Source organism: Anolis sagrei, chromosome 6, assembly GCF_037176765.1.
Source record: "Anolis sagrei isolate rAnoSag1 chromosome 6, rAnoSag1.mat, whole genome shotgun sequence".
In the NCBI taxonomy this organism is placed as follows: domain Eukaryota; kingdom Metazoa; phylum Chordata; class Lepidosauria; order Squamata; family Dactyloidae; genus Anolis; species Anolis sagrei.
Window position 1 is genome coordinate 33,800,871 of NC_090026.1, and position 144,179 is coordinate 33,945,049.

A 144,179-nucleotide genomic window follows, 5' to 3' on the forward strand; every position below is an offset into this window, starting at 1 on the left:
GTCTGTCTGTCTCATTACACTTAAAAATGTACCTGTTCTGACTTACCTATCTGGTTCAAAAACTAGGGACTGCCTGTACCAAGCGCTCAACAAGGACACATGTAGTCATAAGGAACACTTACTTGTATGTATGCCATTAACGAGAGGCCAACTAGGACATGATATAGACAACTGTCCCTGGTTTGGTCTCAAAAGCCAATAAGATGTTCTGGCTCTAAACAGTGATGTTCTATTTGGCAATCATGGCATATGGGTTTATGCAACCCTTCCCCCTATTAATTTATCAAATACAGTTTTTAAAAAGCACACCTGCCACCCCCAATCAGCTTAACATTTCCATGTTGCAGCTTCCATGTCAAGATGATTTTAAATCCAATTTATGTATTATTATTTATTTAAAACAATTATACTCCGTCCTTCTCGACCTCCACAGAGGGACTCAGAACGGCTTCCAAACGGGCAACAATTCGATGCCAAACGTAATATAAAACACATAATAAATACATCTACAAAATTAAAATAATTCTAAATATACATTAAGAACCCACTCGCCAGATTAAAATCACCAGTGCAGCTATAGGAGGAAATGTTAGAATTCTGGATTGTACTACTGCTTTGTAAGCTTGCATTATGTAATGCTCCTCATATTTGAAAAAGTTCCTTTTTAATGGAGAACTCTAGCACCTGAGACAATATGTTTGTTTTCTAAGTTTCAGGGAGCCTCAATTAGGTTGGGTTTTTTTTACTTGGGGATATATTAAAAGAACATAATCCATCAAGTTTGAGGCCTACTGTGGTCTGTTTTGCAACTTCTGGGGTGTTCTGCAGGTTGAGATAAAAAAAAAAAGTGGTGGTCTTCGTTTTGGTGCCAAACTGGAAGCTACTGACTGCCAGTCTGTAGTGTTTCCTCAGACTGCAAAGAAAGTATTGTAGTCAGTAGCACATATGTGATGCTAGTCCCTGATACACTGGAGAAAAATCCCTGCCAATCCCCACATCTGTTAATTTAAGAAAAACTGAACTAGAATAAGGCATCCACTGAAAATGGAAACTGCCTACTTCCTTCTGTTTCTCCTGAGTATCTTATATTAGATGGAAACTTTGATTTTGATAATAAGTGCAAAAAAACAGGACTTGGCTGCAAAATAAAGGCCAGTTCAACCTCCACTGGTTCTCCTCTGGTTGTCTCTGCATTGTGTTATTCCAAATACACTTAAGATGAGAGGGCAGCATTCAGAACGGGAAGACTTGCAAAGTTTCCAAGAGGAGGGGAAATCAGATCTCCCCAAAGCTCCGAGTGACTGTCTGGAAGCTTCGAAAGCTGAGCTGGCAAGGGCAGGTGGTTGCACAGCTGCGCCATTTGGATCATGCGCTCACATCAATATTCATGAGGCAGCCTGGCCAATCAGCAGAGTAGCTGTCATTAGTGAGCATCTGGCTAGTGTGAAGAGGTTTGTTCTGCGGGTTTTTTTGTAGGTTTTTTTTAAAGTGAACTTCTTTTGACATTTTGAGAATTTGCCTCGGTGGGTTTCCAAATCCTCTTCCCCCTTCCTCCACCTGTGCATTTGGCTCAATTCCCCCCCTTTTGCCACTTGCAAGGCCTAAAAGTGTCCTGGGATGGAGAGCTGCAACCCAGGAAAAGTTAAATGGGGGAGAGGAAGAAGTTTCCACTAGTACTGCACTGCAATTCTTTACAATAATGAGTGCTCCCCCTAGTATTATATCAGCTGCAGCAATTTTACTCCTTCCCACGTTCCTCCATGAACTCAAGACCTCCCTAAGGACAGCAACACTGGAGCCTCACAAAATCTCTTCCGCAGCCTTTTGCACATGTCTCTGGACTTCTGATGGCACCACAAAGGCATCACATCTGTACGGCAACCGCTCTCAAGCAGTTGACAAAAAGCACAGAAGCCTAAACATTTACATAGATGGTGTACCACATGTTGAAATCACTTTATGCAATTTCTCTCATTATTTCTGACAGCTTTCTTAGTAAAGTAGAACATTCTACTTATCCTCAGTATAGAAAAGACTATCAGAAATACTAGCTTTTATATAGAACTAGCTGTACCTGTTGCATGTTGCTGTGGCCAATCATCCCTCCCTCTTTCTTTCCTTCTTTCCCTCTTCCCTTCCTTCCTTCCTTCCTTCTCCCCTTCCTACCTTCTCTACCTCTTTCCTTCCTTCCACTCCCCTTTTCTTCCCCCATTTCTTTCTCTCCTTTCTTCCTTCTCTACCACTTTTTTTCCTTCCTTCCTTCTCTTTTTCCTGCCATTCATTTCCCGGTCCCAATTCAAGGTGCAGGTGCTTACCTACAAAGCCCTAAACGGTTTGGGACCCGCCTACTTGCATGACCGCATCTCTGTGTACCCACACGATCTCTTCGTTCATCTGGAGAGGCCCTGCTCACGATCCCACCTGCATCGCAAGCGCGATTGGTGGGGACGAGGGATAGGGCTTTCTTGGTGGTGGGCCCTCGACTCTGGAACTCTCTCCCTAAGGACATCAGACAGGCCCCGTCACTAGCAATCTTTAGGAGGAGCTTGAAAACGTGGTTGTTCCAGTGTGCCTTCCCAGAATAAGGAAACTCCTAGCATTATGTCCCAACGCACTTTATCAGAGATCTAGGATATCTGCATGCCCATCCCCCTTCAAACACTCCACCTGGTCACGCCCAGCCCTTTTTAATTTTAATTATTACATTTGGCCTGCCATTGATTTTAATTGTGTCATTGTGTGTTGTTAATGTTATTGCTTTGTTTTTTTGAATTATTTTGTTGTTGTTATTGTTTTTACTATTGTATTTGGGCTTGGCCTCATGTAAACCGCACCGAGTCCTTCGGGAGATGGTAGCGGGTTACAAATAAAGGATGATGATGATGATTATTATTATTATTATTATTATTCCTTCTTTCCTTTTCTCCCTCTTTCTCTCCTTTCTTCCTTCTCTACCACTTTTTTTCCTTCCTTCCTTCTCTTTTTCCTTCTTTCCTTCTCTCCCTCCTTCCCTGGCAGTGGATGATGGCTCCCTCGTCGTCGGACCCACCATTGTACCATCCATTCCTAGCTCCTGATCTGGCCAGAAGAGGGAAGATGGTCAACAGTGCCTCTCGCACTTGCTGTGTCCTCACGCAGGAGTGGGCGGGGCCATGGAATTCATTTGCGCGCATGCACTGTGTAGTTTTCTGCCTTTTTTATTTTAAAGTTCTTTTCACTGTTTTTTTGGTGATTTTTTAGTGATGGTCACTCCTTGGGTTAGTAGGTGCCTTGTAGCCAAATTTGGTGTCAGTTCGTCCTGTGGTTTTTGAGTTATGTGTGTCCCACAAACGAACATTACATTATATATATATATATATATACACACACACATACTAGCTGTCCCCTGCCACGCATTGCTGTGGCCCAGTCTGTGTATATATGTTTTGTGTGCGTGTATATGTGTGTATATATTTATGTACATATATGTTTGTGTGTATATATATGTGGTTTTGTGCATGTATTGTAATGCATTTTTTATTTTTTGGCTTTTTAAGTTTCTTCTGCCGTGTTTTTCAGTCCAGATGTTTTGATTGCAATTCTCATAATCCTTCACTAGGAGCTATAATGGATAGGGCTGCCAGCAGTTGCAGGCCAAAAACATCCAGAAGGCCAAATTGCCTACCTCAGGTTTCCTAGTTCGCATATATTACTTCATATAGGGTCTACTGAAACTGTAAAGCAGAAAAGAGAAGTGATAACTGTTGAGTTTCATCCCCGTACTGCACAAGTATCTTGTGTCATCAAGTCTCAAGGTCTCAATGAGTAGCTAAACTAGAGATAGGATTCCTGTGCATTTTTACCAGACAGGGCTTTGTCTTTCCTCCTCCTGCTAGCCACTGTATTCTCCCCCTTTGAAGATGTAGCAACTGAATCTCTGTGAGGGAACTTCCTTTTTAAAGGTATTTTTATTGCCACGGGCTGGCCGTGTGGCCATTCGCCGCCAATGTTTCTTCTGCCTTTTCTTCCTTCCAGAGAGGGTGCACATTTTGCCTCTCTCTTTAGGCAAAATGTAGCTGCATGGATTTTTTTATTTATTTGTTTGTTTTTTGGCCTTTTACCTTCTTAGAAGATGAGATTTAGTAAGCTAGTTAACTCCAAGACCTTTTCTATCTAGAATGTATTTCTTTTACTTCAATAAATATTTTTGGAACCTAAAGTTCTGACTCTGCAATCTTGTGTCATCCTAAGGAATAGAAGCTTATTTCAGCTCATCACATGTAAATTTCTGCTGGTTATGAAGTTTGTTTCTGGTACTCTGCCATATTTATGGTGGAATCGCCCCAATTGAGCGTTATATTTGAGGCTTGTTTGTTTGTTTGTTTATCTATTTACTATATTTATATCCTGCCTTTCTCGACCCCGAAGGGCGGCTTACAGCGGAGGCAAAATTCAATGCCTTAAACAATTTAACAGTTAAATAAACATTCAGTTAAAAATCTAAATAAGGTTAAAAGCAATTAAAACATAAGCAATACCACTTACAGCTATAAAATCACATTATCCACAGAACATTCCAGTGATCGTTACACATAAATCCAAATCATCTATTGCACTGTATTAATTTCTGAAGGCTTGGTCACAAAGCCATGTTTTCACCTTTTTTTCTGAAAGTCAGAAGGGAAGGGGCTGATCTAATGTCGCTGGGGAAGGAGTTCCACAGACGAGGGGCCACTACTGAAAAGGCCCTGTCTCTCGTCCCCACCAACCGCGTCTGTGAAGGAGGCGGGACCAAGAGCAGGACCTCTCCAGATGATCTCAATCTCTGTGGTGGTTCATGGGAGGAGATACATTCGAACAGGTAAGCTGGGCCAAAACTGTTTAGGGCTTTATAGACCTAAGAGCTCAGATTCCCCAACAATAACAATAAAAGCAAGTATTGTAAGGAAAAGGAGGTAGTATTCTATTGCTGTTTAAAAGTCAAAATACAGAAAGTGTGGAATATAGAATGTTTCTGGTTTACATGAGAAACTGCCCAACCATTTGAGTCTATCTCTCCAAATTGGAGATCAAGAAACATGCTACTTTTTCATTAAATATGGATGCGGAAGCTATAACATGGTTAGCACAGGAAGCTCTTTTTACATAGCACAGCAAATTATTTGGAAGTAAAGAGGGAGAAAGAAACAAAAGAAGCAAAACTGGAACCTTCACCCATGCCTTCCAGCCTACTTGAGTATTTTATTCACAGCCCTGATCTCTCTCAGATCCAGAAAAAATGAACACATGCAAGGTTTGGTTTGCACATTTCTGTATTGAAGCCTACAAAATGTATCATCTGCAGCCTTTGCAGTAACACTAGCAGAGGATTAATCATCAGGTACACTAATCAAAGGGAATACAATTGTGGATGTGCACATACACAGGAGTGTGCTCCATTGCTTCAAACATATGCCAGACTTGCATTAACCCCTCTCTGGTCAATCTGTGCACTGTGCCAAGGCAGAGCAATGGATGAGGAAAAACTTCTTCCAAAGACATGCATCATACATACCAACTGGCCACAGAACAACACCCCCTTCGCCCCTCTGCATCTCTTCTAACACACCCCATAGCCGGACTACAGCAGAAAAATCCACCTGAGCAGTAATGAGCTGGGGAGGTTGCCCGGGCATTCATCCCAGCAGCAGCACACAGCTCTGTCAGGGGATCCCAGATGCGGGCCTGGCATCCACGGCTGCCAGGTGGGCTCCCTGGCTCTGCACAGCACAGAAAAAGTCTAACCCTAGGCTGTTTTTCTTCTGACATGCCTACAAGAGAACAGAAGGCAGCTGGGCTTTTGCAAGAAGCACTACCAGCTATGGGGGCTGAGGCAGCAGGAGCGGGGGAAGAGGATGCAGCCAAAACAAAACGGTTTCCTGCCTAGAATACCTTGCCAACAGTATACCAAAAAAGTGGGAGACAGTGTTCAACTGACAAGCCCTCGCTGGAAGGCATCTCTTTTCATACTGAGGGTATAAACCACAAGAATAATGTACTTAGAGTGACATCTCAGTTGTCGAAGTATCTGTCCTGGCTGCTCAGGTATCCCATTGGTCCAGGCTTGGTTGTTCACTTAGGATGCCAGTTACAGAGCAAGCACGGGGCTCTGGAGTTCAGACAGGCAAGGTGATTTCTGGGGAAGGGCCAGAGGTCAACATACCAGCCTCAAGGACATCCTGAGTGGACCCATGTCTTTTCCCTTTCATTGTTCCTTGACAGGCTCAGGTGATGCTTCAGGGTCAATGGGCAGCAGCCCTGCTGTTAAATGTTCCTCCTCAGAATCGGGGCTATCCAGCTGACTGTCTTCCAGGCTGACATCACTCCAATGAGGGACGGGTTCCAGGGAGCCCTGGCCAAGATGGCTTCCTCCATCAGAGCTTCAAGAGAGAAAAGCCATGTTCAGTTTAAGAGGAACTCAAACGAGAGAAAGAGAGAACATGAATTCTTACTCAAGATCTCTGGTTCATTCTGGGTTCCTTGGTTACAACAACAACAATAATCTATTTGTACCCCCAACATCTCCCTGAGGGGACTCAGGGTGGTTTCCAGCAAAAGTAACAAAATTGCAACATTCAATGCCAAAAACAGACAATAATAAATCATCAGGACTTGCAAACATATTGTTTTATAGTTACACTCCCAGGCAGCACTGTTAAGAAATTTGTACGAGGGTTGAATGGAAAGTAATACCTCCACCTTCGTACCTCCTCAACAGATGGAAGTATTGGTATGTGGCAGGTACTGGCTTGTTTAATAGACTCTCCTCTACCATTCCATTTTGGTGGGAAGCCTTCACAATGAACCACTGTGTTGTTAAAGTGTGAAGTATGGAATCCTGTGCGGACAGTTGGTCGATGCGACTTAAGCAACGTGCAGTCATTGAATTCTTGACAGCAGAAGGTGTCAGAGAATAGAAGCTGTTTATGGTGATTGTGTTGATATGAGTACTGTGTGTCGTTGGGCGAGTAAGTTTAAAGATGTTGAGGTGGGAACGTCTGACTTGCGAGACAAACAAAGAGTTGGACATCCTTTGATAGCAACCACCGAGTTTCCCAAGCAAAAGGTTGACAGATTGATTCAGGATTATCATCACATCACTCAGAGAGAAATTTCAAGTATAATTGGCATTTCACAAGAATGTGTGGGTCACATTATTGCTTTGCTTGGCTATTGGAAGATCTGTATACGATGGGTACCCAGGATGAGAGAACTGTGAGACGCTAATTGTGGAAACAGAGTGTCGACTTCTTCCGTGGCTTCAGAAAACTTGTTCATTATCGGTAGAAATGTATCTAATTGTCTGGTGATTATGTGGGAAAGTGAATAGTGGTAGTTAAAAAGCACATTCTAAGGATTATTTCTGTGTTTGATTTATTAAAATATTCCCATCCAAACCCAAGTAACGAAGGTGGATGCATTACTTTTCTTTCAACCCTCATAAATACAACCTTCCCTCTGTATCCATGGGTTCTGCATCCATGGATTCAACTAATAAGAGCTCAAAATTTACAAAGGATCACCACGGACTACCACCTCATTTGCTTCATAGGAAATCTGCTACGAGCTTTTTTGTTGAGTTCCAGGGCCAGAGAAGCAGATGGCGAAAGAATGGCCTGCCTTAGGGGAGCATGGTTGTGCCATCAATGTTCAACATTTACACAAATGACCAGCCACTGCCAGAAGGGACAGAGAGTGTCATCTATGCTGACAATCATGCCATCACCACTCAAGCAGGAAGCTCTAGGTGCTCTTACTGCCTATTACAGGGAATGCCAGCTGATTCCTGATCCATCTAAAACACAGACATGTGCTTTTCATCTTAAGAACAGACAAGCATCTGGAGCTCTGAGGATTACTTGGGAAGGAATCCCACTGCAGCATTGCAGTACATCCAAATTACCTTGAACCATTCTCTGACCTACAAGAAGCATTGCTTGAATATCAAACAAAAAGTGGGTGCTAGAAACAATATCATTTGAAAGCTGACTGGCACAACCTGGAGATCACAACCAGAAACAGTGAAGACATCTGCCCTTGCGCTATGCTACTCTGCTGCTGAGTATGCATGCCCAATGTGGAACACATCTCACCACGCTAAAACAGTGGATGTGGCTCTTAATGAGACATGCCACATTATCACAGGGTGTCTGCACCCTACACCACTGAAGAAATGACACTGCTTAGCCGGTATCGCACCACCTGACATCCGCTGGGAAGTAGCAGCCAATAGTGAAAGAATCAAGTCAGTGACATCCCCAGCCCATCCTCTGTTCGGATATCAGCCAGCATGCCATGCCTTAAATCAAGAAATAGTTCTCTAAAATCTACAGAGACAATTGCAGGAACACCTCAGCAAGCGAGAGTCCAAAAGTGGCAGGCTAAAACCCAGCATGGCTAATACCAAATGATAGACTCCCCCGTGGGCACACCAGAAGACTGGGCAACTTGGAAGGTGCTGAACAGGCTGAGCTCTGGCATCACGAGATGCAGAGCCAAACTTAAGAAATGGGGCTACAAAGTGGAGTCCACAACATGTGAGTGTGGAAAAGAGCAAACCACAGACCACCTATTACAATGCTGCCTAAGCCCTGCCACATGCACAGTGGAGGACCTTCTTATAGCAACACCAGAGGCACTCCAAGTGGCCAGCTTCTGGTCAAAAGGCATTTAATATAATGCCAAGTTTTTAAACTTTGTGGGGGGGGGGGGGGGAGGGTTGTTTGTTTTTAAAATAAATTACAACAGTACAATAAATAAATGAATAGCTCAAAAATATTTGGGAAAAAATTCCAAAAAGCAAACATACCAAGGCTTTCATGGCTGGAATCACTAGGTTCTTGTGGGTTTTTTCGGGCTATATGGCCATGTTCTAGAGGCATTTCTCCTGACGTTTCGCCTGCATCTATGGCAAGCATCCTCAGAGGTAGTGAAGATACCTACCTCTGAGGATGCTTGCCATAGATGCAGGCGAAACGTCAGGAGAAATGCCTCTAGAACATGGCCCTATAGCCCGAAAAAACCCACAAGAACCAAACATACCAAGCATTACGCTGATGCGAATGCACAACATGCTATAGCCTCCTGCCATTTCACCAATCCTCAGGCTCTCCCCAACATTAGTTTGAGTTGATTGCCATTTTAGAGAAGGGCTCGCCTAATGCCGAGGCTTTGGACTTCGGTTTCCAGAAGCCCCAATCAATTTGTTCTCAATGCTCAGGAATCTGGGAGTTGTAGTCCCCAAAAAACTGGAGGACCAGCATATGAGAACCACTGATCTAATGCAAAGTGTGGTAAAACCTTTCTGAATGCTCAATCAGTCACTGCAAAGCCTAAGCAGAGCTATGAATTCAGAAGGCAGTGAAGGGAGAAGATGGGAGAAAAGAAGAGAAAGCACAGCATTGACCATGAACTGGAAACGACTGCAGACTGGACTGAATGTACTCTGAAACCTATGCTTCACTGCCTTTCTCTCTAACCCAGAAAGCATGATATATATTCAGTGAAACTATACTTTTTCAAGTTATTTTTGTAAAAACTTTCAAGAACAGGAATTTATCTCACTTTCTTCTACTAAAAATAGCGGTTTTAGCACTGGCCACAAGACCTTGGAGGTGTCTACGGACAACGCCAGCTCTTCAGCTTAGAAATGAAGATGAGTACCAACCACCAGAATCGGACATGACTGGACTTAATGTCAGGGGGAAATCTTTACCTTTTTAGCAAAATTGCATTTTTCTAAGGTTATGGGGAAAGGATTGAGTCAGTTTGTAAAAGAGACTAGTATGGTGCTTAGTCACATGGTTTCTATAAGTATGCCCCCTGGTGGCACAGCGGGTTAAACTGCTGAGCTGCTGAACTTGCTGACCAAAAGGTTGACGGTTCGAATATGGGATGTGGGGTGAGCTCCCGCTGTTAGACCCAGCTTCTGATTCAAGTTTATTTGATGCTTAGACCATACATCTTTCACATATAAGCCAAATAAATAAATACATGAAAACCAGATTATTAAATACAATATAAAATACACTATTAAACTCCTATAAATAATTAAAATGCTACATATAACAATGGGAAGATGCACTCTTAAAATACTACATACTGCATGGATTAGCACCTGCATAACTAAAAACCAAAAGGTTGCAGGTTTGAATCCGGGGAGCGGTGTGAGCTCCCGCTGTTAGCCCCAGCTTCTGCCAACCTAGCAGTTCGAAAAGATACAAAATGTGAGAAGATCAATAGGTACCACTCCAGCAGGAAGGTAACAGCATTACATGCAGTCATGCTGGCCACAAGACCTTGGAGGTGTCTATGGACAATGCCAGCTCTTTGGCTTAGAAATGGAGATGAGCACCAACCTCCAGAGTCGGACACAACTAGACTTAATATCAGGGGAAAACCTTTACCTACTTTTACCTAATTAAAAACCAAGTAAAACCAAATAGATACAGCATTATTAAAACTATACAAACTGCCATTATTAGTTAAAAACATCCCCAACACTGTTGGGTTAAACCGCTGAGCTGCTGAACTTGCTGACCAAAAGGCTTGTGGTTTGAATCCAGGGAGTGGAGTGAGCTCCCTGCTAGCTCCAGCTTCTGCCAACCTAGCAGTTCAAAAACATGCAAATGTGATCATTGGGTACTGCTTCTGCTGGAAGGTAACGGGGCTCCATGCAGTCATGCTGGCCACATGACCTTGGAGGCATCTACGGACAACGCCAGCTCTTCGGCTTAGAAATGGAGATGAGCACCACCCAGAATCCTTTCCCAAGTACAGCCAACAGCCATGCACACTGGGGGATTCTAGCAGCTGTAGTTCAAAAAAGACCCTTTTCCAACCTTTAGAAAATAATGCATGTACTAGGAACTATAAGATGGCATCTGTCCTGTTCACCTGCTGCTGAAGTCCCCTCTGACCAGCAGAGCGGAGTGGCTGTCCTCCTCCTGCACCCAGCCACAGTTTGACATGGCGTAGCGGAGAATGGCGTCCGTAACACTCAGAGGGCCCCGACCTTGGACACAAGCTTCAATCTCTGGTATAGAGAGCTGGCTCTGGAGGAAGAGGTGTAGCTGGCTATCCGAAAGGAGTACAACATTCTGTAGCACCCTAGAAAAGAAAGCAGAGAATGAGAGATGGCAAAGACTAAACATGGGAGACACCACCAAGTACTTCCTGGAAAAATATTTGGCAGATCTCTATGTCCTTATCCTTGTTGGTTAACTCCCAAATGTAAGGCAGCTAGATATTTGTCCCCTTGTTTATGTCCTTCCATTGCCTTATGGCAGAAAAATCTGCCTTATGGCACAAAAGAGGGAAAATTCACAGTAGAATATCTAGAACAGCTGGTGCAGAAGATGTGTAAGGATGCAGCGTTTTCTTCCTCTTTTAAAAATCTTTTTGTCAACATCATTCCCTTTTCTCTCCTATCTCAAAGAGACACTCCACAGATATATAAACTCCAACAAACCTCACAATCTCTGAGCATGCCTGCCATAGATGTGGGTGAAATGTCAGGAGAGAATGCTTCTGGAACATGGCAATACAGCCCAGAAAACTCACAGCAACCCAGATATTAAGTAGTTACGCCAACCTACAGGCAGAGGCGGCCCTAGGTAATTTTCAATGGTAAGCAAACAGTATTTTGGCGCCCCCCCCCTCAACCAATCTCATATATATATATATATATATATATATATATATATATATATGGGCATGGACAAATTTTGGCCTTCCAGGTATTTTGGACTTTCTATTGGCTGTTTGGAATTGTGGGAGTTGAAGTCCAAAACACATGGAGGGCTGAAGTTGGACTATGCCATATATATATATATATATATATATATATATATATATATACACACACACACACACACACACACATACAAACACACACACACACACACACACACACACACACACAAGCTGTCCCCTGCCATGCGTAGCTGTGATCCAGTCTGGTGATCTTGAAAAGAAAGTAATGAGAAAGTTGGTTTCTAATATATGTAATTTCTTGATGCATGTGTGTAAACAGGATTCTTTGTGGGAAGTTTGGCCCAATTCTATTGTTGGGCCAATCTTCTTTGATTGTAAGTGAACTATAAATCCCAGTAACTAGAACTCCCAAATGTCAAGGTCTATTTTCCCAAACTCCATCTGTGTTCATATTTGGGCACATGGAGTATTTGTGTCAAGTTTGGACTAAATCCTTAATTGTTTGAGTCCACAGTGCACTCTGGGTGTAGGTGAACTACAACTCCAAAACTCAAGGTCAATGCCCACCAAACCCTTCCAGTATTTTCTGTTCACCGTGGGAGTTCTGTGTGCCATATTTGGTTCAATTCCATCATTGGTGGAGTTTCTGGTTGCTTCTGGAGTGAGAGAATCAGCTGTCTATGAAGACGTTGCCCAGGGGATGCCCAGATGTCTTGCAATCCTGTGAGGAGGCTTCTCTCATGTCCTTCTCTCACAACCTGGTGATCACAACCAGATACAGCGAAGACATCTGCCCTTGCGCTATGCTACTCTGCTGCTGAGTACGCATGCCCAGTGTGGAACACATCTCACCACACTAAAACAGTGGATGTGGCTCTTAATGAGACATGCCCTATACCACTGGAGAAATTACACTGTTTAGCCGGTATTGCACCACCTGACATCCGCCGAGAAGTAGCAGCCAATAGTGAAAGGACCATCTCCAGCTCATCCCCTGTTTCGGTATCAACCAGCATGCCAACGACTTAAATCAAGAAATAGTTTTCTAAGATCTACAGAGACACTCGCTGGAATATCCCAGCAAGCCAGAGTCCAAAAGTGGCAGGCTCAAACCCAGAACCTCAATCAATGGCTGATACCAAATGAGAGACTCCCTCCTGGACACACAAAAAACGGGGCGACTTGGAAGGCGCTGAACAGACTGCGCTCTGGCACCATGAGATGCAGAGCCAACCTTCAGAAATGGAGCCACAAAATGGAATCCACGACATGCGAGTGTGGAGAAGAGCAAACCACAGACCACCTGCTGCAATGCAACCTGAGCCCTGCCACATGCACAATGCAGGACCTTCTTGTAGTAACACCAGAGGCTCTACTGGTCAAAGGAAATTTAATCAACTACCAAGCTCGCAAACTTTGTGTTTTGTTTATTTGTTAAAACTGCAATACAATTGTTTGGTTGCTCCTGACACGATAAATAAATAAAAATCTCCCTGAAGGGACTCGGGGCAGCTGGTAAGTGGGACCAAGCCAGTAACTACAGAGTAAAACAGGTAAAAACACATTCAAAACATAACAATCAACAATCTAATTAAACAACAATTAAAAACAGTAGAATACCAAAACCTCATTAAAAGGATTCAGAGCAAAGCTCAATAACCAGAACCAGTGTTTTTTCAACATTAATCTATTTTAATCTGTCCCTTCCCTTCCTTTTGTCCTTCCTTTTTTATCTCTTTCTTATACTCATCTTTCCTCCTACTTCCTTCCTTCCCTCTCAATCGATTTATCCCTTCCTTGGGTTGTTGTAGGTTTTTTTGGGCAACATGGCCATGTTGTAGAGGCATTCTCTCCTGACGTTTCGCCTGCATCTATGGCAAACATCCTCAGAGGTAGTGAGTCCCTTGGGGAGATGGTAGCAGGATACCAGGTAGCAGAATGAGATCCGCCCCCTCCCTCCCTCCCTCCCTCCCTCCCTCTCGAGCTTTAGGAAGAAACGAAGGGAACTTGGCTGTGGCGTGGAAAGCGGTTCCATCCTGCATTTCCATGAGATCCTGACAGACCCCGCAGGGAGGCCATGGCACCCAGAACCTAGCGACAGGCATCCCAGGGTGACCTGCCCTTTGGAGGGGGGAAGGGAGGGGGCAGTCCGTGTCTGTTGACCCTCCCCCTCCCCTTCTTTCTCCTCGGGCCGAGCCGGGGTTCCTCCTCCTCATCCTCCTCTTTGGCAAATAAGTGCTCGTTCTCCCCATAAGGCCCCGCCGCTGCTCCCGTCTCTTCCATTCAAAATGGCAGCGGCTGCAAAGGGGGCAGGGACCACGTGGCATCACCCCCTCTTCCTCCCTCCCTGGGAAGCTGCGGGGACTCTGACTGGCTGGCTGGCACGCGGGGGCGGGATTAGCACCCGGGCGCCCCGCGGAGCTCATTTGCATGTTTAAAGGGGAAGCGGCTTTTTTTGTCCTCCTCCTTGCCCTTCCCCTCAGGCCCAGAAGCCGGCAACAGCGGCGAGGCCTCTCTCTCTCTCCCCCGCCCCCCCCCCCCAGTCCTCCGAACCCTTGCAGGCTCCCTCCTCCCCGCGTGGGCCCAGCTGGAGTTCAGCCATAAGAACAACAACCGGGGAGTTGTAGGTTTTCTGGAATGTCTGGAGGGGCATTTACAGAGGCGCCTCTGCGCCCCTGGGAAAAAAAAGTGTTCCGCAACGGCTTACTTGGCGTAATGGACGGGCCGCCCCTGCCTACAGGGTAAATATAGGTTTCTTCCTTTGCCTGGGGAAGTTTCCAGGAAGTTTTCCTCCATTCAGAGACCTCGCACTGCACACTATGGAAAGCAACGCCCAGAAAGAGGTCCTCCAGGATATTCTCGCAATGGACCATAGAACAACAATAATAATAATAATAATAATAATAATAATAATAATATTTCCCAAGACTTATCTTTAGGAGCACATTTTAAATCTGTCAGATTGGAAGATTTTCTACTAATTCCCTGATTTTAATATTGATTTGTAGAAAGCTTCTCTCTGCATATGCAACTTCTTAAATGGCTGACATACAGATTTTATTATTTCATGTATGTTTCTAGCTAGGGTTGTGATTTCTTTGTAAAGCAGGAAGCCAAGGTATAAATATGTATGTATATATGCATACATAAACAAAGTAGAACATAATAAGAAGAAATGCATTCTCAAGCCACTATAAGAAGCCATATCCAAACCCAATCTTTGGGGTGGCTTATCATGTCTGCTTTGAATGCCACATAAATAGAAAATTTTTCAAGCCCCCAAGAATGCTTTAAAGCCATACATTCAAGAAAGAAACAAGTTGGATCCGACTGTCTCCTTCCAGCACTGCGGCTTCTGCTGTCTCCCTGCGTGATCACAGTATGAATCATGCAGTATGAAGTCACTTACATAATGAATCGTTACGTAAGTAGCTTGCCACTAGAGAATCCTTAAGAGTCCATAGTTGGAGAACAAGTAGCCAAACCAAAACTGTTTGATCATCAGCTCTAGCCAGCCACAAGTGATGGCAAGGCATGATTTTATTTGGCTACTATATGTATTTTATTATGTAATTATTTGTTGTCTGCATTCTGTATTTTATTTTATTGTATTGTATCTTTGGGCTTGGCCTCATGTTAGCCACCCCGAGTCCCCTTTGGGGAGATGGTGGCAGGGTATAAATAAAGATTATTACTATTATTACTATTTTACTGACACAAAAGCACAGTATGTTACAACAAACGAGATATATATGCAGGATTTGATATCACAAAATCACAAGTTGAACCCTTCCCAAGCGTTTAGGACTGTGTGATGTATTATTATTATTATTATTATTATTATTATTATCACAATTCAAAGTGCTGGCTTTGGCCTATAAAGCCCTAAATGGCCCCGACAGAAATTACCTGTCCAAACGCATCTCCCTCTATGAACCATTGCAGAGAGTAAGATCCTCCGGGAGGCCCTGCTTTCCGTCCCGCCATTGTCACAGGCACGATTGGTGGGGACGAGAGACAGGGCCTTCTCGGTGATTGCTCCCCGGCTATAGAACTCCCTTCCTGGTGAGATCAGGTCGGCCTCCTCCCTCCTGTCCTTTAGAAGGATGGTAAAAACTTGGCTGTGGGACCAAACTTTCGGGATAGGGCAATAAAGCGGCAATAGGAAAGATGACCAGGCCAAATAGATTTGACGTGGATGACTAGGATGGTTTTAAATGGCGTATTTTAATTTTTTTATTTTTTTATTTTTATGTATGTATATAAGAAATTGTGTCCCGGCATTGAATGTTTGCCGTATATATGCTGTGCTCCACCCTGAGTCCCCTTCGGGGTGAGAAGGGCGGAATATAAATGTTTAAAATAAATAAATAATAATAATGGTCTAGAGGTATTCTCTCCTGACGTTTTGCCTGCATCTATGGCAAACATCCTGTTGACCTCACTACCTCTGAGGATGCTTGCCATAGATGCAGGAAAATGCCTCTAGACCATGGCCATATAGCCCGAAAAAACCTACAACAACCCAGTGATTCTGGCCATGAAAGCCTTCGACAATACAAATGATAATAATAATAATAATAATAATAATAATAATAATAATTATTATTATTATTATTATTATATTATAGCAAATACCATCCAACATCAAAGCACCACCAGTTCCCTAAGACTTGATTTTGAACAACTGTTGGAGGACAAGGGGCTGCATCAGCTTCCTAAAAGACCTTGAAGGGCCATAACACCAACTCAAAAATATTTTTTAATATTGACCCAAATGTTCCCAAACATTATTATTTTCCATCACAGCTTTTCCCCAGATTGGACTCAAAGTGGCTTATACTAATCAGCAAGATATGGAATCATAGAATCCTAGAATTGAAAGAGACCTTGTGGACCATCCAGTCCAACCCCCTGCCAAGGAGCATGAAAATCACATTCAAAGCACCCCCGACAGATGGCCATCCAGCCTCTGTTTAAAAGCCTCCAAAAAGGAGCCTCTGCCACACTGCTGAACAGCTCTCACAGTTAGGAAGTTCTTCCTAATGTTTTTGCTAAAAAGTTAACAACATGCAAAAGTTAAAATACAATTAAATAATTTAAACCAAATTAAAACACACATCATTAAAATGCACACGCCAGTACAATCATTGGCAATATACAGTGTGTTGTGTAAGTAGGGTTAACAATGGCCTCCATGGCTGATCTCAAAAGCACAGGCTGTTTCGTAAGGAGGAATGCAGCCCTTCAAATTGTTGCGGAAGATTCGTTACCCAAGATCATTTAGAGCACAATCAGGAAGGAAGAGAAAGGAGACGGCAACTGATTCCAGGCTTTTTAATTCTATCAAGTTTGATAGGGTGTCCAGAAAACAATATCTGACACAAGTTGGAAGTCAGATTTGCTCCAGTATTTATAGCATAAATTCACAGGTTTACACATGCGCATATGGGTCTTGACATTTACACAATCTAATCAATATCAATTTGTCCTCGAGGAACCGCGGCCAAGAACAATTGTTGGCAAGATACTATAATTTCCACTGCTCCCTTTTTCGTCAGCTGACCAGCCACGTTCCCAGACGAATTACGTAATCTTTAGAATGAATCATAACTTCATATATATCTCTTTATACATATGTCTTCATATATGTATCTTTAATTTATTCAAAGCAAGCATTTCCCTTATTAATTCTTCTATAATTACTTTCACAATACATTATTTTCCTCAGTTGATCATTTAAAAAGGTGTGTGAAATTACCTGCTATTTTCATCAACCAGACAGGAGGTGGCGCTACTACTACGTGACCTTTAGATGTTAGTTTTCGGATCAATAATATCGATTTAACTCATGAGCCAAGTTTCCTACCTCAGCCTTCAGCCTTTAGCCTTGGCTTCTTCAAATATTGACTTAAGATAGAGCCAGCCTGAAAGTTTTCTAAGTCATCTGTTAAATTTCTCTTCCACCAAAATCTCTGCTTCCCAGCCTCAAGAACGGACAGGTAAGCCTTACTGCTCATTATTTTCATTTTAAATTATAATTATTTTATTTTCCTCCTTATGGCCACCACAAAATGACTTGCAGCTAAGCCATGTAAGGCTTTTAAAATTATAACCAGCATTTTAATTGTGCTCATTGCTACACTGGAAGGTCTCCCAGGCCACTGAGATTTTTTTTAAAGGGCAATACAATGGCCTTAGTCCTCCAAACCATGGCAAAAATGTCCCCATGCCCCCTAGAAGTCATGGTACCCTGAGGGCCATTTGAGACTCGCAGACTTGAAGTTGCCCACCACTCATTTAGAAGAAGTCCTTCCATTACAAGGCAGACTGGCTAAGTCTGAACTGATCACCTTTCCACAAGTTCCATTAGTTTCCTGATAGAATTCTTCCAAAGTGAGATGGCCCCTAAGTCTCTTTACACACAGGAAGAAAGGATGGTCAAACCAAAAAGGAGGAAATGCAAATGAATCCAAACCCACTTCTACTGCTAACAGATATGGAAGTCCACCACCTTCCCCAACCACTGCACTACATGTTGATCTGAACATGGTCTCTATTGAGCTCGATTCCTCCCAACCCCGTTGCTAAATCTCAAGTCCAGTGTCAAAATCCAGCCTGAAAGGATGGAGAAGTTTCTCCATGCTGAAGATCCTCTACCATCCATCAGCTTTGATCCCCCCCCCCCCAAACTTTCTACTCACTTCTCCAGAAATTGTTGAAGCCCTTGTCGTCGTTTCTCAATGAATTCATCAGTGCTGCCTGCAAAGAACGTGGACTTCCCTGGAAGCTCTGGGACTGGCCTGGAAAACAGGATGAAAGGAGGAGAAGCTCAAAAAATGAAGACCACCAGCACTTGATGAGGAGGAGATGCCTCTAGCTTTCTAAGCATGCCTATGGCACTCAAAGATAGCCTCAAACTCCAACCCCTTTCAGCTCAATAGTGAAGCATGACGGAAGTAGCATTTTGTCAACATCTGAAAGGCCAACAGTTCCTCACCTTTACTATACTTCTTCCTTCAGCTCATGATGAGAAGCATATTTATTTATATATCATGTCAAAGGCAAACTGAGGGTATAGTTGCAATGCATTTAAAAACACAAATAAAGTTTAAAATTTGGCAATATACTAAATGTCCTTTGATCAGTTGCTGGCCACTCGGAGTGCCTCTGGTGTAGCTATAAGAAGGTCCTCCATTGTGCATGTGGCAGGGCTCAGGTTGCATTGTAGTAGGTGGTCTGGGGTTTGCCCTTCTCCACAATCTCATGTTGTGGACTCCTCTTTGTATCCCCATTTCAAGGTTGGCTCTGCATCTTGTGGTGCCAGAGTACAGTCTGTTTAGTGCCTTCCAAGTTGCTCAGTTTTCTGTGTGCCCAGGGGGAGTCTCTCATTTGGTATTAGCCATGGATTGAGGTGCTGGGTTTTAGCCTGCTACTTTTGGACTCTCGCTTGCTGAGGTGTTCCTGCTAGGGTCTCTGTAGATCTTAGAAAACTATTTCTTGAATTAAGGTGTGGGCATGCTGGCAGATATCCGAACAGAGGATGGGCCGGAGATGTCACTGCCTTGGTCCTTTTACAATTGGCTGCTACTTCCTAGCAGATGTCAGGTAGTGCAATACCGGCTAAGCAGTGTAATTTCTACAGTGGTGTTGGGCGTCTGGAGTCTCTAATTCAGTATCAGCCATGGCTTGAGGTTCTGGGTTTTAGCCTGCCACTTTTGGACTCTTGCTTGCTGAGATGTTCCTGCGAGTATAGAGCTTTGAGAAGCATTGAGCTTTTGGCAGCTATTTTTAAAATTATGGTATATTTCCTAATGCACAGCCACTAGCCAGTTTTGTAACTCTAATAAAAAAATTTCAAAACTCAAGGAAAGACCTCTTTCTAAAGATTTCTGTTCAATTGGATGCATCTCACATTCTGTCCCCACATAAGACATTAAGAGTTTCCAGTGGAGATAGCCCATGGTTCACTGGATTCAGACAATAACACTTAGCAAAGCATGTAAGTGAGATAAACGTTTTCCAAGAGCTCAGACCATTAGATCATGACAGTTCTCCTCACAGAAAGTCTGGGCTGCTACAAGTTAAACCTGTCAGAAGTTGGATTTATGGGAACGTTTTGCCAGTTCTAAGGCGCTAGATCAAGGTCACCGCTCAGTTACCCTGAAAGTATCCTTTCTAACTGAAGAAGCTAGGGATTGAATTGGAGGCCTTCTGTTTGTAAGGTGGATAACAGTCTCCTCCCAATTAGGCTAACAGGCTTCCCAACTCTGGTGCCCACAATATGTGTAAGACTGCAACTTCCATCACTCTCGGCTACTTCAATAAGAGTGATCTATAAAGCCTTAAAATAAACCTTACGCTGAAATGTATCGGTTAGTCTCATAGGTGCCATTAAGGCCTCTCTCCCCAAATCCTTTACTTTTGAAAATAAAGTTTTATGTACATTTAAGGGTAAAATTTGATTTCAGAATAGAAGTGGTGGGTGGGACCCCAAAATACTAGCCTATTTCAAGTTTACTGAAAGTATCTGAATTTTAGGAGATTTGTTGTCAAAGGCTTTCATGGCTTGAATCACTGGGTTGCTGTGAGTTTTCCAGGCTGTATGGCTGTGTTCCAGAAGCATTCTCTCCTGATGTTTCACCCACACCTATGGCAGGCATCCTCGGAGGTTGTGGGGTCTGTTGGAAATTAGGCAAGTGAAGTTTATATATCTGTGGAAAGTCCAGGGTGGGAGAAAGAATTCTTGTTTGCTGAAGGCAAGTGTGAATGTTACAATTGGCTACCCTGATTAGCATTGAATGCCTTTGTAGCTTTAAGGCTTGGCTGCTTCCTGCCTGGGGTCTCCTTTGTTGGGAGGTGATTAGCTGGCCCTGATTGTCTCTTTATTAGAGTTTAAGACTCTCTGCACATTGCACTTGCCCAGAATCCCAACATATCACCTCATACACCCAGCACTTTTTAGCCTGTACCCGTCATTGGCCCGGCCATGGTTTTATTGCGTAATAGTGTAATGTTCTGTTTTGTTATTGCTTATGTTTTTAATTTGCTTTGCATTGTATTGTTACTGTCTGTTGTTGTTGTGTTGAGGCCTTGGCCTTTGTAAGCCGCATCGAGTCCTTCGGGAGATGCTAGCGGGGTACAAATAAAGTTTAATAATAATAATAATAATAATAATAATAATAATAATAATTTCCTTTAGTTACTGTCCTGATTTTAGGGTTTTTTTAAATACTGGTAGCCAGATTTTGTTCATTTTCATTGTTTCCTCCTTTCTGTTGAAATTGTCCACACGCTTGTGGATTTCAACAAGCCGCGAGAGTAAAGACAAAGATCCACTCAGAGGAAAAGTGTTCTTACCAAACCTCAAGGGAACCACTCACCGCACAGGGAAGCTGATGAAGAAACACAACCTACAAACTATCTACAGACCCACTAAGAAAATCCAACAAATGTTGAGTTCAGCAAAGAACAAAAGGGATCCTCTAACCTCTGCAGGAGTCTACCATATACCATGCAGCTGTGACAAGTCCACATAAGGAGCACCAAATGCACAAATCAAGGAACACGAAAGGCACTGCAGTCTACTTCAACCAGAGAAGTCAGCCATAGCAGAGCACCTGATGAACCAACCTGGACACAGCATATTATCTGAGAACACAGAAATGATTGACCACTCTAACAAAGTGTCAGGTTACACAGGGAAGCCATTGAAATCCATAAACATGTGGACAATTTCAACAGAAAGGAGGAAAACCATGAAAATGAACAAAATCTGGCTATCAGTATTTTAAAAAACTCTAAAATCAGGGTGGTTTTGAACTACACTCAAAAACAGGGGAATTCTAGACAAGAATCAATCAGGGCCAGGTAACACATCCCAACAAAGGATTATTCCAGGCAGGAAGCAACCTGGCTTTGAAGCTGCAAGGCTATTCAATGCTAATCAAGGTGATCAATTGAAACATTCACAATTGCCTCAAACGGACAAGAGTTCTTTCCCCATCCTGGACATTATTCTACAGATATATAAACCCCACTTGCCTAGTTTCAAACAAACCTCACAACCTCTGAGGATGCCTGCCATAGATGTGGGTGAAACATTAGCAGAGAACGCTTCAGCCCAGAAAACTCACAGCAACCCATTTTAGGAGATTATTTCAACCTTTTAAAAAATGTGATGAGAAACACACAAAAGCTATGAAATCACCAAATCATGGGGTCTAAGCCCCCCCCCCCCCCCCCGGAAAATGCCCAAGTGTTGGATTGCTGCCCAAAAACTTGGATTTAGGTAGAATTTCCCCAGTTTAGTGTGAAACCCTCTCTTTCATCTAATGCAGTGGTTCTCAACCTGTGGGTCCCCAGATGTTTTGGCCTTCAACTCCCAAAAACCCTAACACAGATGGTAAACTAACTGGGATTTCTGGGAGTTGTAGGCCAAAACACCTGGGGACCCACAGGTTGAGAACCACTGATCTAATGTATTTACTTGTCTAACATTGAGTTGCAAACACTTTTGTCTGTTGATGTTACACTTTGAAAGCGCAAGCACATGTGGCTTTTGGAAGATAAAGGCAGTTCTAAAGAGACCGTTTAAGCACTTACACCAAGCCGGCATTTTTCTGGAGCCGTTTCTTCAACCACACAAACTCACGGTATCGTCGGCGCACGCAGGACGTCTTGGCTGTGAAGGCTTTGCTGTTGGTCTGTATAATGAGACAAAAGCAGTGTTGCTATGGGATTTCTGCTTATCTCAGACTCTCTTTCTAGGCTGTCTCCCTCTGCTGGCCACTGAATTAGAACTAGCATTTCAAATTATATAATATAATGTAATATAATATATTGTACATACATATAATATTTATAATATTCTAATGTGATGCAATATAATACTACTAATAACATCATATTATAAACATATTTATATTACATGTAATATTACTAATAATATCACAATATAATGGCATAATACAATATAGTAATAATTAATACTGATATTCTACTATGCTAATAATATAATATATTGGCTGTGTTAGTGTGCGTGTGTGTGTGTGTGTGTGTGTGTGTGTATATATATATATATATATATCTCGTAAGCTGTTCTGCGTCCCCTTCGGGGTGAAAATGTTGTAAATAAATAAATAAGATCTTTTTCACACATACTGCTCTCGAGTCAGGCGTCCCCATTCTGTATCTTTGCATTTCATTTTTTCTGCCTAAGTGGAGTATCTTGCATTTGTCACTGTTGAACTTCATTTTGTTGGTTTTGGCCAATCAGCTCTCTAATATGTTAAGATCGTTTTGAATTCTGCTTCTGTCTTCTGGAGTATTAGCTATCCCTCCCAATTTGGTGTCGCCTGCAAACTTGATGATCATGCCTTGGACCAGCTGTAGCTACTACTATATCACAACTAGTATTTGAAGTATATACCACAGCTTAACTGTGTGTATATGGTGCCCACGCTTACTTACTGTAATATTTTCTTTGCCCTAGGATTTGAAAGAGCAAGAGTAAAATCTAATACATGTGAAACACACCCAGAGCCTCAACCATTCTTTAGTGCACAAGGAAAAACTAGAAACAGAAATCTCTTACACCAAAATTTTCCACCAGTAGTGACAAAACATTTATCCCAGGTATGGGCAAACCCAGGACCAAGAGCCGGATGCGGCCCCTTGGGCTCTTTTCTTAGGCCCTCCTCTCTCTTGCCATCCTATCCTTCCTTCTCTTTCCTTCCTCCTTCCTTCCCTTCCACCCTTTCCTCCTTCCTTACTTCTTTCCTCCCTCCCTCCTTCCCCTCTCTCTTTCTCCTTCCCCCCTTCCTTCCACCCTTTTGTATTTCATTCCTTCCTTCTCTTTTTCCTCCCTCTCTTCCTTCAATTCTTCTCTTCTTCTCCTCCTTCCTTCCTTCTCTTTTCCTTTCCTCCTGGAGGATGTTTAGCCGGGAGAAGAGAAGGTAGAGAGGAAACATTATTATTATTATTATTATTATTATTATTATTATTATTATTATTTTATACCCCCACCTCCATCTCCCCTAAGGGACTTGGGGCGGCTTACAAAGGGACATGCCCAACAAAACAAGTTAAAATAAACATTGAAAAACAAAACAATAGCACACATCAATAAACATAAAATCAGACAACAATATAAAAACAATTAAAAGCAATATCATGTTTCAAGATTTAAAAGGGTGTCCCATGGAGGAAGAGGGGGTGGGTGACTTTCTCCTGCTCAAGAGACCAGGGCACAAGGAAGCAATGGTTTCAAATGACAGGGAAAGAAATTTGACTGAAAAGATTAGGAAGAACTTCCTGAGGGTAAAAGCTGTTGGGAGAGTGGCATAGACTGCCTGGAAGTGTGGTGGAGTCTCCTTCTCTGGAGGCTTTTCCGCCAGAGCTGTCTATCAGGAGTGCTTTAATTGTGCCTTCTTGTATGGCAGGGGGTTGGACTGAATGGCCCTTGGGGGTCTCTTCAATTTCTAGAAATCTAGAAGTATATATCAGGAGTAGGAAATACGGGGCCTAATGGATACACCTTTTCTCTCCCGTCCACCATCTTATCCTGACCAACATTTGGGATCCAAATGTTTCTGTCTTTCCTTCACTTTTTGCTTCTGAAAGAGAAGAGGAAGAGGAGAAAAGGGCAGGGAGTGGACTTAGGGAAACCCCCTCCCTCCCAGCCCACCGACCCCACTCTGGCCCACTATGCGGCCCCTAAGTTGAAAAGTTTGCCCATGCCTGATTTATCCATTATAGTTCTTGTCTTTAGGGTTACATTTAGCTCCAGCCTTTCCATACTTACATGAAGGAATATTTTGTAGTCCACATAAGAGTTCCAGGACCCCTCGTTTTGCACACGAGGATCTTGGACACGCACAGTAGTCAGTTCCTAGGGATGAACAGGTGGAGAGATTATTGACCGATTAGTTATATACTTCCCATTTCTTCCAAAATTGATAATCAAAGGAAATAATTAAACACACTTACAACAAAACCAGATTCATTAAAACACGGCAGAATAAAATGCAATGCAAAGGTGTGGGAGGGAACCAGATTAAAAGCCCTTTCTGCAGCTACTCATCATATAATATTTGCAAATAAGAAAAGAAAATAAACTTGTTCTTACTGTTCTCATTATGCTTTTGTAGAATTTGATGATGCCCATCTAGGGTTACCAAATCAAGACCATTCCAGGTTCTGAACTATCAGGGTAAAAAACTGAGATCTTAGATGGCCCCTGGTAAGGCCATGACAGCATGGTGCATTACACACCATGCACCAGAGTATGTCATTTGAATAAAAAAAATAGTCTAGTATAGGCATGGGCAAACTTCGGCCCTCCAAGTGTTTTGGACCTCTAGTCCCACCATTCCTAACAGCTGGCTGTTGGGAATTGTGGAAGCTGAAGTCCAAAATACTTAGAGGGCCGAAGTTTGTACCTGCCTGGTCTAGTGATAAAATATAGATACACGCATTAACCACTGAATTGTTGCCAACACTGTGAACTGTCCTGAATCCCCTTCAGGGTTGAAAAGGGAGGTATACAAATACCACAAATAAATAAATAATCAAGACAACACTCTCACAGTGACATTTCTCCCACTTGCCCTGGGGATTAAAGGATCCTTGCCCTAATATTTGGGAGAAAGTGCAGCATCTAACCCACTGAATCACATTTTTGTAAAGGCTACATAACCTATTTGGTTATGTAGTATAACTCACATAAATACAGGATTTCTAGGAAGCTTTTAAGTCATGTGAGGAAACAGAAACAAATCTGATCTTTGGTCGCACGCTCTGTTCATGGAACTTCCCTTATTTCATAGTTAATTGCCTTTCTCAGAAAACCAGGAAATATTTTCAGGAAATGAATGTCTTTGTCTCTTGGGATAAAACATGCCTGCCTCTTTGGTTTCCTATACACCGTGCAGATTTGTGTGCTTGCGTGTGTTAGGAGTGACTTGTGAAACTGCAAGTCGCTTCTGGTGTGAAAGAATTGGCCGTCTGCAAGGACACTGCCCAGGAGATGCCCGAATGTTTTGATTTTTTACTATCCTTGTGGGAGGCTTCTCTCATGTCCCTGCATGGGGAGCTGGAGCTGACAGAGGGAGCTCATCCACGCTCTCTCCGAATTCGAACCTGCAACCTGTCAGTCTTCAGTCCTGCCAGCACAGGGACCGTGCAGATGAGAAGGACCAGGAAGAGCTTATCGAAATGCGAAACACTCTCCTTCACCAGGATTGTACAAATCCCACCTGGAATGCCCTATAATATGTGGCTGCCACCATTACATGCCCTAATATCCCTTCCATCACCATTCCTTTCCATACAGATATTGCAGGTAGTGAGGAAGGCAAAGGGATAATTCTGACACAGTTTGATACTACATAAAATGCTATGGCTCAATGCTATGAAATCCTGGGAGTTGCAGTTTGGTGAGGCACCAGCAAACCTTGGCAGAGAAGGCCAAAGACCTTGTAAAACTACAGCTCTCATTATTCTATAGAATTGAGCTATGGCAGTTAAAGTGATGTCAAACTACGCATAATATTTATGAGAATCTCTATGGGAAGGATTTTTCATCCGTTCCTACAAAGAGCCCATTCTCCCGCAAAGAGCCCATTCATTAATTTAATCATTAAATTGAAACTATCATTTAAGATGACTAAAAAATCACCCAAAGGGATAAAGTACCTGAAAATCTAACCAATCAAAGTAATGAAAAACCATAATGGTCAATCAAAAAATACCAAGATCAGCCTTTAAAGCTTAAATAAAACATTTTAATGGTTGGAATGTTTAACAAATTAGGTTAGCATATTAATTTTTAACAAAAAAATGGTCATTTCAAACATTCAAGTTAAACTATGCCATATAGCCATGTCTCCCAACCCTGCTATATGTCTGAGAAATGTGGACTATCTACAGACATCACATGCAACTCCTGGAACCATTCCATCAGTGTTGCCTCCGAAAAATCCTGCAAATCTCTTGGGAGGACAGACTGACAAATATCAGTGTGCTGGAAGAAGCAAAGACCACCAGCACTGAAAGGATGGTCCTCTGCCATCAAGTCCACTGGACCGGTTATGTTGTCCGAATGCCCGATCACCATCTCCCAAAGCAGTTGCTCTACTCCAAACTCAAGAATGGAAAACAGAATGTTGGAGGACAGGAAAGATAGGCTCAAAACCAACCTTAAAAACTGTGGTATAGACACCGAGAACTGGGAAGCCCTAGCCCTTGAGCGCTCTAACTGGAGGTCAGCTGTGACCAGCAGTGCTGCAGAATTTGAAGAGGCACGAATGGAGGACGAAAGAGAGAAACGTGCCAAGAGGAAGGCGCATCAAGCCAACCCCAACCGGGACCGCCTTCCACCTGGAAACCTCACTATGGGAGAACATGCAGGTCAAGAACAGGCCTACATAGTCACCTCCGGATCCACCACCAGGACACCGAACTTGGAGGACAATCTTACTTGGACAATGAGGCATCACCTAAGTAAGTAAGTATAGCCATGTCTGCTAAGCTTCAGGTCTTACCTCTTGTTCTTGAGAGTCTAACATCCTACAAACACAATTCAGAGGAAAGCATCTGTAAAGATCAAGAAAGGGGTGCAGAATTAATACACAGGTATAAGTTGATAGTATAAACCATTTGAATCTCATCAGTTGAGTTACTGGACAGAATAAGAGGCTTCTTCAATGGGGCAGGAAATCGAGTATTTGTTGAACATTTCCCCTTTTAAACAAAATAAATGAGGAAATCCTTCTAGTCATTGTGGCTATATCTTGGAGCCGCATAAGCCAACCTTTCGTTTCCTCCATGGCATGAGGACAAGCAGAGAGTTACACCACTTCTGTACATGTAAAATCAATAAGAATGTAAAGTCAGAGCATTTTTGTCAGGATGAGAAGGAAGTGGTTTGCTGTAAAGTGATCTCCTTCCCTCTTACTTTCTCCTTTAGCTCATCTTCCCTTGTGTGCCTTGTCTTGTTAGGCCCCTTCCACACAGCTGAATAAACTCCCACATTATCTGCTTTGAACTGGAATATATGGCAATGAGGACTCAGATAACCCAGTTCAAAGCAAATATTGTGGGATTTTCTGCCTTGATATTCTGGGTTACATGGCCAGTGTGGAAGGGCCCTTAGTCTCCAAGTCCAAAGGCTTTATTTCCAATTTGTATGGTTTGGGATGCTTGCCCTGCTCTGCAAGGCGACATCGATCTGAGAAGCCAATTACAACATAAAGGCTTTCAGAAGTCCAGATGGCTTTTGAATAAATAAAATACACTGATGAACTTGCACAAGCTTCCAAGGAAAATAGGTGGGCAGAGGAGGCCAAGTTTGCTGTTGCAGCGTTCCTTTGAGTCACTTCTGATCAATGGTGACTCTAAGGCAAACCTAATGGGAGAAGCCTGGCTCAACAGCAGTACGTGTGAAAAAGATCTTGGGGTCCTCGTGGACAACAAGTTAGAATATGAGCCAACAATATGATGTGGCGGCTTAAAAAGCCAATGGGATTTTGGGCTGCAAGAATAGGAGTATAGTGTCTAGATCCAGGGAAGTCATGTTACCCCTCTATTCTGCCTTGGTCAGACCACACCTGGAATCACAGCGTATCCAATTCCGGGCACTGCAATTGAAGGGAAATGTTGACAAGTTGGAATGTGTCCAGAGGAAGGCAACTAAAATGAGCAAGGTTCTGGAGAACAAGCCCTATGAGGAGTGGCTTAAAGATTTGGGCATGTTTGGCCTGCAGAAGAGAAGGCTGAGAGAAGACAGCCATGTATAAATATGTGAGGGGAAGTCATAGGGAGGAGAGAAGGGCCTCCCGGAAGATCTAAGAATCCATGACGGTTCATATGGGGAGATGCAATCGTGGAGATAGCGTTTGCCATAAATCCAAAAGGACTTGAAGGCACACAACAAGATGAACAGAGAGGTTCTTGTTCTCTTTAGTAGTTTTTTTTTTTTTTGGTCGTGTCAGGAGCGACTTGAGAAACTACAAGTCGCTTCTGGTGTGAGAGAATTGGCCGTCTGCAAGGACGTTGCCCAGGGGATGCCCAGATGATTTGATATTTTTATCATCCTTGTGGGAGGCTTCTCTCATGTCCCCATATGAGGAGCTGGAGCTGATAGAGGGATCTCATCCGCCTCTCCCCGGAATTGAACCTGCGACCTGTCGGTCTTCAGTCCTGCCAGCACAGGGTTTAACCCACTGTGCCACCGGGGGCTCCTCTTTAGTAGTTTAATTACTCGTATCCACAGAGATACGAGCAATTCAGCAAAGTCAGCAGGGAGCTCCAGGGCTGGCAGTAGGTTTGGGCCTTGGCAAATGCCCAGTGATGCCATAGTCTGATGCTGGCCCTACAGTTTTCAAGCCACACTATGCCATGGCAACAAAGCCTGAATCCATCTTCAGATCAGGCCATTTAAAAACACTGCAGGAACAAAAGCTGGAGATGTTACTTCACAATGTGTGCTGGCTGGAAGATTCTGGGACTTTTAGTCCAAAAGAGTAACTTTGCCAAGCTATATTTTAGAATAGCAGTGAACTCAGTCAATAGCCCTATATATATATATTGCAGAGTTTGAACCTAGTGTTTGATTATAATAGGGCTTGCACTCAGTCAATAGCCATATATATATATAGATTATAATAGTGCAAACCCTATTATAATCAAACACTAGGTTCAAACTCTGCAATATATAGATAGATAGATAGATAGATAGATAGATCGATCGATCGATCGATCCAGGGAAGTCATGCTACCCCTCTATTCTGCCTTGGTCAGACCACACCTGGAATCACAGCGTATCCAATTCCGGGCACTGTAATTGAAGGGAAATGTTGACAAGTTGGAATGTGTCCAGAGGAAGGCAACTAAAATGAGCAAGGGTCTGGAGAACAAGCCCTATGAGGAGTGGCTTAAAGATTTGGGCATGTGTGTGTGTGTGTGTGTGTGTGTGTGTATATATATATATATATATATATATATATATATATATATGCGCCCAAATCTTTAAGCCACTCCTCATAGGTTCAAACTCTGCAATATATATATTGCAGAGTTTGAACCTAGTGTTTGATTATAATAGGGTTTGCACTATTATAATCTTGCCCAGAAAACTTCAGTGATATGGTCTTAGGGTCATCATTAGTTGGAAACAGCTTGAGGGCCCGTAACAACAAAAAGTTCAAGGAACATGATAGATTTAACTCCTGGAAGCAAAGGAAAGGTTTACATACTAAAATAATGGGACTCCCTTTGCTTCTGTCCCTCAAGGCAAGAAGGATGCGTATTTGCAAACTATCTGTGTCAAGTACTAATTAAGCTTATCTGACCTGCTTTTATTTCGGTAGCACCTCTACTGCCTTCTAAAAACAATTTACAAATGTTACTGCATCTCCCATAATGGCCTTGTTAACTAGGGTTACAATTGGTCCCATTTTACCCTCAAAGTCTCCCCAGGCTGTCAGGAAAATGCCATTAAGAGGGCTTTTGTGATGAATATGAAGGTACTAGCGGAGATTGAATAGTCTAAATCACTTCTTTTAGTCGGAAAATGGAGCAGATTTCTAATCCTCCACAGTTAGCTTGTTTTTGTTTATACTGGATCTGCAGCCAAAATTGAGAAATTATATGGTCATCATAAATTCACCTTAGACAAAGCTATAAAAGCCAAGAAAGTCAACTTTTTAAAAAGATCTGAGCAAAGTCTAATAAGAAGGATAACCAACTTGTGTGGATTACATAAACAAGCATGGTAGGAGTTTATGGAATTGCAATCTGGGGAATAACAGGCGACCTGCCACCAATCTGAAATTTAATTCCATCTTTCAAATTCAGTAGGATTTCCCCTCAGGATCTGGAAAATCAGTTTATCATGGCACATATGCAGAGTGCGCTGCTCCCCATCTAAGTAAGCACTGTTACTATCCGAGCAGCTGAGCCAGAGAGTAAAATTCCAATATCAGAAACCATGAATTAATTCTAAATATATTTTAGTGCCAATATAAATCAGAGAAATGAAGGTATTTTGTAATTTGGGTTTTATATAATGTGTTGATTTATTGCCTAGATGTTGAGTTGTGGGATGAGGGTTTTTGTATTATGTACTTATGTGAGGTTTTTTTGTACACTGCTTTGAGTCCCATTCGTGGGAGAAAAGCGGGATATAAATAAATGAATAAATAAATGGGCACCATACACTGCTTTGTGGGATGCAATTTTTTCACTGCTTATTCATTTCCACTAAGTTTGAAAGTGTGAACTGTGCTCTTCTTCAAATCTTTTCCAAAATAAAAGTTCTCCCTTCCATTTTCAGGAGCACAGCAGACAGGTCAATCCCTGCACCTCATCTTTGAGGCTGGCAAATAATAATAATAATAATTATTATTATTACCATTCTATATATTTTTTGCTCTACTTATTTCCTACTTTTCTATCTTCTTCACAATATTCTCCCACTTTCTATGTAACTATATATTCTACCAATACAAATAATTTAATAATAATAATAATAATAATAATAATAATAATAATATCTTTATTTTTATACCCTGCCAACCATCTCCAAAGCCACCGACATGAAAATATTTGGATAAACTATGCCTTCAACAAGCCTATCCTGTCCCTCGGTTTTAAAATGGACTCAACTGGTTAAGAACAAAGCTTGGGAAAGTTACTTTTAGAATACAACTCCCACAATCCCCTAGTCAAAGCATCACCTTGGCTGGGTGTCCAGGAAATAGTAGTTTCCCTGGACACCAAGCCAATCATATGCAGTTTGAACATGCCTTATATGGAATTCCAAAACTGCCACATAAGTCCTGGGACAGTATCACCTTTGTTTCATGTACACAATTATTTAAAATATTGTGTATAAAATTACTGTACCTTCAAGCTATGCGTATAAGGTGTATATGAAACACATAGCTTGAAGGTAATTTTATACACAGTATTTATGCTAGTCTATGACAATAATAAAGAAAGACTTGATGTATATGAACACAAATAAATTTTGTGCTTAGACTTGGGCCCCATCTCAAAAGTATCTTCTTATGGTAAAGAGGTAAAGGTTTCCCATGACGTTAAGTCTAGTCGTGTCCGTCTCGAGGGAGTGGTGTTCATCTCCATTTCTAAGCTGAAGAGCCAGGGTTGTCCATAGACACCTCCAAGATCATGTGGCCGGCATGACTGCCTGGAGCGCCATTACCTTCCCGCAGAAGCAGTACCTATTGATCTACTCACATTTGCAAGTTTTCGCACTGCTAGTTTGGCAGAAGCTGGGGCTAACAGGGAACTCACCTCGCTCCCCGGATTCGAACTGCCGACCTTTCAGTCAGCAAGTTCAGCAGCTCAGTGGTTAAACCCGCTGTGCCACCAGATAAAATCGTTGTTTAACAAAACAGGTCAAGGAGACCACCTCCATTCTCAGGATAGAGGTGCTGGTCATATTACTTAGGAATATATCTACTTTTCTCATTTTAAGCAACAAGTTCAGGATATCAGACACACTCAAGACTTAAGAAGGTATCGTTGAAGGTCTTGGCTCCATATTATGGAATTGTGGGGTTTATTTAGTGGGGTACTTAGAATTCTCTGCTAAAAAGTTTTAGAACTGAACTGAACTAAATTCTAGATATCTCACCAAACTACAAATCCCAGGATTCCATCTAATATCCATAGCAGATAAAGTGGTGTCACAGTCTATATGTATATAATACAAACTCACTCACAGAATTCATTTTGTTTCCTCTGCACTTAAACCCTCATTTCCTACCTTAGGCCCTAACCCAAAATTCCATGTTAAAAAATAAAGGTCTATCTGTACACACACAAACTTCATATGAGCAGGTAAAAAGGGCCAGGATACAGGTCCCAGCTTCCAAATATTTATTTTTTATTTATTTCTTTACGACATTTATATGCTGCCCTTCTCACCCCGAAGGGGACTCAGAGCAGCTTACAAGGTATATATTACATACAATATATTATTAGCATGGTACATTATTATTATTAATATATTATTAGCATAGTACATTATTATTATTAATATATTATTAGCATAGTACAATATCAGCATTAAACATTGCTATATTGCACCATACCACTATATCATAATATTATTAGTAATATTTCATGTAATATAAATATAAATTATAATATCATATTATTATTATATTGCATTACATTATAATATTATAAATAGGATAGAGACCTAGTACTTCTCCCTTTAGAAGTAAAACAGTGCCCTGGCCAGTACACCTTAAACCCATGAGAGGCATGCTCTCATACATCATGCGAACTCGGTTGCCATCCGCAGAGGGCTTGCTTCGTATTTATGCCAAGAATCTAAACTACAAGACATACCCCTTGTTCAAACTGAAGCTCCACCAGATGCTCACTGCATGCCCTCAGGGCAACATCAATGTGTCAGAAGACATATCTTACTTGAATTTAACACGAGGATTAAGAGCAGTGAGTCACTTAATCACCATTCCATGTAACCCTCTTATATTGCGAGTGATTTGTCCACTAAATGCTCCACATCAGGGATGGGCCGACTTCAGGGTTGTTGAATCTACGTTGTGTTTTCTCCTAAGAATCCTAAGATCCATCATAGAGAGCCAGGAGCAAAAGATGGGATGAAAGAACAGGGTGTGTCCAAACATATGGTGAGCTGACGAATTTGCTTTCTGTGCCAGATTTAAACTGAGCCTATGGTCTTTTTGCACAAATGCTCATTCCCAATTACTCTAAAACATTCCTCACTTCAGTGGCCTGAGTGTAATTGAAATGGCCATGTTTATTGCTGCTCCTATTTAACAACTGGAAATCAGCAACTGAAAGACCTTTCAAAAGGTCCAGATGTGTGTGTCTTCAAGTCGTCCGTTGAATTTCACAAGCACATTGGGCAAAGAATGCTTAGCAATGGTTTTGTGAGTTCCTTCCTCTGAAATATAGTCTACAGCACTTGATATCCACTGACAAGTCTCCCATCCAAACTAACCAGAGCTGCTAAGCTTTTAAGATCAAATGAGATTGGGTATCTTCAGGTCCGAAGGTATTTAAGCAACACTGCATAGTAAATAACTAATAAACACCATTGATGCCCTATATTCTCACTTTCAATTCCTGACAAATTAAATCAAGGGCTGAAGACTTGTTGCCTTCCATATCTTGTTGGACTCTGCCACCAACTAGCCGTCACCAAAAATGATGTGAATTATAATTCAACAGTATCTGAAGCCCTGTGAGAAACAAAGAAATACCATTGATCTTTCACTCTTTGGGTGCATCTACACTGTAGAATGAATGTACTTTAACACCACTTTAATGGCTATGGAATAATGTGAACTGTAGTTTTTCAAGGCCTTCTCTGTCAAAGAGAGCTGGTGCCTCACCAAACTGCAATTCTCAGGATCCCAGAACATTGAGCCATGGCAGTTAGTGTCAAACTGTGTTAATTCTGCAGTGTAGTTGCACCCTACAGGCCCTTCCAGACAGGCCCTATATCCCAGGATCTGATCCCAGGTTTTCTATTTATCCCAGATTATCTGGCAGTGTGGACACATATAATCCAGTTTAAAGCAGAAAACCTGGCATCAAAACCTGGGATATAGGGCCTGTCTGGAAGGGCCTACGTCCCCACTAACTATTCAACAGAAACATTACATGGTCTTCTCAAAGCTGTACTATCAGTAACACATCCTGCCTGGGGTTTCTCCTGCTTTGGAAATTCAAATCTCACCCACAGTTTCTGAATTTTAGTAACTGTGTGTTTCTGTTTTGAAAAAGGAACTGATACAGGTTAATGTTTCTGGGGTGAACCTATCTGCTGTACTCAAACCCTCCCTCTCCCAAACTAGACACAGGAAGGACAATACAATATAGTTGACTGTCCACATTTGTGTACTTTTATAGATTATATTATTTGCAAATTTGATTAATGCATTGTCTCAAGGAGCCTCTAGGTCCTTCAGAGCAACACTCTGATCAATTTCTTTCCCTCCATTCCCTTCCATCCTTCTCTTCCTCTCTTTCTTCCTTCACTTTTTCCTCCCTCCTTCCCTTTCTTTCTTCTTCCTTCCTTTCCTTTGTCTTTCCTTCCTTGTCTTTTTCCTCCCTCCCTTCATTCCTTTCCATCCTTCTCCTCCTCCCTTCCTTCTTTCCTCTTTCTCCTTTCTTCCTTTCCTTTGTTTTTTCTTCCTTGTCTCTTTCTTCCCTCCATCATTCCCTTCCACCCTCCTCTTCTTCCTTTCTTTCCTCCCTCCTTCCCCCTCTTTCTCCTTCCTTTCCTTTGTCTTCCCTTCCTTCTCTCTTTCCTCCCTCCCTCCATTCCCTTCCACACTTCTATCCTTCTCCTCCTCCCTTTCTCCCTCTGTTCCTTCTCTTTTTCCTTCCTATTTTCCTCCTGGGGGGATGTTTAGCTGGGAGAAGGGAAGGTAGAGAGGGAACATGAGAACCATGTTTCGAGATTTAAAAGGGTGTCCCATTGAGGAGAAGGAAAACTGACTTTCTGCTGCTGAAGCAATGGGTTCAAATAGTAGGGAAAGCGATTTGTTTGAAAAGATTAGGAAGGACTTCCTGAGATTAAGAGCCGTTGGAGAGTGGCCTAGGCTACCTGGGAGTGTGGTGAAGTCTTTTTCTCAGGAGCCTTTTCTGCAGAGGCTGCTTATCGGGAGTGCTTTGATTGTGCTTTCTTGCATGGCAGGGGGTTGGACTGGATGACCCTTGGGGATCTCCTACAGCTCTAGGATTCTATATCAAGAGTAGGCAATATGGGGTCTAATGGATACACTTTTTCTCTCCCGTCCACCATCTCATCCTGACCAACGCCAACCCTGTTGGGATCAAAATGTTTCCCATCTTTCCTTCACTTTTTGCCTGTGAAAAAGAAGAGGAAGGGGAGGGGAGGGCAGGGAGGGGACTTAGGAAGAACCCCCTCCTTCCCGCCCCACCCAGTGTGCTCTGGCCAGCCATGCGGCCTTCAATTTAGAAAGTTTGCCCATGCCAAATGTAGAGGAATTGACATCGAGGGCTGCAGAGACTCCCGCCTTCAAATTGGTATAACAACCACAGCGGAGAGTTCCACAGTTCCTGGGCTCTGCAATTGCAATCCACTGATGAAATGTGCCTCCAGCAGCCAGCCCAGGCAGGGACGAGCAAGCCTCATATGCCTTTCCTTTACTTTCCCCAAGCCCTGACATTGTATCTTATCCCCCAATAAAAGATCCAAAATTGCAACTTTTAAACTCTCCCGCTTGCTACTTTGTGTCCTTCGCTTTACTGAAGTGTCTAATGCATGAAATTAACCCTTTCTAGGCTCCAGGGAACTGCGAGCCTGCCTGGGGTGCCTTTCTGGTGTCCCAGGGATGCAGAATCTATACTAACAAAAATCGTGGATACAGGGTTTTTCCTTCTAGATCTCTGTATCCGCCAAACTTTAAGATGGCGGATCGGGTCCATTTTAGTCTCATATTTTTCTGCATGAAATTCCAAACATAACTGCTATCTCGCTTTTCCCTTTATGGATCCCTACGCCCGAGTAACAACCTTTAAGGTTCCAGGAATATTTTCCGGCTCAAAACAGCTGATTTTGACAAACAGCTGGCTCCCTCCTCTCCATTGCCGATCGGCTCAGCTTCTCCTCGCCTTCGCCAGACTCTGGACTCGGGGACCCGATGCGCTCTCCCCCATGGGACTCAGGGAAGGGTCTGGCCAGGAAGACCCCTTCCCCTGGGGAAGTTCTAGTTCGCCAAGGACTCTCAAGGAAGCCGATTACAGCACGGCAGGGGGGAGGGGCTGTTTCTGCCGGCTCCAAGGACTCCATCCTTTCCCCCTTGTGCCCCCCCGCCGATCATGAACTCTCTGGCGCTTACCCTTTTTGGGCATCAATGAGCCCTTTTCCTCCCCATGAACTTTCCAAGAAACCCAGGACAAAAAATATTCATTTTCATAATAAAATTGCTTTATTAATTTTGTTTGGGGAAGGGATGGGAATAAGTTTAATTAATGTACTATGTATGGAATGTTTATGGATGTGTACCCCTTGCATTACCCTCTGCCCCTCCAACTTTGCCCCACAAAAAGAACCCAGAAGCGGAAGATCCGAGAGCGCCCAGCTGCCCGTAGGGGGGCCGTTTGCCTCACAATGAAACCCCCATCACTCCATCTTTTGCATGGAACAATAACTAAGGAAGTTTTTCTATTTGTCTTCGGAGCATGCCCAATAAATAGATTTCTTCCTCCGGCCAAGTCTTAATTTGCCAGCAACAATAGGGGCCAGGCTGCCCTCCAGGGAGTCTGTGCCCAGCCTTGATCATATCTCCCGAAACCCATTAAGCAACATATTTGCTCTGTTTCAGCCAGGAAAAAAACAGATTGATTCAATCATCCTTCTCCTTTACCCAAACAATAGTTTACCTTCCCAGCTGGCCGACTTTGCCCCCGGACGCGTGAAGGTCCTTTGTCAAGCAATCATAATCCTTCCTCCTCCATTGTTACCCTTTTCTGTCCCGCCTCCTCGTCCCTGATTCGCTGGCTCCCCGAAGCGAGGGAACTCTGTGATAGGCTGAGTGCAGGGAGGGACCGGCAAGCCTCTCCCAGCTGTTCAGCCATCCACCAATCACAGCCAAGCCGGGTGAGGGAAGGCGGGCGGGAGATTCAAGATTGCGGGACTTACTGTATGTATAAAGATGCCTCCAAAACTCTGTATAACCATGCTTGTAGGTGAATGATCACTACAATTGCATCCTTTTCAGCTGAATCGCAAAATAAAAGCCTCGGTTGCCACTTCTTCAACTTCTTGGACGGGAAAATAATTTCTTTTAACATTTTATCGGTCGCTTGGATTGGCTTCCTGAAAGTCTCGCTGAGAAGGTAGCGGATCCTCTTTGGTGCGGTCCGGGGGTACCCTCCTTCCGAGGAGACCCATTTAAAGTTACAGGTTTCATTTGGCTCACCACGAAGGGACCCTGCTTGGAGGTCCAGATAAATTATAGTGTAAATTTCCAAGCAGGCTACGCTTGGTCCAGAATCTCTGGGACAACTTGCGAGGAGGAACGTCTGAGGAAACGAGGCGCCTCAAACCAATCAGGATCTTTGGAAAACCAAAATAAAATACAAATTCTCCTACAGCACCTTCCTCTTGGTGAATTGTCTTGGACTTTCGGTCAACGGAGCATAGGGAAGCTTCTCAAGGACTTCCTGGAAGAAGGGCCACCGACGCCGGGGGGGAAAACGTCTGAAGGTAAGCAGCTGTGAGTCACACCAAGACTCCCAGGTGATAGGAATCCCCTTTGAAGTTGGGAACTTCTGGTAAAGGGGGATTCGGGAACAAATTCCTGGGCTGAGGTGTGGGTAAGACCTGGCGATTTGGGAAGGGTATCTGCAGTCCAACTTGACTTGGGACAGTCTGGGGAGGGAAGGAAGTTCCCTCGCCTATAGGTCGCCAGGTGTTGGCCGCTCAGGTTCTAGTGGAGGGGACTTTTGGGTGGAGGCTCGTGTTTTCAGTTGGCAGAGCTGATCCCCCATTAACTACCAGGAGGGTAGAGGCTGAGCTAGAATGGGCGCATGCGGATCTCAACTCAAACATCCTGTCTCAAGGGAAACACCTTTAGGAAAGCTCTTGGCCAGTTGGGACAGGCTAACATCACGTTCGATGGATCAGGCCAAGATGGTCAAATATAGCACTCGTGAGTGGCCCCTAAGGCCCTTGAAGGGAGGGGCCTCCTGGCCCCCACATGGCAGTACCAGCAAGGAGCTAATTTTGAAGCTCCAGGAGGATTGCCATAGTCGGGCCAAGTGGAAAGAACTTGCCTACGTTTCGTGCTTTTTGGCCCTAAGCCAGGAGCAGGAAGAAGAGGGGGAGGGAGCCCAACTCCTACCATGCAAGGAAGTGGCTGCAAAGCCTCCCCCTTCTAAAGATCCTCTCCTAGACCCCATACCCTCCCCCCCTGAGGAGGATCTCCTCGAAGTTATTGCTTGCCCCCCTCCCTACCGTCCAAGACCACCCCCAACCTCTCCATCCACTCCTGCCCCTCCTTCTGCCCCTATTCCACCCCCACCACAACCCCAGGGATCTTCCCAAGACCAACCTCTCCTCCCTGGGGTCCCCACACTCTTGGTCAGTCCAGCCCAACCACAGGGCCGCCCCAGCACTCCTGCAGCAGGGAGTTCCTCTTCTCAACCCAGCAACTACACAGTCCAGAGTGCATCCACTCCACTATACCTCCCTTCCCAGACCCCTCCAGCTCTCTCTTCCAGCCCCATTCCATTTCCCCTTGCCCAGTCTCCTTCCCTCCTCCAGCAGGGGCCCAGCAGGACCCCTTCTCTGGTCCCCAGCCACTCCACCACCCCACTCTCCCTTTCACAAGCATTCTCCATCCATAGCTCTTTTGACCCACTGGCCTCCTCAACTTCACACACATGCACACCCTCTGACCTCCAGTCAGACCCTTTCTCCCTTCCAACTTCAGGCCTCTGCACCTCCCAGGGGCCACCTGGCCCCCGGCCAGGACTCCCAGCCACACACATGCCTGGATCTTCCCCTTCTCCTTGTCTATCCCCTCACCCCCCAGGTGCCTCCTGCCCCACTGGTAATCTGGGACCTCTGATTCCCCTTCCACCCCCAGCCCAGGTTTCCCAGGCAGCTTCGCAGCCAGGAGGAGACCCTTTTGAGCCTCTCATCACGAAGGGCAGCTTGCGTAACCACCCCAATGTGATAGCCCCCCTGAGGGAGGTAGTAGGGAGTGGAGGGACCCCTGTCCTCATCCACGTTCCCTTTACCACCTCTGACCTCTTAAATTGGAAAAGGAACACTGCCCCTTTGTCCCAGGACCCTTTTGAAATGTCTGAACTATTCAGGACCATCTTCCTTAACCATCGTCCTACTTGGGGGGACGTGATGACCCTGCTGTCCTCGCTTCTCACACAGGAGGAGAAGCGCCGCCTACTGGCAGCAGCTCAAGCAGAGGTTATGAAGGGAGATGTAGATGATGGGAGGGATAAGGAACTAGTTTTTCCAACACAGGAGGACCCAGGCTGGGATTACAACACTGATGCAGGCAGGATGGCCCTGAAAGGCTTCCACCGTGCCATTTTGGTTGCCATGCCCCTGGTCTACCCTCGTCCCTTGAATTTGTCCAAATTTTTTGACCTCAAACAAGAGCCTAATGAGAGTCCATCTGACTTTTATGACCGCATCTGCAAAACAGCCAGGCAGTGGACCAATGTTGATCCCACTCATCCTGAGTATTTCACCATGGTGAACACTCTGTTCATTGGGAGGTCAGCTAGGGACATCCGGCTCAAGCTTCAGAAGCTGGAAGATGGGGAGGGAATGCCCATCTCACAGCTGATCAACATTGCCTTCAAGGTCTTCCACAATAGAGAGGATGCTGCGGCCCAGAAAGAGGAAGATGATCTAAAGGCTCAAGCAGAGGTCCAAACTACCAGCCTGGTAGCTGCCTTGGCAGAAAGGGACAGGGAGAGGGAGAGGGGGAACAGAGATGCCAGGGATAGACCAGCATGGAGGGACCAGGGGAGGCAAGGGGGAAACAGGGATGCCAGGTGCTTTCAATGCCAGGCCAAGGGGCACTTCAGGAGGGAGTGCCCAGAGCTCAATGAGAGGGGGCCCCAGGGGAGGGTCATGTGACTAGGACGGCAGATTTCCCTGGCCCCTTCTGACCCCATCGTGCCACTTAAATTAGGGAAAAGGACAGTTGACTTCCTCCTGGATTGTGGGGCAACCCACTCAGTGGTCACACAGGGGTTCAGGGGGACTGAGTTGGGAACGAGGAAGGTACAGGTAGTGGGGGTCTCAGGGAAAGAGGCAAAAAGGTCATTCCTGAAGCCCATGGAATGTGAGGTGGGAGGGAAGACCCTAACTCATGAGTTCCTCTACATGCCTGAATGTCCTGTTCCCCTTTTGGGCCGGGACATCTTGTGTAAGATCAGGGCACAAGTTGCTTTTGGGCCAGAAAAGATCATCTTGGCAGTGCCTGAGGAGGAGGGATGGAGGGCACAGGCTTTCCTGCTCCATCAGCCCAGCCCAGAGGCTGACCTCATCCCCTTGGCCATCCTCCAACAGGTGGATCCCATTGTGTGGGCCGATGGGATCCCTGGGAGAGCCAAGAACATTGCCCCTGTCTCAATAGCTCTCAAGCCTGACATCACACCTCCTAGGATCCCCCAGTATAGGATTTCCCTGGAAGCCCGCCAGGGGCTCCAGCCAATTATTGACAATTTCTTGCAGCATTCCTTGTTAAGAGAGTGTGCTTCACCCTACAACACACCAGTCCTTCCTATTCGTAAGGCAGATTCGCGGGAATTTCGCTTTGTGCAAGACCTTAGAGCCATCAATGCCATTGTAGTGGACATACACCCTGTGGTGCCAAACCCTTACACTCTTCTCTCTACTATCCCTCCTTCTTGCTCACGTTTTACTGTTCTTGACTTGAAGGATGCGTTTTTTTCCATACCTCTTCATGCAGATAGCCAGGAGATTTTTGCCTTTGAGTGGGAGCATGTGGGCACAGCCAGGCGGGTGCAGCTTTGCTGGCAGGTCTTGCCACAAGGCTTTACCTGTTCACCAACCATCTTCAACCAGAGCCTTGCCTCAGAACTGGAGAAGTGGCCTGATCGCGACCAGGGGGTCCTCCTGCAGTACATTGACGACCTACTTCTTTGCTGCTCCGATGAGGACACCTGCAGACGCCTCACCGTCAGTCTTCTCAACTTCCTGGGAGAGGCTGGGTTCAAGGTATCCAAGAAGAAGGCCCAGATCTGCAAGGACACCGTGAGGTATCTGGGGTTTGATGTCTCCCAAGGACAAAGGGCATTGGGGCCAGAGAGGAAGGAGGCCATCTGCAGGGTCAAGGAGCCCAGAACGAAGAAACAGCTGAGGGGATTCTTAGGGATGGCTAGCTTTTGCAGAATTTGGCTACCAAACTTTGGACTGGTTGCCAAACCCCTCTATGAGGCAACATCTGGCCCAGAGACTTTCCTTGTTTGGTCGGCTGAATGCCGAACTGCTTTTGAGGCCATCAAGAGAGCCCTGATGTCTGCTCCTGCCCTTGGGCTCCCAGACATGGCCAAGCCTTTCTTCCTCTTTGTTCATGAACGCCAGGGGGTCGCAGCGGGGGTGCTGACCCAACCTCTGGGCAGCACCAAAAGACCCGTTGCCTACTTTTCCAAGAGGCTGGACAACACCAGCCTTGGGTGGCCTGCCTGCCTGAGAGCTGTGGCTGCCACTGCCATGGTAGCTGAAGAAGCCAGGAAGCTGACGTTGGGCCAGCCCATGACTGCCTACGTGCCCCATAGTGTCCTGGCTGTCCTGGATGCAAAGGGGACCAACTGGCTGTCTGCCGGCCGGCTTACTCGCTACCAGGCCCTCCTCATCGACCAGGGAGACCTCACCTTGGCCACCACCAACTGCCTCAACCCAGCCACCCTGATGCCCATCGAGACGGCCGAGGGAGACCACCAGGAGCCTCACGACTGCATCGCCACCATCGAGGAGGTCTACTCCAGCCGCCCAGATCTCAAGGACCAGCCCCTTCCAGATGCACAGCTTGAGTTCTTCACGGATGGCAGCAGCAGCGTCCACCATGGGGAGAGAAGAGCTGGATATGCGGTGGTCACTCTGTGGGACACCATAGAGGCAGAGCCACTTCCCCCAGGCACCTCTGCCCAGAAGGCAGAGCTCATCGCCCTCACCAGAGCCTTGGAGCTGGCTGAGGGAAAGGCTGTCAACATCTACACAGATTCTAAGTTTGCATTCCATGTGCTTCATGCCCATGGAGCTATTTGGAAGGAAAGGGGGCTGCTGACAACAGCTGGCAGCCCTGTCAAACACCAGGCTGAAATTCTAAGACTCTTGGATGCTGTTTGTAAGCCTGCTGCAGTTGCTGTCATCCACTGCAGAGGGCACCAGACAGGGGACCAGGACATTGCGAAAGGGAACCGGAGGGCAGACACTGCTGCAAAGGGAGCTGCCAACCGGGAGCCCACCTTCCTGGGGGCCCTGATTCCTGACACCACCGTGACCACTCTCCCTGTTTATGGGACCATGGACGATGAGTTTGCCAAGGGAGAGGGTCTGAAACAGGAAGAGGGCTGGTGGAAGGACTGCCAGGGTCGCCTGCTCCTGACAGATCCCCTCATGCGTGAAGTGGCCCTCCGTCTCCACAAAAGCACCCATTGGGGCCACGATGCTATGTTGGAGCATCTCAGGACTTTCTTCATCGGTCCTCGCATGGCCCAGCAGTCCATTTGGGCCTGCAGAAGGTGTCTCCTATGCCTGAAGAACAACCCCAAGATCCAGAAGAAGCCAGAAGTGGGGCATCTCAAGGCTGGCCTCCAACCAGGACAGGTGTGGCAGGTGGACTTTGCTGAACTGCCATCCAGTAAGAGGTACAAGTACTTGCTGGTATTTGTGGACTGTTACAGTGGATGGCCAGAAGCCTTTCCCTGCTACACCTGCACAGCCAAAGAGGTCAGCCATGCCCTTCTGAACCACATCATCCCGCGCTTTGGATTGCCTCTCTGCCTCTCCTCAGACAACGGTGCATCTTTCATCTCCAAGACCACCCAGCAGGTCGCCCATGCCCTCCAGATCAAGTGGGACTTGCACACCAGCTGGCATCCTGAGGCCAGTGGCAAGGTTGAGAGGATGAACCAAACCATCAAAAGACAACTGGCTAAGATCTGTCAGCAGGCGCGCTTGCCTTGGCCTGATGCCCTCCCTCTTGCTCTCACTCGGATCAGGGCAGCCCCTAGGGGTGGGCTGAAGCTAAGTCCTTTTGAAATTCTCTATGGTAGACCTTTTCCTTCCTCACAGGTTCCTCTGAAGGCTGAGCATCTCCACGAGGTTGGGGCCGACAGTATTAGGGAAAGATTGTCTTTTCTTACCTCTATCCTTTCTTCTTTAAATAGGTACCTTCTCTCCCACCTTCCTGTCCCCTTGGATGCTCCTGTCCACGACTTCTCCATTGGCGACTGGGTCCTCGTACGCACGTGGAAGCCTGAAGCCCTGTCGGAGAAGTGGGTCGGCCCTCATCAGATCCTCCTCACAACGCACACCGCCGCCAAGGTATCCGGCATCCGGGCCTGGGTCCATCATTCCCGGCTGAAGCGGGCCCCTGAGCCAGAAGTGGGGTCCACTGAGGAGGAGGAGGACGACAACCAGTGGACTGTTGAGTCAGGGGAGGATCTCCGGCTGCTGTTCCGGAAAGTACCGCCACGAGACCCCCCATCCACTGATCAAGCCGACCCACCGCCTTCTGGGGCCCCCAGGGTAAAGAAGCGCCGTGCACGAGGACAGAGGCATCGCCCGAAACTACCCTCCTAATTCCATGTTTCTGGCACCACGGGAACCCACTTTTTTCCTCTACACCTCCGGGTTTCGACAGCTCGTTTGACAGCTGTCAAAAGTCTACCAGCTGATTTTGACAGCGCGCGCCAGGGAATCTCCTGCTTTCGATTTCCACTGAGCCCCGGCTAGAGTGAGTGGAGCTGTACTTTCAGAACTATTTGGAACCGTGAGTTTATTTATTCCTATTATTTCCCGGGCGGAGCTGTCCATCAACTTCAGCATGCATTTCTCTGCTTTTCTGTGCCTAATATCCTTGACCCAATGTGCCGCTTCTAGCCCCGTACTGTATGAATGGCTGTCAAGCAAGGCAAACTTCTGGCAGCAGCTAGCCTCTAGAGTCCTAAATGTCTCTGATTTCTGTCTATCAAGTGGGATCACTGCCACGGACCTGTTCTCCACATGTCTAATTGGCATTCCAGAACCTCTGGAAACTTTTAGAAATTACACTATTTTCCAAGACTACCCTTCCAAGCCCATGTCCTATGGAGATCTGCCTCAGTGGGGAAGGGCTGTCAGGGAAAGGGAGCCAGGCATGGTGGCTATTAAATTGGCTCACAGCCCTCATGCCTCTCATTGTTTTCAAATTCCCCATTGTGCAGGGAAGTGCCAAAAGTCGCCCAGGGACAATCTGCTAAATTGTTCATCCTTTGAAATATTGCCATATATGAATGCCCATTTGGTTTTGCCCCCAGGATGGTTCTTCTTGTGTGGGCGGACAGCCTATAGTTACCTGCCAGCCAATTCCACCTTGGGGAATTGTGCCCTGGGTAGGTTGTCCATTTTTATGCCTTCTAAAGGGGACTTGGAGATGGCACACTCCTTGGCCCGGGAGGCTAGGTCCATCCAAACTTTGGACCCAAATTGTGATCCCTCTATGGTCATCAAGGGCATCCCCCAATTTGTGGCAACTGCCCTGTTCACCCCTGGGGTGGCAGCTGGCATGAACTACCGGGCCATTAAACATCTGGCCTGTGCTCTGGTCAAAAACATCAATTTCACCTCACAAGCCCTAGCCTCCATGGCCTCAGAGATGCAGGAGCTGAGAGAGGCTGTGTTGGATAATCGAGCTGCCATTGATTTCTTGCTGTTAAAGAATCATTATGGCTGTGAGAGTGTGCGCCACATGTGCTGCTTCAATCTGACTGACCAGACCCCTGTAGTCAACAAAGCCATAGAAGGTATGAAAGATCTGGCAGCTGGGATTCAGGAAACCACAGGCTTTGATCTAAACTTTTTGACAGACTGGCTCCCTTCTCTGGACTGGTTAAGAAAAGGTTTTCTAGTTTTGCTTGGCCTCGTATTTCTCCTCCTTGTTCTGAGCTGCTGCTGGACCAACATTCCCTCTCTGTTCAAAATTTGTGGAAAAAGGGGGCAATTAGAACCGTCTCGCCAGATGCCCCTGCTGCATTTGGCTGGGTACCAAGCATGGGCGGAAACTTTAAGTAGGCGGAGCCTACGTCAGTTTCCGAGTGGGGAGATGACATCGAGGGCTGCAGAGACTCCCGCCTTCAAATTGGTATAACAACCACAGCGGAGAGTTCCACAGTTCCTGGGCTCTGCAATTGCAATCCACTGATGAAATGTGCCTCCAGCAGCCAGCCCAGGCAGGGACGAGCAAGCCTCATATGCCTTTCCTTTACTTTCCCCAAGCCCTGACATTGTATCTTATCCCCCAATAAAAGATCCAAAATTGCAACTTTTAAACTCTCCCGCTTGCTACTTTGTGTCCTTCGCTTTACTGAAGTGTCTAATGCATGAAATTAACCCTTTCTAGGCTCCAGGGAACTGCGAGCCTGCCTGGGGTGCCTTTCTGGTGTCCCAGGGATGCAGAATCTATACTAACAAAAATCGTGGATACAGGGTTTTTCCTTCTAGATCTCTGTATCCGCCAAACTTTAAGATGGCGGATCGGGTCCATTTTAGTCTCATATTTTTCTGCATGAAATTCCAAACATAACTGCTATCTCGCTTTTCCCTTTATGGATCCCTACGCCCGAGTAACAACCTTTAAGGTTCCAGGAATATTTTCCGGCTCAAAACAGCTGATTTTGACAAACAGCTGGCTCCCTCCTCTCCATTGCCGATCGGCTCAGCTTCTCCTCGCCTTCGCCAGACTCTGGACTCGGGGACCCGATGCGCTCTCCCCCATGGGACTCAGGGAAGGGTCTGGCCAGGAAGACCCCTTCCCCTGGGGAAGTTCTAGTTCGCCAAGGACTCTCAAGGAAGCCGATTACAGCACGGCAGGGGGGAGGGGCTGTTTCTGCCGGCTCCAAGGACTCCATCCTTTCCCCCTTGTGCCCCCCCGCCGATCATGAACTCTCTGGCGCTTACCCTTTTTGGGCATCAATGAGCCCTTTTCCTCCCCATGAACTTTCCAAGAAACCCAGGACAAAAAATATTCATTTTCATAATAAAATTGCTTTATTAATTTTGTTTGGGGAAGGGATGGGAATAAGTTTAATTAATGTACTATGTATGGAATGTTTATGGATGTGTACCCCTTGCATTACCCTCTGCCCCTCCAACTTTGCCCCACAAAAAGAACCCAGAAGCGGAAGATCCGAGAGCGCCCAGCTGCCCGTAGGGGGGCCGTTTGCCTCACAATGAAACCCCCATCACTCCATCTTTTGCATGGAACAATAACTAAGGAAGTTTTTCTATTTGTCTTCGGAGCATGCCCAATAAATAGATTTCTTCCTCCGGCCAAGTCTTAATTTGCCAGCAACAATAGGGGCCAGGCTGCCCTCCAGGGAGTCTGTGCCCAGCCTTGATCATATCTCCCGAAACCCATTAAGCAACATATTTGCTCTGTTTCAGCCAGGAAAAAAACAGATTGATTCAATCATCCTTCTCCTTTACCCAAACAATAGTTTACCTTCCCAGCTGGCCGACTTTGCCCCCGGACGCGTGAAGGTCCTTTGTCAAGCAATCATAATCCTTCCTCCTCCATTGTTACCCTTTTCTGTCCCGCCTCCTCGTCCCTGATTCGCTGGCTCCCCGAAGCGAGGGAACTCTGTGATAGGCTGAGTGCAGGGAGGGACCGGCAAGCCTCTCCCAGCTGTTCAGCCATCCACCAATCACAGCCAAGCCGGGTGAGGGAAGGCGGGCGGGAGATTCAAGATTGCGGGACTTACTGTATGTATAAAGATGCCTCCAAAACTCTGTATAACCATGCTTGTAGGTGAATGATCACTACAATTGCATCCTTTTCAGCTGAATCGCAAAATAAAAGCCTCGGTTGCCACTTCTTCAACTTCTTGGACGGGAAAATAATTTCTTTTAACATTTTATCGGTCGCTTGGATTGGCTTCCTGAAAGTCTCGCTGAGAAGGTAGCGGATCCTCTTTGGTGCGGTCCGGGGGTACCCTCCTTCCGAGGAGACCCATTTAAAGTTACAGGTTTCAGAATGACAACACTGGCCTTCTCATCCTGCTTCACCCATTGCTAGATACCACAAACTCATAAGACGGGGAAAACCCATAGGCAAAGTGAAATAGGGAGGGGAAGGAAATTCCAATAGGCTTCTTCAGAGACAATGCTGTCTGCACGCTGTGTTCAAGAATAGCTTAGCTAGCTTGCATGTAAAACAGTTGATGTTATGAAATATAGGTTGAATATCCCGTATTCAAAAATGCCTGGGATCAGAACGGTTTTTGATTTCAGAAGACCTGTACTTGCATATATGTTCATTATTTATTTATTTATTTGCGGCATTTACATGCTGCCCTTCTAACCCCGAAGGGGACTCATAGCAGCCTACAAGATATATATACATATAATAAGCTATTTTGGACGTGCAACCTTAATCTAAACATGAAATTCATTCATTTTTAACATATATATCGACTAGCTGTCCCTTGCTACGCGTTGCTGTGGCCCAGTCTGTTCATCTGGAAAATAAAGTAATGAGAAAGTGTTGGTGTCTAATATATGTAATTTCTTTATGCTTGTGGGTAAACAGTATTTCTTGCTGTTTCTTTGTCAGTGTTGATGTGGAGAGTGTCTGGTTTGCCCACCCTGGAACATCCAAAATATCATTGCCCTTCTTTAAGGGTCCCTTTCAAATCTAGGATACTATATCTGTGTGTGTGTGAATCATATTTATCTATCTATATCTATAGCTAGATGGCTATTTGTCAGGAGGGCTTTGATTACGTTTTCTTGCTCTGGTGAAGGGAGTTGGATTGGATGGCCTTAAGTATTTTCTCTTGGTCACGGGGTTCTGTGTGGGAAGTTTGCCCCGATTCTGTCGTTCATGGGGTTCAGAATGCTCTTTGATTGTATGTGAACTGTGAATCCCAGTGACTACAACTCCCAAATGCCAAGGTCTATTTCCCCCAAATGCCATCTGTGTTCATATTTGGGTGTATTGAGTGCTTGTGCCAAGTTTGGTCCAGATCCATCATTGTTTGAGTCCACAGTGCTCTCTGGATGTAGGTGAACTACAACTTTAAAACTCAAGGTCAGTGCCCACCAAATCCTTCCAGTATATTCTGTTGGTCATGGGAGAACTGTGTGCCAAGTTTGGTTCAATTCCATCGTTGATGGAGTTCAGAATGCTTTTTTATTGTAGGTGAACTATAAATCCCAACAACTCCAACTCCCAAATAACAAAATCATAATTTTTTGAGTGATGGTCACTCCTTGTGTTTTGTTGCCAAATTTGGTGTGATTTCGTTCATTGGTTCTTTTGTTTTTAAGGTACTCATTATGACCAGAGCATTTTTATATAGAGGGATAAGATATATAAATAAAAATGTAATGTTCATTTGTGGGATTAACACAACTCAAAAACCACTGGACGAATTGACACCAAATTTGGACACAATACTCCTCTATCAGGCCGAGTGACTATCACTCATAAAAACACTCAAAAACACAGCAAGAGACTTAAAAAGCCAAAAAAAAAATACATTACCAAAATCACATATATATACGCAAACACACATATACACAGATATGTACACACATATACATACACACACAAAATACATATATACAAACTGGGCCACAGCAACGCGTGGCAGGGGACATGTGTGTGTGTGTGTGTGTGTATATAGCCTGAATATAACATATATACATGAATTGCAACTATGCAGTGTAATGTCTCTGTGCACTGAACCATCAGAAAGCTAAAGGGGCAGGTCTCTCAACCACAACTTTCCCTGCCATGACTCAATGCAATGAAATAATGGGATTTGTAGTTTAGTGAAGCACCAGAACTCCTTGGAAGAGAAAGCTTAAGCCAGCGGTTCTCAGCCTGTGGGTCCCCAGATGTTTTGGCCTTCCACTGGTAAACTGGCTGGGATTTCTGGGAGTTGTAGGCCAAGACACCTGGGGACCCACAGGTTGAGAACTACTGGCTTAAGGCCTTGCAAAACTGCAACTCCCACGATTCCACAGCATTGGGACAGGGCAGTTGAAGTGGTGCCAATCTGCATTAAAGCCACAGTGTAGATGCACCCTTCGATGACTGTCCTGCCCCACCCAGGACCAGAAGGCCCACCCAGAAACACCCCCAATACAGTGGCAACCCACCCTTTCCAGCCTGGCCCATAAGAAAAGAGCACCAACCAAACCATTAGAAGAACTGGGCACCTTCACAGCCACTCTTTCTTTCTCCCTATCAACCCACGAGCCCAAGTGTCCCGCCTGCAACGCTCCCTCCCTGTGACAATTTTGTTATAAAGGCAGCGACGGCTCTGGCACCTCTTTAGCTCCCCCAGTTTCCATCCAAACACCCACCTTTCTGTTTACCGCCTTGTTTGCTGTATCTCGACGACCGCCCCAAAGTTTCGTGCCGCGGCCCCTTTAAGAGTGATCGCCCCAAACCCGGCGGCGTTCCCTCCCGGGGCTTTCCCCTCTTTCCACGCCTCTTTTGACCACGCATGCGCAAAACGGCTCAAGTAGCAAGGGCTGGTGGGAAATGTAGTTTTGATTTGCAGCAAGGCCTTGTCTTAGGTCTTTGGCCCTTACTGGGACCTCAGCTCCATATAATAATAATAATAATAATAATAATAATAATAATAATAATAATAATAATAATAATAATAATAATAATAATAATAATAATAATAATAAAAAAAACAACTTATAATATTTTTTACTTTTTAAAAATAATATAATATAATAATAATAATAATAATAATAATAATAATGTTCCACGGAGGGACGAGATCACATTGAATCTTGGAAGTTAAGAAGAGTGCACTGTGTTGTAGATTTCACTGCCACGGATGAATGCTACAGAATCCTGGGAGCTGCAGTTTTACAAGGTCTTTGGCCTTGTCTGCCGAAGAGAGCTGGAACCACATCAAACTACAACTCTCAGGAGTCCATAACATTGAGCCATGATGGAAGTGGCGACAAGTAACCGGGAAATAAAGTGTGACACATATTGGCTGTTGCTAGGTGAAGCGACCCTCTGTCATGTAATAGAGGATATGAAGCAGCTTCATTAGGTGAAGTGGCCCTCTCATGAGATAGAAGGCATGAAGCCGATTGGTTGTTTCTAGGTGAAGTGGCCCTCTATTGTATAATAGTGTGTGAAGTAGATTGTTGCTAGGTGAAGTGGCCCTCTGTCATGCAATAGCATGTGTGAAGCCAATTGGCTTTTGCTAGGTGAAGTGGCCCTCTATCATGTAATAGAGGGTGTGAAGCCAATTGGTTGTTGCTAGGTGAAGTGACCCTCTCATGCAATAGAGGGTGTGAAGCAGATTGATTGATGCTAAGTGATGCTAATCTGTCCATGTAATAAGAGGATGTGAAACAGATTGATTGTTGCTAGGTGAAGTGGCTGTCTAGTGTATCTGGGAAACACAGGGATTGAAGCAGATGGGCTGTTTATTCCTGACATCTGTATGAGGAGATGGGGAAAAGGCAAGAAAGAACCTTCTCTGCAGTTGCTCCAGCCCCTGAAACTCCCTCCAGAAGGAAATTAGAATGGCCCCATCGCTGTCCTCCTTTACTGTACAAACCAAATAAAAACCTTCCTATGTGCCCAGGCTTATGGAGATTGAAATGGTTAAAGATCCGGCCTTATGAAATAGGAATGTAATACGGGCATGGCTTTTAACCCTGTATCTCCTTTTATGAACCATCACGAAGCTTAAGATCGTCAGAGGAGGCCCTGCTCTCAATCCCACCGCTCTCACAAACACGGTTTGGTGGGGATGAGGGACAGGGCCTTCTCAGCAATGCCCCCCCCCCCCCCGTCTGTGGAATTCCCTCCCTAAGCACATCAGGATGGCCACCTCCCTCCTGTCCTTTAGAAGACAATTGAAGACTTGGCTTTGGGACCAGGCGTTCGTCCAGTGGATAGCGACAATTGGAAGGAAAGTTAGGACATATGCGACTGGATTTACCCAACTTGGTCTTGGTTTTAACTGGCATCTTAGCTTTTTGTTTAATGAACTTGGTAATGTACCTGTATAACATGTTTTAATGATTTTTTACTGTTTTCATTGTAACCCTTGTTGCTTATATGTTGACAGCATCACACGATGCTTATGTGATGTGGGGGCAGTTTTAAATATATATATATTGATTTTTCCTTTTTGGTACAAAAGTCAACAGAAAAGTATATATTGGGTTGTTGTAGGTATTTTCAGGCTATATGGCCATGTTCTAGAGGCATTCTCTCCTGACGTTTTGCCTGCATCTATGGCAAGCATCCTCAGCGGTAGTGAGGTATATATTGATATATATATTGTATAAAATATATATTGATTTTTCCCTGTTTGAACTGCCTGTATATGTCAGATCTGCTGACCAGCACAAGGTCACAGGAGATATGACCCGAACACGCTGACTTTCCAGATGATTAAGATGTTTTCCTATGCATTAATAATTAATTAATGTCAACAAGTTATATAAGCAATTGTATATAAATATGTGCTCTGTTTAAATCAAGGTGTGTGGAAACCCCTTGTTTCAGCTGCGGGCTGAGGTTTCCCACCCTTTTCCATGGAAAAGTAAAAAGTTTTGAACTTGGAACTCTGCTCTAGCCTGGTGTCATTCTTCCACCCCATTTGCATCCCAACAGACAGGCTGCTGTCTGCTGCAACAATGAGGCTGCCCTGAGTCCCCCTTTGGGAGGAGAAGGGCAGGGTAGAAATGTATGTAATAATAATAATAATTTTTATCAATATTGTTTTTAATTTGTTATTATGGTTTCTCTTGTGATTTGTATTATTGTTGAATGTGCTGTATTGTCTATTAGTTTTTTTAATTTATTGTAGTATTTATTTTTATTTTACTGACATAAAAACACAGTATGTCACAGCAAACGAGATATATATGCTGGATTTCGTATCACAAAATCACAAGTCGAGCACTTCCAAAGCGTCTAGAACTGTGTGGTGTATTTTCGAATGATGCACGCAGATCCAAGTAAGGTGGCATTTTGCAGTTGATAGATCATGATTTTGTCAATGTTTATTGTTTCCAAATGCAGGCTGAGATCTTTTGGCACAGCACCCAGTGTGCCAATTACCACTGGGACCACCTGTACTGGTTTATGCCAGAGCCTTTGCAATTCGATTTTGAGATCCTGATGACAGCTGAGTTTTCTCCTGTTGTTTTTTTGTGAATTCAGGTATCACCTGGAATGGCGACATCAATAAACTTTTTTTTATTTTCCACAATCGTGATGTCTGGTGTATTGTGTTCCAGCACTTTGTCAGTCTGGATTCAAAAGTCCCATAGTATTTTTGCGTGTTCATTTTCCACTACCTTTGCAGGTTTACGATCCACCAATTCAGGCATGTAGCCCCCCCCCCCCCCCCAAATTCTCATGGTGGTTCGCGAAAAGGCCTTACTGGTGCAGTATTTAAACTGTTATGTTTATTAATATCATGATTTGATCACCATTCTCAATATATCCCATATGTATGGGGGTATTGGGGTAATGATACAAAAGGTTTGCTAGGCTAGACCCTCTTTCACTCAGACTCAGTCCCCCCCCCCCCGAAACTCAGCCCCCCCCCCCCGAAACCCCCCTGAAAAATTTTTAGCCCCCCCCCCCCCCCCCCGAAACGAAATCCTGGCTACGGGCCTGCACCAATTATTTACTGCTGGCAAGTGGTACTTGTGGCCTAAGTTCCAATGAATCATTTGGGCCACAGAGTTGTGCCTCTATTTGTAGTCTGTCTGTGCAATTTTCTTGCAGCAGCTCAGGATATGATCAATGGTTTCATCAGCTTCCGTGCACAGTCTGCATGTTGGTACATCAGCTGATTTTTCAATCCTGGTCTTAATTGCATTTGTTCTGATGGCTTGCTCCTGGGCTGCAAGAATCAGGACTTCTGTCTCCTTTTTCAGTGTTCCATTAGTGAGCTATAACCAGGTCTTCCCCGTGTGAATGTTTCCTTCAATTTTGTCAAGGAATTGCCCATGCAATACTTTGTTGTGCCGTCAGCTCTGGTTTAAGGGCAGTTTTCTTGTACTGATTATTTGTCTGCTGTGCTTTGAGAAGTACAAAGCAAGTATTATTATTATTATTATTATTATTATTATTATTTTATGGCAATGAATGTTTGCCTTTTATGCTGTGAGACGCCCTGAGTCCCAAAGGGGAGATAGAGTAGGATAGAATAAATTTTTACCTAGGTGCCTTCCACATATTATCTGCTTTGAACTCGATTATATGACACTGTGGACTCATATAACTGAGGGCTCTTCCACACAGCCATATAAATCACAATATCAAAGCAAAAAATCCCACAATATCTGCTTTGAACTGGGTTATCTGAGTCCACACTCAGATAATGTGGGATTTTCTGCCTTGATATTATGGGATATAGGGCTGCGTGGAAGGGCTCTTAGCGTACCATGGAAATTTAGCATAAATTTGACTCTCCTTAGTTCAATCAATCTCATAAATTTTTATTTGAGGGCCCTACCACACAGCTGAATAAAATCCCACATTATCTGCTTTGAAGTGGAATATATGGCAGCATGAATTCAGGGCCCTTCCACACAGCCCTATATCTCAGAATATTAAGACAGAAAATCCCACAATATCTGCTTTGAACTGGGTTCAGATAATGTGGGATTTTCTGCTTTGATATTCTGGGATATAGGGCTGTGTGGAAGGGCCCAAAGAAAATACATCTATATAAATAAAAATGTAATGTTTGTTTGTGGGATTAACAGAACTCAAAAACCACTGGGCAAATTGACACCAAATTTGGACACAAGACACCTCCCAGGCCAATGAGTGACCATCACTCATAAAAATTCTGGAAAACACAGCAGAAGGGACGTAAAAAGACAAAAAAATACATTAATAATAATAATAATAATTAGAAATCCAGCACTGAAAAGCTAGGCTACTGTTCCTGAGCTTGCGCAGAGGGTCATAGAAATATCATAATAATAACATAGAATAATATAATAATAAATATATAATATAAGTAATACAATAATAAAATAATAATAATAGAATAATAGAATCTAGAGGTCACGAAGAGTCGGAGACGACTGAACGAATGAACAACAGCAACAAATATAAATAAAGGAGCCCCTGGTGGCGCAGTGGGTTAAAGCACTGAGCTGCTGAGCTTGTTGACCGAAAGGTTGCAGGTTCGATTCCGCGGAGCGGTGTGAGCTTCCGCTGTCAGCCCTAGCTTGTGCCAACCTAGCTGTTCGAAAACATGCAAATGTGAGTAGATCAATAGGTACCGCTCCAGCGGGAAGGTAACGGCGCTCCATGCAGTCATGCCGGCCACATGACCTTGGAGGTGTCTACGGACAACGCTGGCTCTTCGGCTTAGAAATGGAGATGAGCACCACACCCCAGAGTCAGACATGACTGGACTTAATGTCAGGGGACTACCTTTACCTTTACCTATATAAATAAAAGTGTAATGTTAGTTTGTGGGATGAACACAACTCAAAAACCACTGGACGAATTGAGACCAAATTTGGACACAAAACACCTCTCAGGTTTCACCCATAAAAACACTGGAAAACACAGCAGATGAGACTTTAAAAACACACATATATACACATGTACAGAAATATACACACACCACACATATACACAGACTGGGCCACAGTAACGCCACAGCAACGCGTGGCAGGAGATGGCTAGTTTTTAATAATTGAGAAAAGGACCCAAAGAAACCCGGAAACAGACGCTCTAACTGTGGGTGGATTGTCTTTCATTAAAAATCTATGGGGCGAAGGAAAAGGGGTGGGCGATCACATCCGGTCCCAGAATGCCGCGGGCGAGTGGCGAGTGTCAGGGCGGGAGGGAGAAGAGGGAGGGGGGTGTCGGAAGTTGGCTAGCGCATGCGCCGTGCGCCTCGGCGGGTAGAGGGGTTGCAAGGACTCTTTTGTTTGGCGGAGGCGGATCGAGCGCGAACCGCCGCTCGCTCTCTTGGCCTCTCTCTTTTGCCGTCCGTTCCTGAAGTCCGAGGGGTTTCCGCTCCGCGCGCGCTCTCGGCTCGGCCTGCAGCCGCTTCGTGGTGGTGGCGGCGCCGACTGGGGTGGTCGTTTGGAAGCCGCTCGCCGCGCGCTTCCTTGGTGGGGCTTCCTCAGGTAAAGAGGCCGAGTGAGGAGAGATGGGGAGGGGGCGTCTGAGGCACCTCAGGCCTGGGCGGCCATATTGGGGGTGGGCCCAAGGGGGGAGGAAGGGGCGCGAAAACGCGGGAAGGAGAAACACTCGAGCCCCCTGCGTGGGTTCCTGAGGCAGCTTTTCTGGGGCGGGGAAAGGAGCCATATAGCGACCCTTTTCTCAGAGAGGAGACAGTAAAGAGTGGTGGGAAATATGTTCACGAAACGGATGAGAAGTATGCTGGGTTTCCAGCCCTGTGTGAACTGTTTTTGTTTGTGCTTCTTTGTATTGTGTTTGAGTGAATGTGTGATGGTGGGGAGCTCAACAATAGAAGCTGCACGGGAAAGACATCTGAGGGGAAGAAATATGCTTGCAAGTGATGCCCGTGTGAAGAGAAAGTGGCGTGTGTGTGGTTTTGTGTAGGAAAAGGCGTTTTTATCAGGCTGAATATTCCTTGCCTGAAGTGTTTGGCGTTTTGGAGTACTTGCCAAAGTCCCAAAGGAGTTTCGGTGTGTCATAACTTCTTTAACTTTTGTTGTTTTTCATTTACAATACAGTAGCATCATATATAGTAGAGCAGGCATGGGCAAACTTCGGCCCTCTTTGCCCGTGGCGAGAAAAAGCAGGTAGAAATAAACAGCAATAATAATAATAAATGCAGGCCACCCCCAAGTTACAAACAAGATATGTTCTATAAGTTTATTCTCAAGTTGAATTGTGGCAGCCATTAGGAGAAAATATAATTATAATTATAAAAATGCATTTAAGATGAACAGAAAAAAGCCTTACCTTAAATGCTGACGAGAGATTTCTACAGCAAGGGAAATTCAATAGAACAATAAAAGATCGGAGTGGCTTGTTCCATAAATAATTGGAAAAGTAAATGTTGACTTTAGATTAAACATAGCAGGCTAGAGGCCTCGTGAGTTAGGATAAATATATAAATCATTAAGAGATCAAAGAAGTTAAGTACCAATGGAACATGTCATCTGGAAATAATAAGTAGAAGTTAACAATTATATGAAGTGAGCGAATGTTTGTCATCTTGACCTTGCCAAGGGAATGACCAGGGTGGGACAAATAATTCTTGTCTGCTGGAGCTAGGTGTGAATGTTTCAACTGACCACCTTGATTAGCATTTGATGGCCTGGCAATGCCTGGGGCAATCTTTTGTTGAGAGGTAATTAGATGTCCTTGTTTGTTTCCTCTCTGTTGTGCTGTTGTAATTTTAGAGTTTTTTAATACTGGTAGCCATATTTTGTTTATTTTCATGGTTTCCTCCTTTCTGTTGAAATTATCCACATGCTTGTGGATTTCAATGGCTTCTCTGTGTAGTCTGACATGGTAGTTGTTACCCTAGCAATTCCACAGATATATCAACTCTTTTTCCTAGTTCCAACAGACCTTACTACCTCTGAGGATGCTTGCCATAGATGCAGGCAAAACGTCAGGAGAGAATGCCTCTAGAACATGGCCATATAGCCTGAAAAATCCTACAACAACCCTGTGTGGTGTTTTGCTTTCTGTGCCCTTGTTCGCCTCACTTCCTGTCTCTGGTCATTGGGTTTTGAAAAATTTGGCTTGTTGTGGATAAAAGGATTGGTGAGAAAGGTTCAGGGAAGACACCTTTCCACCATAACTCTTCCAGGAATGAATTTCCCATCATAGAGATAGATTTCTCTCACTTCCTCGTTCTTAACTAGGAGTCGTTTGTAAGTTGGATGTTTGTAATTCATGGTCTGCCTGTATAGAGGACATTACATTACACATAAAGTCTTCTCAAAAAGTTACTAAAACATCAAACACCTTTGTGATTTTTGGCCCACCTTTTACATTGAGTTGTATCTTGAAGATGGGGCCCAAATGTGCTCAGAGGCTGAAGATGATTTTATATTATTTTAAAACAAAACAAAGTTTTATTGTATTGAATCACCAGAAAGCAAAGATTTCACTATCTCAGCTAGCCATGTGGACAACTTTAGATTCTAGTGTACAGTATTTTAGAATTCCAGATAAGGGATGAACTACGTTGATATTGTTACAAGGGGGTGGATGCACATGTGTTTATGTATAGTATGTGGGCAGTTTTTAAATTTTAATGTATTCTGGAATTTAGGGGTGCTCATTAAATATAGTGGAGAATTGTTACCAGGAGGCAGGTTTACATGTAAGTCAATCTGAATAAGATTTATAGAAATTGAAGGAAAAAAGCAGAGGATATGCATTCTTTTGATGTTAAATGCAATTTTCCAAGCCCAGAGCCCAAGTGATTTACTAACATTTTGATAGTTTTGATCTTTACTCATATACAGCAATGTGCTGACACTTAAAATTCATTTTAAAATGGATTTGGTACCTTTTGGAAACAAACTCCACATATATAAAATGTAGCAAGTTTTCTTTTTCTAAATTGTATAAAATACAAAGATTATGGATTGTGTCCCCTAATACATATTTGGAGAGGGATGTTGGCAGAGTATTGCACCTAATATTTGATAGAGGACATTGTTTCGAAGTTAAGGAATGGGATGATGAACGTGCTGTAATGTTTTTAAGAGTGAGGCTACGATTATGTTTTAAAGTGTGCAATAGAGTCCCTGTGTACAATGTTTTTCTTAAGGTAGAATGAAATAAGAGCATTAGGAGAGATGAGCTTGTTGTATGGATGTTGCTCCAGTACAGAGCTAATAAAAGTGAAGTGCCATGATAGTGTGAGGTGGTTCTCCCACAGTGTATCGTGGAAGTGATGGAGAGGCATTCCTCTGCCTTCCCAGAAGATTTCCCCTTTCAAGTTGGACCAGATCTACACTGCTAAATAATGCTGTTTGAACTGCATTTTATGGTCAGCGTAGACTCATATAATACAGTTCAAGCTCAATCTCTTGGCCATTTCATATATTGAGATAGCAAAATATTTTACCAAAGGGCAAAAGTTCAAAATAGACACATGTTGCCGCACAATGATGTTTAATGTTTGAACTGATTTAGTTCAACAGTGTCATATACAGATATAAATTTTGCACGTCTCGGTAATTTGTAAAAATACTAAAATTTCTGGTGGATGGAGCTGCTTGCAGATGATCTTCCTTATCAGAACAGAGTGATGTATAGGCAAAATACATTGGGAAGCCTACATTGCGATGTATGTAGCTCAAGAAGGTATCACAGCAATGCGGGGTGGGCAACATAATTTTAGATCTCTGTAACATACTGTAGAAATGAAACCTAGATGGGAGAAGCTAAGTATAAGGCTATATCAGCAAAGGATAACTTACCTAGATTCGGAAAAGATATTTAGGCAACAGTTTTTGTGATGACACACACTTAGAAACTGTCTTCTGATGGAAGAAAAACTAATTTACAACATTTGTATTTTTCTTCCAATAAACTCAGTGTTCCACTTTATCCTTACAGTAAACATGTGAGATAGTAATTCTTCTAATGCTACCTGTAGTTTTCATGTCTACTAGGACTTGAGTCTAGGTTTCCTCAGTCCTACACCCAGTTCACTACTTATGTTGTTGTTGTTGTGCCTGATGTCCTCTGTAATGTAAGAGAATGTGACTTGACTGATGTACACCACAGGTTTCCATAGCTGAACAGTTATGTGAACTCTGGTCTCTCAGTGTCAGTCCAGCACTCAAACCACTGTACCACACTGGTAGACCTAAATACATACTGCCAGGAATGATGATAAGAAGTGGTATTTAACTCAATTCTAGTGAACATCCTTCTTTTTCCAACTTTGTATAATACTATTTTATTTCTAAGAGCTACATTCCATCTTTCAATGCTAATTGATGTTTTGGGGACAGTGTACAATAAATCTCAATATCAGATAAGCAAGAATTCCACAAAATGCCTTGGTTCTGCATTCAGCAAACTAGTCTATTATATATTGTCGAAGGCTTTCATGGCCGGAATCACTGGGTTGTTGTAGGGTTTTTCGGGCTATATGGCCATGGTCTAGAGAGGCATTCTCTCCTGACGTTTCGCCTGCATCTATGGCAAGCATCCTCAGAGGTAGTGAGGTCTGTTGGAACTTTTTCCTAGTTCCAACAGACCTCACTACCTCTGAGGATGCTTGCCATAGATGCAGGCGAAACGTCAGGAGAGAATGCCTCTAGACCATGGCCATATAGCCCGTAAAACCCTACAACAGCCTAGTCTATTATGTGCTGCTTGTGTGGGGAATGTATAAAAATTACAGACTTTGAAATCTTTTTTTTTTCTTTTAAAATAACCAGACTTGAAATGAAAGCTGAATGCAAACAGCCTCTTAAAACTGAACTTACGATCCTCCTTGCAAAGGTGAAAGGTTTTTCTTTGTAAAGAATAAACTGGAGCAAAATAAATTTGTGAATAAAAAATAGAACACAATAGTAGTATATTATATGGTTCTTTACTGTGAACCAGGGACAGGCAAGCATTGTTTTGTGCTGATAATCTCTTCTCCTTTTCTACACCTGTTATATGGCTATGTTCTCTGTAGAACATGGCCATATAGCCCGAAAAAACCTACAACAACCCAGTGATTCCGGCCATTAAAGCCTTCGACAATACATTGATCTCTGTAAGTAGTTTAGGTTCAGAAATAAAATTGCCAATGTTTATTATTGCCTATTCAGCAAAGAATATGGACACATAGAAAACTAATCTGCCTAATTACCGTATTGATGTCAGCAATTTCTTTTAAATGGCATTAGGTACTTTTTCTGGGAATTGCTTAATCACCACTAAATTGTATACAATTGTTTAATCAAAATTCCTTCAGATGGGATTTAGACACTTCTGAAGAAGGCTTCAAAAGAATTATGTGTTTGGCTTTTTAACAGTAAATCATCACCTCACAGTGTTTTGACATGTGTCCCCTTCATTCCAAGGTTCTGTTAGATGTTCTTCAATTTGTGCATTTTTAGTATCACAGTTGGGAACAAAAAATGCATGTAACACAGCCTCTCGGGCCTATATTAATGCATTTTGCTATGAAAGGTGAGCTAGAGTCTATAGAATGTGGAATGGAATGCTGAATCAAAAGTTAGTTATAATGAGAAATAAATAAACAACATGTGGTTTAGTGTCGGGAAGGAGGAAGGGCTGGATGGCCATTGTGGTTTCTTCCAACTCTGTGATTCTATGATTTGTGTCATTTTTTGGGAAGAAAAGTAAAGACTGGTGGTAGAATAATAGTAGTAGTAGTAGTAGTAGTAGTTCTATTTCTTGTCTGCCTCTCACAGCTCGAGGTGGGTTACAATATTACTAAAACATAAACAAACACATAATCATGTTAAAACATTCCATAATATAGACAGATTAAAAACTATTTTAGAATATTGTTTTGTTGAAGTTGGACTATATATACTGAAGAGAACTGGAGAATTGTTCCAGCACAATATATTTTTCCCTAAAACTACATTGGCATCATGTATTTTAGACAATGGCTATATATTATAAGTTTAGATATATGTCTATTTCACTCTGCTTTCCCTTTCTACTTAAGAGGACATATGCCAAACAAATGGCCTGCATGTAGCCCTCATGATCATCAAACTGCCTTCGGGTTTGGGAGACAAGATAAGGAGTATGCTACAACCCCCATGTCTGATGGGGATACATTTCTGAAACTTACCATAAAACCAGGAAACCCATGAGTAACAATGAACTCTATTAAAATGAATGACTACCATAGAGTTGGCTTAGAGGACCTAGAAAATTCCTGTCCTCCAAGAAGACTGTGTGGTCAGAAGCATAACCATAATATCATTTGGAAGCCCTAGAAAATTTCTAGCGAGGACATACTTTTTCCAATGTGGGTAGGAGGGAACTTGCAGATATTGGACCTGGGTGTGGGGATCATACTTTATCATACTGCGCATCTGGTTTTACTGTATCTGTCATGCTTCCTAACACAGTTTGGGCAGGAGAGAGAGCAATATTTCCCTTAATGAAGGGAGGGGGAAGGGCACCCCCATGTTTTCCCATCAGAGACAGAAGCTTTGAAAGCAAGAATCTGGTTCTTAAGGGGTGCAGTCCCTCCTCTTGCATAGCGCACATAGATTGATGCTGAGATACCAAAGAAAGCCTGTTTTGGTGTGGGGAAACGTAGGGGTGCGTGAAAGGAAGCAGAGGGATGTATGTGTACTTGTGAGCCCCAGATGAGCAACATGTGGTTGCCCACCCCTGGATTAAATGAAATGAAATTTAGAATTACACACAATCCAGGTAGATGACAAAGTTAGTAAAATCAATTGAAATGACAAAGCCTCATCTTGTTTACAGTTTCTTAACGTTATGTACAGAGCAGATCTTTTAGAGACACAGGCAATTACAGAACATTATTATATTTTATTATGCTCTTATTTTAATTGTATTTTTGCCTTAATGGGTTGTTTTATATTTCTGCCTTGTGGTCGTTTTGTCCCATATGTAAACCATCCCGAGTACCTTCAGGGCGATGGTGGTGGGGCATAATAATAAAGTTGTTGTTATCTCTAGACCATTGCAATCCTCAGAATTTTTCTTTTAAAAATATATATTTAAAACCAGTACGAAATCTGCAGATTACAGAGGGAAAAGTTTTGGCACAAATCTCAAAATATTAGGATCAATCCAGCTTGTCATGCAGCTTTAAATTAGGCACATGGTTTATTGCATTTAGAATTGCCAGCATGTTATTCTGCTGGATCTTTGCTCTTATGCAAATATCAATCTAATCAGCTCAGGCTTTGGAGAATCCTGAACCTTGGAAGTGCTATGAAACTATACACAATTATATATTTTGGAAACAGAAATGAGCATGCCATTTTCGAAGTTTTTCTGGAAGGAATTTTGGAAACTGGCATGGATCCAAGTTAATTGCAAATAATTCCCATTACTATTTTAGTGGTACCATAATAGTCATGATTGAGTATTATACCTGTACTGAGATGTCATAAAGAGATCTGGTCTTTCAATCCTAATCATTTGGGGGGCAAGCCATAACAGTTTGAGCTTTGTGAAAGCATGCTCTTCAGAAATTTCCCCCTTCTGTTGGTATTCATTGGCCTCTCTCGCTCGCTCTCCTCAACTATCTTTCACTTCAAACTAGGCCCATTTCCTCTTAACTGTGCTTGGCGGCTTTTATCCGACACCCAACAGACACAAGCACATCCTCCTACTGAGAGATGCTTTGCCTCCAGGAGGCCAGCCGGTTTTCTTTTTCTGGTAGATTGCAACTTCCATTTCCAGAAGACACAAGCTGTTTAATATCCCCTGCTTTCTGGGTGCCTTTGTGGTGATCCACAACTTGTGGGTGCCTTTTCCCTCTACTACTGTGTTTACCATATAATCAGAAGCATTGGTTTTGGTTTTCAAAATGGGAGCAGCACAATGGTGCAAAATTATACTTGCTTCCTGCAGATCCTGTTGCTTTTTGGGAGGAAAAACCATAGTTGCAACCCATAAACATTCCCATTTGGAACAAAGAAATCTGGCTCTGGAAGATAAAATGTGTTGAGCAAGTGTGTCCAATTGTAGATAGTGTGGCTATCTGTCTCATAATCTGCAGTGGTAAGGAACATCATTAATTACATTTTAGTGCAGTGGTGCTTTGAGGAGATAGAGGGACTGATTCACACATGAGCTGTATTGGCATTGTATGGTGGATTATGTTTTTGGACTATGTGGTTTTAATGATTGGTTTTAATGTTTGATGTTTTTAACTTTTGGTTTTTACTACATTTATTTTATCTGTATGTATTTGTGCAACATCAAATTTTGCCTTCTTGTAATGCCTCTCTGAGTCCCCTTCGGGCTGAGAAGGATGGAGTATAAATGTGATAAATAAATTTTCAGCCATTGTTTTACTATCTGGATTGCATCCTGTCAGTGACAAACTCAAGCATTAATTCCACCTTGTGCCTGTGTACGTCTTTTTCTGTTTAACGTGGAGGTTGATTTCTCTCTGCAACAACCAAAGCCTTCCCAGGATTATCATCATCATCATCATCATCATCATCATGCTTTTTTTTGCTGCATTCCAGGGTTGGTAGAGAGTACAAGGGATTGGATAAGTATCTGGCAGTAGTGGCATTCAAGCTGCGGGATTCGTATGGTACACTTGACTTAATTGTGTTAATAATAATAAAACTTTATTTATATCCCCCCACTATCTCCCGAAAGGACTCGGGATGGCTTACAAACTCAAGCATTAATTCCACCTTGTGCCTGTGTACGTCTTTTTCTGTTTAACGTGGAGGTTGATTTCTCTCTGCAACAACCAAAGCCTTCCCAGGATTATTATTATTATTATTATCATCATCATCATCATCATCATCATCATGCTTTTTTTGCTGCATTCCAGGGTTGGTAGAGAGTACAAGGGATTGGATAAGTATCTGGCAGTAGTGGCATTCAAGCTGCGGGATTCGTATGGTACATTTGACTTAATTGTGTTAATAATAATAAAACTTTATTTATATCCTGCCACTATCTCCCGAAGGGACTCGGGATGGCTTACAAGGCACTCCAGGGTGCACATATAACATACCAATAGGTAAAAGCGGTACAAAGGATAAGTCACATAAAATTATAACAACCCCCGTCAACACATGTAGCATAGAATCAAAATAATACAATTTTAAAACAACAGTAGATAAAACCAACTGCTGTCAGTTCACAAGGTGCAAGTGTCAGCTTCATATGGGGCCATTCAGCCTACTCAAGGTCAAAGGCCTGTTTAAACATCAATGTTTTCAGGTTGGAACAGAAGGGTTGAAGGGTGGGTGCTAATCTAATCTCTTTTGGGAGGATATTCCAGAGCCGGGGGGGGGGGGGGGCACCACAATAAAAGGTCTTCTCTCGCCCCCACCTACCACGCTTATATGTTACTGTTTATATGAATAGATAGTGTTATTACTAGCATTATCACTACTGTAAGCAGCAGCAAGATGTGGACTGCAATTGGTAATTATGTTATATCTGTTACTTTTATTCATTTTCCTTTAATATGTCTTCTAAACACTTTCTACCACTGTACATCTTCCACTAGTACATCTTTGACTTGACATGGTTTGCTTTAAAATGTTACAATAAAGCAGTGAATTTTAATGACTGGAGAGGTCGTTCTGACTAGTACTAGCAGTTATTGTTTTACAATCTGAATTTTCCATCTTCATGTCTGTCTGCTTTTCTCTAACAGCCTCCTTTAAACTGCAAAAATGGCGACCACAATGGGAAAAAAACAAAACAAGAAGAAAGTGGAGGAGGTCCTAGAAGAAGAGGAGGAAGAATATGTAGTGGAAAAGGTCCTTGACAGGCGGGTGGTAAAAGGCAAAGTGGAATATCTACTGAAGTGGAAAGGCTTTTCAGAGTAAGGCTTCACCCCAGAAGAATTGTATTGTGTTATATTTGTGATTGTTTAAACAACATACTTGGTGCTGTTCTTATTTTGGTGAATACTTTCATCGTTAAAAAAACCCCAAAGTCTTTCCCCTTTCAATTTGCCAGCATGGTCTCATTGCAATACATTAGCTTTTTTCAAAATTAGTGTAGGGCTTTAAAGGATAGTGGCTCATTATTTAGAATATGCTCTTGCAAGTGTTAGGTGATGCTAAAAATGGGTGTATTCTTAATAATACTCTGTCTCAGAGCATCTCTGTTTGAGTCTCAGACTAGTTGTTGCTGGAGAGTAATTCTACATATCTAAGTGCTTGTATCTAAAAGTGTCTTCAGTCACCCTCAAAAGACAGTGTAGCCCTGTACACATTTCTCACACCTGTCCTCAAGGGTGAATGTTCCTCACTTTTCTTCCTTTATCCAGATATTTTTTTTCTAAGACCATCTCATGAGACCAAATTTGAAGTCAACAATTAACAGCTGAAATCTTGGTTGCTTGGCCCTGACCCATGTTCCCCCTTCTCTCTGTATTCCACTATCCTCAAGTTAAACTAAGTTACATTCTCATGTTTTGCAGCTTTGAGTAGTTGCAGAGTTGACTTGCTTCCACACTTCCAAAAGTTTCCACAGAGACATGATAGCCATGTATAAGTATGTGAGATAAAGTCATAGGGAGGAGGGAGCAAGCTTGTTTTCTGCCGCCCTGGAGACTAGGATGTGGAACAGTGGCTTCAAACTACAAGAAAGGAGATACCCACCTGAACATTTGGAAGAGTTTTCTGACTGTGAGAACTGTTCAGTAGTGGAACTCTCTGCCCCAGAGTGCGATGGAGGCTCCTTCTTTGGAGGCTTTTAAACAGAGGCAGGATGGCCATCTGTCAGGGGTGCTTTGAATGCAGTTTTCCTGCTTCTTGGCAGGGGGTTGGACTGGGTGGCCCACGAGGTTTCTTCCAACTCTGTTTCTGTGAAATCGCAGCCGCAGTGTCAGGATTCCAGTATGAACTCTCCCTCTTGCTCCTAGAGAAACTCATTACTGTTGACTCGCATCAGGAATGTTGAAGTTAATGGTCAAAACTACTTTTTCTGATATTGCTTACATGACATAGGCATAAAACTAACTGCAAAATCTGGGTTGTGTAGTTCTGCCTAACAAGAATTGCATGGTTGCAGTGAAGATAATACTTGGGAGCCAGAGGAGAACCTCGATTGCCCCGACCTCATTGCGGAGTTCCTGCAGTCCCAGAAAACGGCACACGAGAGTGACAAGTCAGAGGGAAGCAAGCGCAAGGCTGAGTCAGACTCTGAGGATAGAGGGGAGGAAAGCAGACCAAAGAAGAAGCGAGAAGAGGTAAGGAAGAGTCATTCTGTGGCCCACTGGAGCCGTTTATGACTTGCTGTTAAAGGAAAGAGAACTTGCTTGCTAAACTGAGAGGAACAGTACCTGGCAGCATTGGCTGTGTGTGTGTGTTTATGGATCACTCTTTGTAAGTCTAGATTAAATTTCCTTTTGAATGTGGAGGCTTTTTGCTGTTCTGTTCTACTACTTAGGCCAGTTTGTTGTTCATTCGTTCAGTCATTTCTGACTCTTCGTGACCTCATGGAACAGCCCACGCCAGAACTCCCTGTCGGCCGTCACCACCCCCAGTCACTTCAAGGATGCCATCCATCCATCTTGCCCTTGGTCAGCCCCTCTTCCTTTTTCCTTCCATTTTCCCCAGCATCATTGTCTTCTCTAAGCTTTCCTGTCTTCTCATGATGTGGCCAAAGTACTTCATCTTTGCCTTTAATATCCTTCCCTCCAACGAGCAGTCAGGCTTTATTTCCTGGAGGATGGACTGGTTGGATCTTCTGGAGGTACAAGGCACTCTCAGAACTTCCCTCCAACACCACAGTTCAAAAGTATCTATATTCCTTCACTCAGCCTTATTTATTTATTTATATTCCGCCCTTCTCCCCACAAGGAGGACTCAGTGCGGCCTCACATGAGCATCAGAGGATGCTAACAACATAAATACCATAAAAATTGCTATTCACAATAAAATCATTTTAAAACATTGTACAACATCATCACTAAAATTTAACAATAAATTAATAGATTAACGTGCCAGTAAAATCAAGCCGAGCCAGGAGAGTCCATGTCACAAAATCCAAATTTCCTTTTCCTATTGCTGCTGATCTCTAATCGAACGCCTGGCCCCAAAACCAGGTCTTCAGTTGTCTTCTAAAGGACAGGAGGGAGGTGGCCAACCTGATATCCTTAGGGAGAGAGTTCCACATACAGGGGGCCACTGCCGAGAAGGCCCTGTCTCTCATCCCCACCAACTGCATTTGCGAGAGTGGTGGGATCGAGAGCAGGGCCTCTCCTGATGATTTTAAGCTTTGTGATGGTTCATAGCAGGAGATACATTTGGACAGGTAATCTGGGCCAGAACCGTTCAGGACTTTAAAGGTTAAAACAAACACTTTGAATTGTGCCCGGAAGCTAATCGGCAGCCAGTGGAGCTGGTGCAACAGAGGAGTGGTACGCTCCCTGTATGTAGCTCCAGTTAACAACCTGGCCACCGACCGCTGGACTAATTGGAGCTTCCGAGAAGTTTTCAAAGGCAGCCCCACGTAGAGAGCGTTGCAGTAGTCTATTCAGGATGTAGCCAGAGTGTGGACTAATGTGGCCTTCCAGTGGTTCCCAACATTTTATTTGCCCAGGGATCACTCTCCAACATTAGTACCAAAAGGGTTACAATTGGTTTTTGGCCAACTTTAGATTCAGTTTGAGTTGCTGATTCAGAAAATTGCGATGGATAGATCACATCCGCTCTAGTTTCTGATACAGAACATATACCATAGTCAGCAACAGGGAAGAGTGGCAGCCGGTGTGAAAGGAGTGGAATTAAAGAGGAAGGATGCTTGCGGACCAGATTTTCATCGTCACGGTCCACAGCTTAAGAACCACTGACTTGGACTTTGTCCATTCCCTTTTCTTTAAGATAGTTATTTGGGATGGTTAAGAAATAGCCAGAGTTCACAGCATTTGGTATGTAAAATTCTTCAGATGTTCAGTAGTTTTTTCCTTGCTGCTTCCTTCATACCTTTCGGCTCACGCTTTTTAAAACCCTCCCTTTGGCCATTAGTTTTTTCAACATTTCCATTCTGTTGTATCTTCATTAGCTTCCTTTTCTCACAGTTCATGTTTCCAATGTATTTGCATGTGTTCCTTTGTTTTTTCTCTTCCCCTTCACTCCTTTTCTTTAAATGAAGTCCAAACAAAAAAACAAAAACCACACACACACAGCAGGTATCATATTTCTGTGTGTTGTCAAAGGCTTCATGGCCAGAATCACTGGGTTGCTGTGAGTTTTTCGGGCTGTATGGCCATGTTCCAGAAGCATTATCTCCTGACATTTCGCTCACATTTGTGACAGACATCCTCAGAAGTTATGAGGTCTTTTGGAAACTAGGCAAGTGCAATCTGTGAAATCAAGCAGACGAGTTCTTTCTTCCACTCTGGACATTCTGGGGATACCTGCCATAGATGTGGGCGAAACATCAGGAGAGAATGCTTCTGAAACATGGCCATACAGCCCTGAAAACTCACAGCAACCCATCATATTTCTTTTTATTAGTTGGGCAGCCCAACTCTAGGGTTGTATTAGGTTTATTTTGTATAAGCAAATGGCACTGGGGTTTGTAAAGCAGGAGTGGGATTTGGGGCTGTAATTTCCAGTAGCCATACCTAGAATAGCCCGTGGTGGGGATGCTGGGAGTCTGGTCCCAGTAGCACCTGAGGGTTAACACAAATTCCACACTTGTAAGTCACACCTTTTGGCAGTTGTTGCAAAAATTCTTGGTTTCTTTCTTTCTTCAGTCTGAAAAGCCTCGCGGTTTTTCAAGAGGATTTGAGCCAGAACGGATCATTGGTGCTACAGATTCCAGTGGAGAGCTCATGTTCCTTATGAAATGGTATGTCTGATCCCTAAAATGCTATGCCATCATAGTCCTGAAGTTAAACTTTTGGAGAGTGAAATAGGCAGCCAAGAGATCATATGATTCATTTTCTTGGTCCAGATTGTCCATGACTGCTTTTCATTATAAAAAGCACTGACATAATCCACTGGCAGATCTTGGCAATAATGTGTTCCTTCCAACAAGTACATTGATAGCTAATTCTTTTTGCAGCAACGATCTAGAATAGCATTTACCTATAATGGCCAGGGCTGCATTTCACTACTTTTCACTTTAATGTAATAGGGTTTCTGTTTGTAATTCAATAACTAACTGAGCTCTGAATCAGTGACAACAATGAAAGGGACAGTTGGGCCACTGTCCACATGACTTCTTTGTGGGATGTTGTAGTTATTGAGGGGCTGGCAGTAAGGAGGGAGACACATTGACAATATGGGGTGGTACAGGAATTAGGATTAAAGTCTCAGCCAGTCATTTCTGCTTTCATCTCTTCTATCTAAATTGGAAATAGAATTGGCGGGAAAGCAAGAAGTTTCAATATATGTTGGGGGGGGGGGGACACCTTGCCACATAGCTTGCTCTAACAGCATCAAAAGGTATTATTATTCATATTAATAATAATATTATATTTCTTGCCCGCCTCTCATCATAGCAAGTTACAGCATAAGGTATCTAGTTGATCTACTTGCATTGGTATGTTTCTCTTCATACCTCAAAGATGGGGGAACCTCTATATAATAATGAGCACTGTATTTATTCAAGTCTATTGCACACCCCAAATTTCAAAACCCTGAAACTAAAAAAGTATTTGCTGCCGAATGTAATGCGCAGCTGCAAAAGGTGCACTCTTTTTGCCACTGTACATTACATTCGGCAGCTTTGTCTGCCCTCTGCAAGAATATTTTAATAGTTTCAAATTTATTTGCTGCTTAGACTATAAGTCTTTCACATATAAGGCAAACAAATACATGAAAACCAGATTATTAAATACAATGCCTTGCGAGACTTACCAGCTTTCCGCAGGGAATGTAAGACATATCTGTTTCGACAGGCCATTGATCTTTGATATTGCTGTTTTTAAATTGTGTTAGATTTTAGCCTGTTCTTGTAAGCCGCTCCGAGCCCCAGGGGAGTGGCGGCATATAAGTTTGAATAATAAATAAATGATATAAAATACACTATGCTGGGGATGCTTTTAACTAATAGTGACTGTTTATAGCCAACGTGTTCCCTGCTTAAGTTTTAATAATGCTGTATTTACTTGGTTTTACCTGGTTTTAGTTATGCAGGTGCTAGTACATGCAGTATCTTATGTAGTACTAGTTGTCCTCTGCCACACATTACTGTGGCCCAGTCTGGTGATCTGGAAAATAAAGTAATGGTTTCTAATATATGTAATTCCTTTATGCTTGTGGGTAAACAGTATTCCTTGTTGTTTCTGTCAGTGTTGATGTGGAGATTGTCTGGTTTGCCTACTCTGGAACATGCGACATATAATTGTCCTTCTTTAGGAGTCCCTTTCATATCTATGATACTATTATCTCCCTGTGTATGAATCATATATATATATCTATCTATATCTATGGCTGGATGGCTCTTCGTCAGGAGGGCTTTGATTACATTTTCTTGCCCTGGTGAAGGGAGTTGGACTGGATGGCCTTAAGTATGGGGGTTCTGTGTGGGAAGTTTGCCCCAATTCTGTTGTTGGTGGGGTTCAGCATGCTCTTTGATTGTAGGTGTACTATAAACCCCAGAAACTACAACTCTCAAATATCAGGGTCTATTTCCCCCAAACTCCACCAGCATTCACATTTGGGCAAATTGAGGATTCGTGCCAGATCCATCATTGTTTTGAGTCCACAGTGCTCTCTGGATGTAGGTGAACTACAACTTCCAAACTCAAAATCAATGCCCAGCAAACCCTTCTAGTATTTTCTATTGGTCATGAGAGTTCTGTGTCCCAAGATTGGTTCAATTCCATCATTGGTGGAGTTCAGAATGCTCTTTGATTGTAGATGTACTATAAATTCCAGCAACTACAATTCCCAAATGACAAAATCAATTTTTTGAGTGAAGGACATACATTGGGTTGTTAGGTGTCTTGTATCCAAATTTGGTGTCAATTCATCCAATGGTTTATGAGTTCTGTTAATCCCACAAACAAACATTACATTTTTATTTATATAGATTTTAATGAAGTATCTCACCATTGATATATGTCGCATTTTAATGATTTATATAGGATTTTAATGGTGTAATAGTGAGCATGAACCTTCATTCCGTGTCCCCCAATATATCCCAGTTACTTTTCCACTCGCCTCTGCAGGAAGAACTCTGATGAAGCCGATCTAGTCCCTGCCAAGGAAGCCAACATCAAGTGCCCGCAAGTGGTCATCTCGTTCTATGAGGAGCGGCTGACATGGCACTCCTACCCCTCAGAGGATGACGACAAGAAAGACGACAAGAACTAACTGGCTCGCCCTCCTTGCCCCTTCTCTCCTCTGCCCAACTTTTGTATTGAAACATCAGACTTTGGGTGTGAACATATATGAGAGGAAGCAGAGAGGGTCCTGCCTGGGGAAGATGCCCTCCGTAGAAACAGGACAATTTCTGTGCCCTCAACAGTTCCAAAAAGCAGCGCACTTGCCCACCTACCTTCCTTCCTTAGTTACATTTACATGGGGAAGGAAGGAGGGGAGAATGGGCGAGTGTTTCCAAGCTTGTTCCTTGCTTGGGGAGATGAAGCAAAAACAAATCCATGCAAGAAAAAGCCCGAGGGCTGCACTGGCTGCTGAAGAGACAGCAGGTGGAGGCTGCCTGTTCTTCAAAGACCATCTCTGTGATATCACAGCCTTTCACCCCATATAGTGTTAACTGCGTTTTTTACAGTTTAGCATGTGTGTAGATTTCTTTTATTTTGTTTTGGCTATACTTGGTGTATTGTTGGGATGGTAAGGGAGGGTGCATCCTGATTGATTTGGGGTGGGGAGTGGTTCACAGCGTTGTATAGCCACAGGCACCATTTTTAGAAAAACCTAAGCCCCAGGCATGGGCAAACTTGGGCCCTCCAGGTGTTTTGGACTTCACTCTAACAATTCCCAACAGCCAGTAGGGTGTTAGGAATTGTGGGAGTTGAAGTCCAAAACGCCTGGAGGGCCCAGGTTTGCCCATGCCCGCTGTAAGTGAATTTGGAATACTTTTAACTGAAATGCTGGTGCAAATGTGTCAAGTGAAAAAATGATCACGTGACGCTGAAACCATTTATGTAGGCAGCTCCTGTAATTGTCACCCTAAAATTAAGAGGAAAGAGCTTCCATGGGTATTTTAATAAAGTAGTCATTTATCAAATGAATTTTTTTTCCCATTTCCACTGCATTGTGGTTTCTATTTTGCCCTCCGTCCAGCAATTTGGGAGTCCTGCCTGATTTTTATTTTCCTGTATGTAGGTTAACTTGAGAATCCGTCTATTGGAAACGGGAGAAGAGTTGGTTGAAACTTACCTCTACAGCACAAGGGATTCAAAATACTGACACAGCTATCTTCCGATCAGATTTGGGCATTAGCGATTGTTTCCTTGCTCTGGTCCTCCATAATTTCATTTTTAATATAGATTTTTGTTTTTCAAAGGGTATCATTTTGCTGAACCTTCGCACACCATCAACTCTTCCTCTTTCACAGGACAGTATGTACGTAGAAATGTATTGTACAAACCTTTTTTTAAAAAAAATAAAAGCATGTGTTTTAGGTTACTGTGAAAATGTTGTCTAAAACCTTAAAGTGTTTCAGTTTTAATTTCATACTGAGCTGTCTTTTTGTCTCAATAAAACTTTAGATTTATAGCCCTGGGCTCCATTTTTCCTTTTCCTCTGGTGAAAGGCTTTCTTTGTATATTTTTCAGAAATTGAAACGGTGTAGCCAGGATTTGGTAAGTGAGATGATGTTTCTCCTGCTACTAAAAGAACATCACGCATTTTGCATATGTCAACCCTAAAAAGCTGGAGGGAGACATAGTTGACAGATCTTGCTATTAAATGCAGCTATATGCTGCAAAATCATAATACTGGGACATCTTAGATCAGTGCATGTTGTAAGTCTCATTCCTGCTCCTTGCCCCATTTTGTTTGCGCAGATATTGCATGGCTGTGTAATGGAGGGATTGTTCATGCACTAGTTCCTTTCTACATCACTGCCGTTGCTCTGTGGGTTTATCTTAACACTTCTATTGGAGGTAGACAGAGACTAAACAAGGGAATTCTCAGTTTATGTGACAGTTATGACAAAACATGTGCAATTAAAACCTGAGAGAATGAACAGACAGAAAAGAGGTCACATTCAGTGTTAAATAGCTAAGAATAGAGATGGCCTTCATAATACAACTCTGGAATAGAATTTCTAGTGCCAGGTTTTAGAAAACTTTGTTCCTTATTGGTCAGTTGGATATAGTTTCAACAAATACCTTTATTGCGTGGGAAGACTTCTATAGGAGCAACTAATCCTTTAGCTTGTTTTAACCTCTCAACTTCTCTACTTCAGTTAGTCAAAAATAGTAAACTAAAATGCTGGAAATAATGCCCAACTGCTCACTGGAGGGAAGGATATTAGAGTCAAAGATGAAATGAGAAGACAGGAGAGCTTGGAGAAGACAATGATGCTGGGGGAAATGGAAGGAAAAAAGAAGAGGGGCTGACTGCAGGAAGGAAATCAGAAGGTATTTACTTCTTGGGAGGAGAGCAATGGTCAGTCTTGATAAAAGAGTGAGGAGTAGAGACATCATACTGGCAACGAAGATCCACATAGTTAAAGCAATGGTATTCCCCGTAGTAACCTATGGATGTAAGAGCTGGACCATAAGGAAGGCTGAGCAAAGGAATATAGACGCTTTTGAACTATGATGCTGGAGGAACATTCTGAGAGTGCCTTGGAGCACAAGACGATTATTTATTACTATTTATTTATTACATTTATATGCCGCCCTTCTCACCCCGAAGGGGACTCAGAGCAGCTTCAGTCCATACTCCAGGAAATAAAGCCCAACTGGAAGGATGGATATTAGAGGCAAACAAAGATGAATAATGCTGGGGAAAATGGAAGGAAAAAGGAGGGCTAGATGGGCAAGTTGGATGGATGGTATCCCTGAAGTGACTGCCTTGACTTTGAAGGAGCTGGGGATGGGAACGGCTGATAGGAAGCTCTGGCCTGGGCTGGTCCATGGAGTCACAGAGTCCGACTGAATGAATAAACAGCAACAAAATGATGATGTCCCTTCAGCAGAAAAGTCTGTTTAAACAGGCATTAAGTGTAGATCACTTACTTTGTTCTTCAAAACAGAAAATATGTCTTCAGCCTAAGACTTATCAAAGCAGGCCATAATCATTCCCATAGTGCAGAATGGAAACAGCAGTCTTGGGAAAGATACAAAGTATGTCTACAGGACTCAAGGCTAGCAAAGCCTGAAAAATAAGATGTGTATTACAGACCTCTGTAGTCTAGTAGTGTTTCCTTTTTAAAAACGAAAATGGGCTGAAGTTAATTTATTCCACACTTGGCAGATAAGATCTTTCCTGCAGCCTCTTTTCTCATTTATCTTCTCACTTCCTTATGTAGAAGGAAAACAACGGTCCACAGGGGAAAAGACAATCACCCATTCTGGACAACACTGCTAAGGCTGCATCTCCTTGTTTAAAAATACAGAGCAACAATTTTGAATTCCAACCATCATTGAAATAGGATTTTTTAATGTTTTGGTTTAAGTGACCTCCCTTTGACCTCTAATCAATAGCATACAGAATTCTTTTTCTCACAGAATCTAACCGAAATGTTTCTTAGTAAATAATAAAGTCCTTTGTCCTCCGTTCTGATGTCTTAAGCTACAAACATTACCACGTTTCACTTGTGACTTAGCTGGTTAAACCCCTGAAGAGCATTCCTTTAAGGGGAAGGATGGAGAAAGATCAGAGCTAGGTTGTACGTTTTTCAGGCTGTATGGCCATGTTCTAGAAACATTCTCTCCTGACGTTTCGCCTGCATCTATGGCAGGCATCCTCAGGTTGTGAGGACCTCATAGATGCAGGTGAAATGTCAAGAGGGAATGCTTCCAGAACATGGTCATACAGCCAGAAAAACCTACAACAACCTAGTGATTCAAGCCATGAAAGCCTTCGACAATACATCACAAAGCTAGTTTTTAAAGTTAAAGTCCAAAAAGACACCTTTTGGCTCCAAATGCCTCTCAATGCCTTCTAGGTGGCAATGTCATCATGTTTTAGGCCCTGATAGGGCCTTTTCTACAAGAAGTAATCCACATTCAACAACTAGGTTACGTCCTGTTAAAAGTGTTTCCATAGCCTAAAACAGCTTTAGTGGGTGGTTAAAAACCTGGTAAAAATCACCCCCCACACTTCCAATGGATGTATGGGAGTATTTAATGTGTGCAGCTGAAAATTGGGAGCCCCCGGTGGCACAGTGGGTTAAAGCCCTGTGCTGGCAGGACTGAAGACCGACAGGTCGCAGGTTCAAATCTGGGGAGAGGCGGTTGAGCTCCCTCTATCAGCTCCAGCTCCTCATGCGGGGACATGAGAGAAACCTCCCACAAGGATGATAAAACATCAAAAATCATCCAGGTGTCCCCTGGGCAACGTCCTTGCAGACGGCCAATTCTCTCACAACAGGATGCTCCTGACACGACAAAAAAAAAAAAAAAAAAAAGCTGAAAATTCCTGGAAGTGCAATATATGTTTGCTATGACTTGCGCGATCCAATGAGTTGTCCTCACTGGTATCAATGTCTAAATAATGCACAGAGCCCCTATTCTAGTTATTTAGGCGCTCAGCTCCAGTTAGTACTTGGATAGAAGACTGACAACCCATACTACCTCTTAAGTATTCCTTGCCCAGGTAGTTCATCTCGGGTCTAGTCCCTGACAGTTGCCCAACCATTTGATGTGTACTAATCTCCCCCCAATGAGTGCCCAAATCTTCATCTTTTATTCCATTAATTATAAATGATCTGACCATCTGAGAACGTGCATCTTCAGTCCAGAACTTGTTCTGAACATATTGAACGAGGTACCTTATATACCTGCCATTGTGCTTATATTCAGGCTCATTCAAAACACCTTATTATAGAAGGTTAGAGAAATGAACAATTGCCTTTTATACAACACCACCACCACCAATACATTACTTGATTAACACTGGTGATCAAGTTATCTCTGGGTAAGACTCCTTCCTCTGCCCCACATTTGGAACAGAGTTGGGTGACATTTTCACCATGCCCTGAAATGTACTGATACTCAATTGATTCACTCAGAGAGGGGAAAGCCAGGTAAAAAAGCCATAGAGTGGTCAACATCCCATCATAATGTGATGTGAAAACACAAGCAGCCCAAATCAACATACAAAATGTATTCAAATTAAATGCAAATGATGCAACACTAAAGCCCCAGGTTTCCATAAATATTAGGGGATAAGCCTGAAAATCATAAAAACAGTTTCATAGAGGTATGTTTTATCAGTGGATAGGCAATGCTATGTTCATTCTTTTTGCTAATGGATATTAATAATTCTGTTCACAACCAAAGCTGGTAGCTATTTTCAAACCCATTACCAAAATTTGCCCCACAGATTACATCAAATTGCTGTGAAGGCAGGTTAGGCAATACGTTCCTCTTGAGTTCTGTTTGTAACCACTGGATTCTTGCCTTTTAAAGAAAGACACAAAACAACTGCTGAAATAGTGAATAAGCCATTTTATTTTTGTCCTGTGCTCACACACTCTCTCGTTCTCTCTCTCTTTCTCTCTCTCTCTCCTTTTCCATAACAGGTCATTGAAACCACCCAAAGGAAAACCTCAAAGGAAAATATAAATTAACACATGCACACATCAGGGCTCCATCCTAACCATCCAGCAACCAGCTCCAGCTCCAACACATTTTGTGCTTCAAGTTTCACACTGACAATTCACAGGAGCAACAGAGGTGCAAGAGAATCAAACAATGGTTTACTCCCCCACCCACCCACATGCTTTTCCCTTCAAGAAATCGCGGCCTTCGGAAAGCAAGATCTATGGAACATCTGGCTACAAAATTGCCCTCTGCTGGACAAGCAAAGCCTCATGCCCCCCACAACTGGCCGGAGGACGCCCATCTCAGTGCTCTGCTCTCACACGCCATCACATACACAGGACTAACAGGCTGGGGGAAAAACCAAAGCCATTAACTCATCATCAGTTGCTGGTAAGGTCGGTCATACTCCCAGCTGTGCTATACTGCAAGTGAACAGTTCCGAGGAGGACGGCCTCGGAGCTTGAGGCCAGCTGTGTTCAAGGCACTACCCTCACCCTTCGCCTTATTTTTTTTAAAGGAGGGGGAGGAGGGAAAAGTTGGAATGACATCCAAGGACAAAAGGGAAGCCAGCTGTGGAATCACAGTTAACACATTTTGAGTCTTTTATGGCAGAAAAAAACGATCAGCAGCTTTGATCCTCTCCCTTCCTTCTCACATGCATATTACAAGTTCATCCTACAGCCCTACAGGGGAAAAGGGGAAGGAACACAGGAGCACAGAATCCTAAAAAATAATAATAATAAATTAATTAAAGTCAAAGTGCCCATTAAGAAAGGGGCATGCCACAGATGGCTATTCTCTCAATACAACATGCCCGCTTTATGGGAACAAAACCCATTGTGCTGTAGACCAAGTGGCAATGACCACAAACCATCAGACTCCCACCTTGCAACTCCAACGAGGTGAAGGTGCAACCTTTTCACCTGACCTGTTTATCCCTTGTCACCTAAAGCAAGTCTCGCCAAGCCAACCAGTGAGAAAAGACAGCATTGTAGCATGCAGTTTTACCATGCACCATCTGGTAATGCATCTAGATGGTGGCCTAGCTCCTCACTGTGGGCAGTGACATGCTTAGTGAGTTTTCAATTGGTGAGGAGAGGGGTTGGTGGGAAGACACAACACCACGACAATTTGTTAACCCTCTCCAGTCGCCTTCCAAACACATATGGCGGATGCTAAAGTCCCCCAAAAGGCTATACGCCTTGAATCTTGCTGTCCTTCAAACTGGAAAGGGTTAAGAAAGCATCTCCCTTCCCTCTTAAAATAAACAACGTCAGGGGTCCACCTGTAGTAGCTCAGACAGTACAGACCTAGGAAGGGATGAAGTCATGGCATTCAATCATGTTTCCAAACTGCACACAACTGATGTCAAAACTGGTTCTAAAAAATAAGAAAACCAGCTACCTGAAGTATCCACATTTTGGAATTCAAAGGAAAAAAATCTGAAGCCTGCTCAATCCAGTTAACCAATTTTTCCTTAGAAACAAGAGCCAGCTTTAACAATTCATATTTTTCTATCCTTTGCTGAAACTCACCCCCCTCCCCACACACATATTATGCCAGCTAGTTCCCCCCCTCCCACAACGTTCAACAACGGGTTCTAGGCTGCTGGGGGCACAGGTCTTTCCCAACATGCTTTGCTTTTCTGCCTCCCGAGACGTGTAGGCCCCCCGCCCTGCAGTCTGCTCCTATACACTGACTGGCAGCTATCATGGTTTGAGAAGATATATTGGATACGAAGGCAGGAAAGTTCCTTCAAATTCTTCTGGGCTCAGCCCTCCTCCAGGATGTAGTTTCAGCAAGTTCTGCACTCTCTTGCTGACCTTCAGTATCTCTCACTTCCTCCTGTCTTTCTGCTTCCTCTCTTGACGCCGGCCCTGCTGTTCAGCCAGGGAGCGTGGTATTAGGATAACACTGCCATCACTGGCGTGTTGGAGGGCATACTGATTTGGGGAATAGGGCTGGCCATTCTCATCCCGCAGGCGGCCAAACACTTCCTGGTAAAGGCTCTGCACCTTCTGCTTCATCTGGCGGATGGACCTGAGGAACTCCACCTTCTCCCTGAGCAGCTTTGACTTGTCTCTCTGCAAATCATCCACATCCCGTTCCAGGTTGAGGATAGTGTCCAGCTTTCTCTTACGGCAATTCTGAGCAGCCATCTTGTTCTTGCCCCGCCTCCTGATATCCCGAATCAGACTCAGCTGGGCTTCGCTTAATTGGTATTTGGACAGGAGTTCATTGAATTCCTCCACAGGCAAGTTGATGATCTTCTCATTGGAAAAGGGGATCTTCATGGCTCGGGCTCGGTGTTCATCTCGGCTCACCTGCTTATCCAAAAAGTCGGCCTGCTTGTCCTTGGCGCTCTTCTTGCCCATGCTGGCTGGCTCCGGCTCATCGGCTTCTAAGGTCCTGGGGACCATGTTGTAAGTGTGGTTGTGGCCCACATGCTCCAGATAAGGCAGGTACTGCAGCTGAGAAGGATTCTGGTAGCTCATCCGACAGAACTTGTTGTATTCTGGCTGATACCCAACAGCTCCTTCAGCATCTTCGAAATCCACATTTTCAGAGTCTGAGTTGTAGCCCACAGCACCTTCCTCAGAAAAGGAGGAAGAGGCTGAAGAAGAAGAGGAGGACGATGAGGACGACGAAGCTTCTGAGCTGCTGAGAGAAGCGGGGCTGTGGCTTGAATCCAAAGAGAGCCCCGAGTCGGAGTCAAACTCCTCTTCCAGGCGGGAGGCCTGCACTGGGTTGAAGCCTTCTTCAATAGCCAAGTCCATCAAACTGATCTCGTCTAACATGGCTTCATCCAAAAGTCCTCCAAGAGGATCGGGGAGTTCAGATTCAGATGTTTCATTAACAGTGGCGTTCAACTGAGGAGGAAAGAAGATGCCACTCAGGTTGGTAGAGCCAAATGTGGTGTTAAAACCAGTGGAGTTGTCAGGGACCAGCTGCAACAAAGCCGAACTGCCAGACATAGAAATGCTCTCAATCTCGGAGTGGAACAGGGAAGGGAAGTCTTGCCCACAGCTGCCCAGGGAAGCCTGATGCAGGCTAACATTCTGGTTGATGGGGGTGGATGGGGCAAGGCTGTAGTTGGCTGTTAGGAGGTCCCCTGTGCTGTTGTACAGGTTCTCTGCAGCCGCTGTGCTGTTCACCTCCATACCCTGAAAGAGAAACTGATATTTTCAGACTTCAAACACTTCCCTTAGATTCATTCATGAACAGAGCAAGAAACAAAGAGAGGGGCCCAGAGGCATCAAAAGTAAATACCTCCCACTCTAAAATTGTAACTATGGGACGTTAGGTACATGATAGAACTTTTCCTTGTCAAAAACGCACACAGTATTAGAATAAAAGCCTTCTTCTGAAAATGTATCAGGAATTCCACACCAAAGGCTTGGACAATAAAGTACAATGCTTACTGACAATCACTGTCCATCTATCAAGAGACCCATAACTAGGTTATGATTCATATTAGTCCAACGCATCTGTGTCTTATCTGTCTGTCTCTTTCTTTCCAATTTGTCCTTGGCAAAAAAAAAACATATATGGGATCCTTCTTGATGAGAATGCCTTTAAGAAAATTGCTTTGTACACGTTTTCAAGGGAAGGGAGCTCACAGTATTCCTTAGTCAAGAAGATGTTGGTAGCTGTAGTCCTCCAAAATGAGCTTATGCTACAATTGGGGGTGGGGGGTCTAACAGCTGGGTGTGTGTCCCCTAAATATCAAAGGTGACAAGCCAGCAATGAAAAGCATTATGAGATTCATAGAAGCATAGAGTTGGAAGAGACTTCTTGGGCCATCCAGTCCAACCCCCCGCCAACAAGCAGGGAAATCGCATTCAAAGCACCCCCGACAGATGGCCATTCAGCCTCTGCTTAAAAGCCTCCAAAGGAAGAGCCTCCACCACACTCCAGAGAGTTCCACTGCTGAACAGCTCTCACAGTCAGGAAGTTCTTCCTAATGTTCCGGTGGAATCTCCTTTCCTGTAGTTTGTAGCCATTGTTCCACATCCTAGTCTCCAGGGCAGCAGAAAACAAGCTTGCTCCCTCCTCCCTATGACTTCCCCTCACATATTTATACATGGCCATCATGTCTCCTCTCAGCCTTCTCTTCTGAACATGCCCAGCTCTTTAAGCCACTCCTCATAGGGCTTGTTCAGAAAAGGAAAGAGAGAGTGCCTGCGGTAAAAAAATTCTTATTAGCAGACAGATGGGATTTTGAAATGGGGCACAAAATTGCCACCCGGTGTTGAAATGTGTCCTTTTGAGGTGACAATGATGATCATTAGGACCCATGCATCCTGCTACTGCATTGCTTTGAAAAGGAAGGAATTATCCTCCAGGCTGCACTGGCTCCTGGGCTGCAGTATCACTACTTTTATTTGGACTTCTCCTGCAGCAAATGCCTCGCGTTCCCTCGGCCTTGCTAGTTTGTTTAAAGAAATATGAGCTTGTTTTGCTTCTGAAGAATGAACAGAACCCACTGGTTTTTAGGGTTCTTCCATCTAGTTCTTCATAGGGAATTGTGTATATAGATTAGGCATGGGCAAACTTTGGCCCTCCAGGTGTTTTGGACTTCAACTCCCACAATTCCTACCGGCTGTTAGGAATTGTGGGAGTTAAAGTCCAAAACACCTGGAGGGCCAAAGTTTGCCCATGCCTGATAGATGTTACAAACTAAGTACTGGGATGAGGTGCCTACACGCAACATTCAAAGCCTGCATTGTATGAAGCAAACAAAAGGAGGACAAAGATAGAGTAAACCCACCTGGGAACACAGGACAAGCAATGGTGGGTCAGAAAAAAAGCAATCTGTGAAGAGAAGCCAATCCTCCTCCTCACCTGTGTTTCCATGATAGACATGAGGTCCTGCCACTGTTGCTCCAGATCAAAGGGCAGCCCTGTCTCAGTCAGAAGCGGAGACAGGAGCCCATCTGGCACAACGGGGGGCCCGTTCTCCCCAGGCAGCGCTTCCGTTAGGCTGGGGGCATCTGCAGCTGGAAACTGAAGCAAAGCACAATTAGTTCACAACTGCAAAGTGTCAGAAGGCAACAACAAGTCAATGCTCACTCCTTTCTATGTCTGAATCTTGCATGCTTGAATCACAGCCATACCAAGTTCCCTTGTATCCAGAGTTAGCAAAGACTTCTGGTCTATAGGGTTGGTTTGTCAATGGAGTCAACTGCCTAAAGAGGGGGTGGGATCTGCTTCTCTGGACATCTTCAAAAAGTGGATGGACAGGGACCTGCTGGAGATGCTTTACTTGGAAATCCTGCATTGAGCAAGAGTTTGAACCCAGTTGTTTGCATCCCCTTCCCTCTAAATGACTATGCTTTTATAGTACTGGGGAAGATTGTGATGTTGTGCTGTCAGCACCTCTCTTTCCTGGCCCTATGCTTAATACATGAGAAGGCTTCCTTCTTAATTTTCAAGGATCTACCCAGTTCAGTCTGCTAAATTTCTCACCCCTGAGCGGACAAGGCCTTGGGTTTTTCCACAATCAGCTCACAAGGTATTGTTGGACATTTCCCTCAGAGCAGAACCCACGTGACAAGGTTATTGCAAGGGCATCTGATTAAGATGGTTGAGCCAAGTTCTATAATAAAAATATTCTGCAAAATGACCAAAGCGTAGGAATAAATACACCTTCCTTTTTCCAAGCACCTATATGCACCAACCTCCGAATTCTCTCCAAAGGGAAATGTTGCCTCCAACAGCCTAAGGCACTCCTCCAAGGACAAAGCCGTTTGGTCCTCAACCCCAGGCACCTGGAAGAGGTAAATAGAGGCATTGTATTGTTCTATGGCAGCACTGAAGTTCATATTTTAATATGAAATAGTAACATGTTCCCCAGAATGTTAGTTTGTGTTTATTTTTATTTTGTCCCCTTTTATCTTCGCTACAGTATTTTAAGCACCAATAATACTTCCAGTATGATATTTCCACATTGAAATACAGACTGATTTTGAATTATGACCCTGTGTCTAGACAAAGGCCTATAACCAAGTCCAATCCAGTCTGTAACAAAGCTGTCAATTTAAGAATCAGAAATATCTAGCCAAGATAGTTTGCTAAAACTATTCTCAACATTTCACAGCCATCTCCTGTTGTTTTCATCCCAGATTCCCAATACTACTGGATGCCCAATTGCCTCCCTTTGGCCTTGGCCTCTCCTTTCTCAGCAAAAGAAGCGACCAAACTCTGGCAAAAATCCAAAGGCTGCAATCAAGACACATCTCCTGGAGTCAAATCTATTCAGATGGAAATGCTCTTGGTGCAGAATTAGAGGTATCCCCAAAGCAAGGGGAAAGAGCACGGGCTGCAAGGGCTGTTTCCATCAGGATGCCTTATTAACAGCATGTGATTTGTGAAATGGACCAACCACTCCAGAAGATGTTAACCTGTCCATTCCTTTTACAGAAAGGGATACAAAGCAACCCCTCCAATGCAGCCAGTGCAGCATTTTAACAGGGGAAAGTGGTGGGACTGGCACTGGCCCAAGCACTCAGGAGACCTGTGGTGGCCAGCTGCAGGAATCTCGCAGCCACCCACAGAATCAAGATGCTATTTGCTTTGATTGGTTTTTACAGCCAACTGTGAAGAATCAGGGTAGGTTAATATATAAGAAAGAGTTACATAGAAAAATCTAGAGACAGACAAACAGTAACAACTGAGAAGACTGCCTTATTCTTAAAGGGAAGGGAGGAAAAGGCAAGGCAGGGAGGGCACTGAAAAAAGAGCAGAGGATGGTTGCTGGCTTCTTGGAAAGGAACATCTATGTCTGAGGAGGAATTCTCTCCAGAGCTGTGGAAGACATTTGCAAGCAATGCAGCCTCTCTCTGCCCTCACTTTTCCCCTTGAGAAACGAATCTTTCATTTCAAGATCTGCCAATCAGAGAAAGCTGCAGGTCTCTCTTCTCTGCTGTTGGGCAGCTAGGGAGACCAGTCTCAGAACACGGAGAAAAGAAGATGGCCTACTCCACCCAATGTATCCTTCCTTCTCATTCTTTTGTTGTTGTTGTTGTTGTTGTTGTCTTCTTTTACCTGTGCAGGGAAGCTCTCCCCTGTCTCGCCATCCACTAGCAAGGCCCTGTCAGCGATGTTGCCCCCTCTGTTCCTCCAGCCATCCCCACACTCCTCCCCGCTGTTTGGTTCTTTGTCCACTTCGTTCTCTTTCTGGCGGTGACTGTAGTCAAAAACCTCACGCCCAGCTCCAAGGTCAATATCCTGTCTCCACAGGATGTCAATTAAATCAATGTCCTGAAAGGGAAAAAAGGGGGACTATGATTCATACATTCTTCAGCAGTCCCTTCTCTGAAAGATGCCCTTGCCTGTAAAACCCATAGTTGGTACACCTCCAGCCCCCCAACATCCAAGCACCAGCATATCTTCTCCCCGTGATGAACACACCGTCACCGTCTGACCCCACTCACCTCCAAGTGCTGTGTTTCATTCCGAGTGGGGTGCGGCCCCACCTCTCTGGCTCCTTTTCTGGACCACCCCTGTTGCCGGGGTGGTCCAGACACCTTCCCCCCACCTACAGCCATTCTGTACTGGGAGCTTGCCAAGAGCGGCTCTGCAAAGAGGCTGCTCCGGGGCACAGACCGGGAACTCCATGAACAGCAACAGAGCTGTCTCCTCCTCACTGCCCATGCTACGCAGCAGTGTTCGCTCTGTCCAGGCAGGAGGAAGTCTGCAGCTTTAACCGCTCAGACGGCTGGGTGGCTGGCTGGCTGGGCGAGGGAGGGAGGGGAGGGCCAATTGTCATTCTGGATTGCTGCTCCATAGCGGCTTGCATCAGCCTGTGGTGCCATTCTAGGTATTTGCATAAAGGGGTGGGGATTCTCTGCATTTTCAGCCACCTGATGCAACTGGAGAACCCGGCCTGCCATGCGTGCAAAGCCTTGCCAGCTCTCCTTGCTCCAGACAGCCTTTCGGACTACTTTAACCAGCCCTTCAGACTAAAAGCAACCGCCCTCCAAATGTACCCTAAAAAAATCTCCCTTTTCCAACCGCAAAGCTGTGACCAGCCCTCAACAGCACCAGACAGGCATTTTACTCTGGAATGCCACCTCCCATTAAACACTCTCCTCCCCCACACGATATCCTGCACATTCTTCTTCTGCAAGGCAGGCCTCTCCCAAAGCTAACCCGCCCTCCAGCTATATTTATATTTGCACACTGCAGGAGTGTGTTCCTTTCATCCAGGCCCAGCCCTTGATCTGCCATCCACAGGGAGATGTCTCTCTATCTTCGGGCACACAAACATTTTTCCTCCTTTTAATGTTACAAGAAAGCCTACCATTGTCACTGGCCTCGACTTGGGGCCCCACCCCTCCACATTCCCAATTCCACAGATATACACCCTTCCACGTACACTCAAAAAACTCCCATTCAATCTCTACATTATAGAGAAGTAACAAAAAGAATCAAAAATTTGGGATGCCAGATGTATTCATTGTCCTGCTTTCTACAGATAAAAACCTAACAAAGTTGAGTTCTTACGTTTAAAAAACCTACAGAATAGAAAACTAAACAGTGTATGGTCGAAGGTTTTCATGACCAGAATCACTGGGTTGTTGTAGGTTTTTCGGGCTATATGGCCCTGCTCTAGAGGCATTCTCTCCTGACGTTTCACCTGCATCTATGGGAAGCATCCTCAGAGGTGCCTCACTACCTCTGAGGATGCTTTCCATAGATGCAGGTGAAACATCAGGAGAGAATGCCTCTAGAACAGGGCCATATAGCCCGAAAAACCTACAACAACCCAAGTAAACAGTGTGCTGATTTGCCCTCATCCCCACCCATTCAATGTCAAAGATGTAGCTGTTCCATCTAACCATGCTAGATTCAGAATTATTCTCTTATCTCTAGCATCTCTATGCTGGGTGTTAAATTCTGGTGTCACTCAATTACCTATTAAATATTTCAGGCCCAATTGACAGAATAGTATCTTCCCTAACTACTTCTTCTAAATCCCATTGCCCTATAAAGATCAAGATATTTACAGACCCACCTGGATTCCATATCCTTCTTCTGTTCTGCTATTAATCTCATTTACTAATGATGGCACTAGGCAGCCCCTGCTTTTACCATAGAAGACAGTCCTTCTTCCATGGGGCATCTGATCTAAATGGGTAGCCTCACTAAGAACAACTGCCCTTGACCATTTTCCTTCAAAATCCATATGCCCATAGAAAGTAGAAACTCTACTCTAGATGGCTGTTTAATTTATTTATTCCCATTATTTACGTCTTGAGATGATGTGATGATGTGGAAGGACCTTTTTGCACACCACACCATTGTCTCCTTACCAAAGGGCCCACCTCTATTTGCCCTATCTTCTATGGTGCAGCAAACCAGGAAACCTGTATGAATCAATGACAGCGTGACTTTTCCCAATGGTACTATCCAATCATCACAAAAGTCTGCACCTTCTTACAGATATTCTCCCACAGAAAACCTCTACTTCGTTTCCTCCTCCTCCGTCGACAAAGATCTCATAGCACAAACACACATCAATCTACACACTACTCTTTCCCTAACCAAAGAAAGGCAGCCATAAAATTGAGGACTGTGCCTACTGCACTTAACTCTTCCCAGACTAATTTGTATTCGTGAGACCATCCTGCCTACATACGCTCCATTTCCCCCTTCTCTCACAGCCTGCACCTTATCAAGCAGAGTATCCAAATTCTTGCCCACTGCAGATCCTTTTAAGTACACAATGGCTGGTGGGGAGAGATGTGGCTAATCTAAAGCAGGCAGGCAGGCCAAAGTGGTGAGAAAAGGGTTAAAAGGAAGGGATACCTTTCTCATGTCCCCAGCTGCCGCTCCCAGAGCTGTCCACCCAGATCATGGTCTATGTTGAGAGCAGATTCCGGGCAAATGGAGCTGGGTGACCCAGGCAGGATGCCGGCCAGACATCTCCAGTTTCAGTTAGCAGTTGTTCTTTTGGGGAGGGAGGGGGGAAGCAGGCTTGCCAGCTGCTCCTGAGTTGTTTGGAAGCCCCCTTTCTTGCCAACATGTGACCCACAGGTGCTGTGCTATAGCCAGCCCTCCTCCTCCCTCCCTCCCTCCAACTTGAGATCCAATCCCCAGCTCTCCTCTGCTTAGAGCTGGAAGAGGAGTTCCGGCGAATCCCCACCCCCTGCTCAAAGCCCAAGCTGCAGAGACGGAATCCCCACCCCACCCCATGTGCCGTGGTGGTGCTGAGGCTGCAGGAGACAGCACACGGACGAGGGAGACAACACCCCCCCTCCCCTCCCCACACCCGTTACCTAGGCTGCAGCCGGAGCCAATCCCCTCCCCCAGGTCACAGCGGAGGATGCGGAGGGAGCCAGGCTCCGCCCTGTGCCGGTTACCTAGGCGGCAGAAAGAGCCAATCCCCTGCCTCAGGTCCCTGCCGAGGATGCAGGGGAAAGGACTCCTCCTTGCACTCGTCAGCTCGGATGCGAAGAAGAGGAGAGCCAATGGCTTCCGTGCATCCCACCCCGCCCAGGTCGCCCTGGGAGCTGCAGCAGCGCTTGGGCCTCTGTCTCCTTGAGAAGCTCCCACACCAGGATGCCCCACCCAAGCCAGGCAAGGATGCCAGCGATGCTGCAGCGGAAACACAGAAAGAGAACAACCTGCCTGCCACGCTTTCACTCCTTGCTCCTTGAGCTCTACATACTAAAATGAACTGTTTCAGGCAGTATCACTCCCAAAGCATTTGCTCCCTCCCAGAATTCATCCAAGCATCCCTTTTTTCCTGTCAACCTACATTTCAAACTTCTTTCTACAGGCAGAAGGGAAGCAAGAAGAAGAGGCTGAGAAGGCCCAGCAATGGAAGGTCTGCATCCTATACACAAGAAAAAGAGGTCTCCACAACTGGGAAATGGATGCTCTACAGAGCTTCTGAGCCCAATAGCTGTCATAAATGGACTTTGGTTATGCATTGCACCAGAGGTAGCAATCATCTCTCCGGTTATGACATTCTGCATGAAGAATAGAATATTCTGCACCCTGAACATAACAAAGTAAATTTCCTCCTAAATGTCCAATTTATTCTCTTATGAGGTTTTGTAAATGCCATGTAGGGTCATCTACTCAGAAAAAGCATCTTCAGCTTCTGACATCCCCCGGGGGTTAACCCATATTTACCAGTTAGCTTTGCAGACCTGAGAAACAAACTATGTCTGGTTCAACACTTTGAGAAGAAAATTGCGATTTCTAAGATTATTTATTTTATTTATACCCCACCTTTCTACTTGTGGCGACTCAAGATGGCTAACAATCTCACACTTTGGTCATAATTTTTTGAAGTGCAACACAATTTAAAAAAACAAACAATTAAATTATACAGTGTGGATTAAGATAGAAACAGATTAAAATATAATAAATACACTTAAAATAGCGCTTAAAACCCACAATCCTCCTCCCACAGAATCCTGCCCACACTTCCCAGCAGCATGCCTCTTATTCTTGCCCAAATACCTGTTGGCAGAAGGTGGTCTTGATCTGCTTCTGGAATAGTACATGACCTGCTTGGGATAGTACATTCAAAGTACAATTACACTTCATGTACTATTATCCAGTGAGTGGTGTGAGTTCCTGCTGTTAGCCACAGCTTCTGCCAACCTAGCAGTTCGAAAACATGCAAATGTGAGAAGACTAATAGGTACCACTCCGGCAGGAATGTAACAGCGCTCCATGCAGTCATGCTGGCCACATGACCTTGGAGATGTCTACGGACAACTCTGGCTATTGGGATTAGAAATGGAAATGAGCGCCAACCCCCAGAGTCGGACATGACTGGACTTAATGTCAGGGGAAAATCTTATACCTGTAAAATGCATCCTAGTTTCCCAATATGTCTGGAAAATGATCTAGGGGTTTTACACAAGGGGAAGGGAGTAACCAGGCTTGCACAAGGCTAAAGAAAAGCATGCAGAATTCATAAATGGTGTTACTAGTGCTATATTTTTATTTGCCAATACAAGCAACTACACCTGGGATTTCTTCAGACTCACTGTTTGAAATTTGCTTAAGATTTCAGTAGCATTTGAGACAAAGTCACTCTTATATCTACACACAGAGACTTCCAAGAGACTGAAAATGTTTGACATATATTATCCACAAGCTAAGGCATTTAAGGCTTTTTAGACTTCAGTCCTATACACATTTAGTTGGGAGTGAGTCCTTTTTAGTTCCATGGGACTCCCATCTGGTTAGCAATTTTATGGAGCTGGTGTAATGGTTTGAGTCCTAGGCTACAAATCTAGAGACCAGGGTTCAAATCCCTGCTCAACCATGAAAATTCATTGGATGACCCTGGGTAAGTCACATACTCACAGCCTTAGAAAACCCCGTGATAGGTTTGCCGTGAATCAGAAACAGCTTTAAGAAGAAAAGCAATAATATAGGGATAAAATAGGATATCTTGTTTTTAATTATGTCCTCTGTCAAGAAAGTGAAGTTTTTCTGCCACTATTTCAACTAGGCAGCTATCCAATGAAAACTTATTTGCAATAGTAGAGAGAAAGGACCTCATCATACCATAAACCACTGGTTTACAGAAATCACTGTCACAAGATAGGAGTAACGTCCTCCACTTAAGCAGCTTTAAAATGAAATTGTCTAGAGTAGACAAAGACATACAGGATAGCTATTATTAAGATGTGATGGTCAGGAGTACTTACTACCAGATTCAGCTGATACACTAGCGGCACCCCTTCCTAGAATCAGAGGACCTAAAGATGATAGTGTGTGCACTGGAAACCTCAAAGTTAGACTTCTGAAATGCGCTTTACATTGGGCTACCTTTGTACTAAGTTTGGAAATTCCAATTAGTTTAAAACATGGCAGACATACTAGTTACAAGAACATCCAGGAATGAGCATATTATGCCTACACTAAATTCACCCCACTCGTTGCCAATTTAAAGCCCTACATGGTTGGAGTCCAGATAACCTACAGGATCACCTTCTCCCGTACAATCCGTCTTGCACACCTAGGTCCTCTGGGGGGCATTTACACCAATCAGCCAGAACCCAACTGGTGACTGTCACCACAGAAGCTTTTCATCAGTTGCCCCAAGACTGTGGAATGACCTGCCAGAAGAGCTACGACAGGTAAATCAGAAGACAGAATTTGAGATGCAAATGAAGACACAACTCTTCCAACAGGCCTACCCAGTCAGTTTTAAGTTGTGAATTTTAATATACATTTCATCAGTGGATTTTAACTGTATTTTAATTCAGTGATTCTTGTTGTATATGTTTTAATGCTTTATCTCGTTTTAACAATGTTGTAATAATAAATGTATTATTATAATTATTAAACCTATTAGCCAAGATGACTATAAGGAACTTCTACATTTAGCAGAACTATAGAACCTACTAGAAACTGCTGAAATGGAAACAGCAGGGGATATATGTTGCTCTCATAGTCTGCTTTAGTTTTCTTGGCTGTGCTACATAGACATATGCTGGTCTGATCCAACAATGTTCCTCAGTAATCCTTATAGCCACCATGGGAAGTGTCTCTGGAATATCATTCTCATTTTAAAAATTGGGATCCAGGGCAGATAGACCATGGCTTTTTTGATATGATGTAACATATTCATAACTGAGCCATGATTTGAACCACGAGATGTGCTGGCATCTCCTATTTTACACACCTGCTCATTCAACTTACATGCCTTATTAAACAATCCCGTCTTTTGAGAGGCTGTCCCTCCTGGAATGGAAAAGGACAGATGCTCCTCCATCCTTTGCAAGGAGATCACCCAGGTCTTAAGTCACTAAGCATTTTTATGGCAAGGACAAATGCAGTCTGTTTGAAGAGGAAAATTTGTATGAATCACTCTGTCTGCCCAGAGCAGGGGTCCTCAAACTTTTTAAACAGAGGGCCAGGTCACAGTCCTTCAAACTGTTGAAGGGCCTGATTATAATTTGGAAAAAAAATTGAATGAATTCCTATGCACATTGCACATATCTTATTTGTAGTGTAAAAACACTTAAAACAATACCATAATTAAAATGGAGAACAATTTTAACAAATATAAACTTATTAGTATTTCAATGGGAAGTGTGGGCCTGCTTTTGGCTAATAAGATAGGATTTTTGTTGTTGCTGTTGTTGTGAGCTTTCAAGTCATTTCAGACTTAGGTTGACCCTGAGCAAGGGCCAGGTAAATGACCTTGGAGGGCCGTATCTGGCCCCCAGGCCTTAGTTTGAGGACCCCTGGCTCAGAGTATCAATGTATTTTGGTATTCACAGGTTCCTGGAACAAAACCTCAACAGACACCAATGGTCCACTATATTTAGAGATCCTTATGTTGTACTAATCAGTATACAAAGCATAAATAAATAACAAAACAAATGACCCTAAGGTGTGTTGCCATCACAGGCAGTGTTCTCCCAGTATCACTGCAGAGAGTAGGAAACAGCAGCTGTTGTCACCAAGATTAAGGTAGGGAAGCAAAGGATGGCAGCACTGCTTGCTTACAGAGCCAACATGAGGTAATAGTTGAGTATAAGACTGTGACTACAGAATCTTCCCTTGGTCATGGAAACCCAAAGGGTGATCTTGGGCAAGTTACAATCTCTCAGCCTCAGAGGAAGGCAGAGACGAAGCCTCTCTGGACAAATATGGTCAAAAAACAACCCTGACACAACCACCTCAGGGTCACTATAAGTCAAAAATGGCTTGAAGGCACCTACAACAACAATAGTTTTCCTGCTAAAAGACAACTACACTGTAGCAGTTCCTTACAACTGGCAGAACAGAAGGTACCCTAACATCGGTAGTGTTAAATGACAATATAGGAAGCCCAATTCTACTCTTAAGGCAAGGCAGCAGTTTGCAATGATGCTTTTTCAAAGACTTGAGGGCACAGCAGTTATACAACTGAGTCAAAATTGCAATGAGGCACAGAGGCAAAGGATGCAGATGCTGAACCCCATTCAATGGCTGTTCTGGCCAATGAAGCATATGCTGTCCTATTCTCCACTTTCTAACAATAGACAACAATAATTTCATTAGGAGAGGCCTTTGGCTATCTAAGCTACTGCTGGGACTAGATGGGTGATACAGTTTCACTTTATTCTTGTGTTTTTAATTCTGTTTTAAATATGTATTTTTGTTAATTGCATTTTTCTGAAATTTTGTCATTGTTAGCTGGCTTGAGTACCTTTTCATTAGAAAAGGAGAATATAAATTTAATTGATAAATGCATTCTTAGTATCAGACAGTAAGATTTATTCAGGAACAAAACATTCTTCTATCCGTCTCCTAGTCAGAATGCAGGCCAGCATTTTGGAGGCCATGATCCTGTTTTGCATTAGTTATTTTATTTTAAGTTCTGTTCTAAACAATTCAGCCTTGTTAAACAGCTGCGCCAAAGAACCTGGGTTCAGGAGGAAGGCCAACTAAACAGTCTGGTCTTGGACAGAAAATCTCTGTCCATATACTAAAATAGTTCGTGTAAACTCCACTAACTTCCATGTCATGGAGAGGGGAGAGAAAAAACCTTTCACCTCCCAAGGTTTGAAGGAAACACTATGTTCTGAACAGGTCCATGTTTACAGTCATTGCCTAAGGGACAGCCCCCTCCCCCTGCATGCAGGCGAAGGGTAAGGAGATCTTCTCACTGTGTTGACAGGCTTGAGGTGGGGGTGAGTTGCAGTACAGCAAGCACATCTAGCACATCTCATCACACGTGGCCTGAGCTGGACATTTATTTTTATACTCTTGTTATGGAAATATTACAAGGACATCATAATCCAGAGAACAAGTCTTTCTAGAAGATCAATCTACCTATAGCCATCAGCAAAGGGAGAAAAATACCAAGAACACAGCCTCCTTGCTTGTAAGCACTGCCCTGGGATCCTCAAAGCAATGTAAGGACAACAACAACCATCCCGACTTCGGACTCCCAAATAAAGGCAGACCTCATGCCCACCTGATTCCTGCCTATTCAGGAAGAAGAAAGAGACTGACTGGAGACACAGCTCAGAAAAAAAAAATACAGTTGCCCAGTCATGTCTTTGTTAGCGCTCTCTGACTGGTATATTATGGTGAAAAAGAAAAGGCTGAGCATATAGTGATCAATTGGAATATGATAACAATATAAATAACTGAGACCAGCCCTATAGATATAGTTCTGATTAGACCAGGCCCAGAAACACTAAAACTAAAGCCAGGTAGAAAGGTTAGGAAGCCTGCAAAGGTCTAGGAAAATATTCAAGTCTGTGCAAGTTGCCTTGAACTTCTATAATGGGGGGAAAGTGGGATAAAAATAAAGTGTATGTGTGTGTGTATACCAAGTCCTTAGACATATTCCAAAGAAATGTGATGGGAATAAAAAGAAAGACATTTTAAAATGCAGCCCAGATACTCTGAGCAAAAAACATTGCTTGCCTACATAAATCAGGGCAGATGAAATCAGGGCGACTAAAGGTAACTCCAGTTGCATTTCATTCCAGGGCAAGGTTGAGAAACAACTGCTAACACTGCTGAGGCAAGTAATACAGAATAAGGAAAGATCTCTATTTAGCCTGACAGGGATAGAAAAACAAGTTTCATATGAAAGTAGTAACCACTGAAGATCCACCCTGCCCCAAATCTGGACAACAGTACTTTCAGTACTACAACTCTCATCATTCCCAACCACTGACCATGCTCGATGGAGATTATGGAATTTGCATTCAAACATGACAGGAAGGGCCAACCCTCCTGTTCAAGGAGCTCCACTGGCTGCCATTCAAGGTACAGGTTCTTACCTACAAAGCCCTGAACGGTTTGGAACTTGCCTACCTGCGTGACCACATCTCCATATATGAACCCACACAATCCCTTTGATCATCCGGAGAGGCCCTGCTCTCGATCCCACCAGCCTCGCAGGTGCGTTTGGTGGGGAAGAGAGGGCCTTTCTGGTGGTGGCCCCTCGACTCTGGAACTCACTCCCTAATGACATCATACAGGCCCCAACTCTGGCAGTCTTCAGGATGAGCTTGAAGACGTGGCTGTTCCAGTGTGCCTTCCCAGAATAATGATCCCATAGCACTTTGTCCTCCAAACCACTTTACATTTCTTTAGGTCTGCTCGTATGCCCTTCCACAAACACCACTATCACCTTTTCGTCCATGTCCCAGCATCACTTCCAATTTTAATTTTACATCTGGCCTTCCTGATAATGTTGTATATTTTATTGTCTATGTTTTTTATGTTAATTACTTGTATTGTTGTTTTGTTGCTTGTATTGTTGTATTTGGGCTCAGCCTCATGTAAGCCGCACCGAGTCCCTTGGGGAGATGGTAGCAAGGTACAAATAAAGTGTTGTTGTTGTTGTTGTTGTTGTTGTTATTATTATTATTATGAGCCACGGGTTCCTCACTGTGTATTGAAGGACTACTATAAGGAATATTGGTTGAAACTGTATTTTTGTACTTTTATAAATTCTATCTTATCCAGGTCCAATCATGGAAAATGTTTGGAAGGAAATACTTAGGCCATGATTGCAGCTGAAGCTTAGCACAAAGTAAGTAAGTGACTCTGAGCATGTTCTGAATGCACTTATTTCACAATAGCACAACCAGCTTCAAACCAAATAAAGGGTAAAATGTTCAGGACAAGTAGCATATGTTTTAGCCATGCTTAAATCCTTCTACCTTCAATTTTTTTAGGCCAACCCCTGGCTAAACATCTAGTGATTATCTCTCTATGAATCCACAAAGATGCAGTGTATCATACCCAACCAGTTACTGAGAGGCAGGATTCTGCTCAGAACTCAAACACAACAAAAATCTTGGATGCTAAAGAGAAGAAAGGGAAAGTTTAACTTGTAACAATTATCAAGAGCCAACTTGTCCTTGTGTACGAAAGAAATCTGGGAAATTGAAATATAATCCAAACAACGAATGCACTGGAAGACTAACATCAACATTTCCCAGACAGGAAAACATCAATTCTCAGCAATGGAATTTCTGTATTATTTTCCACAGTCCAAACATCCAAAGTACATATATTGTGGGTTCTAGAAGCATTTTTGGTATTATATTTTAAAAGACCACAAAATCGTTAAGTGAAGGCAGAATGCATGGAAGACTTCCAAGTAATCTGCTACTCAGAAACAACCAGCATAATCGTATGTCATCTGCATTATCTCTATTATGCCAATATCCCTTTGGCATCTCAAAGTCAGCTCTCTCAGGAAAGAAAAACAAAGCCACAGTATTATCTTGAAAGAAGATTCCACATTTCATATACCAGGTAATAGTCTTGCATATCACCATGGCGATTTGGGGACAATATAAAATTTGTATCTCTGTTCAGTTCCATAATTTAATGCGAATATGAAACAAGGCAGACAATCAAGCCCCAAATTATTAAATGGCAGTGACACAAATGCACTCACTTCAACATGTCCATGTTTACATTGCTGTCATTTAATAATATGAGGTGCAAGGATCTGGGTTGCTGGAAATCATGGATCCGAAGGGCTCACAGTACACAGTATGAAAAAAAAAGGAAAGAGAGAAGCATTTTCCTAAAATGCTAAAAACACAATTCAGGAACAGACACATTAAGGACCAGATGCAGAGAAGGATAACTAAAAGTTAGCAACAGTACCCCTCCCAATTTTATAAAAATAATAATACTTTATTTGTAACCTGCCCGATCTCCCCTTTCTTGGTCTATAACTCCCATCAGTCCTAGAGCAGAGCTTTCCATACATTTCAAGTTGGCAACACACTTTTTAGACATGCATCATTTCATGATACAGTAACTCGGTTCTTATTAGCAACCTGGAAGTTTTATTTATTTATTTGACTTATATACCGCTACTCCCAATTTGGCTTGGAGCGGTTTACAGAAACAGATTAAAACAATACAATTAGCTTTAAAATGACCATAACAATAACAATAGGCAGGGAGAAGAGGCATAGGATTGTTCACCCATCAAAAGCTTGCCGGAAAAGAAAAGTTTTACAGGCTTTCCGAAAAGCAAGTAGGTCTCGGATGGTTCGAGTTTCAACCGGCAAGGCATTCCATAAATAAGGGGCCACGATCGAGAAGGCCCTATGCCTAATAGATGACCAGTGATAGGTCCGGATGTTAGGGGCTGCAAGCAGATTTTGGTCTTCAGACCGGAGTAATCTCTGGGGTTGGTAGGGGGATAAGTGGGCCCTTAGGTACGCTGGCCCCAGATCATATAAGGCCTTAAAGGTTAGTACCAGCACCTTGAAAGTGATCCGGTACTCAATCGGTAGCCAGTGCAGCTGCTGGAGAATTGGGGTAATACGACACCTCGCCGGCACCCTTATAAATGGACACTTAATAAATTGTAATAATAAAATGTATGGAGACACAATGTCTCTCATGAAACCTTTTACATTTTTTGAAAAAAAATCTGATTTATTGTTTATTTTACATAGACTCATAGGTTTCTCATGTTTAAGCAACACACCTACATATTGCAGCCGACACACTAATGTGTCACGACACACAATTTGGAAAATTATGATCTAAAAGACCAGACCTACCTACACTTGAATAGGATCGTCCTCAACATGTTTACTTACAACTACTAGAATTACACATATGGTGCAGAAAGCAGCTTCTAAAATAAAAGCAGGAAACTGCACAAGGAAAAAGAGTCATTTTTCCTGCACGCAGTCTACATTAATGAGTTTCAGCATGCCCAAAGTGAAGTGATGTCATTTCTGGCTGCTATTTTGCCCAATCTGGGGAGCTCTGTAGAATTTGGGGGGGGGGGGGGGGGAGGGGACGACGACACAGCATTTTGCCCAAAAATTGCCTACTGGCTGCACTCTACCCACCCTTCTTCTAAAATTTCATTCACATAAGCAGAAGAATTATATGATGTGTAACTTTTCCTGGCAACACACACTGCTCAGGCTACTCCATAATGCAAATGCTGAACAGAAAAGTACTAGGGTTCAAAAATGCCAGGAAACCATGCATTTTGTACTTTTTTACAGTTGTGTTACTTGAATTAGTTGTGCTCTAAAAGTATTTTGCATATTGTTCTTGGGCTTTTTTTAAGCAACCAAATAAAATCAACCACTTTTTTCCTTTGATAATCAAATGGGATATAATTAGTGGTTATCATATTGGTGAATTAAAGAACCAGAAGCGCTTTCTTACCAATTTACATGTTTTAGACCACCAGTCAAAGATACTCTCTCCAAACAGATATTCTCTTACCATATTGATAAGGCTGGAGGGTATTTGGCTGCTGCAAAAGGATGTGTAGGCCCACAGCAAGCAACCAATGGCAATTGCAAGCATGAGCAAAAATGTTTCTGTGGGTTGCAGCAACACTTACCTCCCACACAAGCTGGTATTTGGATTAGCCCAAATTCTTCCCTGTTGGTGGATCCAGTTTAAGCCAGCTAGGGGTTTCAATGCAGCCTGATTATATCCACCAGGCAAGGAACGTAAGCTGAGAAATTGAGCTTCAAAATCACACAAAATGAAATCCAAAAACGTATTTGGAAGTTCAATACCTTGTTAAGAAGCAAAGAACAACAGCAAGGCCCTAAGTAAAAGTGGTCTCATAAAATTCATCCTGCCCACATTACAGTGGTCCTTGGCATCTGCTGGGGTTTTGTTCCTGTAGCCCCCTGCCCCATGGATACCAAAATCCATGGCTACTCGTGTCCTATTATATACAATGTCATAATAAAATAGCATCCCTTATATAAAATGGCAAGAGACAAGCTTGTTTTTTGAAATAGGGGTGTTTTTTTTTTTGGTGGTGAATATTTTGAAGCCATGGATGTTGAATACATGGATACAAAATCAGTTGATATCGAGGGCCAAATTTACTTTTTCTTCTGAAAAGTATTTGTTTCATACACCCCACATACAGCAGTATAGATCAGAATTTTAAGACCCAAATTTACATATCAAAAACCCTTATCTAAAGCAAGACCTCATAAGATTACAATGGTTTCTGCCTTAAAATGGCACAAACTACCGCTACTACTACTGTTTTAATGTTTGTATATTTTAAATTGGATACCAATGCTTTTATGTCTAGCCTCTTTGAGGAGATAACGCGGGGTATAAATAAATATAATTATAATAATACTGCAATTTGGAACTTCAGCATTATCAAATGCTTTATGCAAGCCTCGGCTTTTAAATTATCCTATGAGGAAGGCATCTATTCCCAGTTTATATATGAAAGATTGAAAGTGGGGAAAAGAGGAAGAGCAAGTCCAAAGCTGTACCATTAGTTTACAACCAAACGAATACTCAAGGCCAGTTTCTTCTTCCAAATAATAGTCTCTAACTAGAGGGCCATGATGAGTAGCTCAACTTTCTGCTACCTTAATTACAATCTATTACAAATGTACCCTGTCCCTCCCCTGAGGACCTCAGACTACTATTTTAGCTTTACAGCGCTCAGTAAAATAGGTTAGTCTCAGAGAAACAGCTTGCACAAGTGACCTACAAGCTTCAAAACTAATTGAAGAACTGAAGCCTTTCTGCACCCAACTCCAACTACTTTATGCACTGCATCAAGTCATATACCTCCACGTTTTTCCTCCTGTTCTTTTTCTTTCTTCTCATTCACAGCAGTCCACTTTACACAATCCCTATAACTACCATACGACGTTATTAAAGGTTATGAATCAGTCCAAAATGCAGCACAAAGGCAGTGCGCTTACAGCTGACAAAAAGCTCTACCCAATTCTCCAGCCAAATTTTCACTTTCACCTGCTATCGAATTCTTGAAAATTGAGTTCAAGATGTATCTAGCAAGTAATGAAATCCACACTAAATTCAAACTACCCTTCACAACTCTTGAAACATTTTTACCACACTTTACCCGCTCTTGTATGGCACAATCTTTCTCACGACAGTGACGATTTCTGTTCATTCCTGGCCGTGTTTGTATTTGTCCACTCATGGTCAAACATAAGTTTGTTGAGCCAGCTAGTAGTCAGTGTATCACATCACCACACAAATTAATACAAATTGGATATTATCTGAAATTTTTGTGATCAGGTCTTTTTTAGGATTTTTTGTTCATTTGGATTTTGAAATACCTGTACTTTCATATATGTATGTAATGATATATCTTGGATATGGGAACCAGGTATAATACAAAATTCATTTTTATTTCATAGTCATACACACAGCCTAAAGACAATTTTATGTAGTGTTTTAAACAATTTTGTGTATGAAATAAACACTATGTACCTTTAACCATCAGAAAGCAAAGTTGTCATTATATCAGCTACCCATGTGGACAATTTTGGATTCTGGAGTATTTTGGAATTCCAGATAAGGGATGCTCAACCTAAAGTATCATCTAACTGGAGAAAGTAGAGATTGCAATGTACTTTCAAACAATTTGAACACTGTGAAAATACCAGAGCTCAATGAGTTCCATTGTATAAATTTCTTTCTTTTCTCCCCCCCCCCCCCCCTTGTGTTCAAAGAAGCAGAGTTTGGAAGCGGCTGGACAAGTTCAATGATGCACTCTTGAATTTGAGTAGCCTGAGACCCAGAGCATTTTGTAACCTGTGTCTATACCTTTTTTTAGTCCTCTGCACAGCTGAAAAAAGCAAAATGACTCACTGCAAGCAAAATAACAGTCCCTATTCCTACACCATCCTACAGTTGTATGTGCTTCCAGCACCAGCACATCACTAAGAGAATAGTTAATAAGCTGTAGATAGAGAAGGCCCCACTTAAAACTTAACCTCAGTAATAAACAATTATGTAAAGCACTAACTATCCCAGCTGACAATCTACAGTATGTGGTAGTCACACCGGCTTATTGCCTCGTAGAAGTTATATAAAGAATTATATGTAAGGACTATTGGAACGGCCCAGATTAAGATTATGAACAGTGTGATGTAATAGTGGTGATATTGGTTTAAATGTTTTGATGTGTTTAAAATCCTACTTTAAATATTTATTTTCATTTTACATTGTTTTTAATGGCATCAAATAGTTGTCTATGTTGTTAAGTGGCCTTGAGTCCCCTCCGGGATTGAGGAAAGAGGGGTAAAAATGTCACAAAGAAAGAATATAGGTTGAGCATCCTGCATTTGGAAATCCAAAATCATCTACAGTGGTCCCTCACTTATCACGGGTCTTACGTTCCAGGACCACCCACCCTCTTTACCTTCCTCTTCTTCCTCCTCCTTATAGCCACCTGGGCCTCTTGCCACCACTTGGGCCCCGCAATGCCTCCTCAATCGCGGGAACCAAGCGGTGGCAAGAGGCCCAGGTGGCGACGAGGAAGAGGAAGGTAAGGAGGGTGAGGGTGACTCTTCTTCCCCCCTTGCCCTCCTTACCTTCCTCTTCCTCGTTGCTGCCTAGGCCTCTTGCCACTGCTTGGGCCCCACAATGCCTGCTCACTTGCAGGGCCCAAGCAGCAGCAAGAGGCCCAAGTGGCGACAAGGAAGAGGAAGATAAGGAGGGTGAGCGGGCAGCACTTCTCCCCTCCTCACCCTCTTTATCTTCCTCCTCCTCCTCCTTGTTGTTGCCACCTGGGCCTCTTGCCGCTGCTTGGGCCCTGTGCCACCTCCTCAATCCTCAGTGTTCCCTTGCTACTTAAATTATTTTTTTCTTAACTGCGAAACAGCAAGTCCGCAATATGTGAACTGTGAAAAAGCGAGGGACCACTGTATATGGATAGCTGAGATAGTGACACATTTGCTTTTTAATTGTTCAACATCCACAAACTTTTATGTTCAAAATTATTTAAAATACTGCATAAAATGATCTCCTAACTATGTTTATAAGGTGCATATGAAATATAAATGAATTTTGTGATTAGAGTCAGGTCCCATCTCCAAGATCCCCTATTATGAACATAAATGCATATGCAGGTATTCCAGAATCCAAACCACTTGTGGTCCCATATATTTTGGACAAGGAATACTTAACCTGTACATGAAAATTTCTCAAAATAAGCATTCAAATAAAATGATGGGGTCTAGAAAGATTTAAAGGTTTTGGTAGAAAAGAACACAGGTTTCTGTACACAAGAATCTCTCCCATATGTTCCCTGCTCTCTAGAAAAAAAGGATAAGAAAATCCAGTTCCTTTTTCTTTACTGCCTATTCTAAACACAACTGATATGTATATTCACAGGTAGGTGCATGCACACCTATATCAGTGACTGATTCTCATTTGGTACAATGATCTATTCATGTTGCAGGGGAACTAAACAAGCAAAGCAAGTTTCACTTTTAGATTTCCAAGGGCAATCGCATTGAAATTGTTAGCCTATTTTTGACAATAGGGATGAGAGACCATGACAGGATAGAAGGTCAGTCACAACAGCTGCCTCAACAACCCCCAGCCTACCCACCAGCTTTACTAATTCTGTCCACTTGCAACATAAAATGCCTGGGATTAAAGGCAGTCTGTAAGTAATTCTCCACAACAATTCCATGTTGTGTTTTGGACAGGGCGTTGTGTATGCACATAAACATTTGTCTCCAAGCAAAGCACAAATATAAGCAGGCTTAACCAGAACAGGCCTACATTAAGAAAACCTTAAGAAACAGTAGATGGTGAAAAACAAATCATGGTTTAAAAAGCTATCATTTAATGCAACCTAAAACTATAAATTAAAGTGACACAAAAACCTCAACCTATCCAGAGGTTCTTTTGAATTCAAGCAAAAAAAAAATTCCCTGGAAATATTCCTGAACTCAATAATATTTGATCTGTACAATAAAAATATTACCTAATGCTGAAAAGTAAATAGCTGGTGTTTTTCAGTGAGATGCCTCCTGAAAACAAAAGTAAAAGCCATAGGGCCCAATGCATAATAAATAAAATAAAAAAGTTTAATGATCTGAAATTGAGATCAACATCTCTATCACAAAAGAAAGATTTCCAATATCCTTTCCTGCTGCTCAAGCCAATCAAATGTTAAACTACTGACAATAAATAAGCATTTTACAATTACTCTGAAGTAACAGAAAATTATCCAGCAATTCCCTTTTCCCTATCACCTAATCTCATATATTGCATCATGTGGAACAACATACCTCTTTGGTTAGATCACCATTCGCTGGGGGAGCCACTGCACCGAGGTCGTCCAATTCTTCAGCAAATCCTTGTTCCGATCCATTTTCCCTCACTACATTGTCTGGAACAGTTCCATCTTGCAAGCTGTTGCCATTCTCAAGAGCAATGCCTGTACTAGATTGGGCACTAGAAACAGAACCTTCAGGATCTCGATGTACCAACCATGCATTGACTTCAGTGGTGGGCACCTGAAATCTGTCCAGTGCCCTCACCTGGTTAAGAAGTCGTCGAGTTGTGAAATAGTAGTCCAGATCTACACTTTTGGGATGGATAACATAGCCATCCAAAGTGTTCCGCAGGTTATGGAACTGTGTCTGGGTGTAAGCCGAGCTCTGGCCCAAAAAGATCTCCCGCAGAGGGGGAAGATGTGAGTTCAGGTATGTATCTACGTCCACCCTCACACCGATCAAGCTGAGAAAAATGGTGAACTGGATGAGTCCTTCTGTGAAATACTTCTTCAGAGAAAGCATTTCTGGAAAGGAAAAGCAAGTGCATGTAGCATATAAGTAATAAAACCCACACCAACTAATAAGTTAGATCTTTATCCAACTATTTAAAGGAGGAAAACACTCAAATGAAGTGGTCAATCATTATTTTAGAAGAAAATGAAAAGTAGTTGGACTACCAAACAAAGGTACTAAGTTCCAGAAGTCCAGAAGTGAGAAAACTGCCTCCCAGCAAGAGGACTCCTGTTTCTGGCACTCTCTACCAGTTACAAGACTGTTTTGTAACCAAGCTGAAGTAATTACATATAAACCATGTGACTTACTGTCTCAAAGAGTCCACATGCAGCAACTTCCTTGAGCCTTTTGAGCTTCCCACACCAGCTACAAGATAGGACAAGTCCTCCGGAACAGCTGCAAGTTCACTATTTCACCTCCTCCTCCTTCTTCCTTCTCCTCCAACTCTCAGAAGCTTCCTGAAGCAGCAATTAGGAGCCCAAGATTCCAGAGCAGGGAAAGGTTCAAAGACTCTTCCACTGAGTTGCTTGCTTGCTATTGATTTCATCAGACACTGAAACACAGCCAGAAAAAATGAAGGTGATAAGCCAACACCACCCTTTGAGCAGAGTTCACTTCAGAGATGCATCATTATCTGTGGACCATAAAGAAACCTGTACATTTAGAGTCTACACAGCACAGCCAGAAAGAAAAAAACGGATCCCCTAAAACAAAAACAGAAAGTTAAATTTAGGTCTGTACTGCTCTGCTACTCACATCCTCCTCCATTCCACAGTTCAAGGCTATATCAGCTTTCTACTGTGCCCTCCTCTCTACCTTCCCTTTCACTTCTCATCAAGAACGTAAGAGTCAGGCGATATGAACACCAAAAAGTACCTGGCAGCTTTTCCCCTTTCCAGCCACCCATTATCATCTACCTACTGACTGCTTGTAATTGTGACTTTAAAGCTTGCTGATTACACTTTTATTCAGCATTGCTTTCTGGACAATTTAAAGTGAGTGTCCAGGTTTGTTTTCCATTTTAGAGAAGCGGAGAGCTAAACTTAAATATCAAAGGCATACTTGTAGTTATTTATCCTATACATACACGATTTTTTGACACTTAATGTTAAATCTCACAATAATACCAACAAGTCTGCTTTTCTCTCTGGATTGAGACCCAAAGCACCTTATTTATCAAAAAAAGAACAGGTTTTTAAAAAATGTTTTTGGTATGCTCCTATTTTAGACATTTCAATTTCCACAATTCTTAGCCTACTACAGAAATAGTCAGATCTGATTTCCAAAGCTGTGTGACCAATGCCTATTATACACATTTGTAATCCTGCTAGAGACTCTTTTTGACTACCTTCTATATAAATTTCTTGCAGTCTTTTTCATATTTAAATGACAGGTCTCCATCTTTCCCCTACTAACTAAAAATGAATTTTGAATACTTCTTACTTATAAGCACATACAAAAAATCTTAAATTACTTTTCTTGCAAAACACTGTGTGCACACTGCTGGTGGAACAATACTTGGACTGTTCATGTAACTTCCTAAGCTCATTTGGGAAAGAAATATGATCTCCCCAACTTTCAACCTACTATCTGGCTCCTCTGAGAGTTGTAAGAGCCAGTATGGGCCCTGGAAGCTGTACTGAGTAGGACAGTAGGGCAACAAGAATCAGGAATTTTGTACACACACCACCACCACAACCACACACTTACAAACCAGAGACGTCAACAGTAACAAAATAGCCATCTACTAAGGAACTATGAATGCACGTTCAAACATAAAATAAAGAATTCATGTGTCAATAATTCACATAAAAACAATTATTTGGCATTTTAACCACAGTAAAATGGGAACAGGGAAAGCTCATTCATGTCCATTATAAACTACCAAAGAGAGAAAACATGGAGTCCAGCAACTGTTGAACTATGCCAGATCAAAGTGTTAAAATAAAATTAAAAGTATAGCTGAGCCCTTAGTAGAGATAGAAGATCATACCTGCCACATAGAGATGGCATTTCAACAGAATTTCCCCCAATTATGACAATCTTGTCATCAGCAACACTAAGTAAAAGGTGACATGCTTCAAAATCCACACTTTGATCTTTTAAAAGCAATAATGCACTTACTCTAATTCAATTTCTCTGGCTTGGTCTGCTATCACATTTCATCACCCTCCTTGCCTTTCCATCAAAGACATGTGATTTGTAAGTTGTTATTGCTTTTAAAGGAGAGCCAGAATCCCAAAGAACATCACGCGTGCTTTGGCATGACCCCTCTTTAATCCTAACTTCTCAATCACTGTGGCTTTCTGGTTTCACATTTCAGTCTCATTTCAAACCTTGTCAAAATGCTATGTTACTGCCACTGGAGAAACCTGGAATTCCCCTGAAGACCAGGCAGTACCACAAAAGCTATATTCAGGTTAGCATGTACATAGCCTGCCCTATTTAAGCTGCAACAAATCTTTGTTCATTGTCCCTCCACCTTCTAAAAACTGTGATTTCTCTGCCCTAGCCAACTATCTGCTCGTGTTTTCAACAAACTCATCTCACTCTAAGATTAAATACAACAAACTAACCCCTTTAAAGAAATTTTATCTGCTTGGAAGTAAATCCCACCAAATTCAATGGGATTTAAACACATTACAGCCTCAAGGACATTTTCCACAACCACACTCAAAACAGTTAAAACATGGTGTGCAAAAGTGGCTACTACTTATTCATCTGTAGAAATTCATTTGTGGCATGGGAATTTCAACCCATATTAGAAGCAGGTCATCTGGATTAAATGCTCCATTTTTATAGAGCATGATCTTATGAAGATACTGTCAGGACATTATCTGCACTGTAATCTCTCTCTCTCTTCTTTTTTGTCTGTGTCTTCAAACCTGTAGTTTATAGGACATTTTTTTACCACTGCCCAATATCTCCCATCCTCTTTTTCATAATCAATCTGTAATATGACTCCACCTGCCTTGTATTCTACTCTGATATTACATGGATACATTAAGTCTTTCTGAGTAACCATTACAACATGTTCAGCCAAAGCAAACTGGCTATTTTCCTTTACCTTTAGGAACTATCCACAAAGAGAGAGACATTAACTTTGCACATGGCCACTGAGATGGGTATAGAAAATGTGTATGAATCATCATGAACCCCAAAACAACTCAGTTTCACAGTGGGCTTCTGAAACCTGCAAAATTATTCTACATGCACACATCTTATTAGAATCATAAAGTTGGAAGAGACCTCATGGGCCATCCAGTCAAACTCTCTGCCAAGAAGCAGAAAAATTGCATTCAAAGCACCCCTGACAGATGGCCATTCAGCCTCTGCTTAAAAGCCTCCAAATTAAAAATAGACTCCCTTCTAATCTGTCTTTCACACAAGTCTAACTAAATAAGTGAGGTGCAGAATAATTAGAGAAACATTAGAAGTCTCCCCTCACCCCAATCCTGAGATCTTCATAGTGCCATTTAGAATTCACTCAGTTACTATATGGATACATATATGCTCTTTTTGGGTGTTCACATCAATTATTGTGGTAGTTCTTGTAGCAACCCTGTATTTGCTTTGTTCTTTTAATATTCCCACAATGCCATTCAATTCCATTCGCTATTAACAGTTACCAAAATATAATACATTTCTAAATAACATCTCTCCTACAATTTATAATCCTGTTCTTCACTGTTCTCTTGGATTCCTTTCTTCAACCCATTCTCAGCATCTTCTGCATTTCAGTACTCCTCTCTCTCAGCCGCATGCTGCCAGAATCAAAACTTTTTCACTTTCTTGCTACTTTTTTCACCATCCCACTAAACTCTGGCTTGGGTTTGCTTTTATTTCCCCTATTGTAGAGAAACAAGAAAGGGGAATTCCCCACTCTTGAGTATCCTTTAAGAGAGGAAAGATGGATATGAATTATTATTATTTAAAACTCTTACTTCTCCAATCTAAATGTAAGTTGTAGCCTCCTCACAGCCTAGTCAGAGGGCCCTCCCACACACTCCTATATCCCAAAATATCAAGGCAGAAAATCCCACAATATCTGCTTTGAAGTTGGTTTTAAATTTTTAAATTGCCTTGAACAGGCAGGATTATTTTTAATGTATGTGTGTTATGGCAACAATTTTTATGCTTATATTTTGTTTTGTTAACCTTATAGTTATGTTGTTTTTACTTTGTATGTTTTGTGATGTTACCTCAGAGTCCCCTGAAGGAGATGGAGCAGTATACAGTGTTATTATTATCTGAGTCTACACTCAATGTGGGATTTTCTGCCATGGTTTTCTAGGATATAGGGCTTTTTGGATGGGCCCCCAGTTCAAAGCAGATATTGTGAGATTTTCTGCCTTGATATTTTGAGGCTGTGTGGAAGAGCCCACCAACATATCAAGGCAGAATAAATCACAATATCTATTGTCGAAGGCTTTCATGGCCGGAATCACTGGGTTGTTGCAGCACCCTCACTACCTCTGAGGATGTTTGCCAAAGTGCAGGCGAAACGTCAGGAGAGAATGCCTCTAGACCATGGCCATACAGCCCAAAAAAACCTACAACAACCCAATCACAATATCTGCTTTGAACTGGTCCACACTACCCTATAAACCAGTTCAAAGCAGATAATATGGAATTTTATACAGTTGTGTGGAAGAGGCTTTAGAATTGGAAGAGATGAGCCAGCCAGTCCAACCCCATTCTGTCTTTCTATGCTATATTTACTATCTCACTAGCTTGTGAGCTGTTTCCTGGATAACTTTGTAGTGCTTTTGTAAAGCTGTGATTTTTATGTAAGCTTGAGATCAATATTTTGGAAGCGCTCTTATTTTTTACAGGAACACACAAAGAACCCACAACAAATTGCCATCAAGTCTCTGCTTTAAAACCTCCAGAGAACGAGTCTCGACTGTAGTTTCAGGAAACGTATTCCACCGCCAAACAGCTCTTACCATGAGGAAGTTCTTCCTAATGTTTATCTGGAATCATTTTTTTCCTGTTTATTCCCTTTTGGGTTTTTTTTTAAACTCTAGTTGTTGCTTTGAAACTCATAGATCCCCTTCCACAGCCTCCAGCATTACCCACACCTAAACCAGCCCTACTTGCTTCTTCTCTTCTTCCTCCTCCCCTCAGTTCCAAGGCTGCTTTCCCACAGTCTTTCTTTGTCGAATATGTTGCTTAGGAGCGTGGTGGAGTCTCCTTCTCTGGAGGTTTTTAATGCAGAGGCTGGATGGCCATCTGTCAGGAGGGTTCTGATTGGGTGTTCTCGCCTGGCAGAAGGGGGCTGGACTGGATGGCCCTTGGGGTCTCTTCCAAGTCTTCTGATGGACACTCCAACATCTTTCCTCCTTTCCTGCTCCTGCCCACTTCACTGCACCCACTCCTTCCTCCACCTGGCCTACTCCTGGCGCCCAACCCGTCCCCCTCCCCCGTTTTATTTACCTTTAGTCCCGAGGCCCCCTCCCCACCAACGCCCAAACCAGAAGCTTCCCATACCCGCTTTTCTTGGCCTTCCCACCCTTCTCCTTTGCCTCCTCCTAGCCAAACCCTTTGTTCGGTTCCTTCCCTTCCCGGATTCCCTGCCTCCAGTTCCCACTCACCACCTCCTTCCGCAGGCCTTGCCCCGGCGCCTGTTCTGAGCCCCAAACAGCACGCACCCGTCTGGCAGTACTCCTCTCCCCGCCTCCGACGTGTTCCAACCAATCCTCTCCGAAGACACTATTGAGTGACAGCTCCTTCGCACAATCAGAGGGAGAGCAGCTTCTCCCGCCTACGAACGTCGCAACGAGTGACAGCTTGTCGTCCAATCGGAGCACGGGAAGAGGAGAAAGACTTAAAAAAATTAAAACTCCTGCCGAGAGACCACGCGCTGACTGACAAGACATGTCCGCCAATCCGTTTAACGTTCATTGGGCCGTGTGGGCTGAGTGACGGGACGGACAGCCAACCGCCGATCGGAAAGCGATGGGCGTCTCTCCCCATTGTCTTTGGCTCGTATCGCGGCTGATAGGCAAACTCCCGGCGCCGAGCCTTGCCCCTCCCCCACGCCGCCCAATACGTCACCTGCATAACCGCCGAGTGGTCTGAGTTTACCAAGGGGCGCCATCTTGGCGGGGTTGCCATTAGCAACGGGCCCAAAACTCTGGAGGATCCCACAAGGCAGACCCTGTTTATGTGCCTTTTGGGAGAGTCCTAAAACTTCCAAGCCTTTTCTACACTGCCATATAAAATCCAGATTACCTGCTTTGAACTGGATTATATGGCAGTGTAGACTCATATCAAAGCAGATAATGTGGGTTGTCTGCTTTGGTAATCCAGATTATATGAGTCGACACTGCTATATAATCCAGTTCAAAGCAATAATGTGAATTATCTGATAATCAGGATTATATGAATCTACACTGCCATATAATCCAGGTCAAAGCAATAATGTGAATTATCTGATAATCTGGATTATATGAGTCTACATTGCCATATAATCTACTTCAAAACAATTAATGTGGGTTATATGCTTTGATAACTGGGATTATATGAACACATCATGCGATGTGCGGGGCTGGATGAATGCAAAGCTGGGGTGAAAATTGCTGGAAGAAACATTAACAACCTCAGATATGCAGATGACACCACTCTGATGGCCGAAAGCGAGGAGGAGTTGAGGAGCCTTTTAATCAAGCTGAAAGAAGAAAGCGCAAAAGCCGGGTTGCAGCTAAACGTCAAAAAAACCAAGATTATGGCAACAAGAATGATTGACAACTGGAAAATAGAGGGAGAAACCGTGGAGGCCGTGACAGACTTTGTATTTCTAGGTGCAAAGATTACTGCAGATGCAGACTGTGGCCAGGAAATCAGAAGACGCTTACTTCTTGGGAGGAGAGCAATGTCCAGTCTCGATAAAATAGTAAAGAGTAGAGACATCAGACTGGCAACCAAGATCCGCCTAGTCAAAGCCATTGTATTCCCTGTAGTAACCTACGGATGTGAGAGCTGGACCTTAGGGAAGGCTGAGCGAAGGAAGATTGATGCTTTTGAGCTGTGGTGTTGGAGGAAAGTTCTGAGAGTGCCTTGGACTGCGAGAAGATCCAACCAGTCCATCCTCCAGGAAATAAAGCCTGACTGCTCACTGGAGGGAAAGATACTAGAGACAAAGTTGAAGTACTTTGGCCACATCATGAGGAGACAGGAAAGCCTAGAGAAGACAATTATGCTGGGGAAAGTGGAAGGCAAAAGGAAGAGGGGCCGACCAAGGGCAAGATGGATGGATGGCATCCTTGAAGTGACTGGACTGACCTTGAGGGAGCTGGGGGTGGTAACGGCCGACAGGGAGCTCTGGCGTGGGCTGGTCCATGAGGTCACGAAGAGTCGGAGACGACTGAACGAATGAACAACAAATCCAGTGCAAAGCACATAGTGTGGATTATCCGATAATCTGGATTATATGGGTCTAGGCTGCCATATATATATTGCAGTTTCTCAAGTCGCTCCTCACACTACATATTATCCAAAAACATCTGGGCGTCCCCTGGGCAACGTCCTTGCAGATGGCCAATTCTCTCACACTAGAAGCGCCTTGCAGTTTCTCAAGTCGCTCCTGACACTATATATACGTCTGCAAGGAGGACGTAGGGGACGCCCGGATGTTTTTGGATATTTTTACCATCCTTGACGGAGGCTTCTCTCATGTCCCCGCATGAGGAGCTGGAGCTGATAGAGGGAGCTCATCCGCGCTCTCCCCGGATTTGAACCTGCGACCTGTCGGTCTTCAGACCTGCCGGCACAGGGATTTAACCCACTGGCACCGGGGGGGGGGGGGGGCTGCCACATAATCCAGTTCAAAACAGATAATGTGGATTATCTGCTTTCATAACCTGGATTATATGAGTTCTATACTGCCATATACTCCAGTTCAAAGAAGATAATGTGGATTATCTGGTTTGATAATCTAGATTATATGGCAGTGTGGAAGAGACCTCAAATACTAGGTCCTTACCAAACTTTAGAGTCTTCCCACACAGCCATACCACCCAGAATATCAAGGCAGATAATCCACACTTTCTGATTTGAACCGGGTTATCTGAGTCCACACTGCCATATAATGTATTTATGCAGCTGTGCGGAAGGGGTCTCAGCTAAATTCTACTTTTTTAAAAAATTGGATATTTTATTTTGTTTTATTTTCGACACTCTGGCCCCTTCTACACTACCATATAATCCAAGTTAGCAATCAGATAATCCAGATTATTTGATTTGAACTGCATTATGTGAGTCCATCCTGACATATAATCCAGTTCAAAGCAAATAATCAGGATTCTGTGTGGAAGTGGAAGGGGCCCTGGTGGAATTTTTTGGCCAAGCAGGGATCTGAACTCATAAGTCGGAGTCATAGAACTGCATTACATGAGTTTACACACTGATCACATGGATGGATGGCACCCTTGAAGTGACTGGATTGACCTTGAAGAAGCTGGGGGTGGTGACGACCAACAGGGAGTTCTGGCGTGGGCTGGTTCGTGAGCTCACGAAGAGTCAGAAGTGATTGAACGAATGAACAACACACACTGATCATATAATGCAGCTTCAAACAATATATGGCAAATCTCTGCACCACACTGGCTGTCCCACAGATCATCTGCACAGTGCAATTTCTGTTTTTATCCTCAAATCCAGGAGTTTCTATTGAACATTACTTTAATCACCCTGCAATCCCACAACTGAAAGAAAACCTATGGAACTCTTAATTGCATTTACAGGCCTTGCATTTGCCCTTTGTTCTCCCTCTGTCTGAAATTGATAATTCCTTGAAGGCAGGAACCTGTTTTCATCTTAGATAACTTTACAATACCATATATACTGATGGCAATAAATACAAAAGAGGCAATAAAAATAATAAAACTTTACCCAAAGGGCTCCAGAGTTCATGTGGAAGCACATGCACCACAAACCTGTCTACGAATCCCTGTTTTTCTGGTTATACGTTGTTCTTCGGTTCACATCTCACGTCCATTATTTTCAAGTCTTTCTCATACTGGGAATAGCTCAAAGCCAGAAAACATACAAAGTACTCTCACTCAACAAGTTTCTGGTGAAAGACATGTGATGGATGGAAAGAAAGTAGTCATGATTCCTTTCCAGGGTCCTTCCACACAGCTCTATAACCCAGAATATCAAGGAAGAAAATTCCACAATGTCTGCTTTCAACTGGGTTATCTGAGTCCACACTGCCATATATTCCAGTTCAAAGCACTTAATGTGGAATTTTATTCAGCTGTGTGGAAGAGGCCCCATTAATTCCCATTAAACTGGGATCCTTTAATCCGCAGATACAGTGACCCGCCCCGGTTTCGCTATCCGCGACTTAACTAATCGGCCCCGGACCAACCCCATCCTTTTCCTTAACTAATTATAAGACTAACTGCTATCTCGCTTATTGCTGAACAAACCCCTACGCCCCTCAGATCCACTTCTCCCATCCAAATTTCCCATGTAGGAACCTAAGACCTTTTCATGGTCCCCATGGTCCTGCATGACACTGGTGTCTGTGTCCTCTTTTTCTTGTGCATGTCGCCTCAAGTGGTGCTTGGATGGTGCCTGCAGACCACGTAAATTCCCCGTGTGTCACCCCTAAAACCTAGGCCAGCATCAATACAATCTGATCATTTTTATGAATTGGATTCTTTTTTTATGAATGAACCTCCTTTTTTATGAATGGACTTCGGCTGCTCGGTGCCCTTATGAACTTTATGCCTTCCTTTATGAAGTCAGCTCAGGGGCGGGAAATTTGAATCGGAAAAACTGTACATATTCTGTAATTTCCTGCTCAGGAGTATGTTGGTTCCTTTGCAGGATACTGCAGTTGTCATCCTTTCCAGCTTGAATAGAAAATAAACTTTGGTGGTATTGCTTCATCCTGGTGAGATTAATTGGGAAACTTTTATTGGTGCTTATTGTCTCGCCAAGTATAGCAGACCCTCCTTTCAGGTCTCTGCCGGCCTCTGCTCAGGCAGGGCCACCTAAATCCTTGCTCTGCTTCAATCTGATCCACACTCAGATAACGTGGGATTTTCTGCCTTGATATTCTGGGATATGGGGCTGTGTGGAAGGCCCCTAAGTTTCTTGTTGGCAACCCTATGCTTGCTTTAATTCCACGTTGAGGTCTGGGGCCCCTTCCACACAGCTGAATAAAATCTCACATTATCTGCTTTGAACTGGGATATATAGCAGTGTGGACTCAAATAACCCAATTCAAAGCAGATATTGTGGGATTTTCTGCCTTGATATTCTGGGTTATACGCCTGTGTGGAAGGGCCCTGGGAGATAGCCCAGAAACTTTCTTTCTGACGTTTCTAATTTACAGGCAAGATTTTAAGGGAGGGAAATTACACATGTTGCCAAGTCCAAAGTAGGATATCAAGAAATATTGCTGCCTGAGGCCAAAGGCAAGATGATCACCTCCTGTTCACATGGCATGTACAAGTCTCACCAGAGTAAGAGCAGAATTTGACTTCAGATCGCTTGTGACAGAATTATATTCCTCCAGCCGCTGTACCTTAATGCAGCAGCACCAGAATGTGGTCAAGACAGGAAAAAATGTTACTGAGGCAAAACACACAATCAGGAATCTAAAGAACTTCGGTTTTATTTCTACCCACTGCTTAGGGTGCATCTATGCAGTTAAATTAATGCAGTTTGGCACTGTTTTAAATGCCCTGGATCAATGGCATGGAATCATGGGAGTTGTAGTTTTAGAAGGTATTTAGCTTTCTATACCAAAGAGTGCTGGTGCCTCACCAAACCAGAACCCCCAAGTTTGGACAGCACTTGAGCAGTGGCAGCTAAAGTGGTGTCAAACTGCATTCATTCAATAGTGTAGACACACCTATTGTTAATGGAGTGCAAATTGGTTTGCAGCAACTGAAGTGAGATGAATAAAAAGAGGGAAAGTGGGATTAGGAAAGAGAAACTGGGGTGTTTGAAAAGCAGCTGAACAAAGAGGAGAGTCATAGGGATGTCCCTGCCAAATCAAAACAGTTGGAAGATATACTTTCGCAGGGTATGAAACAAACGTTCCTGTCTCCATGTGATAATGCTGGCTTTCTGTGGGTCTTCTTTGGCCCCTTCTACTCTGCCATATAACCCTGGGCCCTTCTACACAGGCATACAACCCAGATTTCCTGTCGTAAATCCTGTGAATCGCACATATGGTAACTCTGCGCCTGCGCAGCTCAGCATTCGGAACCTTTAAAAAGTAAAATGACCGTTTAGACTCCCTCTGGCCACGCGCCCCCTCCCCTACCCTATATATAGCCCGGGGCAGTGGCCGTTACTCAGTTCTCTTCTTTCCGCGCTACAGCGTGCAGCAAGGAACCTTTTCGTTCTTCAACGATAAGATTACTGAAGAGAATAGTCAAGTATGGCTACTACACCTTTGCACTCAATCCGGCAAAGGGGGGAGCTTTTTTTATAGCTCTACCTAACCACCCACGCTGGTCCTCGTCGGGAGCTCCCTCTCGACGAGGCTATCCCGTCGCCATGTCCACCGGAAGTCAAGTATGGCTACTACAGCTAGACTTCCGGTGGACATGGCGACGGGATAGCCTCGTCGAGAGGGAGCTCCCGACGAGGACCAGCGTGGGTGGTTAGGTAGAGCTATAAAAAAAGCTCCCCCCTTTGCCGGATTGAGTGCAAAGGTGTCGTGAACCCCAAGGACGCTTGAGGCCCCAAAGATCTCTCCCCCCTCAAGGAGGAGAAATCGAGAGGGTCCGAGCGGGAAGGGGAAGCGAGCCACCCCGCAAGGATCAAGCCGCGAGGCTTGTCTAACCGCCGCCAAAACCACTCAAAATAGAAGAAGAGGAAGACAGAAGAAACCCCGGCTGGGGAAAGGAAAAAAGAAAGACCCCAACCCCAGGTAAAGGGAAGGTGTTCCCAAATTAATAATATTTGAAGGAAGGGAGGAACGGAGGGAAGAGAAAGATAAGGAAGGCTGAAGAAGGAACAAACAATAAGAATAAAGAATAAAGAATCAAAGAACAAAGACAATCAAGGAACATAAATTATATATAGGTGATTTGATAACTTGGGCAAATTGGACTAAATTGGATAAGAGGAAATTTGGCGAAAATAGATCAAATTAATGGAAAATAAGCTGATCTATGGAAATTAATCTTTATATATATACTATAATTTACTATAAAAGAAGTAAGGAGGATAAAGAGCCCCTCACGCAATACTAGTGGAGGTTCCTTTTGGAACTAGAGACGGAAGAAAGAAAGAGATAAACAATACCGACCTTGACGCCATTATTGTTGAGTCTACCCCTGCCTTCTTTATAAACAATCTGGCTGCATGAAGTAAAGGAAGTGACGGAGCAGGAACAGGAAGGCAGGAGACTCTGGAGGACTAAGAAAAGAGAGGAACCAAGAGGGGTCGGAAAGGAGTGAAGGAGGAAGTGACGTGGCGGAAGGAGAGCTGGCGCCATTTTGGATCATAGAGAAAAAACGTTATAGACTGGCAGAGAAGGAATTTGTGCATTTGGAAGACAGGGAGAATTGGAGGAGCAAAGGAGTGGCGGTGCAAGCATAAGAGTCATAAATAGAAGTGACGGAGAGGAGATACGAGGACGAGAAGAAGACGACGACGGACCAGGAAGAGAAGAAGACGGCGACGGACCAGGAAGAGAAGAAGACGACGACGGACCAGGAAGAGAAGAAGATGACATCGGACCAGGAAGAGAAGTAGACGAAAATTACTATAATTGGGAGGAGAACTGGATGATAAATAACCATTGAAGGAACAATCACAAAGAGGAACAGATAAGTAAAGGACTAATCTAAAATTTTGGTGCCCCCAAGTGGAGGAAAAGAGTCTGTGCTTCCTATTAGAAAGTTTATATCTTAGAAATTTTAGATTGGTGATAAATTGATAACCCATTGTAGTCAATATACTATTACATGAAATTGACTTTAAACAAGATAGTGTCATATCCTTTTTAAAAGGGGGAAAACTAGAATAAAATAAATAAAATTAATTAAAATTGGTGAAAGTATTAGATTTTAAATATTAGTGGGTAGATATATTATGAGTGAATGAACCAACTTTATAATTTGTTAATAATTGAATAATTGAAGACCTTTAAGAAGTAAGAAGTAAGAAATTGACTTATATCACAATTGGCTATGAAATTAAATTAAATTGATGGACTTTTGCTTTGAAAATCAATACTATAATTGATAATAGATGTAATTAGAATAAAGATTTTTGGGAAATAAGAGGCAATTGGGAAATGACAACTCCAGGTAAAGCAGAGTCAAGAAGAGGATCATTGGATATAAATCCTAAAATGGATAATCTTTTAAAAGAGATTAAAAAGATATCAGAGAAACAAGATGCGTTGAAAACAGAATTGAAGGAGGAAATGAAGACTAAACATGAGGAGTACTATAAGAAACAAGAAGGAATAATTACTAAAATGACAGAAGAATTTAAAGTAATGAAAACAGAAATAAAAGAGGAATTTGGACAGATAAGGAAAGATATAACACAGCTGGATGGAGAAGTAAAGGAATTGAAAGCCTCTAAAGAGAAAATAGAAGGAACGCAAAAGGAGATGACACAAAAAATAAAAGGATTAGACAGACAAAGGGAAAAAATAGAACTAGAACAAGAAAGACTACTGCAAATGCAAATGGATTTTCAATTGAGACTCAGAAATATAATGGAAGACGACAAAGAAGATATAAGATTATTGATAATCAAAATTCTGGCAGATTGTTTGGAATGTGAGGGAGATGAATTAGAACAGGAGGTGGACCAAGTCTACAGGATATCATCATTTTATTCTAGAAGAAATAAGACAGATAGGGACGTGATAGTGAAATTTACAAGAAAGAAGGTACGAGATGATGTGCTTTATAATAATAATAAAAAACCAATCTTTTACAAAGGAAAGAAAATAGCGGTTCTGAAAGAATTCCCACAGGCAACCTTAGCAAGAAGAAGAAAATACTTTTTCTTAACAGAAGAATTGAAGAAAAGAATGATAAGGTTCAGGTGGGAAAGAAAAGAAGGGATAATGGTGACATACAAGGAAGAAAGATATTGGTTGACAACAGAACACAAGGCCAAGATTTTTTATGAAAAACTTATGAAAGAGAAGGAAGGAGATGAAGAGCAAGGAGAAGAGGAAGAAGAAGAAGAATTAGGAGAAGAAGAAGAGGAAGAGGAAGCAGAGGTAGAGGAAGGTGAAGAAAGAAGATTATCTACACCAAGGAAAGGAGTAAAGGCAAAAAAGGCAAGATATAAATCACCAAAGGATTATGGCTTTTTAGGAAAAGAACCAAAACCACAGAGAACGACACCACGGAAAAAGGAAGAAAAAGGAGGTCAGAGTTCGGAGCAATCGGCAACTGAAACAATGGAATTGGCTTTTGGCGACACAGGATTGGGACCAGATAAAGATAAATAAAATGATGGAGAGACAAATAAAATGTTTTTCGAATAATATTAACGGTATGAATTCCCCCCAAAAACGGAAGAGAGTATGGAGGAGTCTGAAGACACAGAATTTTGATGTAATAATGTTACAGGAAACGCATATCTGTGATAAACATGTGGCACACCTTCCGAATAAAAAATTAGGAAAGGAATATTATTCGGCCTATGAAAAAAAGAAAAGAGGAGTGGTTACGTACGTAAAGGACTCAATAGATTCAGAATTGGCATTTAGAGACACAGAAGGAAGATGTGTGGCAGTGAAAATAATAATTGGAGATTCCAAAATATTGGTTTGTAATATATATGCTCCCAATGGACCGAAGAAGAAATTTGCTGAATTCTTAAATACTAAGTTAAAGGAAACAGAATTTGATGAACTGATTTTGGCAGGAGACTTTAATGGGGTCGTCGATTGTCAGATAGATAAAAGTTTGAAGAAAAAGAAGTTTAAGGGAGGGAAACTTCCCCAGAAATTCATGGACTTACAAAAAGACTTCGATCTTGAAGATGCATGGAGAATTAGAAATAAAGATAAAAGAGACTTTACCTTCTTCTCGAATAGACATCAATCCTGGTCAAGAATTGATATGGTTTGGATTACTAAGAATCTCTCTACTAAAGTGAAAGAGATTAATATTCTGCCACGAGACTTATCAGATCACTGCCCTCTGGAACTTGTCGTAAATCAAAAAAATTATCATAGAAAATGGAGATTAAATGAGAACTTAATAAAAAGGGAAGATGACAAAGAATATTTCAAGAAGTTAATACAGGACTACCTACAAATAAATAGACTAGATGCAATGGAGCCACGAGTGGTTTGGGATGCCTTTAAGGCAGTCATGAGAGGACACTTTATTCAACAAGGAGCAAGAAGGAATAGAGAGAGAAATAAAAGAATAAACGAGTTGAGGGCAGAAATAGCAGTAAAAGAAATGGAGTTAAAGAAAAACCCATCTAAACGAACAGAGAAACAATTGGTGACACTGAAACAGGAAAAAAATTACGTGGAGCTGGAATTCCAATCAAGACAGATGAAATTTCTAAAGCAACAGGCTTTTGAAAATGCTAATAAACCGGGTAAATGGTTGGCAAACCAGGTTAGAAAAAAGAGGCAAATCAACCATATTGCTAAAATAAGTACCAAGGACAAGGACTTGAAAACGGATAAAGAAATTCTGGAGGAGTTTCGGACTTTTTATACACAACTATACACAAAGGAGGATATAAAGAAAGAAGATATTATGGAATATATTGGACAAATGAAACTGGACAAAATAACAGATGAAGATAGAGAAGAACTGAACAAAGAAATAACAGAAGAGGAAATCGAGAAAGCCATTAGTAAAATGAATGCAGATAAAGCTCCGGGACCGGATGGGTTTACGGCAGGATTTTACAAAACGTTTAAACAGCAGTTGATACCTATTTTTAAAGTTATAGCGAATGAAGCTTTAAAATCTCGAAAGGTTCCAGACTCCTGGAAGGAGGCAGAAATAACTGTGATACATAAAGAAGGATCACCGGAGAATGATATTAAAAATTATAGGCCGATCTCCTTGTTAAATACGGATTATAAACTGTTTGCAAATATCATGGCCACAAGATTAAAATTTTTTTTAAGTAAGTGGATTGGAGAAGAACAAACAGGTTTTCTTCCAAATAGACATATGAAAGAAAATATACGCAACGTTCTAGATCTTTTGGAATATTATGAGACCAATCATCAAAAAGAATTTGCCCTTTTGTCAATAGACGCCGAGAAAGCATTCGATAATTTGAATTGGGATTTCTTCAAGATTTTGATACAAGAGTTGGATATGGGAGAGAAATTTAATAATGCAATTAATGCTATTTATGAATTTCAAAAAGCTAAGGTAAAAGTAAATGGGCAAGTGACACAAGAATTTGAAATTACGAAAGGCACGAGACAAGGTTGTCCACTCTCCCCATTAATTTTTGTTATGGCAGTGGAGATCCTGATGAAGAAAATCAGAGAAGATGAAAAGATCAAAGGAACAAAAATTGGTAAATTTGAATATAAAATACGAGCGTTTGCAGATGATTTAATAGGTACAATTGAAAACCCGGAGAAAAATTTACAAAGTTGGATAAATAAAATAGAGGATTTTGGAAAGGTGGCAGGTTTTAAGATGAATATGAAAAAAACTAAACTTTTATTTAAGAATGTGAATAAGGAGAAACAAATAAAGATTCAACAACAGGCTGGAATTGAAGGTGTCAAGAAAATTAGATATCTAGGAGTCTGGATCACAGCTAGAAATGGACAACTTTTAAAGAATAACTATGAATTAGTTTGGAAGAAGGTCCAAAGGGATCTGCAGAACTGGGACCGGCTGAAACTATCCCTCCTGGGTAGAATATCCTTGATAAAAATGAATGTATTACCAAAACTTATGTTCTTGTTCCAGAATATACCGATAATAAGAAGTCAAACTTTGTTCAAACAGTGGAAGAAAGATTTAATGAAATTCGTCTGGAAAGGAAAAAGACCAAGAATTAACTATATGAATTTAATAGATAAGAAAACAAGAGGAGGATTGGGATTTCCCGATCTGAAGACCTACCATGAGGCCTGCGCACTGTCCTGGATTAGGGATTGGATGACTTTAGACAAAGAGAAGTGCCTAAATCTAGAAGGTTATGATTTAAGAGTGGGATGGCACGCGTATATATGGTATAACAGAGAGATGAAGGAGAAAAATTTCGGTAATCATTTCGTGCGAGCCTCCCTACTACGGACATGGATGAGGTACAAAGCTCTTTTCTATAAAACAACACCATTATGGATTTCAGCAATGGAAGCGCATCAAAGAAGACTACTAGGATGGAGGATATGGCCAAGATACAAGGATATATTGGTGAAGGGGACAATAGAGATGAAATCATTTGAACAATTAAAGACTTTATTTAGCAATATAACTTGGTTAAATTACCTACAAATTAAAGACTATTTTAAACAAGATCAAAAAACAGGTTTTGATTGGAACGAGAATATATGGGATAGAATACTAAAAACACAAAGGAAAACGGTTACAATATTATACAATAAATTGCTCCAGTGGATGACAGAAACAGAACAGGTGAAAACCTCTATGATTAAATGGGCGGAAAATATAAGAAGGCCCATCCACTTTGGGGAATGGGAAAGGATGTGGAATAAAAAATTGAAATACACATATGCTATGGACTTAAAAGAAAATTGGTATAAAATGTTTTATAGGTGGTATTTGACTCCGAGTAGACTGAGCCATATGTATCAAAATGTATCAGATAAGTGCTGGAAATGTAGTGAGCAAGTAGGCACCTTTTACCACATGTGGTGGACATGTAAAGAAACAACAAAGTTCTGGTCTATTATTCATGAGGAGTTACAAAAAATATTAAAGAAAAGCTTTAAGAAGAAACCTGAATATTATCTTCTGGGATTTACAGATGATGACTGTAAACTGGATGAGAATGAAGATAAATTATTTACCTATTGCACAACGGCGGCTAGGATGGTTTTTGCCAAATACTGGAAGAATGGTGAGGTTCCGAGTATTGAAGACTGGTGGAAGAAAATTAAAGAAATAAGAGACATGGACGAACTAACTTTTTTGTTGAGAAGAAATGAAGGAAGAGTTTTGAGGAGGACAGATTGGTCCCTGATATATGATTATGAAAAGAAAGCTGAAAAAACAATGGGATGAGAATAGATATTAAGGTGAAGAAATATCTTGAAAAGATCCTGAGGTTGGAGTGGAAGTCATTTTAGAATAGTTTGAGTAGTTGTATTGTATGTATTAGATGGTAGTTAGATATGGTGGGTTTCTGTGTTTTTTTTTGTGTGTGTACCTCTCCCTTTCCTACTGTTCTATCTTCTTGTTTTTTGTTCCCCCTCTTTCCATGTGTGGATTGTGAAAAACTTAATAAAAATCATTTCAAAAAAAAAAAAAGTATGGCTACTACAGCCTTTAAAAAATGCAGGAACTGCCCGAATATCTTACCGGACACAGATGGGCACGATTTGTGTCTTGAATGCCTGGGAGAGGGACATCTCTCTCAACCTTGTGAGATTTGTGCGGCCTTCACTCCTCAAACGAGGAAAAATAGATTGTCGCGGCTTAGAGCAGCGCTTTATGAGAAGGCTCTGAGGCCCCAGCCTGCTCCAGAAGCCTCCCATGTCCAACCCTCCATGCCATCTGGAGGTAAAAAGAAAGTTAAAAAACTCAAAAATAGCGCCCTCCAAAATGGCCGCCAATCCGCCGTGACGAGGAAAGTTCAAACTAAAAGTGCAAACTTACCCGCTTCGGAGAGAGGGGGCGAGAAGCCGAATAAATCTAAGACTCTGCTTGTTTCTTCGGCTGCGTCTGCTTCGGGGACCGGCGGAGGAATTGATTTGCCGACCAATAGAGGGGCGACGACCAATGGTCTGACCCCTCCGATGCCGCTGTTATCTCCAAACGCGCAAGGCGCGCTGTCGATGCCGTCCCCGACGCAAGGAGGAGGAGTTTGCGCGGTGGCTCCCTTTGCTCCCGATGTCGGCTCCTCCTCTGAGCCTAACCCTGCCCTCCCCTCTACTAGCCACGCCTTTGAGGGCGTGTTTAATGGGCCTCCCAATACCAGGGATGCTGGTCAGGCCCCGCCTCGCCCGGTATCGGAGGACGCTGCTGGGGATAGAGAGCAGGAGTCTCTCCAAAGAGGGAGTGAGGCGCTTCAACAGGAGGAAAATCGCCCAAACGCTACGGCGCTTGGAGCGTCGGGGCCCTCTATGAGGTCATGGCCAGCATTTACTTTTCGCCGCGCAAGCAGACGCCCAAGGCGCTCAAGATCTCCATCGAGGCACCATGGATCCCGGCGCCATCGATACCGCTCCGCATCGAGGAGGCGCAGACGCTCCCGATCCTCCTCCTCATCCTCATCCTCGTCATCCTCCTCCTCCTCTTCTGGCCGGTCAAGGAGGCGTGGCCGCTCAAGATCCTCACTGTCTTCAAGTCAATGGAGGAGATATGGCCCTGGAGCTCTGCCCTTCTCGGGGTTCTGGCAGATGGGCCCTTCTGGCCAAATGATGTTTGTGCAGCAACCATTACCAGGACCAGTTCCAGTGCAGGGACAAGTTCCAACATTGCTCAATGGACAGTTTGCTACTGTAGCCGCCTCTACATCTCAGGCTCCTGATAGTATTAATGACACTGTATCTCACATGAGACCTTGTGCTGGGAGACCGGCAGTGCAAGATGCTGCAGTTACTCCTGTCCCCACTAGTAGTGGTTTTAATAATGTAGTGCCTTCAATGAGAAACAGTACCACAAGACCAACACAACATGACGCTACAGAGGCTCAATTACGAGCACACCAACTAGGCGGAGATCACGAAATAAATGGCGCAATTGCAGCTGCAGCATCCACATCTGCCCATTTGAGTTCTACCCAAAATCTGATACCAACACAACCACTATCTGGACATGTACCTGATGTTCCAGCTCCTGATCCGAATGATTCGGAATCAGATTCTGACTCTCCTGACACTATTCAAGCCTTGGGGGGTGAGGAGAATAATGGTGTGCAACTTACAGATTTCAGTAGGTTTCATGCATTAATGGAAAGGATGATAAAGGAACTGGGTATCCCAGCTCCAAAGCCACCAGAGCATATTGACGACCCAATGTTTCCCTCAGAGGAGCAGAATGCTTCCCCTTCGATGTCTTTGCCAGCATTACCGTATTTACTGAAGCTGGCTAAGATTGTGGATGTCTCTCCCTTTATGACTCCAGCGGTGCCTAAAAGGCTGGATTCCTTGTACAAAATTGATGTTTCGGCTTTTAGATGGGTAACCACTCCCCCAAAACCAAATACGGTAGTGGCTGAGGTGGTGAAATCAAAACGCCCTAAAGGCATTCTAACTACGCCTCCAGACAAGGAGGGCAAACGAATAGATTCTTTAGGCAAAAAGGCACATATCGCGGCAGGATTAGTTACCCGCATGGCCCACTTTGCGACGTATATGAGTGGTTATCAGTCCTTTTTATGGAAAAAAATCTTACCTAGTATTGATTCTCTACCAAGGGATGATCAGCTTCTCCCAAAAGCCCTCCAAGCAGAGGCGATGATACTTTCCAAGTTTCAAAAAGACTTCGCAAAGCACCTAGCAGAGGTAGCTGGGAATTTGTTTGCGACGGCTACTGCTATTAGAAGGCACGCGTGGCTACGTGCGGCCAATCTGTCTGAGGAGGGGAAGGCTCTAGCAGAAGACCTTCCCTTTCACGAGGCAGGACTTTTTAACCCGGTCACTGATGTTAACATAAAAGAAAAGCAGGATGTACGCCAAGCCGCAAATAAATTCGGCTATACGTGGCAGCCATTCCAGCCACAGAGGCCAAGGTGGAATCAGTCTAGCAACTACCGTAGGCCGTACGGTACTTATTACACTGGCCCTTTTAGGAATAGGGGTAACGGGTCTCCTAGATTTCAAGGGGGAAAAAGGGGTTCATATTTCCCTAGGAATAGGGCGCAGCCGTATCAAAACAAGCCCAAGAGCCAGTTTTCTCAAAAGAAGCGTCTTTGACGTCAGAGATGTGGGAAACAATGAGAAATGTGTTATTCCCCCGTTGGGAGACAACAAGGTTGAAATTGAAGTTAATGTTACTATGCAAACAAATCCTATAAGTTACAACACAAGAATGCCTATGTTCGGGGACAGGTTAAGTTTGTTTTACGATGCCTGGTGTGCTATCACCACAGACAAATGGGTTAGGTCAATTGTTGGTTCAGGTTATTGTATTGAATTTGATGATCTACCTCGAGTGGGCACTGTTAAAAGAACTCAAGAATCGGCTCCACTGTTGGAGGAGGTGAAAATGTTATTGGAAAAGGGTGCTATTTCTCCAGTAGATGTTAATGATGTTAAGTTCTGTTTTTTCTCTAAATATTTTCTGATTAATAAACGTGGAGGTGGTTTACGTCCAATTCTGGATCTCAGAGCCTTAAATAATTACATAACTCCAAAGAAGTTTCGGATGGTTACACTAGCCACGATTTTGCCACTTATTCCAAGAGGGGCATGGTTTGCGTCCATAGACTTGAAGGACGCATATTTCCATATATCTATAGCCCCACAACACCGTAGATACTTGACATTTATGATAGGAAGTAAGGCTTTTTGTTTTAATGTTCTTCCCTTTGGCCTGTCGACGGCACCACGTGTTTTCACGAAATGTATGTCAGTAGTGGCTGCGTGTCTTCGAACAAAGGGAATAACCGTGTACCCGTATATAGACGACTGGCTGGTAGTCGCAAGATCATACATACAGTTGCAGGACCAAGTGTCTACCATTTTGTCTCTTCTCCAGTCGTTGGGCCTCGTTGTCAACAGGGAGAAGTCGGTCCTAGTCCCAACCCGCAAAATCCAGTTCATCGGCGCTCTGTTGGACTCCGCTTCAGAGAAAGCGTTTCTACCGAAGGACAGGTTCGCAAAGCTACAAGTTCTAGTCAAGCAGGCACGGTCCTCCCCCTGCTCTACGGCAGGTCAAGTTCAGACACTTCTAGGTCACATGGCAGCCACTACTTCAGTCAATTGTTATGCGAGGCTCAGAATGAGGATCCTCCAGTCGTGGTTCCTCTCTGTGTTCGACCCATTGAAGAACAGCCCAGAGATGGAACTTATCCTCCCTTTCGTGGTCCGCGACTCACTGACGTGCTGGGAGGACGAGGCATGGGTCTGTTCGGGGCTCCAATTCCGTCATTTGTACCCTACCAGAGTCATCATTACGGACTCCTCCCTTACTGGATGGGGTGCCCATTCCCAGGGACTTATTGCACACGGTGTATGGTCAGGGCAGGAAAAAAACATGCACATAAACATTTTAGAACTGCTCGCAGTACAAAGGGCTCTACAATCCTTCGAGAAGGTCATACTAGGTCAGGTGATTCAAATTGTAACGGACAACACAACAGTAATGTTTTATGTGAACAAGCAGGGAGGAACACACTCGAAGGACTTACTGTACCTATCACTGCAGATCTGGGAATGGTGCATAGAAAGGGGTATACATCTATTAGCGAGTCATCTTCCAGGGGAACAGAACACTCTCGCAGACGCGCTAAGCAGAAACCCGCTAGTGCATCACGAATGGTCGCTACATTCTCAAGAAGCACACAGACTGTTCCTAGCATGGGGGTTTCCGGAAATAGATTTATTTGCAACGAAGGCCAATTCCAAATGCCCACTATATTGCGCTCGTCAAAGAGCCCATCCAGAGAGCGGGTGTTTGGGAGATGCCTTTCTGATGCGGTGGTCAGGGCGGCTGCTGTACGCCTTCCCGCCAATACCCCTCCTAATGAGGGTCATAGCGAAGATACAGGAAGACAATGCCAGATGCATAGTGGTGACACCATGGTGGCCAAGGCAGCCATGGTTTTCTCTTCTCCACCAGATGGCCAAAGGGGCATTTGTTCGCCTGCCGTGCAGGACAGATCTCCTGTCCACGCAGGAGGGTCAGGTATTACATCCGGAGGTGGACAAATTGAAATTGACCGCATGGCTGGTGCTCCCGGCCCACTAGCGTCTTTCTCTGCACTGCCCCAATCAGTACTAAAGTTTATTGAGGCGGCGCATAGAACGTCTACACGCCGTTCTTACATCTACAAATGGTCAAGATACTCCAAATTCTGTAAAGGGAGACAACTGGATCCGATAGTCACCCCTATATCTGTGGTATTAGAATTTTTAGTATCCCTGTTGGAGGCGGGCCTATCACACTCTTCCCTCAAATGCTACCTAGCCGCAATATCATGGTTTAGGAGGAAGCGTGGGTATCCCTCCTGCTTCACAGACCCAATGGTTAAGTCATTCATGAGGGGTGTAGCTAATGTTCGGCCGTCTGTTGCGCCAGTGCCTCCAGGATGGAGCCTAGACATTGTCCTATCTAGGTTAGTAAAACCTCCTTTTGAGCCCATGGCGACTATAGACCTTTCTTATCTTTCGTGGAAGACGGCGTTTCTAGTCGCTATAACCTCAGCACGTAGGGCTAGTGAATTAAACGCACTGAGAGTAGATCCCCCGTATCTAAGATTCCACAGGGATAAGGCGGTACTTCGCACAGATGTTGCCTTCTTGCCTAAAGTATCTTCACGATTCCATATGTCGCAAGACATAGTACTTCCGGCGTTCTACCAGAATCCCACCTCGGATGTTGAGAGGAGTATGCATTTCCTAGATGTCCGCAGAGCTCTGGCCTTTTATATCGATAGAACGTCCTCCTTCCGTCAGACCCCAAGACTTTTCGTGAAGTATCGTAGGGACGCTCAGGGCATGCAGATATCTTCTCAGAGACTGTCTGGGTGGATAGTGTCTCTAATCCGGTTGTGTTACAGTCTAGCCGGGAAAGATTTGCCTCAGCAGGTCAAGGGCCATTCAACGAGATCGATGTCCACGTCAGCGGCTTTCCTGAAGGGCGTTTCATTGGATGCGATTTGCCGAGCAGCTATATGGTCGTCACCACTGTCGTTCGTGACCCATTATAAGCTTGATGTAGTTTCCAGGAAGGACACAGAATTCGGCAGAGCAGTCCTGTTTTTGGCTGTGGCATGACTCCCACCATCCACGGTCAGTTGCTCGCTATTCTACCATATGTGCGATTCACAGGATTTACGACAGGAAATTATAAGTTGCTTACCTGTAACTGTAGTTTCCTGAGTAGAATCCTGTGAATACGCACATCACCCGCCCTCCTCCCCTTGAAGGTCATGCCATCTCTACTGCTTTGTAGCGGAAGAGAACTGAGTAACGGCCACTGCCCCGGGCTATATATAGGGTAGGGGAGGGGGCGCGTGGCCAGAGGGAGTCTAAACGGTCATTTTACTTTTTAAAGGTTCCGAATGCTGAGCTGCGCAGGCGCAGAGTTACCATATGTGCGTATTCACAGGATTCTACTCAGGAAACTACAGTTACAGGTAAGCAACTTATAAATATCAAGGCAGAAAATCCCACAATATCTGCTTTGAACTGGGTTATCTGAGGGCCCGTCCAGACAATATCTTTATGCCAGGAGCTTCCGCAGCAAACAGGAGGGTGGCCAGATGCCGTTCCCTGTAAACGTGGAAGCAATCGCTACAAAATGCAAAAAATGAGAGAATATTGCAGTTATGAGCTAAATATGTGGATCTTCGAGTGTCCCATATATGTCCCAGAAAACATGATATTTTTTTATCAGGGTTTGCTCCTAGGTTTTAGATGTTTGTTCCTGATTGGTCAGTTCCTAAAAAGAAAACAACAGTTGAATAGAATGCAAAAACTTTGTGTGCCAGAAACTTCATGAAATGTGTGAAGGGCACATTTTTTCAAGCCAGGACAAAGTTGTGGCCCCGTAATCAACGTTGTACGTCTTTTCACAAGAAGCGCAATCAGGAGCAGCCATGTATAACCCAGGAACAGCACCCTGCTGTTTGATGCCACAAGTACACCACCAAATCTGTCTGTACAGATGGCCAGGCAGCCAGGCTCTAAAAAGTGTCAATAATTACACTTTTTCCTGGCTTGAAAGTGTATGTTCCTGTTTGATTGTGTAGTGCTGACTTGGGCAAAAGTAGTCCTACCCCATAAGATATTTCATGAAACATCTGGAGGGCACAGTTTCTCTGGCCAGGACAAAGACTGGAACTATTGCAGTGATTTGCATATCCAAATCTCTGCATATCCGCATCTTGAGGGTTTTAAAAAAACGCTGAAGTTTCTGCCGGAAGTCCTATAGGAGCCTCTAAATCTCGCAACTAAGTATCAAGTCTGGACAACGGAGGCAGAAATCCCAGGACCCACAGGTCTGTATGTGGACCTCTTCTGAAGTCCCGGGATTTTTTGCCCCTGTTTAAAACCCATGATTTAGTGTTATCTGGAAGCACCCTGAGTCCACACTACCAAATATTCCAGTTCAAAGCAGATAATGTAGGATTTTATTCAGCTGTGTGGAAGGAGACTCAGATCATCAAAGCAGGGCTATTCCAGCCTTCCCTCTCCAGTTTCTTTTTGTTGTTGTTTTGTGGTTTAAAAATTGGGAGGAGCAGTATGAAAGCATGGGACTGTTACAAATTAAGAGGACATCTACAGTCCACAAAAGAAGCCATAAATGAAGCAAACCAAAAAAGTATCCTAACCAAAAGCCCTTCAGATTGTTAAGCCATCTAGTATGATTTAATATCTGTATCCATTAATGGCAATACATTGCACAAATTTAATTACTGTTTTGTTATTGCGAACGACATTATGAAATACGTACCAGTTCTGTCAGCCTTAACCTCAATAGAAACGCCTTAGTACTGTATTGTGAAGCTTTGACAATCTGTCCTAGATTTGATATTGCTGAATGAAATTAAAAAGCGTTCCCCACCCTTTTGAAAGCGCAAGAGGATCAGGTCAGGATTTTTTTTCCCCTGAACCCATCATTGTATGATAGTCAAATCAATGCAAAACATCTTACCATCACTCCTTCATTAAGAACAGATTCTTTGATGAGAGCAAGCCTAACTGTGTATTGCATAATAAGGCTCTTTTCCATAAGCAAACTCAGCTACCCATCCGAGCCAAGGACTCAGCAGAACTCAGTCCTAGAACCACTTATGTAAAAATAAATATACACTCCTGAGCATCCAGAGTACCTTCCTTTCCAGATACACACACTGAATTACTAACCATCCATATGGGCTGTTTCACTGCATGCCTATATCACCAAAATAAAAATAATAATAATAGGGAAACACAGTGTTAGGGGATACTTTAAAAAAAGAATTGGTACAAAAGATAAATTTGATGTAGCTTGTTTTTGCTCACACACCTTTTATAGACCTCTCAGATTACCCGAGTACAGTATTGTTTTCTCTCAAACTTGTTGCTGCTCAGAGTAGTTTGAAGTAGAGATGGAAAGGCCTGGAAAAAAATTGCGAAAAAACCTTTTCCCCATTTTATTCTGGAAAAAAAATCTTTTCTGGAAAAATGGGAGAGGGGAGAGTGTGCAGAAAAAAAGTCTCAGAAATCTTTCATTAATGTCTTCATGTTATATGGTTTGAATACCGTGTCATAGATTTATTTATTATTTATTTATTTACTTCATTTATATACCGCTTTTCTCAGCTCTCAGGCGACTCAAAGCGGTTAACAGCAGCAAAATTCAATGCAAAACATCATAAAACGATTATGGGACAGTTAAAACAATAGCATGATCAACAATTAAACATCAATATAACAATCATTAGCGTCTCATCAGTAAAATCAGAATCCAATCTCATCATCCGTTAATCCGTGTTCCTATATTCATTACATTAATCAAATGCTTGTTCGAACAGCCAGGTCTTCACTTTCCTCCAAAACACCAATAGGGAGGGGGCCGATATATTATTAATCATTGAAAAAGAACATATTCTATACCGGGGGTCCTCAAACTACGGCCCAAGGGCCGGATACGGCCCTCCAAGGTCATCTACCTGGCCCTCGCTCAGGGTGAACCTAAGTCTGATATGACTTGAAAGCATACAACAACAACAATCGTATCTCATCAGCCAAAAGCAGGCACACACTTCCCACTGTAATAAGTTTATATTTGTTAAAATTGTTATTCAATTAAATTATTGTTATTGTATTGTTTTTTTAAGTGTTTTTGCACTGCAAATAAGATATGTGCAGTTGCATAAGAATTCATTCATGTTTTTTCAAATTAAAATCTGGCCCTCCAACAGTTTGAAGGACTGTGACCTGGCCCTCCGTTTAAAAAGTTTGAGGACCCCTGTTCTATACCCTTTTCAATTTCTAGGGCGGCGGCGGGGGGAGGGGGAGGCTTTGGAAAAAAAGGGGGGGAGGGACATGTTTTTTCTCCCAATTTTTCTGGGTTTTTTCCCCTAGGCCTTCCCTTTTCTAGTGTGAACTATGTGCACTGTTATGTTACTCTGCTGTGACAATACATGAACCATGTTTTTTTTTCTCCTCCTCCTTAAAATAACTCTTGGAAAAGTAAAAAAACACATATCAGACTTTGCCTTCCAAGAAGCTAGCTGCAGGCCAAATCTATTTTTAATTTTTTAATTCTATTTTTAATCTTTAAACTATGATAGTGTGAAGGAGTACAAACTCACAACCTAAACAAAAGTTGTTGTTGTTGTTGTTGTTGTTGTTGTTGTTGTTGTGTACCTTCAATTTATTTTACATTTGTGATGACTTGATCATGGAGGTCTTTTGGGTCAGATCTGTTCAGAGAATTGCCTTTGACTCTATAGGTAAAGGTTTTCCCCTGACATTAAGTCCAGTCTTGTCTGACTCTAGGGGTTGATGCTCATCTCCATTTCGAAGCTGAAGAGCCGGTGTTGTCCATAGATACCTCCAAGGTCATGTGGTGGCATGACTGCATGGAGCGCCTCTATACTGATGTTAATATCCAAATCTTGTATACAGTAGCCAGAGGGTCAAGGGAAACTGTAAAACCAATGGATGCATGGGCACTTCTGGAATTTAATTCACACAACTAACTTTACAAAAATGAATATTAGAAAAAGAAAGGGGAAAATCTTCCAATTAAATGGCTTAAGTATTTTAAGGGATCGGTGCTTGTGAGAAGTAATACTTATGAAAGCACTTCCATTTAATCATCTGATACTCTTGCCACATCCTAGATCCAGTTTGTGCATTTGGCATTCATTTGGAACTTGTTGCAACACCTGATCTATTTAGTGCGGTAATTTAATACTCTGTTTTAAAAAAATGAGGAGAGAGGGCACCAGCTGCCTGAACAGGTGTGTTGGGTAACACAGCGCCCACATAAACATGGGTGTGACATGCTCAACAAAGCTGCTAAACAGGTTGCAGTGGCAAAGGAGATGCTCCTCTAACACAAGAGACATGTACAGACCCTTGGGTCATTTAAGAAAGTGCAAGTGACTCCATGCTGCCTGTCACACACCCTGTTTTCTTAGGGCCCTTCCACACAGCCATATAATTCAGAATACCAAGGCATAAAATCTCACAAAATCTGCTTTGAACTGGGTTATCTGAGTCCACACTGCCAGATAGCCCAGTTCAAAGCAGATAATGTGGGATTTTATTCAGATGTGTGGAAGGGGCCAGTTGCTTTCTCCTACCAGGTATATAATGCTGAGCTAAATTAAAACCCAGATGCCCCCCCCCCCACAAAAAAACCTCAGCCCCCTCTCTTGTCCTCTTTCAGCATCTCCGTTCACCAGTCCAGTCTCGAGCAACTGTTACAACTCTAAACCACCCCTTTGCCCTTGGCCAGTCATTAAAATATGTGGAGGGTCATTCAGCAATCAACACTATGTCAGAAGTATCCTAATAATCCATTGTTTGATAATTAGATACTTTAATTACTAAAGAAAAATGCCAACCATTCATCTGGCCTGGATATGATACCCTCCCACTGGACATTTCTTTCTCAAGTTCCAGGTGGAGTTGCTAAGGCCCTTTCCATACAGCTGTATAAAATCCACACTGAACTACATTATATAACAGTGTGGACTCAGATAATCCACTTCAAAGCAGATATTGTGGATTATCTGCCTTGATAGTCTGGGTTATATGACTGTGTGGAAGGGCCCTAAGTGGTGTAGATCAGGGAAAGGCATTTTGCACATGTTCAGAGTTGTTGAAGTGATGGTTGCTTAAAGGGTTAAATGGAAATAGCAGTGGTGGCAGCAATATTTGAATATACGTTGAGGGCCCTGAATAATCTGAAGGCACCAAATCCTGTCTAATCTTGAAAGCTAAACATAGAATCATAGAATCAAAGAGTTGGAAGAGACCTCATGGGCCATCCAGTCCAACCCCCTGCCAAGAAGCAGGAATATTGCATTCAAATCACCCCTGACAAATGGCCATCCAGCCTCTGCTTAAAAGCTTCCAAAGAAGGAGCCTCCACCACACTCCAGGGCAGAGAGTTCCACTGCTGAACGGCTCTCACAGTCAGGAAGTTCTTCCTAATGTTCAGATGGAATCTCCTCTCTTGTAGTTTGAAGCCATTGTTCCGCGTCCTAGTCTCCAAGGAAGCAGAAAACAAGCTTGCTCCCTCCTCCCTGTGGCTTCCTCTCACATATTTATACATGGCTATCATATCTCCTCTCAGCCTTCTGAGTTCAGTCTGGTTAGTACTTGGATGAGAGACTACCAATTATTTTATTATTATTATTACTATTATTATTACTATTATTATTATTACTATTATTATTTACTTACTGCAGTTGTATACCGACTTTCTCAGCCAGAGGTGACTCAAGACAGTTCACAGTTGGCAACAATTCGATGCCATAACAAATATCAAAATATAGTTAAAACGATTATAAAAACAATTCAACATTTAAAATGTAATATAAAAGAAACATTAATATCTATAAAAACAAGATCCTCGGCATCTCATTACTGAAATCGTTGTCCAATTGCATCGTCGCATTGTAGGCTATATTTCACAGGAAAGTAATGGCAAACCATCCCTATTTTTTTTTTATCTAAAGGAATGTATGAAATTCACCATAAGTGACAAACCAAGGATGGGCAACTTGGAAGTCCCTGAACAGACTCAGAAGTGGAGTGGGCAGATCAAAAGACAACCTGGCAAAATGGCATTACCTAGAAGAATCCTCCACTTTGTGTGACTGTGGAGCAGAACAATCAACTCCATATCTATATGCTTGCCCACAATGCCCTGCCTCATGCACAGAGGAAGAATTGTTTAAAGCTACAGACAATGCAATTGCTGTTGTCCGTTTTTGGTCTAAAATTATTTAACTGCTTGTGCTCCCTCTATTTTATTAATTTTATACTTATTTATGCAATGCTTTTGCCATAAAAATAAATAAAAACCTTAAGTCAAGTCATAGAATCATAGAATCAAAGAGTTGGAAGAGACCTCATGGGCCATCCAGTCCAACCCCCTGCCAAGAAGCAGGAATATTGCATTCAAATCACCCCTGACAAATGGCCATCCAGCCTCTGCTTAAAAGCTTCCAAAGAAGGAGCCTCCACCACACTCCGGGGCAGAGAGTTCCACTGCTGAACGGCTCTCACAGTCAGGAAGTTCTTCCTAATGTTCAGATGGAATCTCCTCTCTTGTAGTTTGAAGCCATTGTTCCGCGTCCTAGTCTCCAAGGAAGCAGAAAACAAGCTTGCTCCCTCCTCCCTGTGGCTTCCTCTCACATATTTATACATGGCTATCATATCTCCTCTCAGCCTTCTCTTCTTCAGGCTAAACATGGCCAGTTCCCTAAGCCGCTCCTCATAGGGCTTGTTCTCCAGACCCTTGATCATTTTAGTCGCCCTCCTCTGGACACATTCCAGCTTGTCAATATCTCTCTTGAATTGTGGTGCCCAGAATTGGACACAATATTCCAGATGTGGTCTAACCAAAGCAGAATAGAGGGGCAGCATTACTTCCTTAGATCTAGACACTATGCTCCTATTGATGCAGGCCAAAATCCCATTGGCTTTTTTTGCCGCCACATCACATTGTTGGCTCATGTTTAACTTGTTGTCCACGAGGACTCCAAGATCTTTTTCACACGTACTGCTCTCGAGCCAGGCGTCCCCCATTCTGTATCTTTGCATTTCATTTTTTCTGCCAAAGTGGAGTATCTTGCATTTGTCACTGTTGAACTTCATTTTGTTAGTTTTGGCCCATCTCTCTAATCTGTCAAGATCGTTTTGAATTCTGCTCCTGTCCTCTGGACTATTGGCTATCCCTCCCAATTTGGTGTCGTCTGCAAACTTGATGATCATGCCTTCTAGCCCTTCATCTAAGTCATTAATAAAGATGTTGAACAGGACCGGGCCCAGGACGGAACCCTGCGGCACTCCACTTGTCACTTCTTTCCAAGATGAAGAGGAAGCATTAGTGAGCACTCTCTGTGTTCGTCCACTTAACCAATTACAGATCCACCTCACCGTAGTTTTGCCTAGCCCACATTGGACTAGTTTCCTTGCCAGAAGGTCATGGGGGACCTTGTCGAAGGCCTTACTGAAATCCAGGTACACTACATCCACGGCATTCCCCGCATCTACCCAGCTTGTAGCTCTATCGAAGAAAGAGATCAGATTAGTCTGGCATGACTTGTTTTTGATAAATCCATGTTGACTATTAGCGATGACTGCATTTGTTTCTAAGTGTTTGCAGACCGCTTCCTTAACAATCTTTTCCAGAATCTTGCCCGGTATCGACGTGAGGCTGACCGGACGGTAGTTGTTTGGGTCGTCCTTTTTTCCCTTCTTGAAGATTGGGACCACATTGGCCCTCCTCCAATCTGCTGGAACTTCTCCCGTTCTCCAAGAACTCTCAAAGATGGTTGCCAATGGTTCCGAAATGACTTCCGCTAGTTCCTTCAGTACTCTTGGGTGTAGTTGATCTGGCCCTGGGGACTTGAACTCATTAAGAGCGGCCAGGTATTCCTGGACGACTTCTTTCCCAATTTGGGGTTGGATGTCCTCCAATCCCTCATCCACTCCATCTTGCTGAGGTTGAAGACTCTCTTTTTGTGAGAAGACCGAGGCAAAGAAGGCATTAAGTAGTTCTGCCTTTTCCCTGTCCCCTGTCAGCATTGCCCCATCTTCTCCTCGAAGAGGTCCTATCGCCTCCTTGTTTTTCCTTTTTCTACTGACATAAGAATAGAAGCCCTTTTTATTGTTTTTAATGTCCCTGGCAAGTCTGAGCTCGTTTTTTGCTTTAGCTTTGCGGACCTTTTCCCTACAGGTGTTGGCTATTTGTTTGAATTCTTCTTTGGTGATTTCTCCGTTTTTCCACTTCTTGTGCATGTCTCTTTTGTGTCTTAGCACAGTTAGAAGTTCTTTGGACATCCATTCTGGCTTCTTTGCACTTGTCCTATTTTTTCTTTTTGTTGGCACGGTTTGCAATTGCGCCTTGAGTATTTCACTCTTGAGAAATTCCCATCCATCCGTAGCTCCCTTGTCTTTTAGTACCTGTGTCCACTGAATGCTGCTCAGCGTTCAGTGACAATTTTCATATCTCACTTTTGGGATTGTTCGTGGAATTTGGAAACCTCTGCTAATTCTGCAGTAATCACACTTCATCCAGTACACCTTTTAGCTGCTGCAGCCCTCTCTCTGCCCCAACATGGCCATTTACTGGTTATTGGATATTGGGCAATGGAGGAAAAACAACCAATTACGTTCCCATAGCTGGTTTCCAGCAATGCCATCGTCCTCTGGGGATCTAGGCATTCCCAGAGATGACCTGTCACTATATACCGAGCTATAGAACACAGCCGAACACTTCTCTGCCATCTCCTGCTGTGCCCACTGGTGAATAAATAGCCTTGTTAGCAGATCTGCAATAGCTAAAAGCAGGGGAGGTGGTAGGATGGATGAGAGGGAGATGTCATAATCCCACCTTTGCTGAACTTGATGGTACATCTTGTCCATGTCCTTATTCACCCAGGGAATTCTGCTTATAAGTTTTAGTTGTTTTAAGAGTTTATATATGTTATGCTGGGGCCTTGGTGGCACAGTGGGTTAAACCGCTAAACTGCAGAACTTACTGATTGGAAGTTGGAGGTTCGAATCCACGGGATGGGGTGAGCTTCATTACTAGCCCCAGCTTCTGCTAACCTAGCAGTTTGAAACCATGCAAATGTGAATAGATCAGTAGGTACTGCTTCAGCGAGAAGGTAATCGCTCTCCATGCAGTCATGTTGGCCATGTAACCTAGGAGTGTCTACGGACAACGCCGGTTCTTCGGCTTAGAAATGGAGATAAGCACTATCCCTCAGAGTCGGACTCGACTAGACTTAATGTCAAGGGGAAACTTTTAGCATTATCTGTTATGTTATTACTGACTTGTGATTCAACTTGGTTTTTCACTATACTGAAAGGACGTAGTGGTGGTGTGTATATGTGTAAGTGTAAATGTATGTATGTGTGTTATTTGCCATGAACATGTATACCAGCGAACAGTGTGATCTAGAATACTATGCTACTATCCCCTCCAGTGGTCATTATGCATCATAGAGGACCTCCAGCTATAAACTTGATCCTCCTTCCTGAGGCAAACTGGTCATGTCCAAGATCTAAGAATGACTCATCCACAGGGCTTCCATCCTACCAAGAGTCAGATTCACCTTACTGAGTCTTGTTGAACTTCTGCACAGCCACACCTCATTCACACATAACAGAGCAATCAAGTTTGAATGCTCATCCTACCATTGATAACTGCATTCATTATCCAATAATACTACTCCCAATGACTTTATAGAGACATTGGGGGGAGGAGGGGCAGGAGAGTACATTGTGACAATCCATAACATAACTGCCAGGAGGACATGTTGCCACCCAGTAGTTCTGAACATGGTTGTCTGGATAGAAACAAGACCATAAAAATACTACCTCTAGTTTTCTATACTCAAAATTATTAAGGAGGATACAGGGGCCCAGCATAGGTTCTCTACACTTTGATCCACATTTATAGGAACTGTCTAAAGTTCTGAACCTAATTTAGCAATAAGGTTCACCTCCTTGGAGAGCAATTTGGAAGTTCAGACTAAACCCAGAATGAGTTTACTATCCAACAGACATAAAATTAATGCACCTATACTGCCTTAGCCATTAATACCAAAAAATATCATGAGGCTGAGGAAGACTAATAGAACCATGCTCCCTCTTGCTGTTCCCAAGTAAGGTAGTCTGTTGGCCATCAGTGATTGAGTCAGTGCCCCAACCTGATCTCAGTCCACATGCTATATTTCCTCCAATCTGCAGTTAAATCACATGCTATATTTCCTCCAATCTGCAATTAAATCACAACCAAATTCTCATTGCTCCAAAGGAGATATTTATTTATTTATTTATTTATTTATTTGCCACATTTATATACCGCCTTTCTCAGCCCGTAGGTGACTTTATCATCCATCAGAAATTCTTCAAAGCTGCTAGGACCATGTGAGTTTCTTCAGGAGTAAGTACATCACTACTTCTGCTATGTTTGTCACAGAACTGCAGGTGATCGTCAAAGTAGAGCAACAAACTCATCTTACAGGGTTGTTCTCAATATGACTAGAAAAGGAAATTTGCCATTGCCTTCCTCTAAGGTTGAGAAAAAGTATGTTTTCCAAGGTTGTCCAATTGATTTCCATGGCAATCATTTGAACCTTGGTCTACCAGATTCCTCGTCTAACACTCAAACCACAGCAGTTCTCACCCTCCACTCCATACCCCATGCTATATAGTTCAGGAGATCTGCCAGAGCTCCCCTGCCCTTTAGACAGTGATAAATATTATTACATATTTACCATTTCTATTTAAAAAAAATAAGGCACAGTCTGAAAGGCATTACACAAAAGGAAACAAGGTGGGAAGGAAGAGCAGAAAAGTAAACCCAGGTATTAGATCATCAGTTGCAAAGTTCAACAAGTCATCAAACTGTATTTGAACAGAAAGGACAGGCTACTGCTACCTCTAAAGGTAGAACCGGAAAGGGGCAAGGAGCCGCTTTCTATGCATTTTTCTGAGTATTCATAAGGAGATAAGTATAAACAATAGTTTAATGAATGGATAACAGGATGTTTTATAGACAGATTTGAAGTCAGCATCCACCATAACATTTGCACTTATATACAATTTGTGTTCAGTTAACTGCCATCCTCATAATAGCATGGGGTGTAGAATACATTTTCCTAACTATTTGTTCTTAAATAAAGTTCCATTAACTTTACAAAAGACCTGTTTTTGGAAGTAATGAAAATGCCTACCTGATGAGGACCAACTGCTATGACTAATACAGCCTCTTGGGTCTGGCTATGGAGACAGTATATAAATGATCATAAAAACTGGGCATGAGTTTAATTCCTGTATTGGACAACTTATTTTTATATATATTGCCTAGTCCTAAAACGAATATTTTAGGTTTGGTCTGACCATCTTTCTGAGACCCGGTTCAAATTCTTAAACTGTGGGTCCCAACACCAGATGTTATCCCTTTGGCTGAATGTTGGGTCCCAAAAAAATTGGCAACAATAAAAGTTTTCTGAATGCCACCTAGTGGCTGTTTTAGACATTTACACAAATCTATTCTGTAGTGTTTACAGTGAACTCTGCAAAAAATGCTTCAGCTGTACTTCATAAAAACAAAAATTAGCAAGCCTTTCAAATGCTGATTTGTTACCAGCAAATGTTGGATTTTTATACGTATTTTATACCTATTTTTATATCTATTTACACCTGGGATTATGTAAACATTTCTCAGTCTGAAAGGGGTTGTGAGTGGAAAAGTTTAAGAAGCCCTGCTCTAAGGGATAGAAAGACATATTTTTGGTTCTTCCAGGGCCTTTTGATGCAACTTTTTATTTTTGAATATTTTTTTTAAATTTCATTTTGACATTAGGTGGTCCAGGGGCCTCTAAACATGTTCCACTCATCCTAGAGATAATTTCAGAGCAAACACCAGCCCTGGAGAATCACATAAGTAATATTTTACCCACCCTCATATAGATGGAAACACAGTGATATTTAAGTTTGAATATTCAAAGTGATGTTTGAAAGGCAGATGAGATAACCTTGTTGCTTCTGTTGTGTGTTTTTAAGACTTAGACACAGATCAAATTGCAACTGTTGCTATATCATGAAAAATTAATCCCCCTGTAGCTGTCAGATCAAGAGTCCGTGTAGTATGCTGTTCTGAGCATTGGACTATGCCTCGAGACTACGTTTTGAATCCCACTGACCAAGTCACCCTCTTAGCCTCAGAGGAAGGCAAAGGCAAAACCCTTTTGAATAAATCTTGTCAACCCCCCACCCCCACATTATGTGGTTGCCTTTGGGTTCTATAAATCAGGGCCCTTCCACACAGCCACATAACCCAGAATATACAGGCAGAACATCCCACAATATCTGCTTAGAATTGGGTTATCAGAGTCCACACTGCCATATATTCCAGTTCTAAGCAGATAATGTGGGATTTTATTCAGCTGTGTGGAAGGGGCCTCAGAAACGACTTGAAGATGCACAACAACAGAGCTGTTTGATCTTTTCAAATCAGATTAATCCCAAACACACTTCTAATTAATTTCAGGATCTTCTGAGGAGTTCAATTTGACTTAGTATCTCATCAAATACCATTTAACTCAATGTTTCTTTTCAAATAAGCCAAAAATAAAATCTAAAAATATCTTATATCCTACTACAACCCCTAGCCGTGGCTTGCAATGAGGACTAAATGTACTGCAGAGAAGTATATAGGTTGATGATGAAAGAACTCCCTTGTTGAGCCTCGCCTGCTAATAGATTCTGCAGACACCAGCATAGCACTGTCACCACCCCCGCAGCTTGGTCCCCTACCTACCCAAGGAAGGGCCTAACTAATATATAAGGCTGGGATCTTATATCATTTCAGCATAGCACAAATGTTTACTGCTATTCTCGGACAACACCATGAGTCCTCATACTTTTTCAGCTGAGGGCTGGTCCATGGCCCCTTATACTATTGGGGGCTGAACTATAGGGTTTTTTTAATGAACAAATTGGTATGTACACTGCACGTATCTTATGTGTAGTGCAATATACCATATATACTCGAGTATAAGCCGACCCGAATATAAGCCGAGTCACTTAATTTTACCACAAAAACTGGGAAAACGGATTGACTCAAGTATAAGCCGAGGGTGAGAAATACAAAAGCTACTGGTTCATTTCAAAATGAAAATAGATACCAATAAAATTACATTAATTGAAGCATCAGTAGGTTAAATGTTTTTGAATATTTATATAGAATTGTAATTTAAGATCAGACTGCCCTAACCTTCTTCAATGTAAATGTGCTTACGTATCCTTCCAATAATAATAAAGACAGTAAAATAATAAATGGAATAATAATAATAGAGTGAAATAATAAATGAAATAATAACAATCATAGAGTAAAATAATACATTTAATAATAACACATAAAATAAAATAATAAATGTAATAATAATAAAGTAAAATTATAACTATAATAATAATAGAGTAAAATAATAAATGTAATAATAATAATAACAACAACAATAATAATGACAGAGTAAAATAATAAATAACCTTGACTCGAGTATAAGCTGAGGGAGACTTTTTCAGCCTAAAGCAAGGGTTATGAAACTAGGCTTATACTTGAGTATATACAGTGTGTGTGTGTGTATATATATATATATATATATATATATATATATATATATATGAGTGAACAATACAATATTTAAAATGAAGAACAATTTATACCAGCATAAACTTACCAGTATTTCAACAGGATGTGTGGACCTGCTTTTGGTTGATGAGATAGTCAAGTTAATAAGGACTGTTGTTTTTCTGTACCTTCAAGTTATTTCAGACTTAGGGTGACTCTACATTTAAAGTTTAGGGTGCACAATATTCCTCTACACAATATTCCCCCACTTTCCCTGTAACTATATATTCTTTCAATAAAAAATCAATTAAAAAAAAGAAAAGAAAAAAAGTTTAGGGTGCAGCATAGGTAAATGACCCATGGGCCTTATTTTGCAGATCCCTGGACTACATGGTCCATATATTAGCATATACTATTTAGACAGTACAATGTATGATGATGGGAGAAATACATTAAAAAGTGTACAGTGAAGTGTACAGCTTTTGCTTCAATGCAGTGTGCAATGCACATGATACCAATGCAGTACACATTGATATGCCATTCTAGGACTGGCATCCTATTGCTGACATGTGCATGCATATGTCGCACTATGCACAGTGGTCAAATTATTCACCACAATGCAACAAACTATTCTGCTGAGTTGTGCATACAACAACACTACATATTGTGGCAGTACATTTTACAGTAGCATCCAGTCACTGACATGAATTGTGAAATAACTCTGAATGAGGATTCTGTAGTGCTGGCAAAGCACATATCTGCATGTGGATATTTACACTAGTCTCAAGGCAATTATGGGCAAATGAATTACTGCACATCTGTAATGGTTCTATAGGCCATACTGTGCTGCTGCCACCATCAGCTGGATACATCCATTATGCACTGTTCAAAAGAAGTAATTCCACATGCATGGCGCAATTTATTCCTGTGTATATCACTAACAAGATTCTGGCCTATAACTTCTTGAATTCTATTTGCTGGCATAGACTGCAGGGAAAGACTGGAGCATTCTAGGAGTTAATTGTTGTAATCCAAAGAAGTATCCTCTCCAAACGCTGATTTTGGGGGTACAGAACAGGTTCTCAGGCTTCATCTACACTGCCATATAATGCATATTCAAACTGCATAATATGAGTCTACGCTGACCGTATAATGCAATTTCAAACTGCATTATATAAGAATGTAGATGGGGCCTGAGACACACATACTTCTTTTCAAACAGAAGGGAATGGATAGAGGACTACAGAAAACTGCTATTGAACCCCACTTGAGGCATTTGAGTCTCTTTTCTCTTTTAATAATAATACTTTATTTGTATTCCAGGAGCTGTGGTGGTGCAATGGGTTAAACCCTTGTGCTGACTGAACTGCTGAAGGTCGGTGTTTTGAATCTGCGAGAGAGTGAGCTCCCATCTGTCAGGCCCAGCTTCCCATGTGGGGACATGAGAGAAGCCTCCCACAGGATGGTAACACATCTAGGCGTCCCCCGGGCAACGTCTCTGTACACAGCAAATTCTCTTATACCAGAAGTGATTTGCAGTATGTTCTCAATTCACTTCTGACACAATAAAATATTGTGTATTATTGCCTTTATTATCTTCACTTCTGACACAATAAAATATTGTGTATTATTACCTTTATTATCTTCACAGCAGTAAAGTTTTGTTGATAGGATTGGCAAGTGTGAGAAGCCCTCTCAGTCCAGCTTTGAGATTAAATCTCTCCATCCAAATGGTTCAAAAATGGGTTGAAAAAAAGGGTTTTTTATTTTCTACAGCTTTATTTCAAAAACAAATCAAGAAAAAAGGAAAGCTTATTTTTGGTTTTCACAGGCCTAGAGGTCATCGCTATCTGTGTGCCATTTTTTAATCCTGTGCAACTTGGATTTTCAAAACAAGCCAAATTAAATTTTTTAAAAATACACTGTTTTGCCCTATCACCCCGAGGGGACTCAGTGTGGAAAGGTTGGCCTTGATCTCCTCAAGAATGCTAGATGTTTTCAGATGAACAGAAAGCGATTAATTCTCATTTTGGGAACTGGGGAGAATGAAGAAAAATTATTTGGCAGTTGTGAAAAAAAGACCCAAATCTGTCTACCTACTTACCTATGTACTTACTTCACCCTGAGCCATTCAATCTTTCATACAATACCTGTCTTTGAATGTGCACCAGTTGACCAAGAACAATTAATTCTAACTCTTGAACAATCAATGAATCAGGTCACCTTCCCTGTTTGACAGGGCAGCCCACACTGTTTTTGCAAGGTGGGAGGAAGCTGTGAAACAGGTTTGTCTGGGGGAAAAGGGTAAGAGTTTGGGTGCAATTCACAGATTAAAGAGATTTTCAAGGAGGTTCTGCTTATAAGTATTTAGGAAGCTAATATTTCTTCATACCAGTAATGTGTGTGCTGCTTCTCTTGCTCTCTCCAGATAAGCACATTCACAAACATACACACAGATTTAAGAATGAGTTGTTTTTACCTGAAATGAAAATCTGTATTGAAAAGACAGTCTGATTTATTGTCAAAGGCTTTCATGATTGGAATCACTGCGTTGTTGTAGGATTTTTGGGCTATATGGTCATGTTCTAGAAGCATTCTCTCCTGATGTTTCGCCTGCATCTATGGCAAGCATCCTCAGAGGTGGTGAGGTCTGATTAATAAGATATTTTTTAAAAAAACATTCAAAATCCCCTGGTTATACAGATTCTGGGAACTGTAATCCAAATGAGTCATTTTCCCAAATTCTGTCCAGAAACGTGTTTCCTCAAAGCACTTTCCTTAAAAAATTGTCTGTTTGCCACTGTTGACTGCACAAACACTAAAGCTAACTCACAATCTGAATTTCTTAACAGGGTTGCAAAACAGCTTTGCAAACCATGTGGTATTTATTTACTAATCTTACTGATCTTATTGATACAATTGTGGTCAGGTAATCCAGGGTGAGAAGGCTTTCATGCTGTCTTAAGTTTGAATCTTGGTGGCCAGCTGCCAAAACCAGCCACAAAACAAAGCTTCAGAAACATAGGCACAGAATTGATATGCCACTAGTCCAGAGCATTAAAAGTTATCTTTATGTACTACAGTTTACAAACCTTCCCAGCCAGTATGGGCACTAACTATGCTGGATGAATAATGCTAGAAGTAGTGATTTTAAAAAGTAATTTTACTGGTTGATCAAAATGCACCAAATATACCATGCAAGCTTTCAAAGCCTCATTGGGTTCTTTGTATGGCAAAAATATTAGGTACTGTATTATATGATTGTGGCAGCAAGACTGCTATGTGCACTAAAATGGAAGTAGAATGGGCTTTAAAGACAACTGAGATAGTTTTTAAGATCAATTCAGGGGGTGCTCTGATTTTTAACTTTTAATATGTTTTAATGGTTTTTGACTGGGATTTTTAAAATACTGTTTAGATTTAATCCTGTTTTAATGTTTGTATGCTGGTATATCTTAAATGGTATACTAACATAAAGTGGGCTATAAATAAATATAACAACAACAACAGTAACAGTAACAACAACAACAAGGGGCTAGGCTTGATGGGGAGATATCGGAAATATAGATATTTATACATACATTGTATGTACATTAGAAGCACTGAAATGTAAGAAAAATCAAGTTCTCTCTGTATTAGAGAGCCAAGCTGACAGACCAGAAAGAATGCTGAAGTATCTGTGTCCAGGCACAGCAAGAGGGGGTGAACATTTCATTGGGGGGGGGGGGGAGATAAGTAAATCCTGGTACCAACAGATATAAGTAAAATGTAAGGAACCAATCCCCTTCCCTCCTGACGTAGTGATGATGTTACGTATGTAGAAGTATGTTTCTTTGTTTGCCTGCATTTGAAGTTGTATAAAAGGAAAATCAATGCCTTTATCCTCACTCTAGTATGCTTTTGGAAGAGAGTCCATGCCAAAGTCCCAGCTGGAAATAAAGCCGTACTTTTCTGCCTCCAAAAGGATTGCTCTTGGTATTATCTCTCCTATCTGCTGCTACAGGCTTAGCAAGGCAGGCTAAACCGCTGTACTGCAGAAAAATCCTGCCAATCAAAAGTTCGAGACTAGGTCGGGGTGAGCACCCCTGCTCACCTGCCTGCCTAGCAGGTCGAAAGCAGAAATATTAGTAGATAAATAGGTACCTAGGAG

The 144,179-nt window shown here is 42.9% G+C and overlaps 3 protein-coding genes across 7 annotated transcripts; 1 reads left to right on the forward strand and 2 right to left on the reverse strand.

Moving 5' to 3' along the window:
- Window positions 1-5,273: 5,273 nt before the first annotated feature.
- SNX11 (sorting nexin 11) lies at window positions 5,274-50,002 on the reverse strand. Its single transcript, XM_060780877.2, has 7 exons — window positions 49,871-50,002; window positions 27,279-27,330; window positions 24,539-24,625; window positions 22,339-22,439; window positions 18,438-18,536; window positions 10,915-11,127; window positions 5,274-6,398 (listed from the first exon to the last, which is right to left on the reverse strand). Exons 2-7 carry the CDS (start codon window positions 27,300-27,302, stop codon window positions 6,224-6,226), a joined length of 699 nt encoding a protein of 232 aa, XP_060636860.2. The 5' UTR covers window positions 27,303-27,330; window positions 49,871-50,002; the 3' UTR covers window positions 5,274-6,223.
- Window positions 50,003-55,401: 5,399 nt separating this feature from the next.
- CBX1 (chromobox 1) lies at window positions 55,402-72,859 on the forward strand. Of its 2 annotated transcripts, XR_010910160.1 has the most exons (6): window positions 55,402-55,669; window positions 64,864-65,034; window positions 66,231-66,408; window positions 68,923-69,017; window positions 71,347-72,066; window positions 72,182-72,859. XR_010910160.1 is itself a non-coding variant. In XM_060780883.2 (5 exons), exons 2-5 carry the CDS (start codon window positions 64,883-64,885, stop codon window positions 71,489-71,491), a joined length of 570 nt encoding a protein of 189 aa, XP_060636866.1. In that variant the 5' UTR covers window positions 55,402-55,669; window positions 64,864-64,882; the 3' UTR covers window positions 71,492-72,859. The 2 variants fall into 2 exon arrangements, 1 of the variants encoding a protein (XP_060636866.1); XM_060780883.2 differs by having other exon boundaries at window positions 71,347-72,859.
- A 3,893-nt stretch (window positions 72,860-76,752) lies between these two features.
- NFE2L1 (NFE2 like bZIP transcription factor 1) lies at window positions 76,753-108,102 on the reverse strand. Of its 4 annotated transcripts, none has more exons than XM_060780879.2 (7): window positions 108,002-108,102; window positions 102,713-102,957; window positions 101,904-102,415; window positions 83,911-84,126; window positions 82,545-82,634; window positions 81,709-81,870; window positions 76,753-80,027 (listed from the first exon to the last, which is right to left on the reverse strand). In XM_060780879.2, exons 3-7 carry the CDS (start codon window positions 102,411-102,413, stop codon window positions 78,699-78,701), a joined length of 2,307 nt encoding a protein of 768 aa, XP_060636862.2. In that variant the 5' UTR covers window positions 102,414-102,415; window positions 102,713-102,957; window positions 108,002-108,102; the 3' UTR covers window positions 76,753-78,698. The 4 variants fall into 4 exon arrangements, with proteins under 4 accessions (XP_060636862.2, XP_060636863.2, XP_060636865.2 ...); XM_060780880.2 differs by having other exon boundaries at window positions 108,005-108,090; XM_060780882.2 differs by lacking the exons at window positions 101,904-102,415; window positions 102,713-102,957; window positions 108,002-108,102 and adding an exon at window positions 86,677-86,955.
- Between the last annotated feature and the right edge of the window lie 36,077 nt (window positions 108,103-144,179).

What these genes read in the sequence shown, in the direction of transcription:
- SNX11 (XM_060780877.2), bottom strand. Translation starts at nt 27,302, where the DNA reads ATGTTAGACTCTCAAGAACAAGAG. An exon ending in CAGAAAAATGCCGGCTTGGT is followed by an intron (nt 18,537 to 22,338) that starts GTAAGTGCTTAA and finishes CCTGTTTTCCAG; the next exon opens with GCCAGTCCCAGAGCTTCCAG. An exon ending in AGAGGGGACTTCAGCAGCAG is followed by an intron (nt 6,399 to 10,914) that starts GTGAACAGGACA and finishes TCTCTCTTGAAG; the next exon opens with CTCTGATGGAGGAAGCCATC.
- NFE2L1 (XM_060780879.2), bottom strand. Translation starts at nt 102,413, where the DNA reads ATGCTTTCTCTGAAGAAGTATTTCACAGAAGGACTCATCCAGTTCACC. An exon ending in ATGGTGATCTAACCAAAGAG is followed by an intron (nt 84,127 to 101,903) that starts GTATGTTGTTCC and finishes TTTCCCTTTCAG; the next exon opens with GACATTGATTTAATTGACAT. An exon ending in CCTTTGGAGAGAATTCGGAG is followed by an intron (nt 81,871 to 82,544) that starts GTTGGTGCATAT and finishes GCTTTGCTTCAG; the next exon opens with TTTCCAGCTGCAGATGCCCC.
- CBX1 (XM_060780883.2), top strand. Translation starts at nt 64,883, where the DNA reads ATGGCGACCACAATGGGAAAAAAACAAAACAAGAAGAAAGTGGAGGAG. An exon ending in CAAAGAAGAAGCGAGAAGAG is followed by an intron (nt 66,409 to 68,922) that starts GTAAGGAAGAGT and finishes TTCTTTCTTCAG; the next exon opens with TCTGAAAAGCCTCGCGGTTT. An exon ending in CTCATGTTCCTTATGAAATG is followed by an intron (nt 69,018 to 71,346) that starts GTATGTCTGATC and finishes TCGCCTCTGCAG; the next exon opens with GAAGAACTCTGATGAAGCCG.